At 55.8% G+C, this 128,978-nt stretch overlaps 9 protein-coding genes across 11 annotated transcripts; 6 read left to right on the top strand and 3 right to left on the bottom strand.

Moving 5' to 3' along the window:
- Window positions 1-21,064: 21,064 nt before the first annotated feature.
- Window positions 21,065-25,207, top strand: CSF3R (colony stimulating factor 3 receptor). Its single transcript, XM_065744615.1, has 13 exons — window positions 21,065-21,352; window positions 21,450-21,573; window positions 21,657-21,826; window positions 22,235-22,389; window positions 22,608-22,761; window positions 22,855-22,931; window positions 23,020-23,233; window positions 23,337-23,525; window positions 23,651-23,752; window positions 23,903-24,049; window positions 24,226-24,366; window positions 24,458-24,548; window positions 24,673-25,207. The coding sequence occupies exons 1-13, from the start codon at window positions 21,100-21,102 to the stop codon at window positions 25,202-25,204; spliced, it is 2,349 nt and encodes a 782-aa protein (XP_065600687.1). The 5' UTR covers window positions 21,065-21,099; the 3' UTR covers window positions 25,205-25,207.
- A 263-nt stretch (window positions 25,208-25,470) lies between these two features.
- MRPS15 (mitochondrial ribosomal protein S15) lies at window positions 25,471-32,585 on the top strand. The gene is made up of 8 exons (XM_065744583.1): window positions 25,471-25,563; window positions 26,791-26,853; window positions 27,231-27,306; window positions 28,170-28,218; window positions 29,018-29,102; window positions 30,311-30,369; window positions 31,526-31,717; window positions 32,407-32,585. Exons 1-8 carry the CDS (start codon window positions 25,479-25,481, stop codon window positions 32,524-32,526), a joined length of 729 nt encoding a protein of 242 aa, XP_065600655.1. The 5' UTR covers window positions 25,471-25,478; the 3' UTR covers window positions 32,527-32,585.
- Window positions 32,586-33,033: 448 nt separating this feature from the next.
- On the top strand, window positions 33,034-43,324 carry OSCP1 (organic solute carrier partner 1). Of its 2 annotated transcripts, XM_065744385.1 has the most exons (12): window positions 33,034-33,160; window positions 34,294-34,323; window positions 37,637-37,791; window positions 38,440-38,607; window positions 38,783-38,863; window positions 39,420-39,523; window positions 39,879-40,007; window positions 40,531-40,600; window positions 41,269-41,408; window positions 42,093-42,156; window positions 42,267-42,379; window positions 42,834-43,324. In XM_065744385.1, the coding sequence occupies exons 1-12, from the start codon at window positions 33,049-33,051 to the stop codon at window positions 43,321-43,323; spliced, it is 1,656 nt and encodes a 551-aa protein (XP_065600457.1). In that variant the 5' UTR covers window positions 33,034-33,048; the 3' UTR covers window position 43,324. The 2 variants fall into 2 exon arrangements, with proteins under 2 accessions (XP_065600457.1, XP_065600456.1); XM_065744384.1 differs by lacking the exons at window positions 34,294-34,323; window positions 42,834-43,324 and having other exon boundaries at window positions 33,049-33,160; window positions 42,267-42,492.
- Window positions 43,325-44,174: 850 nt separating this feature from the next.
- STK40 (serine/threonine kinase 40) lies at window positions 44,175-58,428 on the top strand. Of its 2 annotated transcripts, XM_065744383.1 has the most exons (12): window positions 44,175-44,189; window positions 47,378-47,490; window positions 49,121-49,240; window positions 50,091-50,176; window positions 50,532-50,675; window positions 51,624-51,851; window positions 52,599-52,651; window positions 54,523-54,638; window positions 56,528-56,672; window positions 56,908-57,027; window positions 57,706-57,790; window positions 57,916-58,428. In XM_065744383.1, exons 3-12 carry the CDS (start codon window positions 49,129-49,131, stop codon window positions 58,132-58,134), a joined length of 1,308 nt encoding a protein of 435 aa, XP_065600455.1. In that variant the 5' UTR covers window positions 44,175-44,189; window positions 47,378-47,490; window positions 49,121-49,128; the 3' UTR covers window positions 58,135-58,428. The 2 variants fall into 2 exon arrangements, with proteins under 2 accessions (XP_065600455.1, XP_065600453.1); XM_065744381.1 differs by lacking the exon at window positions 44,175-44,189 and having other exon boundaries at window positions 47,311-47,490.
- Window positions 58,429-60,616: 2,188 nt separating this feature from the next.
- Window positions 60,617-61,256, top strand: EVA1B (eva-1 homolog B). The gene is made up of 2 exons (XM_065744352.1): window positions 60,617-60,770; window positions 60,860-61,256. The coding sequence occupies exons 1-2, from the start codon at window positions 60,704-60,706 to the stop codon at window positions 61,246-61,248; spliced, it is 456 nt and encodes a 151-aa protein (XP_065600424.1). The 5' UTR covers window positions 60,617-60,703; the 3' UTR covers window positions 61,249-61,256.
- A 1,020-nt stretch (window positions 61,257-62,276) lies between these two features.
- Window positions 62,277-82,330, bottom strand: THRAP3 (thyroid hormone receptor associated protein 3). Its single transcript, XM_065744584.1, has 12 exons — window positions 82,238-82,330; window positions 76,191-76,275; window positions 73,233-73,393; window positions 70,129-71,031; window positions 68,516-69,256; window positions 67,428-67,600; window positions 66,746-66,857; window positions 66,149-66,233; window positions 64,000-64,184; window positions 63,403-63,595; window positions 62,751-62,900; window positions 62,277-62,500 (listed from the first exon to the last, which is right to left on the bottom strand). The coding sequence occupies exons 3-12, from the start codon at window positions 73,367-73,369 to the stop codon at window positions 62,279-62,281; spliced, it is 2,901 nt and encodes a 966-aa protein (XP_065600656.1). The 5' UTR covers window positions 73,370-73,393; window positions 76,191-76,275; window positions 82,238-82,330; the 3' UTR covers window positions 62,277-62,278.
- A 701-nt stretch (window positions 82,331-83,031) lies between these two features.
- Window positions 83,032-93,833, bottom strand: MAP7D1 (MAP7 domain containing 1). Its single transcript, XM_065744579.1, is given in 19 exon segments — window positions 83,032-83,124; window positions 83,200-83,399; window positions 83,471-83,588; window positions 83,700-83,757; window positions 83,844-83,897; window positions 83,996-84,100; window positions 84,198-84,357; window positions 84,432-84,591; window positions 84,659-84,909; window positions 84,991-85,124; window positions 85,231-85,373; window positions 85,457-85,579; window positions 86,644-86,754; window positions 87,721-87,835; window positions 87,961-88,124; window positions 88,630-88,701; window positions 88,820-88,966; window positions 88,969-89,505; window positions 93,733-93,833. Coding segments are annotated over 19 exon segments (2,712 nt in total). The 5' UTR covers window positions 93,782-93,833; the 3' UTR covers window positions 83,032-83,113.
- A 2,291-nt stretch (window positions 93,834-96,124) lies between these two features.
- Window positions 96,125-99,650, bottom strand: LOC136053710 (uncharacterized). The gene is made up of 14 exons (XM_065744590.1): window positions 99,328-99,650; window positions 99,103-99,263; window positions 98,862-99,021; window positions 98,568-98,738; window positions 98,413-98,504; window positions 98,189-98,346; window positions 98,011-98,114; window positions 97,712-97,930; window positions 97,541-97,626; window positions 97,291-97,427; window positions 97,118-97,207; window positions 96,801-97,009; window positions 96,510-96,716; window positions 96,125-96,419 (listed from the first exon to the last, which is right to left on the bottom strand). The coding sequence occupies exons 1-14, from the start codon at window positions 99,556-99,558 to the stop codon at window positions 96,132-96,134; spliced, it is 2,313 nt and encodes a 770-aa protein (XP_065600662.1). The 5' UTR covers window positions 99,559-99,650; the 3' UTR covers window positions 96,125-96,131.
- Window positions 99,651-101,096: 1,446 nt separating this feature from the next.
- Window positions 101,097-104,865, top strand: TRAPPC3 (trafficking protein particle complex subunit 3). Its single transcript, XM_065744548.1, has 5 exons — window positions 101,097-101,167; window positions 103,369-103,466; window positions 103,622-103,721; window positions 103,921-104,103; window positions 104,421-104,865. Exons 1-5 carry the CDS (start codon window positions 101,126-101,128, stop codon window positions 104,538-104,540), a joined length of 543 nt encoding a protein of 180 aa, XP_065600620.1. The 5' UTR covers window positions 101,097-101,125; the 3' UTR covers window positions 104,541-104,865.
- Window positions 104,866-128,978: the final 24,113 nt, after the last annotated feature.

Below are 128,978 nucleotides of genomic sequence, written 5' to 3' on the forward strand. Positions count from 1 at the left end.
GAGCAAGGCTGTAATTGCCACGGAGTAAATAAACAGCTCTTGTTATCAGGATCTGCAATAAAAATTCTGAGGAAAATAACGTTTTAAGATCCAGAAGCATATCTGGTTTCTGATAAACACCTCTGCGAGTGGCACGTCTCCCCTCCCTCGGGCCCTGTCCTTCCCTGCTCGTTATGCTCTGTATTCATCATCAGAGAGCCGTGTTGCCTCGTAATTTAGATGGTGCAGGGATAGTGTTGTGTATGGCGTGGCTGCAAATGGAAGCACTGCTTTCGTTCCCATTAGGCGTTACCTCGCCCGGCTCCCTTTCATTGTGCACTGCCGTAAATGACCTCCCAGATATTCAGGTTCAGATGTGGATGTGACGGTAAATTTAAGTCCCGAAATTTCCATCCAGTGATAAAATGGGATAATATAAAAATCGCTTTCTTCTGCTAATGCCCGAGCTCCTTTTGGCTGTCACAGCGGCGTTAGGAGTAGATTGTACTTGGCAATATCGTAAGCATGGCATTCAAACCATGTATGCTGATTCCTCTTGTCACAAAATAATACAGCAAACGTGTGAAGAAATCGGTGGATGAGTTGTTCCACGTTTATTGCTGTTAGTTTCACTGGACAGAGGAGTGTGAGCATCAAGTCCACTGAGTGCAGTGCTTGATGAAACAGCATTCCCTTCCCCAGCACCAGACACCCCCTCACCTCTCACTGAGGCTTAGGAAGATGTTATCCCGAAGGAATGGGTGCTGTTAATTTGGGCACCCATGAGTTGTTCCAGCACTGGCAGCGCTGAGCTCATGGTCAAGCACATTTCCAGTAGCCCAGAACGTAGTGCCAATAGCCCAGCACGGATTGCTGGTCCTCACAGCTGTGTGCATGAGAGCACACACGGATGGGGTTAGCTCCACTTCCAGGCCAACACTGAATGCCCCGGACCCCCAACACAGCCCCAGTGCTCCCTGCCCCAGGGATGGGGCATTTCTCATCATCTCCTGAGAGTTAATTAACAAACAGACCCGGAGACAGAGCTCTGTGTTAAAATGAAACGGCATAACATGCAGCGTTGTGTTTTGGTATTGCATGGGATGAACGTTCTCGTGTTCATCCGCCATAGAAATGTATCTGCAGTTTACTCTGCAGCTGAGAAACATTCGTTCTTTAAACTCAAGTAATCTTTCTTTAGAAAACAACTCCCCAATTACTAACGTTACTGATTGGATTGGTTGCTTTCTCTATTAAATGGGACACAGTGCCAATCAAATCAGATAATTCAGCCACAAAATCAATGGCACCACATTTACTCAATCAAATACATTGCTTAGTAAATTATATCCATATGAAATTAAATAGATGAATGTACTTGCTGCTCGCTGGAACTGGGCTTCATAACTTTGGCACACGCAGCTTTAAAATAAGGAAATCGATGAGCAAGAGAGAATGTATTTGACATCAGTCACTGCATTTAATACATTAATTTCTTCACTAGATTAATCAGCTATTGATCATCCTTCAGCTTTCCGAGAAGCTGAGCCCGTGGTGGCTGCATGCAGAGCTCTGCCCACCAGAAACCTCTGGGGTGGGGACTGAGCACCACCAACCCTCCCCAGCTCCCTGTGGGCTGTGCCTGCACTGGGGGGGTGATCCCGGCAGCCCCATCTCCCAGGACTGGCAGGGCTGATCCTGCTTTATTTGCCCAACTGTTTTCTTGGCTTCTCAGCTGAACCTGGGGCAGAGCTCTGTGCAGCAAGCACCATGTGAGCTATGTAAAGCCCTTCTGGGATGTCCACTATCATTAAACTTCCAGCGAACCCGAAGAGCTGAAACCCAACGCATCCACAGGCAGCAAAACAAACTGGAGTAAATCCAGCGACTTCTGGCAGCCAGCACAGAGCCGAGGGACTGCGTTGTCCTCCCAGCTCTGCTCAGTGCTTCTGCAATGGCACCATCCCCAGCTTTTTGTGCGTGGTACCGAGAGCAGAATCACACTCAGCCCATTCACGGCATGAGTGGAGACTTGATCTCCACCTTTCTCACTCCAAAGTGAAGTATTCATAAACCATTTGGACAGAAAATTGAAGTGGCTCGCACAGAAAGGGGAGGGCAAGAAATCACCATTTGTAGACAAGCACGGGTTCCTAACCTCAGCCCAGTGAAGGCTCTGATTTACACCCAGACTGCTTATCTCTGGGCCATTGCTCACCCCCTGCTTCCCCTTCTCAGCACCACGCCAGCACCACAGCTGTTGTCTGTCTCCGATAACAGAAGAAAAAAGAAGAGGTGGGGAAAAAGCGCTACAAAAATGCACTGAGAGGCATCAAAACAGAAACAGTCCAAGCGTGAGCCCTGCTCTAGGAGATGCTGATGTGAGTGTGCCTCTGTAACCAGAGTCGGTTTGGAGGGAACAGGGATCCTCCTCTGCCCTGAAATCAATTCTGCGAGGGCTGCCTGGGCTTGAGGAGAAGATGACAAGGGTGATAAAATTAATTAGCAGAGCAGTGACAATCCTCTGGCCGCTCTGAGTGGCTCAGTATATTACCCATCACCGATGGCTTTATCTCCCGACAAAGAGGGACACGTTGCTGCTGAAGGTTATCACAGGGGATGTGACAGCCACAATTGTTTCCATTTCACGATTCTGCATGACGGAGCCAGACAGGTTATTGAAACAGCAATTTTCCAGCTAACACATGCCTGCCAGTCAAGTGAATTAGTAAATGCAGGCTCTGCTCACATCCTGAAGTTCCATTAAAACCACGGATGAACCAGAGCCCCCTCCTTGTCCGCCTGTGCTTAGCTCCCAGCACAACTCCTGGGGCACAGAAGTCTGAGATGTGAACCCGTCTGCAGCTCAGCTCCACCAGGATGGTCTGCAAGCAGCTGGCAAAGGGAACTGCCCCTGTGCCCGCAGACAGAGCCGCAGACCCCGTCAGAGTGGAGCAGCCTGAGGGCTCCGGTCCCTCTGCACATGGAGGGGCTGAGAGATGAGTGCCTCCTTTTGTTCAGAGTGATATTGTCGACAATTAACACAGCTGACTGTCTCAGTTCATAACTCACTGCCACGGGGGCTGGCGCGGTCTTTCTATTGCAGATATTTGTCTCCAAGCACAAGAAGACATTTTCTGGGACACAGACAAGGTTCAGGCAGCCCTCTGCACCTCGGCTCACCAAAACGATCCCAGGGAGAATCTGCAGAAGCGAAGTGGGTGGGACTGTGTGATTCCCATTCATTAATCTCACAGACCCATCGATCTGCTCATTCATCAGTAACCCGCTCACACTGGAGCCCGTGTAAGCAGCCCATTAAAATTAACACAGACAGATCTCTAATGGTCACCTCTCCTCTAGGAAGAAACAACGCAGCTTTGTTTCCAAACGCTGAGGCAGTGAATTAAAAGGGTTGGTTTCTTGATTGGACTTTTCCTGCAGCTTTGAGAGCAGCAGCCCATGCAGGGATGGGGGAGGCAATGGGACGTGGGGTGATGGCAGAGCACCCTTCCCATGGAGGTGAGAGGATTGCTCTGGGAGCAATGTGAGCTGCAGGAGTGCTGCAGACAACTCTGCAGTGCAATCCTTTCCTAGCCAGCTGCTCCGTGTGCTCCACTTTGATTATTTACAGATTTCAACAGCAGAATAAAACCTGTTTATCTCCAGAGGTGAGGATGGCATCAACCACAGGGAGGGCTGCAGTCGCTCCGGTGATGTACAGCACAGATCTGCCTCCACATTTGGGCACAGGGGTGAGGATCAGGGTTGTGGGGCTGCACAGACATCCCTATGCTGTCAGCTCTCTGCCTCATGGCTGTGCTGGGGGTCCCGCAGCCCCCAGCCCCCCCCCCCCCCCCTAGTGCTGCTCCTGCACAGCAGAGTGATGCATGGTGATGGATAACCTCTAAGGTGCTGCACCCGCTGCTTTTACAACACTTAATGAGGGAAACTAATTGTAAATTGCGGCAAAATGGGAAACTTAATGACACTTCAGCTCTTGGAAGGGATTTAAACACTGAGGAATTCAGTACTATTTTTCGGTGCTGGGAAGCTGGGGGTGCTCGGTGCTCACACTGATGGGTTCCCAATGCCCCAGTGCTACTCCTGTCCACATGTGGGCTCACTCCCTGCTGGAAGCTGGGTCTAGAAAGCATTACTCTTTAATTTGGTGACTCCAGAGGGGTTGGGGCTGCTGAGCAGAGCTGCTGCTTTGGGCCAGAGCCCTCTGCCCAGCCCAGTGCAAGGTGCTGGGAGCAGGGCTCAGCCTCCAGTCGGTCCCACAGCCTGCAGCCTGTTCTCACTTCCCCTCTGATGTGGGACTCCCACCGGCTGCTCTCAGCCTTCTGAATGAGAAACGAGGCTAACACTGGGAATCCTGAAATCTTGGATCAAACTCGTGTCATATGTTCCTGCTGAAACGTTGCTGCCCCTCCGTCACACATCACCGCGCTGCCAAGTCTGCCAGAAACAGACCCAGATCGTGTGCTGTGAAACATTCATCCTGGCTCCTCACCAGCTGTCAGTGGTCCACATTCCTTCCTCTGCTCCCGTGAAATTTCGCTCTCTTTCGACAGAATCCACGAAAGCTGCAGATGCTGTGACCCTGCCAACAAGAGATAACATTTGGGTTCACAGCTACGTTTGCTTTCCCGTTTTCCTTTGCACGTCTGCGGTTTGGTGGAGGTGGTTTTGAGGTGTACAACACATCAGCAGTGGGGGAAGGCTGCCCGGTGTGCCCAGTCCAGGCTGCTCCTCCCATCCCATCCCTCAGGAACTCTCAGGTCCTTCAGAGGGTTACAGTGAGGTCTCCATGACAGTGGGGACAGAGTGATGCAGCTGCATTTCTCAGCTGAGCAGAGCGTGTGGGCTTTTTCCATCTGCCATCCTAGTGGCAAGGAACTGGAGCTGAGTTTTCTGTGAGCTGATGCAGAACCTCTCCTCGCCCTCGGATAGACTTGGGAAGTTTTGAACATTCAAATATTGACCTTTTGTAAATCCTTTCAGGCTCCCCCGGGGCTGCGGGGAGCAGGAGCTGGCAGGACATGAGCGAGCTGAATATCATTCTCCTTAAGCAGCTCGGAGATGTTCGGGGGCATAAAACCTTTCAGAGCACCACATGGCATTTTTCAACACGCCGCTTCCCTCTCGAAAGGTCAGGTGGGAGTTAAACCAGGGGCCCTTCTTCCCTCCATCTTAATCAGCCCGTGCACACGCTTATCACATTTCCCTCCAGTCTCCTGACTCCGATACAACTGATAATGGTTCAGATGCTGACTCAGGCACATTGTCCCTGCAGCAGCAGCTCTGCTCATTTTGCTTACCTCCTCTATGGGCTCTGCATCCGTCCTGTGCTGCTTGGGATTATCTCACACCCCCCATGGCTTCAGGTTGGACACAGCTGGACTGTGAGCTGCCACATGCTCTCAGCGCGGGGCACAGCAATGGGCACTGGCCACGATCCACCCCTGCTCCCACTTCATGCCATGCCCAGGCCCAGGGATTCATTCCCATTCTGCCCATGAGCCATTCCCAAAGCTTCCTCCTCGCCTCCCTCCTCCTTCTGCTAATTATTCAGATGGATGTGCCATCATATCACCAGTGACAATGATGAAGCAGATATTTAGACAACTGCTTTCCAGGAGGGTCAATCCCTGCTCCCAACCTCAGGTGTGAGCAGTGGGGCAGGAGGGGCTTGAAGGGCAGGGGGAGGAGGAGGGCAGGAGGGACAGGAGGGGCAGGAGGACTCCTCTGCAGCTCAGCTCCCAGTGCCACTCACTCCTCTGCTGGGTGATGTGAGCACTGCCACGTGGCTGTGCCATCAGTGTGACCCCACAGGCTGAGCCCCAGCCCACACACCCCCTCTCCCCATGCTGCATCTCCATTTGATGCTCCTGGGGCTGTCGGTGCTGCGGGCTGGATCTCGCCTCGTAGCAGCATTTGCTGGAAGAACCAAAAATAAAACCTACAAAGTTCCAGTGAAAGTGTCAGGAAGTGTGTTATCCATCCCGAGCTCTGAGAAAGAGCAATGGGACAGAAGTCATCGGAGGGGGGAGGGCTGGAGCGACCGCCCCCATCCATATGTGCACAGCTGGGAAGGATGGGCAGGGTTTGGCTGTGAGCTGCACGCTGCTCCCGAGCCAGGCAGGGAGCACAGCTGTTCAGCCTCCCGATGCTTCCACCTTTGCAGAAATGTCCTTCCAATGCACGAGTGTTGCAGGGCCAGGCAGGGGAGGCCTGCCTGCATTTCGTGGTGAGATCTGTCATCCTGAGCCCCCGCCGATGCTTGGCTTGGATGCAGCCCCACTGGTTGCGAGCAGGTGCTGTGCCCTGATTGATTCTGCTGCCGAATCTCAGCTGCAGTTCGGCGGCTCCGCATTGTAGGAGCATTTTTCCCTCCTCTCAGGTGAGCTGTTCACCTTTTCCATCAACGTTCCCCAGTGCAAACACAGGAAAGGATGCAGAAGCAGCCCCTGCGAGTGGTGCCCTGCACCTCTGCTGCCTCAAAAGGGAACAGTTTTAAACTGGGAATATCTCTGGCAGCAGATATGGGTTAGTTGGATGTTTGCTGTGCTCGGGTGCTGAGCAGAGATATTCTCAAAGCCGAGGTGCTGTGTCACAAGGGGTCGAATTAACTTAATTTGACCTTTAAACCTGATTGTTTGATCCCTCGCTTTGGCGTCCAGTGTGATTTGCATTCGACTGTCCAGACACTCAGCCTGACAAATGGTTTTCTTTCCAAACTGCCTTGGAAGTATCTGAACTTAATGGACTGTAACATTTATGAACATGGGAGTTCTCTCAGCAGCTGCACGGGGTTATTGATGGCCCAACCTGAACACTGGGAGCACACCCCAGCAGCACGTGGGAGCACGGCTCCAGCGGGGTACATCAGCCACGAGGAATCACAACAGAGAGCAAAGACTCGAGAAGCAAAGCAGGGAGAGCACCTCCACGTTTGGAAATGCCCATTTACACCGTACCATCTGCGACTGCATCACACCCAGTATTTATCCAGCAACCAGCTGACAGCGGCTGCCTTGCTCTACACCGATTGGCACATAATTAAGCAGAGGAAAGAGAGTCATAACGTTTAGCAGCGGCGGTGCTTGAGTATTCAACAATAGCTGGAAAGATGGGAACGCCGTGCTACTAAAAATAAATAGAGAGTGTCTTATTAGGAGGTGTATTTAGTTCCTGTGCAGCGAGTGGCTTCAGGCAGTCCATTCCCTTCCATTTCACTTCAATTGATAGCATCCGATCGGCAGCAGGGATAAAGCAGGGAGAAAATGGAGATCGAGAAAGAGGAGAAAATCGTGTCACAAAAAAATAAAGATGAGAAGAAATCAGATTTGTATCTGCGAGCAGATGGCAGCTGAGCCATTGCTGGCACTGCCAGCCTGGCTGGGAGATGCCAATAGCAGTGAGAAATGCAGATGAGTGCTCCCCACCTTCCCGGACAGACGGGGACGGAGGTGCTGCTCAGAAAGCAATCTCTCCCAAACATTTAAAAACATTGTGCAATTTATATCTCGTGCTTGACAGAGCATCCAAAAGTAATTTCAGCGCTGTGCAGAGCGCAGCGGCTCTGTGCCGAAGTGCCAGTCAGCGCCGGCACGGTCCTTCCCCCTCCTTCTCCTCTCTGCAGCTCTTTAAACTGATGGCAAGCGTGGCTGTGCCAGCACGGGAAGGTCAGCAGCACAAAGGCTGCTTATCGCTGGAAATTCAGGGGATCTGGTGCCAGGAAGCAGCATTCAGCCTTTGTGAAAGCAGGGAGAGGTGTCAGGGCAATGGTTTTTGCTATGGAGGAAAAGCTGTTCCGAGCAGGTTGCACTGCAACTGCTCATTGCAGACACTGCCTGCCCTCCCAAGCATCTCATCCTAAATCTAAGTGTGAGGGGACACAGGGCTCTTCTTTTTGAGAAAGATCTCTCCGGGCGCTGATAGCCACCAGAATCTTCCCCCTTCCCTCATCGCAGGATGTCACGTTGGGTTTAGGTGACTGTAGGTCAGGGCAGAGCAGCCCCTGCCCACAGCTTCCAATCCTGGGGCCCTGAGCTCCGTCCCAGCTCCTGCTGCGGTGTCTGGGGAGTGGGCAGTGATACATGAAATCAATTTCTCCAGCTCCCAGATGTGGAAGGATTTACACTCTGGATGAGAAAGAAAGGGCATTAAGGCAGCAGTGTTCCACTAATTTTGCAAATAGATTTCGGATGGGAGGATTAACCTTCCCCCTCTGGACTCAGAGGATCACAGCTCTCCTCTCTCAGCTGCAGCACAACATCCCAATGCTCCTGCTGAGCGCCTGCTTCATCCCAACCCCTCTCCTCCTCCTCCCCTGCAAATAGTGAGTACCAGAATCATCCCGTGTGTTTGTCACTTTAAATTGCTGTTAGGAAAGGCAGTTCTACGTTAAAGCACGGGAGTGTGGGGCTGGTGAGTGTAGGCTTTCCTTTGGAGGAGCAGAGCTGGGAACAGCAGCACCCTCTGGTCTGGGATCTGGGTGCTCCCAGAACTGAGCCCAGCAGGGACAGCAGGCAGGTTACAAACAGGGGACGTCTGCAGTGCGTGCTGCTGGGGGCCCAGGTCCTGTTCTGATTGGAAGTTATGCAAAGAATGCACAGCATAAATCACGGTGTAAATCACCCGACAGAGCATTGCCGGGGTCACAAGCAGAGGGAGCCTGGGAGCCTGGTTCCCTTCCAAAGCCATAAATCATCCTGAAGTGGTTCCAGGCTCACTGGGATGCCCCATAAACCTTGGGAACGTTTCCAGCGGCGCTGGCGCTCATCCCGGAGCACAATGGAAGTTCCTTAAAACCACATCAGCTCCACCTGAAATGTCACCTGTCCGGGGGAAGAAAGCAGAAGTCCTCGGAGGAGAATTCAGTTTTCTGTTCAGGAAGAACAGCACGGGCTCTTACACCGGGATGCTGATCAGCCTCAGCTCGGGGCAACGTGAAACAGTGATTATTGATGATAGAAATATCATTGGATTCCGTTGGATCAGATAAATTACCACGTGGGAGATACAGGAGCCAGCCTCAGAGTCCTGCAGATCCCTGACATTGATTTCTCATCAACCTTACACCACCAGGTGCACTTTGGAGGCTCAGGATGAGGTGAAGGTGCCATACGGGAACAGTGAGTCCGTTCTGCAGTGCCCACGTGGCACCAAACCCTCCATCAGAGGGCAGAGAAGTACCCCCCACCTCCCCCACATCACCCTCCACCTGTTGAAGGGCCCACAGACCTCTTCAGATCTCCCCACCTCTGCTGCAGGGCTTTACATTATGGTTTCATGTAGTGGAATAGCAGACAATTATTATTTTTTTCTCTACAACGTTTTTTTTTTTTCCCTTGCTAAGTGAACACAGCGTGTTTTCTGATCTGCATTTGCCCGCTTTGATCATCTGTTCTGCAGATCAGTTTCCATGTTTAGAGGTACAGCAGCACATGTAATGAATGCAAATGCAATGCGTGCAGAGATAAGCGTCGGGACTTCAGAGCCTAATCCTCCCAATCTCGCACCCCAATACAATGTTTTCATATTTAATACATTCTGAGGGATTTTGCTTTTATAAATAATGAACTAATCTCATCTTCAAGGCATCACTTTGCAGTTTAGGCCTTTAAAAAAAAATTAAATAATAAAATAAAATAAAAATGCAATGCTCCGTGCTCAGATAAATCTATTTTAACCAACATCAACCGGTCCCTCTTTGCTATGGCACTGCCCCTCCTCACAGAGCTCTGTGGTGCTCCCAGGTCTCCTGGCTCTCACTCTGATACCCCAAAAGTTGAGGACCCACCCGTGGATCACAGAGCCCACTGTTGCCTGGCCCCACTGCACTGCTGTCAGAGCAGCCCTACCCATGGGGAGGGCTTAATTGACCGTGGGGGGAGAATGTGCTTCAACTGGGAGCAGAAGCACACCCTCACCAGGGACAGACTCTGGCTGCCCCATGGCGTGGCACATGGGAGCAGGGCTTTCCCCTCCATCCCACTCCTGGTCACTGATGGGGACAGCAGCAGCAGCACCCCCACAAAGCAGAGCTGTGCCCGGGAATTCCAGCATCCTCTTCCCTGGGCTCCAGGGTGCTCCTAACCCACGTCCAGCGAACAGAGTTCAGAGGGACAAGGCTGCACTTTGGCTGCTCTCCTTTCCCTATTCCCAAACCCATCACCAGGCTGCTCCTGGCAGTCACTGTCTGCACCGTTCAGCCGTAATTACTTTCTCCTCTTTCCTCAGCCAACCTCCAAGCGCTGCTTTGCGAGGGGAATTGCTATTCCCTCGTCAGGAGATGGGATTCTGGTGTAATTGAGAGACAAGCAGCAGCCTCCACTCGTGACCGGGGCTCCCTCCTCCCTCCCTCCCACCCACCATTGTATGGGAAGCAGAAGCCCTCAAGTTATGCTGGACAGACTCTTGGAAATAACCTTTTTCATCTCAAAGATCCTGCTGAATTTTAGATTAAAAAGGAAGCTTTTCTTTCAATAATGTATTTCCCCCTTGGCTCCCTGGCTATCAAGTAACTTTCCTTGCACCGAGAGCTCAAAAGATGAAGCTTCCCCAAATTCAGATTCATGAGCTGAATCCCACACCTCCCCGAAGCCCGGCTGAGGAGAGCAAAGGCAAGCGGGGCATGAATTTCACATTAAGAAGAATAAATAAAGCACAACCTCTTTTATTTCCTTCTCCCTGCCCGTGCAGGTGAGACGAGGTTATTGAGCACCGTTTAAATGAGCACGTCGGGAAGGAGAGGGTCACCGCGCTCCGCCGGCAGCTCAGCCCCGCTGTGTTTGGCCTCGGAGGGACTCAGCACAGCGCTGCACTGTGGGTCTGGAGCACTGAATCTGAATCATCCCCCCTCTCCTCCGGAGCTTTAAATCCTGGAGGAGCGTTGGGTTGAGCAGAGAGGAGCAGGGGACGCCTCGAGCTGGGCACCGGTGCTGTGCGGGAACCCGCTGCCGTCTGCATGGATGCACGTGGAATAAGGTTGGAGATAAACTTCCAGAGAGCTCGTGGTGCTCTCAGGGAACACCGACCGAGTGCTGAGACTGCAGAGAGGTGAGGGGGCCCAGGGCAGCCCTTCTCACAGCCAATTCCCACCGCAGCTCCCCCGGGATCCATGGTTTTCCCATCATTACCGTTCCCACACTGGGAGTGGGACGGACGCGTGTTACAGGGGCAGCTTTTAGGGCACTCATTAATAGACCCCCAGCCCACGCTGGCACGCTGATTGCTTTGGTTCAGACGAAAGCAGAGAGAGCCCCGCAGTCCCTCCTGCTGTTCATACCACCTCACCCTGTCCAGACATCATCTGCTGAGGGCACACAGTGCAGATCTTTCGTTCTTGGCACTGCGTATTTTCAACACGACGGCAGCAGCCGACAATTTGCAACTCCATAAACCCAACGCACGGTTCTAATTTATGTGTGGAGCTAATGGATCGTTGCTCCCGTAATAAACTGCTCAGAGTGGGTAGGATTTATCAGTGAGTGGGTTGCCCTTTGCCCATTTTCATTTCGTTTTGCCTTATTTCGCGAGGTGCCAAGTCAACAAACGATTAAATACGAGCAAATATTTCTCTGCTGGAGTTTTATCAAGTTAACGAATCCCGTTAAGAGATGGGATGCAATTGCTTCTGGAAACAAAGCAATGGAAAATAAAACCAAGGAATGTTTTCTCCTTTCCTGTGGGCGGATGCAAAGTGTGTTGCGTGCCCGTCCATCCCTGTGAGCACAGGAGGAGGGAGGCACGATGCCGGCCAGAGCTGCGCATCCCTGCTCCCCGGCAGTGATGGGGGTTGTGCTCGGGATTGCCCGGAGCGTATTGCCTGCTGTACTCGGGATTGAATGACTCAGAGAGCTGAGGAGCGGCTCCGGTTCGCCAATGCTGCCATCTATAGCAGCTGTGCAGCAACACAGAGCCCTGCTCATCCAGCCCAGCCCACCCCCAGCACCAGGTATGCACCGGGCCCAGGTGGGACGTCCTGCAACGAGAGGAGCTCAGCACCACACACGGGGGCTTTGGGGGCACTGGGAACCCCCACACCCCCCCCAGGAGGAGCTGAGCTTTGTGTGCCTGCAGTCCTGTAATTTCAGCTGCCAGACGCGGTGCGTCCCTGCAGTGGATGCAGAGCAGCCCATAAATATTGCAGCCTGTTCAAAATGATTAGTGTTATTTTAATTTGGAGCTGCCTTGCAGACGGAGCCGTGTAATCCTCGGAGCATCTGCTCGGAGCAGGCAGCAATCTCCTGAACACCGGGTGCACTCCACAACTTCTCCTCTTCTCTGCGGGAGCCCCTGGAAGAATTTAACTGATAGAGACACCTCCCACGGCCCCGGCTAATGATCACAATACAAATGGCATTTGCATGCCATGTTATTCCTTTTGTGCAGGAGATGATCTGCACAATAACATCCATTCATCCCCCACAGCTTGTTTTCAATCCGGCTGACACTCATTTCCAGCCCAGGTCATACAGTGCAGCAGAGCCCCATCTCCCCCTGCCCCATACCAGCAGTGGGCACCATCTGTGCTGGAAGACCAATAAAGTGGAAGAATATGGGGAAGAGTGTGGGGTTTTAGGGCTGGACTTAAGGGGAAATGCCACACTGTGCCCCACTGAGCGGGGCCATCCTGGCACAGCTCTCCTGGTCGTCTCTTTCTTCATAATACTTTTCTCCTCCTCCAATTGATCGGATTCTCCTGTAGTGTAACAGCGGATGGGAAAGGGAGGCAGCTCCAGGCACAGAAAGTTAAAACAGCCCCAATTTCACTCATTCACAGCTTTTCACATCTCCTCCACCCCACTACGTAACGACAGAAGGCGACAATGTTCGAGCTGTGGAAGTCCAAGCGACACAAAACCGATGATATTGGAATTCTGGAAGACTTTGGTAAATATTTTTTTTTTCTAATTGTTTGCTCACTGCAAATCCAGGCAGTCCCTCCAAGAGCCACAGCAGCTAATGAATGAAAAGCTCCCGGCAGCACTTTGGTAACGACATTAACACCGTAAAACGCACCATTAGGTCAGCGATGCCGGCGTTACGGGGGGAGAGGAGCAGAAAGCGAGGATGCTCTCCGGAGCCAGACAGAGGAAAAAAGCTGCGTCCCCTGCAGGAAGAAGCAGCAGGGGGACCTGGGCTGCTGTCCCTGGGCTGCTGTCTGTGGGTCCGCCCCTGTGCCCGTCGGTCTGCAGGGAGCAGGGTGGGTCCTGGCTGCACCGCTTCGCATCATCCCCCTCCTTCTGTCGTGCTCCTTTCACAGGAGGGACATGCGGACACGAAACCCTTTAATTTCACAAATCTCTGACCTCATCCTATCAGCGAGAATAGAAGTCTTTCTTTTCCTTTCGTATTTTCTAAATAAAAGGGATAAAAATGCAATGGGAGAGGCTTGGAAATAGCAATGGGTTGACAGAGGCAGAGATTTGGAAGAGAAACGCCGAGTGCCACTGCTGGATTTTAGTGGGACCTACAGTGAGGATGCTGCTGCACTGCCCACCTAGTAAGGACAGAGCTCAGATGACACACATCTATGCCCCTCCCCGCACCCCCAGAGCCCCCCAGGGCCGTGGGCTCAGTGCCATCCCCGTGTCCTTCTTCCCAAAGTCCTCCAAGTGACATTTCTGGAGACCCAGGAGCTGTGAGATCTGAGCGTCGGGAGCTTCATCCATTACCACCTCGATGAGCTCTGCGGAGATTTACGATGGGTTTTAGCACCCGCGGGAGCTGCAGTGACACATCTCCATCCCTAACTCATCCCCGGGGCTGATTTACAGCCCCGCTGCCATCAATCAGCACCGCCAGCGTGGGAGGGGACAGCGGGGAAAGGTCACTGCAGACCCACGGGATCTCAGAGCCGTTGGGGTCGGGAGAGACCTCTCAGCTCCCCGGGTCCCACCCAACCCCCAAAGCCCACCCGGAGCCCCCCAGGAGCCACAGTGTCAGCACTGTTCCCCACGCTGGGACAGCTCCATCTGCAGATGGTTCCCATGCACCTCCAGGCATGGCTTGTTCTCACGCTGCTCCCCAGTGCTCCCCAGTTCTCTCCCAGTGCTTCCCAGTGCTCCCCAGTGCTTCCCAATGCTTTCCAATGTTCCCCCAGTCCTTCCCACTCCTCCTCCAGTGCTCCCCCAGTGCTCCCCAGTGCTTTTCCCTGGGAAGGGGCCGAGCAGTGCCTCTCTTCCCACGTGTCCCCACTGTGTCACGCACTGTCCCACGGTGCTCACGCTGCTGGAGGACACGCGGTTGCAGTGGTGACCCAGACAGAGCGGCGTGCCGTGAGCCCGGGGCCGTCTGGCTCCCAGCTCGTGTGAATAACACATGGTGCTCCTGAAGCCCCACAGCGCTCATTTTGGGCAGATGCAGAAGGACAGCCGTCGTTTCCAAGCGGGTGATTCAGAAGGAGGTGCTCCTCATTCGGTTGATCGGCCCTTCCCTGCCATCAAGGGATGGAGAATGCGACAGAGTGTGGGGGGATGATGGGGTTCCCATCCCGCTCTGTTCCCCAGCTCCAAAGCCCCAGCTCCGCAGGCTCCAGTGCATCCCAGTATGCCCCAGTACATCCCAGCGGGGAGGGTGAGGGCAGTGGGGCATGAGAGAGGTGGGGGGACCGCTGGAGTGGGGCTGGTTCTCTGATGTTGTCTTTATAATGCGTGGGGGGGGAAATCATCTCAAAGCCTGGGTTGTGAGCAGAGCTAATTAATTAAACCGTGAGGCCCTGTGCTCCCCACACCGGGCAGCCCTGGCACTGCGGGGAGCAGAGCACAGCACGGACTGCTGCTGCCACCTACGGAGAGAGGGTCCTATGGAGAGTCCTAGAGAGTCCTAGAGAGCAAATCCTATAGTGTGAGTCCTATGGAGAGAGCCCTATGGAGAGCAGATCCCATAGAGAAGCCCTGTAGGGCCCTATAGAGAGAGGATCCTATGGAGAGAGCATCCTATAGAGAGAGTCCTATAGAGAGCAAGTCCTATGGAGACAGCCCTGCAGAGGGAGAGTCCTGGGGTGGCTGAGAAGGGCAGGGCATGCAGATCCCACTGCCAGCTCCGGGACCACAGGCTGTGCATGGCACGGTGCAGCACCAGCACGGGGTGCACCTGCACCATCCCCTGCTGCTGCAGTGGGTGACACTGTGACCCCACACAGCACTCTGCAGTGAGGAGCTCAAAGCAAACGGCTGCAGAACTGAGAGGTGTCTGCGCCGACACCTTTCAAGTCCCTGGTGATTAACTTCCAGTGGATTAGCTCCGGATGGATGTTTAATTAACAGACACGTCAAGCTTGCTTATGAGTCATTAAGAAAAAGAAAAAGTCACCATTCCGGTGATTGAGTCGTTAATATGGAAGAAATCGATCAGATGTTTTATTTCCCCTCCTCAGAAGGATTTGGCTTCAGCCAAAGGGAGGGGAGGATGTGGGGATGGGATGGGATGGGATGGGATGGGATGGGGTGGGATGGGGTGGGATGGGATGGGATGGGATGGGGTGGGATGGGGTGGGATGGGATGGGATGGGATGGGATGGGATGGGATGGGATGGGATGGGATGGGATGGGATGGGATGGGATGGGATGGGGTGGGATGGGGTGGGATGGGGTGGGATGGGATGGGATGGGGTTGGGATGGGATGGGATGGGATGGGATGGGATGGGATGGGATGGGATGGGATGGGATGGGATGGGATGGGATGGGATGGGATGGGATGGGATGGGGTGGGATGGGGTGGGATGGGATGGGGTGGGATGGGATGGGATGGGGTGGGATGGGATGGGGATGTGGGTGAGATGGGATCAGGATGGAGAGCAGCTCCAGGGGTGAATCCCCCACTGCACTGCACTGCAAAGTGCCGCCTGCCCAGAGCTGATTGCTCACGGTGCAGATCGCCTCTTGACATTAATTACGACGTAAATCTGTGGATTAGCAGTGCCAGGTGAGGAGAGGCACGGCGCACTCACAGGGAGCAGCTCTGCTCTTCTGTAAGTTGCCATAGAGATTCTTTTTTTCTCCTGGAAAGAAGAAAAAAAGTGATAATAAAGCAAAACAAAGGGGTGACATCCTCCTCGGCCACCCAGGATCAGTGACCCCAGTGGCACATGGGGAGCACGGGGCTCCCTCTGCTGCTCCAACCCCTGGGCCACTCGAGGAGAAGTTCAATTTTTGTTATCTCGGGCTCTGAAACTGAATGGTAAAGAAAAAAAAAAAAAGAAGAAAAGAAAAGAAAGAAAGAAAATGAGAAAGGGGAAAAAAAACCCTCCTTTTTCACTTGAGATTAAAGATGCATGAGCAGAATCGAGCAGGGCCGTGCGCCGCAGAGTCAGAGGCTTTGAAGGTGAGCAGAGAGCTCACAAATAAATCAATCTGCTGCCTCAGATCTGGGGCTGAGAGCAGAGCAGCACCGTCCTTAAAGCCTGGGGCAAGCGGGGGGGCACAGCCCCTGGGCTGCCCTGAGGTCTGCCCGGAGCTGGGACCAGGGGTGGTGTGGGGCAGGGTGTTATGGGGCAGGGCAGTGCGGGGCAGGGTGGTGTGTGCTCTGCCCCCCACCCCACACCAGTGAGGCTGCGCTGTCCCTGCACTCAGTGCCCCGGAGGGACACTGTGAGCTCTGCATCACTCCCAGAGGAAGCAGTACGCTCCTAAAAGCACCAGGCACTGCCCCAGCTTCCCTCTAATGGAAGCTGAGGAGCGACATCTCCACTGTAATAGCCGAGAAACAAACTCCTCCTTGCCCCCAGAGAAGGGCAATTATCTCAAGGCGCACTGCATTAGCAAATCCCTACGACGCAGAGTGATGCTGATGTCACACAGCGCAGCGGTGCTGAGCACGGTGCTGTCACCCCAATGGGTTTATCTCCCCACCCACTGCCCCACAGCGCTCCCACCACTATAGGGCCCTCCAACCCCATCGTTCTGCCCCACGGGTGAGATGTCCCATAGGTGTCCGTGGGCTCCGTAGGTGCTGTGCCACGGTTAACGACCACGGATAATGACCACGGTTAATGAGCACTGCACTTTCCAGCCCCACTGATCGATGCAGCCAATCTGAGCCCACGGCCGCCTCCTGCTGCCCCTATTAGAGGAGGAGATGGGATGGAGGGACCCAAATGGAGTTCCCCGGGATGGATGCACATTTCCATCACACTTATGTGCTGAGTAATTGGTGGTAATGCGGGAGATACGGGCGGTGTCGCTGCGGACCAGGCAGCGCTGGAGATGGATTATCCCCATCCGTCATTATCCCGGCGTCCCCGCGGCCGCTCCGATTGTAGAACACGATTTTAATAACCCCAGGAGGCAGGAATCATTTTTCTTTTGTCACTTAACAACTTGGCCTCATTCACCGGTACCTCGGAATACAAAGGGGGATTCATTTCTGGAGGAGGTGCTCTCCTCCCCACATCCCCACAGCATCCGGGGGACCACGTCCCCCAGCAGTGCCAGCACTGTCCCCACAGCATCTGTGGGTTTGGGGCACACTGGGGACAGCGGACGTCAGCCATGGAAAAAAGCCATCAGTGGGAGACGGGCAAATCAAATTACAAGGCAGCTAATGAAAGTAATGGGGAATAAAGTGCTGCTGGAGGCGGCGTGCTCGGGTTCCCATTTCCGCGTGTCACTGCGTTTCAATTGGGGATGTTTATAGCCCCGCAGAAGCAGCGGTTAATTGCTCTTTGTGATGAGCAGAGGCGTGACCGAGCCTCTGCAGGGCCGGGTGCTGCAGGCACTGCTCCCACTGCCGGGTGCTCAGCGCCGGGTGCCCCATTTCTCTGCAGCCCCCCCCTGGGCGCACGGCCTCGATCCGCAGCGATTGGCTGTGAGATGTGTTTCTCTCCCGATAAAAGCTGATTTTTTAATTCTATTCTCATCAGGGGTGTTGGTGAAAGCAGGAAAACAACAGTGCTGAGCCTGCAGCCTCGCTGCCTGGAGGTGCCCGGTCCTCCATGTGCTCCCATGTTAGGATGCAAGTGGGTCCAGCCCCAAAGGGCATCCCCGGGGGGTTCTTTGGGGCAATGGGGCAGGACTGTGTGCAGCTGGGCATCACAGGGGAGAAGATGGGGATGGAGATGGGAATGCAGGTGGGGAGAGGAGGGCTGGGCCAGGCGTAGGGCCCACTGCTGTGACACCTGGCCATCACTCTCCATGAACCCCACTGCAGCACTGTGCCCAGGCATCACCGCACTGCCACCACAACAGCACAGGGACCCCCAGGTGGCACATGGGCAGCCCAGGCCCCTCCACATCTCTTTGGCATCCCATGGATTAGGGAAGGAGGATGGGAGTGGTCCACGGCCCCCTCCCCTCACCCCCTGGGGACCGCCTGGCCCCCTGTGACATGGAAAATTAATGACCCTGCCTCATTAATTACAGCAGTGTGTCAGGGGCTGTGTTGAAGGCCGGCTGCCCAGACCCCCACTCTGTTCAGTCCTGATTCACATCCGCCTCGCGGTGAGGAATGGGGTTCTGCCCCAAAATGACACCTCAGATCCACCTGGACCCTAATCCCAGTGGGAACAAAAAGAATGGGCACCCCCAGAGTGAGTGAGTGAGTGAATGGATGAATGAGTGAAGCCACCTGGGGGGGACTCGTTAGTGCCACTAATGAAGCACCAGAGCCGGGGAAGGGGGGAGGCAGCCCAGCCCAAAATGCAGAGGAGTGGGGAGGGGGTGGCACAGGGAAACTGAGGCAGGAGGGGATGGGATCACAGTGCTGATGGCACACCCAAGGATGGGGCAGTGGCCATCCCACAGACACCGGAGCGTGGGGGGCACAGTGGGGGCAGTGCTGTGGCCCCATGTGGGTGCTGGGCTGCCCGGTCACGGCAGGGGCACTGCTGTTCCCACCCCACACATGGACCCATCAGGAGCACCCAGATCTGACCCTTAGTGCTGCCCAATGCCCCCACACCATCCCATCCCACAGACAGCCCCGTGGGTGTATGGATGTGACTCAGTGCCAGAGGGGAACTGAGAGCGATGTCACGGGGCCGCCCGTCCCAAAATGAGCCCCACGGAGAAGTGTCCGTGGATCCAACCCGTGGGTGTGCAGGGTTGGATGTGCACCCAATGTTTACAGCCACAGGGCCCCGTGCCCCCCCCTCGTGTGCCCCCATCCCCAGCACTGCACAGCTCCCGGGGTTGGTGTTGTTGTTGTTGTCCATCTCAGCAGCTTTCGCCATCCCTCCCCGTTCCCACGGAGATGCTCACGTTGCCATGGTTACCACACCGCCATCCCAGCTGTAAACATCCCGCACAGCTCCGTGCTGGAACCGGGGCTTGCCACATTTGGGGGAAAGTGTCGCAAGGGTGACTGTGGGAAACGGCCCCAGTGGGGGCACAGCACCCGTGGGACCCCAGGCCCGGCCCCCGGGGGGGCACCCAGCTGGGTTCCTCTATCTCTGGGGTCACAGTTCTGCCTGGGAGGAGGAGCTGTGAGCAGGACCTGCAGCGGGAAGGGATCAGTGCAGTGGGATGGGGAGGTTTGGGGCAGGGGTTGCGGGGAGCGATGCTGAAAGCAGTCCCAGCCCCATAGTGGGCAATGCTGGGGGTCCACGTCTGTACCCAGAGCCCCGCAGTCCTTTGGGGAGCAGCACCATGGGGACCTCATTCCCACAGCCCCATCCCGGCAGCCCCGACCCCGCTGTTGGTTGCAGATGGGGTTTGTGTGAGCAGCAAACACGGCGCATGCTGCGGGTCCTGTAGTAAACAGATTGCACAAGCAGCACCATTGCGAAGGCCGTGAGTGAGTGGTGGGTTGGGCAATGCCTTGTTGACCCTTGACACGTGGGTTTCCCCAAGGAAGAGGGGCTGGCATGGCCCTGCAGTGGGGCATTGCCCAGGGCCACGAGCTGCTGGCAACTGTGGCTGCAGCATCAGGCCTGTGGGTGCCATGGGGAGGGCAGCCCGTGCCCCCATGCCATGTCCCCCTGTGTCCTCCTGCTGTATTGCCACGTCCCCATGCCATGTCCCCATGTCCCCCCACCATGTCCCTTCGCTGTGACCCCCACTGATGGTTCCCCATCCTGCAGTGGGGCGGGGGACTGGGGCAGGGTGCCGCTCCCCCCGGGATGCGTGCGTGCCGCTCTCCTTCCTGCGACGCGAGGCAGCCCAGCCTGCGGGGAAGTGTTTTGCAATCACCTCCTTCAGAGAGCAGCAATTAACGGCACTGGTTTTGAGGAACTAACGGCGAGAGCAGCATGCTGGCGAGCGGACAGCGCACAGAAAGACATCGGGAGATGGAGAGCAGCACCGGGAGTGGGTGGTGACAGCAGCGGGACGCAAAGGTGCGGAGCAGAGGTAGGGATCGGGCACGGGACGCTCCTTGTCTGCGCATGGCTCTGCTGTCCCTGAGGGCTGGGGTGTGTGGGTGCCGTATGGGGCGGCCAATTGTCCCCCACCCTGTGCTGGGTGCCAGGTGTCAGTGCGTGGCAGGAGCCCGGCACCAGGAGGATGCACTGGGACAGCGAGAGGAGAAGGGGAGAGCTGACACCGGGACCGGCTGTGGGATGCAGAGAAGCACCGGCAGCACCCCGGGCCCTGCGGAGCTGCCAGCCCCGCTGCAGTGCCCTCATTCATCCGTTTCCCTCTGCCAGCTTATCTCTGCTGCACAACCTCTGCTCCCCCCCTCGCTCTGACCACAAATCTCTCCAGCAGCGGCCGACGAGCCCTGCGATACCATCAGCCGCGGTGCAGTGGGGCTCCCGTGCCGCAGAGCCGGGCGATGCGGTGCCCCCGAGCGCGGTGTGCGGTGGGAGAGGCGGTTCTCCTCCACCAACACTCGGCAGCAACATCCCCACACGCTGCCCTCTGCTCCAGGTGATGCTCAAAGCACGCAGCAGAGCATGGCCAGGCACAGTGCCGGGACCCCCACGCTGCTTCAGCTCTTCATGCTGCTCCTCCTCCTCCCGAGCGGTGAGTGGGGATCAGTCCCGGGATGGAGCCGCGCAGCTCTGCCCAGCGCTCGGCTCTTCCCCTCCTGTGGGGCCCCGTGCAGGAAAGAGGCCCCTTCCATCCCACACTGTGGGGCTGACACATTTCCTCGTGTGCAGGGACCCAGCAGAGTGGGGCTGAGTCGGACTGCGCCTCGGTGGCAGTGGGCGCTGTGGTGGTGCCCATGGGGTCGGCCGTCACCGCGTCGTGTACCGTCCACCGGGAGCGGTGCCGGGGGCTGGAGGACGGGCAGCTGCACATCTCCTGGCTGCTGGATGGTGAACCGATGGATGGGAGGCAGCGCCGTGGCGTGGGGAGCACGGAGGTGTCTGAGCTGAGCGTGCCACAGCTCAACCGCACGCAGGCCAAGCTGTGGTGCTGCGTGGAGTGGAACGGCACCAAGCAGAGGGTCGGCGTGGCCGAGATCCGGGCGGGATGTAAGTGTGCTGTTGGTGCATGCGGGGGGGGGGGATGCTTCAGGGCCGTCCCATCCGGGGTGCATTGCCCAGCTCCTCTCCTGGCTGCTGTCCCCAGACCCCCCCGGGAAGCCTTCCAACCTCAGCTGCCTGCTGGACCTCGGTGACTACGGGCTGACGTGCCGCTGGCAGCAGGGAGCCGACGGCCACCTCCCCACCAGCGTCGCGCTCAAGTGCGCCACGTAAGCTGCATCCCAGCCCTCTCCCTCCAAAAAACCATCCACGTACGGGCATCATACCGAGCCCACCGCTGTCCCCACTGCAGGAGCAGAGCCCCAGCGGTGACAGGCTGCACCCCACAGAACGGACACAGCCAGTGCACAGTGCCACGGCGGCTGCTGCAGCTGTACCGCCCCATGGAGCTCTGGGTGACAGCCACCAACGCGCTGGGCACAGCCGAGTCGGAGCGGCTCCGCATCGACCCCATGGATGTGGGTGAGTGACAGAGATCAGGGATGAGGAAGCTAATTAGCGGCGAGAGGAGGACATTAGAGAGCCATTAAAGCATGTCGGGCTCGCAGGTCATATTTTGCCGTGATGAATGGCTCCAGGAGATGAATAGGTGCCAGGGGCACGCTGCAGAGCCGCGCCGTGCGTGCCGGAGGGTTATGAGGCAGCAGTTGACCTGCTGCACTCCACAACTCTCTCCAGCAATTGATTACCCATTTATTCAGGAGGTCTATGAATAATATATCCAGCTCCCATCAACTATTTATTGGAGGAACCTTCCCGGGCAGAGTGAGGCTGTGCTGGGCGTGGGCTGCTCAGAGCAGCTCTGCATCCCTGCACTTCATTGCGCTCCTGTCCTTCCCATGAACCCCTGTCCCCTGGCTCTCCCCACAGCCAAGCTGGACCCCCCCACCCTGCAGAGCATCCGCTCCGTGCCTCCCCAGACCGACTGCATCACCCTGTCCTGGGCTGTGGCCCCACGCAACGCACACATGGAGTTGTGCTGTGAGCTGCGCTACCGCGCCCCTGAGGACCCCTCCTGGGCTGTGGTGAGTGCTGACGGGGGCAGAGTCAGACCCCTACCTCTGCTCCAGGTTCCCTGCCCTGGTTCCTGCACCCCAGGGCAGTGCTATGAGGGCAGATGCTGAGCCCAGCTGGGGCAGCCCCAGCTCTTCGTGCCCTGCTGGGGAAAGATGACAGCAATGGCAATGGATGGCAACGTCCCGTTGGTGCTCCAACACCTGGCACCTGCTCTGGTTGCTCCCAGGTCACAGGCATCGTGGGCCACGCAGGCACTGCACAGCACTGCGGGTTCCTCTTCGGGACTCTGTACCACTTCCAGATGCGGTGCCGGCGCAACTCGGCACGAGGATACTGGAGTGAGTGGAGCGTGGGCAGGAACCACACCACCCATGAGAAAGGTGCGTGGGGGGGTACCAGGGATCCTGCCCACCTCTGGGCAGCGTGGCCACGGCAGCATTGCCACTCTCAGCCCTCTCAACCCCCCCACACAGCCCCTGCAGGGAAGCTGGATGCGTGGTGGAGCACCCGGCCAGCAGCAGGCAGGATGGAGGTGCAGCTGCGGTGGAAGGTGAGTGCAGGCAGGCAGAGCTGGGCACAGCACAGCATCACTGTGGTGCTGAGCATCATTCCTGGCATGCTCTGTGCCCTGCACCCAGGCCCCACGGCGGCAGGAGGCAAACGGGCGCGTGCTGGGGTACCGGGTAACCCTGGGGCCCAGGAAGAGAGGCAGGGAGCTGCAAACTGTCTGCAACACCACCTACACCCAGTGCGACTTCACAGTGCCAGCGAGGATGTGCAGGGTTTATCTGTCAGCCTACAACGCTGCTGGCGAGTCAGCAGCCACCGAGGTCATCCTGCTGGAGAGGAAAGGTGAGGAAGCACTGTCCCCCCGGCGAGGTGCAGAGCTACGGATGTGGGAGAGGGGCCGGGATGCTCCCCTCTGCCCTCACCCTGGCTGCTTATTCCCTCACAGGTCAGCCCCTGGCCGGGCTCCAGGCTTCACCCGGGGGTGAACGCAGCCTCTGGGTGCACTGGGAGGCAGCACTGGTCCCAGCAGTTGCCTACGTGCTAGAGTGGCAGGAGGTGTCCTCAGAGCCCACACGCTGCAGCTCGTGCTGGCAGTTGGAGCGCAACGGGGCCGCCACCTCCTCCCTCATCCAGGGTAAGCTGGGGGCTGCTGGGGGTCCCAGCCCTCCCAATGGGCACTGTGTTGTGCAGGCTGGTGACGAGGGGCTCCCAGCAGTCGGAGCCCCCAGACCTGCTGCCCCCATCTGCTCTCTGTTGCAGACAGCATTGAGCCCTTCCAGCAGTATGACATCTCGGTGTTCCCCCTCTACAAGGATGCTGTTGGGACCCCTGCCCACGTAGCAGCCTACTCCAAGCAGAAGGGTGCGTGTGCTTCTAGCAGCTGCCTTTTGGGGCCCAGAGGGCTCACCAACCCCATGCTTGCACCCATGTGCCCATAATTCAGGGGCCGTGCACAAGGGCTCAGCCCAGCTCTGCATGGTGCTCAACCTCATGTTTTTTGCTCCGTTTCAGCACCATCCCACGCCCCAAAGCTCCACCTGAAAAGCATTGGCAAATCCCAGGCTGAGCTCAGCTGGGAGCCGGTGGCCGTGGAGCTGCAGAATGGCTTTATCACCCACTACACTGTGTTCTGGGCCAACAGCACCACAGAAGTGTCCAGTGAGTCCCAGCCCCACTCCCTGCTCCACTTCGGCACTGTGGGGGGATGCCAGCAGCCCCTGATCTGGAGGTGCCCGTGCTGCTGGGGCTCTGGGCAGCCTGGGGGGAGGTGTCCCTGACCATGGCCGAGCAGCAGAGACACCCCAGCCTTTCCACCAGCCCCCGTGTCTCTCCAGGTGCTGTTGTGAATTCCTCCCTCAGCTCCTTCACCATCCAGGGCCTGAAGCCATCTACTCTCTACAAAGTGCACATCATGGCCTCTACAGTCGGCGGCAGCACCAATGGCACCAGCCTGACACTGGTGACCACAGTGCTAGGTGAGGCCACGCTGGTGGGGATGGCACTGCTGTCCCCACGTCTGCAAGGGACACTTCTACACTTCTTGCCGTGACCTCGTCTGCTTTCCAGATGACATCGAAATCCAGTTCCTGTTCTTGACCCTGGGGCTGGTCTTTGTCCTGCTCATCATCCTGTTGATCTGCTTCCAGAAGAACGGGAGGTGAACTTACGCTGCAAGGCTGGGACCCACCTGCACCCCAGACACAGCCCTGGCCCTCGTGCAGCTGGTGGAAGCGGGGACACCTCCTTCCCGAGCTCCCCCTGACCCTTTTCTGTCACCCCAGGGTGAAGCAGCAGTTCTGGCCCAGTGTCCCCGACCCAGCCAACAGCAGCTTGGGCACGTGGGTGCCAGCAGAGCAGGAACCCCTGCAGGCACACGGCGTGAAGGAGCCAGGCCCGGCGACCATCTCCACCGTCACAGTGCTCGATAAAGCAGCGGGGAAACAGACCCCCACGTGGGGCAAGGAGCCCCCAGCCGAGCCCCCCACCCTGCCCCAGCCCTACGTGCAGCAGCACGGTCCCAGCACGCTGCAGACCCACGCGGGGCTGGGGGCAGAGCCCGTGCAGTACGTGCAGGTGGTGGGGGGCAGCTCCCGGTGCCCGCAGCACGTCGCCCCGTGCCTCTACGTGCGCTCCAGCTCCACGCAGCCGCTGCTCTCGGACCCCAGCCCCGAACCCTACGAGAACCTCTGGTTCCGCGGGGCCGCCCCGAGCTGTCCCCGGCAGAGCCCGGAGGAACCGCTCCTCGACTTCCCGATGCTGCGGGGGCTGCGGGTGAGCGGGGCCGAGGAGCTCCACGACTTCCAGCCCTGCTGAGCCGAACCCATCCCCCAACCCAAGCCGGGCCAGGACCCCCCAACCCCCCACCCCGTGGGGCTGAAACACCATTGGGGTCCCCTCGCCGCTCCTCCCCCCTCACGCATCCTGCAGGCGCTCGGTGCCCCAGCAATAAACACGGCCGTTCTCAGCTCGCGTTCCTCGGGGGGACGAACGAACGGGAACGGGGCGCGGAGTCGGCCCCGCCCCGATCGACGCGCTCGGCAATCGCGCGGCGCTGCCTGGGCCGACATGGCGGCGGGGCGGTGAGGCGATGCTGGCGTTGGGCCGCGGCCTGGTGGGGGCGGCCCGCGGGGTCCTCCCCGCAACGAGGATCGGCTGCGGGGCGGCGGGGGCCGGTGAGGGGCGGAGGAGGGGGGCAGGGAGGCGGCAAGGCGCTGGGTGTGCGGCGGTGGGGGCGGAGAGGGACGGGCTGGGCCTATGGGGCTGGGGCTGGGGCTGGTGGGCGGCCTGGGCGTTCTGAGGCGCGTGTGAAATTAGCGGTGTTGTTAATTATTAGAGGGTAATTATAGGCCAGTCAGCCTCGCCTCTGTCCCTGGAGAGGTGATGGAATAGCTTGTGCTGGATGCTAGCTGCGGAGAAATGGAAGAAAAGGAGGTTAGCAGGAGTAGCCAGCATGGGTTTGCCAAGGGGAGGTCATGTTTGACCAACCTGGTGCCTTCTGTGGTGGTGTCACTGGATGGGGGGAGGGCGGTGGGTGTAGGCTACCTTGATTTCAGCAAAGCATTCGATACTGTCTGCCGTGACATCCTTATAACAAAGCTAAAGAAGTGTGTGACAGATGAGTAGACAGTGAGGTGGGTTGAGAACAGGGGTCCGTGCTGGCTCCGGTCTTGTTCAGCATCTTCATCAGTGATCTTGATGAGGAGATAGTGGCCACCCTCAGCAAGTTTGATGATGATACGAAGTTGGGAGGATTGGCTGTGCTGCCATTCAGCAAGATCTGGACTGGCTGGAGAGCTGAGCAGTCAGAAACCAGATGAGGTTTAACAAAAGCAAGTGTAGAGTCTTGCACCTAGGGGGAATAATTGCATGCACCAGTACAGGCTGGAGACATGACCAGTACAGAGAGGGACCTGGGTGTCCTGGTGGACGACAGGTTGACCATGAGCCAGCAGTGTGCTCTCGTGGCCAACAGGGCCACAGTGAGGGTGACAGAGCACTGGCACAGGCTGCCCAGGGGAGTTGTGGGGTCGCCTCTGGAGATATTCAAGACCTGCCTGGACGCCTGCCTGTGCGACCTGGTGTAGGGAACTGCTTTGGCAGGGGGGTTGGACTCGATGATCTCTAGAGGTCCCTTCCAACCCCTACAATTCTGTGATTCCTGCTGGTCTGTGTTTGGCACAGCACAGCTCTGAGGGCTGACACAGAGCTGAACCTGGAGCAGTGCCTGTGGGGCAGGATTGCTGCACGGCTCACCATCAGGTCTGACTGCTCTGTAGAAACGTATGGGAACATGGTCCAGCAGAACTTGGTGCTGACGGGTTGGCAGTTGTCCTTGATGGTCTTAGGGGCCTCTTCTAACCTTGATAACTCTATTAAATCTTTGCTTTCTTTCCATCCAGCTTGCAGTCCTTTGATTCAGGTGGCAAGATGTTACGCCAGACCTGTGAGAAGAAGGATGAAAGGTATGTCAGGTTTAATTAGAGAGTGAAAATGATTCTAGGGACTTCACAAAGTCACTTTGTGAATCTTTCTGTGCTTCAACAATTCCTTCCAAGCTCAAATGTTACTTAGAGAATTCAGTGGTTCATGAATGCATGTGTGGTACACTGATCTTACTGGACTGTCTATCACATTGTAAATGTAGAGTGCTGAAGGCAAGAATTTGGATCCTATTTTATGCACTCAATTCCTGTCATCTCAGCTTTCATCTCTTAAGTTCTTGGTTCCTGTTCAAACCATTCTATTTTCTTTGAGTTGTTTCCTCTGATCTAGCTGGCAGCCATGTTCAGAGCTCTGACTTTGTACCACTGTTCCTCAAACGTGGATCTTTCCCTTGTAGACATCCCCAGCCATTTGGATGATCTCCCTCCAACAATGATGAAGAAAGATTATGCCAATGTCCCAATAATAAATAGGTATGATACAATGATGAAGAAAGATTATGCCAATGTCCCAATAATAAATAGGTATGATACAGTGAAAGAACATGAGCAGTCTTTTCAGAGCTTTGTGTGTGGAACCTGTTACCTGCTCAGCATTTAACTTCTGTGGTCACTGGTGTGCTCAAGTTGTTTAGAAAGTCAAATTCGCAGAGGCAGTCACTGATGAGCAGTGTCACTTTCTGCTCTACTTAATGTAAGATACAGTGAGAGTGTTTCTCTCAAGTGCTGGTTGCCCACATCTGTGGACCTTGTTGTCCACAGGAAAAAAAAGTCATATGGATGTAATAGAAATAATAATCTTAGAAATAATCCAAGCTTGTCTTGAACTCAGGTGCTGAAGAGTATATAAATGAGCAACTCAAAATGCATGACTGCTTCTAAAGTTTGGAGCCAGAGTTTCACATTTGCATGCTTTGATTGTAGAGCTGCTCGTGTGTGGTGCATGGAGAGCCCCCAGTGGTGTGAATGAGACTTTCACAGATCTCTGAAGAAGCAAGTCTTAAAAGTCATCATTTTGTCCTTGGCTCCTTAGCTTGGTGGTTAGCCTTTAGCATCCAGTTCATGTGCAGTTTTGGGATTTAATAAGACTTCACTGTGCCTGGAAACACTTCGTGCTGTTCTCTAGGGCTGCAAAACTAACTGATGTTTCTGTGATCTCAGCCATTATTTTTCATAGGGATAAAAGAATGGTTTATGTCTGACATATTTGGGAGGGGAGGAGAGTTGCTCTAAACTTGTAGAATATGACGAGAAAAAGTTATGTGTTCTGAAAACCCAACTTTATTTTTGTTTTTATACTTATTTCTAAGCTTATGGATTAATATTCCTTCTTGTAGTGTTGACGACGTAGTGAAAAGGTTACTGTCACTGGAAATGGCAAACCAGGTTAGTTTCATTGCACTTGTATAAAAGCTAGATGGATTAGCAAACACCTTTGTGTAAGACTTAACTTACACTGTTAAACACCCTACATTTACTTTCTAAGTGTTGCTCAGTAACTGCAGCTGCGGGGCTGTTACATACACTAAGGTAGTAAGTCTTGCATGCTCTTAAAGTTTATTCTGGAGTCTTCTCTTCGATGAGAATTGCATATTAAAATAAGAGAATGAAGTGTCAGACAATCACAGGAGATGCAGCTGCACTATGTCTCTGCTGAGGGTTGGGCTGTGTCACAGGAACTGGTACACTGGACCACGGATGTTCTTCAAACGACTTTTGTTTTGCTTACTTGCTTTCTGGGCATACAGAAATCAGAAAGGCATCACAAAGATCTTAACGTTTTTTGCTGCTTTCCACTTGAACTTAAAAAAATGCAAGAAGTCAAGGTTACTGCCACGTGAAATCAGCTTTAGTTCTGTGCCTTCTGCTCGTGGGAGTAGCGGGGCCTCTCCAACAGGCTTTCCTTGCAACTTTGGGAAGAGGAGTGTGCCTGGATTCTTAGTTTGAGCCCAGGCACACCCCTCTTAGTTTGGTGGTTCTGTTTTCTGCTAAAATCTTTTTGTGCTCCTTTCCTGCTGTGCTTTTGGGTTTTTTTTCTTTTTTTGCAGCACTTCTTACGCCTTTTGTGGTGGACAGGGAGGGAGTACAGCTACAAAGTCTTCATCTGGGCATTTGGGAAAAGATTTGGGATGGCTCAGACATACAGTGTTCCTCAGAAAGTTACAAGTTCTTTTGTTATTCGCAGAGGGAGAAAATGAAGATAAAGATACAGCAGCTGGTAGAGAAGGTCAGGAGGTCTCCCAGTGACAATGGCTCCTTTGAGGTGCAAAGTAAGTTAGAAGAAACAGAACCCTATTGTTGCAGCTGATCGTTCACTTTGCTTTTATTCGGCTGTTCCCACCCCATCACTTCAAGTTTCCTGAAAGAGATTTCTCCTGGTTGCTACAGGAGAGCACCTGGGAGGCAGTTGGACTTGCTCAGGGCTTGGGAATGTTGCCAGGCAATGCATTCATTCTCGGACAGAGTTCGAGTATGCTATTAGAGGGGCTGAAGACATCCAAAAGGTGCCGTGAAAACTCAGTTTGCTGCCTGCTGACAACAGGGAAATGTTGTCTCTATTTATCTGTACAAACAGTGGTCTTTGCTGGATGTGTTGGAAAGTCACTTAAGCCTTTATGGTACTGTCATGTCATTACTCAATGTGATGTGAAACTGCCCCTTTTGTCAGTGCTTGCTCGTAAGGGAGTCTTTTATGGCTCTGCTTCGTGTGGTTAGGGTAAGGCTTCTCTAAATAGCCCGTGCTGCTGCAGCCCTTTTACAGTGATGTACATCTGTCAGTTTTGTTTCCATGGCTTCTGCACCTGCAGCATTCCATCTATGACTGAATGAATTGGGCACAAAAAGGAAAGCGAACGTTGGAACTTTAGTTGAAAGATCACTCTCTCTGAGTTTGGAAACAGATTTTTCTTCCTGCCCATATGCAGCTTTTTTCTTTTTTCCTGGAACGATAAAGGATGGTGAAAGAGCCAGCACGGGTTGGTGCAGAACTGTTCACTTGACAGAGTATAATAATTTCCATAATTTTTGAAGGGATTCATTAATCTCCTCCCTGTAAAATACCTAGCCTTGCACTAAAGCTTAATGTAGTTTGGCAACATTTTCCACATCGCACCTGTAAAAGAGATTACTGAAACAAAATGATAGATTTAGCCATGGAAATCAGATTTCTCTCCGCATAGGCAAGCTCTGTCTGAAGCACAGGGTAAAGATGAAGGCCATACTGCTGTGTAAAGTCACCAATGTTTAAGAAATGCCTGTGGCTGGCTGTTGAAATTGCAATTTCTAATCAGGTTTTATACTAGTACTAGTCCTCACCTGACTTTATGTAGGTTGCATTTTGTTGTGTTTATCGTTTGCTCAGAAGGCTGTGCAGTACTGTTGGCTGTTGTGCAGTGGGTACCCATAAGAACAGCAGTGTAGTTTGAAGGGAATGCAGATGATAGTGTCTCACACAGCTCCTCCTGTCTGTCCTTTACAGCTGCTATACTGACTGCCAAGATACGCACTTTGGAGGAACATCTTCAGAGGCATCCCAAGGTAACTACCTGTCATTTGAGTCTGAGACAGCAGATGTTCAGATTGTTTTCTGAGTTGAGAACAAAAGGATTTTAATGCTGAGGGTTACACCTTTCCTAAGATGGTCCATAAAGCAGCAGTAACTGCTCCTTGTTGGCAGCCTGGGAAACTGCTGGCTCAGTTCCAGCTACATTCTCATCAACGGAAATGTGGAATATCATCTTTTTGGTTACTGGATTGTTGGAGGTGGCTGAGCAGATACCTTGGAGCAAGACTCAGCTAAATCTGCAGATCAGGGTTTCATTGCTTAGCTGTCAGCATAACCAGTGTGATCACTTCAGCCATGTTCTCCCTGTGTTCTACTTTTAAAAACATTTAGTGGACGGGACTGTGTTAATGTCATAATGGCTGTTTCCCTGTCTAAAACTACATGGGTTTGAAGCCCAAATGCAAAACATCACAAGTGTACTTTTATGAACAAGATCTACTGAAGATTCCTAATGCTGTTGAAAAGGTAAGGAGCAGACTAATGGGCTGCGTTTGAAAACAGCTTGTAACTATTAGCTAATCATAAAAGCTTGAAGGGCAAAACAGAAGAGAATTTGGTTTTAAGAACACAGAAGTTGTACCGAATGTTTCAGCAGAGAAGACCTTCTGGAAGTACTTGAATCGAGCCTGGTTTTAGATGAACTGCTTGCAGAGTATAGGGAGATTGCTTCTGTGAGAGAGAGCCTTGAGTGGCATGGACCAAGCTGTGCATATTCTCTTCCAAGGAACAAATCAAACTGTCGAATAGAGCCCAGTCAGATTTTATTTTCACATTTAAATTCTGGAAAATAGAAATAATAATAATATATTTTCTAAAAGTAAAAGCCTGTGTTATTTCTGGAATTATCCATGTCAGGGGAAGCAGAGCTTTTAGCCAGTAGACTTCCACTGCATTCCTTTCCTCCAAGACATTGAAGCTTGGAGAAAGCAATTGAAAAGTAAATTAAGTCTTCCTGAATCTTCTTGTAGTGACCTAATGTTCTTGCAATATCTGCTAAGAAAAATTGCTCTCAGATACTGTCCTTAACCTGATTGTGTCCTTTTAGCCATAATCTGCTCTGTTCTGAGTAATTTATTGGGATGGAAGTGCAATCTATCTACAATCTAGTGAACATTAAGTCTTTTGCAGGACAAAAATAACCGTCGTTGCATGCTGATGGCCGTGGATCGCCGGAACAAACTGCTTGCATATCTTCGCCGTGTCCGCTACGATGTCTTTGAGAACACCTGCAAGCAGCTGAACATCCAGTATACACTGCCCCCTGCCTACTCCAGGAGGGTCACCAAGCGCTGGGTTGCTAAGAAGGCTTTCTGTATCAAGGTATGGAGCGAGCCAGAGAGAAAGCTGTATGGCTGGGGCAGAAAAAATCTCGTAGAGGGCACAATAGCAGTCAGAAGCTGATAGGTAAAAGTCCTTTAAATCAGTGTTGTAGATTTGAGGAGACAAGTGATAATGTAATGTCTGTTGTGCTCAGCAAAGAGCTCTCTGAAAGGTGGTGATGCAGTGAAACACGTGCTGAGGATGTACTGTGCTTAAGAGCCTCAAGTTGAGCTGCTAGTTTGTGCAGAGATGTACGATTCGGTGTGGCTTTTTCTCAAAGGTGATAGGTAAAAATATTAAATATGATGGCAGTTTTAGAACAGAAATGTGGATATGGCCATTGCCTGTTCTCATTTACTCTGAATATATTGATGTAACTGAGCAGAATCAAAAAGCTCAACGATGCCATCAGTCTAGAAATACTAAATTTCAATCCAATAAAATTATAAGTGAGGCTCTGGATAGCTATAGCCCAGTACTTCAGAAAGGTATCCTAAATTACAGGCTATTTGCAGGCCCCTAGGAAGATGGAGCTGATCTCACTGGAACACACTGCATGCCTTCTGGCCTCTGCTGCAGGAACTCAGGCCTCCATGTGTTGCATCGAGCAGTGGTGGTGGAATGGCAGCAGTGGGCAAAGGACACCTTTGTCCTTCCCTTTCTTTCACATTCTTACCTTCTTTCTGCAGGTTTTCCAGGAAGCCCGGAAGATGAAAGCAGAAGAGAGGATGAAGTACAGAAAAAGGTGGCAAGCGAGAGCCAGAGCTGCAAAGGAGAAGCAGGCTCAGGGCGAGGGGACACCTGTGTAGCAGCACCTTGGTCTGTGGTGCAGCCAGCCTCTCCACAAATAAAGAGCTCCCAAAAGGCACACGGCCCCTTTGCTTATGTGCACGCGTGATCGTGAGTACCCAGAGTAGTGCAACGAGTGTTTCAGAGGCTTGCACTGAATTGCTTCCTCAGATTATGTCCAGAGATGTTGTTTTATGCTGAGAAGAGTTCTGGGGTGTCATCCACGGCTTTATGAAGGCAGTGATGCCTCTGAGTGACAGAGGCACGGGGTGCCCCCCATGGGCAGCCCGAGCTGGTGGAGTAGTGCTGTCCAGCAGCATCAAACAAACCCGAGCTCCCTGCGGCAGCCGCACGCACCCTTAGGGTGACGACGCGAAGCTCTGAGGCGAGCTCCCGTGTAATTGCCCTAATTACGGCCGCCATCCCATCCTCACCCAGCGAGCGGCGCCGCGCTCAGCCCAGCCCCCACCCGCCAAGACGGCGCCTCCTGATTGGCCGAGCCGTTGCCAAGTGACGGCGGCCGGCGGCAAGCGACCGGAGCCATGTCGGCGCGGACGCTGCCGCTGCTGTTCCTCAACCTGGGCGGAGAGATGCTCTACATCCTGGACCAGCGGTTGCGTGCCCAGAGCATCCCCGGCGAGAAGGCCCGCAAAGGTAAGCGGCCCCGTTCGAGGCCCTACCGAGCCCCGGCTGCCCGCGTCGGGTCTGTGGGGCGGGGGCCGTGAGGGGCCGAGCGTCGGGGCCGGGATGCGGCCTCCCCCGAGCAGCAGCGGGCCGTGAGGAGGAGAGGATGGGCTCTGGAAGCACTCAGCAGCGGGCCTGGTGCCCCCGCCTCGCTGCTCCTGTCAGGCTTCTGCCAAACCAGCTAGCAGATCTGTTGTTGCTTCTCACGTGGTCAGTTTCTTGGTAATCACTCCCTTAGCAACGCAGGAATGGGCATAGATATGCTCACCGTGGAAAGACAGAGCTGTAGAGCATCACACAGCCGTAGAATATTTCAGTGTGTCGTCTGAAGGAGCCTTGGGGACGTGGTTTCCTCCCCACGGTGTCACAGCTCTGTCACAGAAGTTGGTCACGTGTCCCCGTTGCCTGAAAATAAAGCCCTCTAAGTTAAATAAATTTCACAGTGTTTTTGTGCGAGTGATTGTTGGAAGGTGTTACTGAAGGTAATTTGTGAGAGGTGTTCAGTGGGATAGAGCTGGCTGTGCTCAGGAGGGGATCTGGCTGCTCACCCTCCCTGCTGCTGGTCGTACAGCTCTCGGTTTGTAGCTCAGACTGAACGTGGCATGGTGAATATGGGGGCAGCTGAGCGAGGTCTGCACCATCCCTGCATGGATTTTAGTGTTACAAAACAAAAAGGGCATTGGTACTACTACTTTACTGAGATGTCATCTTCACTGAGGTGTTTCTTAATGCTTAGAACTGTTCACTGAACTATTGTACACCAACAAGTGCAAAAAAAGAACCAGTTGAAAACTTTCCAAGCCAAAGGCAAACAACACTTAAGTTTCAATCCAGGATGAAATTATTAGCTCCAGGATTTTTCCAAGGGAAGAGCAGGGTTTCATCGAGCAGGGTTTCATCTGCTGTGTGTGAAAGGTGAAGTAACAGAAGGGCATCAGGTAACAGCAGAGTTCTTTCTTCCTAAGCACAGAATGCTGATAAGAAAATGCTGATGAGAAAAATCAAGAGCATTAGTTAGATTATTTTTTTATTTCTTTTGTCCTCCTCAAATCTCCCGTTCTTACTTCTTGAACTGATGTTTTTGTTTTGTATGCTTCGTGTAGATGAATGGACAGATGTGGACAGGAAACGAGGTACTGTAATCTTTTGGCTGCATGCACAGCACCACTACATGCACACACATGAGGCTCTTTGTACGTGAACATGCTGTATGCTGTTCTGCAGCCCTCCAGTGATGGTGTCAGGGAGGAGAGAGAGTCTTTAAAAGATGCTTTAACTACAAATAGGAAATATTTCCAAATCAAGTCACTTAAAATTAAAAAAAAAATTTTTAAGGCAATTTGATAATATAATCAAGGTGATGTCTGTAAACAGATCATAACCTTTTATCATAGCTGTTTTTCTAGCCCAGATTATGCTCGTGTTTTGCTAACATCATATCAATGTGAGCAAATACTTGTGTCAGCATTGTGAAGTTTGTTCTTCTGCTTACTGGCAGGAATGCTACCTATACTGCATTTCTCTGAGATTATTTCTAATTTGCTGTTTAGGGTTTTGAAGAGTGAACTCCAGGAGAGATGTGAGGTATTTCCATCCAGCTGTTGCCCATCCCTGCTGGTGGTCACCATGCTTGCAGCAGAGTGATCACAAAGGAGCGTGTGGCCACGCTTCAGCCATGCTCATCTTGGCTTGAATGATCACTGGAGATGGTTTGAGCTCAGGTTTTGCAGTGGAGGAACTGGAGTGTGATTTTCTCCTAGACTCTGCCTTGAAATGGTGGCCTGCAGGGAAGGGGTGCAGCAAGCAGCTGGATGAGAAAGTAAATCTCTTAAACGATCACATTTTTTTCTGCCAAGTGAACACTAGTACGACTGCCAGTGTCTCTAAGCAGCTCTCTTTTGAGAGAGATCAGGGTTATGATTTGACTTTTGTTTTTCTCAAAAGAAGTCATCTGTGAGTTTTGAACATTTACTGAAGGTGAATACTAATACCTTGGAGTTCTCCCCCAGTTCTTTGCAACCATCGCCTGCTGTTTCTAAGAACATGCTTTTCCAGCATTTAATATCTCAGAAATATAAAAGATTACATGTTCCTCTCTTTTATCACATCCAAAAGTGGAGATAAGTTTCACAAAATCCTGCTTTATCAGATTCGGATGGTAAAGGCACAGAGATAGATCTCTTGTTGACAAATCAGAGTTTCTTGTGGGAGAAAAAGGCCCTGCCTGTGAGCACTGCTCTCAGTGTGATCTCTGAAACGTGACCATAGAGCAGCCAGCAGAAGCTCAGGCTGAGGGCAGCCAGCAAGGCACTGCCCACATCAGCTTTGTTAGGAGCTATAGACCTACTGCAGACAGAGTGTGTGACTGCTTCGGACTCGTACCATTCCCTTCACTGTCTTGAGTGTCCTTGGAGAAGCATGAGCACAATCCAGATGTAAAGACTGCAGTCCCATGTCATGCATACGAGCCATGTTCCGTGACGGCGCAGTAGGCGTTGGGATGTGTCTGTCTGCAGTGACATGACACATGCGGGCAAAATCCGCTGTAATCCTCAGCTTATCTTCTGTCCATTGCATTGTCTGTACTCGGTTTCCCTCTCCCCATCCCAGTTGATGAAATCCCCCTCTGCTAAATTGCTTTTCTGCTATGTTGCTTGGCGTGCCATTACCCCTGAGCTAACACTCCTTTCTTTTTTATTTTCCATTGTTAGAACGGTGTAAATAAGTCCTTAGGGACTGCCTGTGCTCCCAGATCTCTTTGCTGTGTCATTATCGAGTGTACCTTGTGAGGTCTGCCCTTCACTGTGATATTTTATGTCTTTCTCAGTGATCTTCATAGCCAGTACGAGAGATTTTAACTTAAGAAGATAATCTTTAAGACTTCTCATACAGTTAATACAGTTCTGATTCCACTCTGAACATCTCCCAGCTGCAGCTGCGTACTGTGAGATTGTTTGTCTCCTGGCAGCACTGGTTATTAGTGACCCTCCTAAGACGGAGAAGTCTTTGTGCAGACAACACACGTGGAAAACTTAAGAAAAAAATAATTTTCTCGATTGCATGCAGAATTTATATATGATAATGCATAGTATTTGATTTTCTCCATTGAAAGCAGTGAGGATTTTTGCACCACGCTGCAGTAGAGGTTGCTTTGTGGCCGGTTTATCTGAAAAGGGTGGAAGAGGAGGGAATTATGTTCCACTTGTAGTGAGGCTCATTTTTAATCCACACTTGAGGAGGCACTCGCCCTCTGGAAGACAGCTGTCAGCGTCCAGGTGCTCAGTATCTATGACATGCCTAGCAGCATTCCCTAGGTAATAATCATCTAAGAAAAGATGAAGTGAGTGGTACATTAACTTTGCTTTGCTTTTTCATTGTTGCTTCCCCTGAGATGTCTCTAATCCATAAGAATTAGCTATCATTACAAGCTTCAGGAGCAGTGATCTGCTTAGGGAAATTCATGCTTGCACAATGATCTCTGAGTGGAAATTGATTTTTTTCCAGTGTTTTTTGATAGAGAAATAAATGTTTGTTTATGGTACCACTGTAGAATGCATCATGTACACGATAAAGGCACTGAATCCAGCAGGAAAGCTGAGGTGCTGTCTGCTCGAGTCACTGCAAAAATGCTCTGTATCTTCTTTGCATTAAAAGCTTGTGAAGCAGAGCACAGACCTTACATTCAGCACTCCCAATCCCCACCTCATCTTCAGTAAGTCGTGGAAACGTGTCACCTCTAAATTCATTCAGGATGAAGCGCTGGTGGGGAAGTGCAGCGTTCTCAGCTGTTGATCTGTGCCAGTGTTCTCAGCTCCTGGCTGGCCCTGCATGGGTCACAGCACAGTGAATGCACCCTTAAATACCTGTCGGTCATGATATGGTTAACACAAGCTCAAGGGACTTCAAATCATTCCAGGGCTTCTGTTTAGAAGGGAAAAACAGACTGACAGTGTTAACGCCAAAAAGGGAACAGGGAGAGAGAGTTAGCTATGGTTTGTAAAGAAAAAACAGTGTAAAAAAATCCAGACTGATGCAAAATAGTCTTAGGAAGCAGAACTGTAGCTTTTCCAGATAATACATGCCAGCATAGCCTGTAAACAAAATTATTTCAAAAGAGGAAAGTGCTAGCTGTTGCTGTAAAAACAAGACAACAAACTCAGCCTTATTCCCACTGGAAAACAAGGTTTGTTGTCTGCAGCTCGGAAACATTTCTGCCTCAGGGGACAATCAGCAGAAATCATGCTGCTTGCTTAGAACAACATGGCATTGAGAGAAGTGCCTGAATTAAGGATGGTGTTCCCCGTCCTGCTCCTGGTGTGGCTCTGCACCCACTGCTCGTGGTGTCGTGTGAGCCCTCACAGCCATCAGTGTCCAGGTTCTCTGTGCGGAAGGACGAGGTGAGCACTGCGTTCCTGAAGCAGAAACAGATACTCTCTGTCTTTACAGTTATGAATGACATCATCACAACCATGTTCAATAAAAAATTTATGGAAGAGCTGTTTAAACCACAGGAACTCTATTCCAAGAAAGCTCTGAGAACTGTGTATGACCGGCTAGCTCATGCTTCAATCATGAGACTGAACCAGGCGAGCATGGATAAGGTAAAACTGATCTGTGTGGTCCTTGCTGTTCTCCTTCAATGCTGTTTGCAGCTTGCTGTGATTGGGAAGCATTTTGTAACGAACCTCTTTCCACTGGATTTCTTTGTGAAAATGTCTATAAGCTGGGAAAACTTGGGAGAAAATCTGTAGTAGTTCTGCATAATTCGGCACCTTACGTGGAAATCCTCAGTTCGGAGGTTCATATGTAAGTGATTTTAGATGTTCACGAAGCACACTTTATCAGATTTTTTTATATCTAAAAAGCCTATACGTATATATATGTAAATATATATACATTTGCATTGACACTTGCTATTTTCAATTACAGGCAGAAGAACTCCTGCCTGCAAACAGTTATCTGGTGGTAAAAGAAAAATGTTACAAGAACTTGCATCCCTGTCAGAGCTATACCCTGGTGTCAGTATTGTTGAAATTGCCACTAGTGTCAAAGACTGCTGGAGAGACCTACAGGAGGGATGGCAGTGTCCTTGTAGAGGTGTTATTTTCTTGGGAAACAAAGCTAAAATGGTTTCCTTACCCTTAAGCAGATGCCAAAAGAAAAATATGTCTAGAGCCCTTTCTGCACGAGCGTGGAATTGTTGATGTGTGTGCTGCAGTGGAATGAAAATCCCTTGTGTTACTTTGCAGCTGTATGACCTCATGACTATGGCTTTCAAGTACCAAGTCCTGCTGTGTCCCCGGCCCAAAGACATCCTGCTGGTCACCTTCAATCACCTGGATGCCATCAAGGATTTCATCTGCGATTCCCCTGGCATCCTGAACCAAGTGGATGAAACTTTCCGACAGCTGATTGAAGTAAGACTCCTTAGCAGGATGGTGGAATACACAGAGAGATTTTCCTCCTCCAAGTTGGTCTTTGGGACTGACTGCTGCATCAGGCAGTGCCCCATCCAGTGTAGAGCTCCATACAGCTCTGCATGTCACACACAGTACCCTTACAGCACCTCACTTTGGGGTGTTTCTCTTCCAGATGTACAGCTGTCTCTCTGCTGGTGAATTTCAGCTGATCAGGCAGACGCTCCTCATATTTTTTCAGGACATGCACATAAGGGTAAGAGTCTGATGGAGCAGATCAGTTAGAGCTGAAGGAAGTTTGGGTATGAAAGTATCTCGTTATAATCACACTACCTTTGGTTTTGTTACTTATGCTTTTTGGCCATCTTAATGTGCTTGTAATTTCAGTCTTTGTAATTTCACACACTAATACAATAATAATTCTAAGACGTTCTGGGGGAAAAAAAAACTAATTGCTTATTTCAAAAGTGACTGTGTAGAACAATTCTCGATTCAGGTTTTCATTAGTTTCAAGTATATATGTTTTTAGTAGGCACTTGTTATGGAACTAAGAACCTCAAGCTTGAGGCTGTGGGCCTTGATACTCTGTAAATAAATTGATCATACTCAAATGCATGAAGTGTACACTTCTTTTTATACTGGATCAAGTGTACCTGTCCTCTAGACTACAGTTATACATTACTGGCTTTGGCCCAGATCAGTCTTTGTGCACATCAGAATCGCTAGGAAACCAATCCCAGTCTAGGCAGGAAGACTCCAGAGAACTTGGAACAGAAGACATGCAGCTGATTTTCTAGAAGATTCTTTTGCAGGTCTCTATCTTTCTGAAGGATAAAGTGCAGAACTCCAATGGTCGCTTTGTGCTGCCGATATCGGGCCCTGTTCCTTGGGGTACAGAAGTTCCAGGACTCATCAGGTGAATACTATTCACAACACCTTGCGTGTGTGGCTGCTCAGAAAGGAGCACTTAGTGCCAGAAGTGTAATGGGAGTCAAGTTTAGAGTGCCAGCCATGTTGCATGGGTGGCTGAACCTCCTCTGAGTTATTTATAGGGCAAGGTTTGGGACTGTCACCCAGCAATGAGATACTAATGGTGTGTCTGCCATTCCCTGCTCCAGTAAATTATCTGTTGATCACTTATCCTTTAAAATAGATATTTATAAGTGTACAGAAGAGCATTGTATTCCTTTTTTTTTTTTTTTTTTTTGTAATCAGTGCTGAAAATCAGTAACAGATGGATTACTTATGTTTCAATATTGGTTGTTTTTAAGGATGTTTAATCGCAATGGAGATGAAATTAAAAGAGCCGAGTTCACCACTGGTGGAAATTATGTCACTCCACAAAGGGAAGGATCTTTTGAACTTTATGGAGACAGAGTCCTCAAACTTGGAACAAATATGTAAGTCATTTTTGTCCTACATAGAAATATGAAGTAAATGCTGATTATGGATTTGCTCAGAAGCATGTCTTCAGTCTTGTATATTTATTTTTGCATCTTTGACTATCAGCTAACTCAGCTACTTTACAGAGTGACTGTCTAAAACAAAACACACAGATAAATACGTGTAAAGAGCTGTGGGAAGGAGCCACAGTTTGATTCATGACTATAACAGAGCTGAAAATAGTGTTCTCATCGTGTAGCACACGTTCTGTGAATTGGAATTTAAGCTTAAATGCATTCATGGAATATTTTTTGTCCTTCGTATTTATCATAGGTAATTTTTCCATTTTCAGAATAAGAGTCAGTAATGTTTGTTCTTGCAGCTTTGTTGCTTACGTGTTTTAATGCCACAATACCCTGTAAAACAGAACTGTAACTTCTCCTCTCAGTAGCTTCCAGTCTTCAGAAAGAATATCTGAAATCATATTTAGGTATCACAAATAGATAACAGGTGGTTTTCCTCATGTGTTCTTCTCTGTAGGTACAGTGTTAGTCGGCCAGCAGAGACACACACGTCAGGATCATCCAAAACCTTGGCATCCAGTGCAAAGGTTAATGTTCCTCTGATCCTGTCACAACTCGTGTCCCCAGCAGCAGTGTGTGTCAGAAGTCCTGTGGGTGGTCACACATGGGAGAGTGCTTTTCTCTGGGCAGTTTCACTGCACCCATCAGATTTTACCTTCTGTCTCCCCATCTCTTTATCGTTGGGGTCACTGGATCACACACACGCTGAGCTTCTCCAACTCATTCACCAGACAGCTGCATTCCCTTCTCTTTTGTTAATCTCCTTTCTTATATAACAACAACCATTGTTTTAATCTGCGCTTCGGTGCTTTCTGTTTTACTCATTTCTCCAAGCCTCAGCTGTTCCCCATGACCCCATCTGAGTGAGGCTGTGGCCATGCTTTCCTGAGTAACAGCAGACACAAGCTGATGAAGTGGCCTACTGAAATCTTGCTTCCTCTTGTAATTTCTTCAGAAAACAGGAAGCTGGCTTTGCTGATTCCTCAGCTCTTTGATTTAGCTGGAAAACTCTCTTGTCCTGGGCCTATACATTCAAACAACCATTTAAAATATACAGCTGATAATGACGAGTTGCCCATACCATTAACAGTGTGTAAATGTGTTTGTGTATACGTTAGAATATAGTAACACTGTGACTCCTCTTTTTTCCTGGTAATGTGACCAGGATTGCTGAACCTGTTGCTGTTTTCTGCAGGAGAATATAGTCCCTAACCCTCTTGCTAAAGAAGAACTGAACTTCTTGGCCAGGCTGCTGGGAGGTCTGGAGACCAAGAAACCTGGTGGCAGCGAGACAGGATTTCGGCTGAATTTATTCACAACAGATGAGGAGGAGGAGTATGCTTGAGCTGGCTCTGGTTTGGGTTTGTGGTTTAGTGACACGTGGACAAGTCCTGGAGACTGAAGCTGATCCTTATCAGCTTTAGGGACAGAGTAGAAGCCTTTTTAGTATTTTCTTATCCAGGTCTCGATATTCCCTGCAGGAACAAAAGAGGAGCAGTTTATCTGACTTCTTTTTAAGGACTCAAAGAGGAAAGGGATTTGTGTTCCTAGTTTTTCTGTGGTGCAAGGTCTCGTACTGCCTTCAGGTGAGGCTGGAGGTCAGCAGCAGTGACAGCCTGAGCTGAGGTCCCATCACAGACCAGGTGTGTGACCTGCACCCTTCAGCACACTTAGCTTTTCTGTGCCCCAGACACTCATTTCAGAGAGAAGAATGTGTCTTAACAGACAGGAGTTGAGGAAGCAGAGCGCTGCAGCACCGAAGCCCCCTCCTGGCAGGGAGGTACTGCTCTACATTTAGCATCAAGCAACCCAAATCAGGGATCAGTCTCCGACATGGTATCAGCATCCCAGTTTGCCTGGTAGGAACAGGAATGCTGCCTAAATCTCTCACCTGTAGGAGCCTCGGGAACGCTTAGCACTTCCGTGCCTGGACAAACGAAAAACTGCTGACTTTCTGCGGTGTGGGTGGGATGTGACAGTATGACATCACATTAAGCACTCTTCATGTTTTCAATCAAGACAGGCGGCGCTGACGAGACCTGAGGAGTTATCTTACAAGGTTGTGAACATAGAAGCCACCGAGGTACGTCCACTGCAGTTCACTTACACTCTAACCACTCCTCCTCTGCTACGAAAAGAGCTCTGCCCAGCGCCGGTCGCTGCCCTCGGGGCTGACTCTGTGTCTCCGCACAGGAGCCGGCGCGGCGGGCGGAGCTGGAGCGCATCCTGGGGGACCTGGAGGTGGCGGAGCCGGTGGCGGAGAGCTGCGGGAAGGGCGAGGACCTGCTGGCGCTGATGGACGGGCTGTGAGCCATTAAAGGCGTTCCTCCCAGCCTGCCTCCGAGCCGCCGGGCGGGGCGGGGCGGGGCCGAGCGGGGCAGCGCGCAGGCGGGGCCGCCCCTTCCTGCCGCCGGGCCGGGCGGTGAGTGGGCTGGGGGTGCGTGGGGTGCGCGCGTGTGCGCGGGAGGGTGGGTGTGCGGAGGGGGAGCGAGCAGCGAGCGGGGCGGGGGTGCGTGCGGCCTGCGGGGGGGAGGGGGAGCTGGGTGCGTGGGGTGGGAGTTGGTGTGTGATTGCGGGGGGTGCGAGGGCAGCGTGCAGGTGGATGTGCGAGGGAAGGGGCAGCGAGCACCTCCGTGTGCAGAGGGAGGGAGGTAGTGAGCACCCTCGCGTGCAATGGGATGGTGAGAGCGAGCACGCCGTGTGCAAGGGGAGAAAGCAGTGAGTGCTCCTGTGTGCAGAGGGCTGGTGTGGATGTACAAGAGCGTGCCATGCTCCCACGGCTGCAGTGAAGCACGTGCTGGTTGGTGCCCGGTCCCAGAGGTCGAGGTGCTGGTGGAGCACGGCGCAGCGTCTCCTGTTCCTCCGCTGCAGCCGCACCATGGAGGTCAGCCACTCGGTCAAGGAGCGCACCATCGCCGAGAACAGCCTGGTCATCCTGCTGCAGGGCCTGCACGGCCACATCACCACCGTGGACCTCCGTGACGAGAGCACGGCCACGGGGCGCGTGGCCAACGTGGACGCCTTCATGAACATGCGCCTGGCCCAGGTGACCTTCACAGACAGGCGAGGGGCGGTGTCACAGCTGGACGAGATCTTCGTGACCGGCAGGAACGTGCGCTACGTGCACATCCCCGCCGAGGTGGACATCAGGGCCACCATCGAGCGGCAGCTGCAAGCCATCCACCGCGTGCGCTACTTCGGGGGCCGCGACAAGGGCAGGAGGGAGTTCCCTCGCGCCAAGCACAGATGAGCCCTGCTGCCTCCTCGCTGGGACACGGAGTTTTTCATCACTGAACCACCCATCTTCAAAGGGCTGGTGACCCGCAGCCCCCTCCCCGTGCAACTGCCAGCTACTCCTCTATCTTTCTTCTTACAGTTTTTCAGCTCTCAAACAAAGCCCTTTTGGCCACAATGCACGGCTCTGCAGTGATCCTTGGCTGTAGCCTCCCCCAGCTCCAGGGGTCCCGGCCGCCTGCAGGGCACCACGAGCCTCATCCTGAGGGTGGGAGAGGGGTACAGGGGGACCCCTGGGGTGCGGGCAGGCAGCGGGGCCGGGGGGAAGGAGCTGCTTTGCTCAGGGCTTGCCCCGTTCCTGTTCTTCTCGCACGTTCCCCGACTCCCTTGGCCCTGCAGGCACCGATGCTGTGCTCACCCCCTGCCCAGCCCCGAGAACCTCGCACGGGGTCGCTCGCCGTTGCTATGGCGGTGGGCAGTGCGCCTGCGCGGCTGGACGGGGCGGGGCTTGCGGCGAAAGCATCCGTCTGTCATCCAGTCGCAGCGCACCGCAAGTTCCCGCCCGTCCGCCAATCCGCTGGAAGAACAGGCGCCAATCAGCGGAGAGAGTCATCCCGCGTCAGCCAATCGGCCTTCCCCTATCTCCTTCGCGCGACAGCCAATCAGAGCTCGCCGCCCACCCAGCTGTCGCCATTTGTCTTCCTGCCAATCACAACCGGCTCTGGCTCTGCTGCCCAATCAGCGCCGCCGTTCCTGCTTGGAGGAGGGCCGGCCAAGAGGGGGCGGGGCGACGCCGGGCCGTGCGTCACTTCCGCTGTCAGGCGGCCGAGCGGAGGCCGCGCGGGGCTGCGGGGAGCGGCCGCTCCGGCCCCGGGGCCATGGGTGAGCGGCGGGATGGGGCCGGGGCCGGACTGCGGCTGCTGCGTGAGCGGGGTGGGCGGCCCTCAGCCCGTGCGGTGCGGCCCCGCCGCTCCTCAGGGCCGGGCCGGGGCACGGCGCGTGGGTTCGGCCGCGCTGCGTTGCGGGTGGGGGCTCCGCGGGGCCGGAGGTGAGCGTGGGTCGGGGCCGCTGCAGCTCTGCACCCCCCGCTCGCCGCTGTCTGTACAGCTCCGCTCCGAGCGCGGCCGGGGGCAGTGCCACTCCGTGTGCGGGGCCCGGGGGTGCCGGAGCCGCCCGAGCTCCGTGCTGTGCTCGTGCTCAGTGCTGCGGCGACCTTTTCTCGCTCCAGAAACGCTTTTTGACCGTACCCCAGCGGCTCTGAGGTCATCAGTGCTTCGAGGAGGGGCTGCTTCTCATCCTCGGGGCGTGACGGAAGCGCGTCCTCCGGGAGCCGCGCAGAGGTGCCCTGTAGGCACCTGGTGAGGGCCGGCCCCGTGCTGCTCAGCCTGCACTGTGTCTGCAGAGCCTCGGTCCAGCTGGGACTGTGCTCTGTGCCTGGCGTGGTTTTCAGCGTGCAGTGGTCTGGTTTGGTTAGCAACGTGCGCTTTTCTTTTTTATAATGCCGTCTCTCAGTGTGCTTTCACGCTGCAAACAATAGCAGCGTTCGCGTGGTGGTTTTACCCGTGTGGGTGACGTCTGTGTTTCTCCCTATCTCGCCGGGGCCGATGAGTGGGGGCATTGTTAGCAGCAGCCACACCTCGCTGTAAAAGTGTCAGCACGTGTGAGTCACGCGCTGATGTGTGTGTGTGTGTGAGGAAAGTCCTGCTGAGCTGATGGCCGGGCTGTGCCACGCACCTAGCAACCTCAGCTGTCAGCAGAAATGACTCCCAGAGCAACACGGCTCTCCCCCTGCACCCAGAACGTGGGCTGGCGTGGGGCTGCACGGGGATGTGGCCGTGCTGCTGCGTGGAGGGGTGAAGCTGCCATCAGCGTTTGTGTAACCCAGCAGGGAACTCCCAGCGATGAGTCCTTGGCGAGCTCATGTGTTGATGCATCAGGAGGGTTTGGAGCAGCCCAGCCTGCTGCCAGCTCGTGGTCATGGCGCTGGAATCCTGCACTTCAGAGCTCCCTGCTGGGGGCTGGGAAGGGATTTCCTCTCCCTGCTGTGGTTCTGCCCGTGGAAGTGGTGTTGTCGCTGAGGGGCAGTGCCTGGATGTGGGCATGGTGTGTCCCCAGCACTGCCTGTGCCCGGGGCTCTGAGCACCGTGGTTGGGGTGAGGTGAGTGCAGCTCTGTGCGGGGGGAAGGAGCTCTCTGGGCTCTGTTTCCAAGAAATCAGTGAGTCAGAGCTGCTGTGTGCTCTGGAGAAGGTGGCTCTTCCCGGAAGGGCTCATGGTGCAGCACATCAGCTTGGTTGTGCTGTTGGCTCTCTGAGTCATCCAGTGGACTTTTTCTTCAATTATTTGTATTTCTGTTGCAGAACTGCTGAACTTCCACAGCTTTTGTTGTTTGTTCCAACTCTGTACCCAACGTTGCAGCGTTGGGCACCCAAAAAAACAAAAGCTGTCCAACAGACACCACTGGGTTCTGTTATCTGCCACTGCCCCAACACCATCCCACCTCTCTGTCACTCTGTTTCCTTCCTGGCAGAGATCAGCTCCTCCATAGGACTGCAGCACAACCTTTGGGATTCACTCATCACCCCAAAAACTGTAAGCACAGACAGACACACTTTGTGCCCCTGTGAGGTGAAGCAGCAGAAAGCACTGCTGGGGTTGTATCAGCTGTTCCAGTTCCTTAACTGGTTTCTGTGGTGCTGAGTAATCCTGTTCACACCCCAAAGGTACTATTTTTTCCTCTCCTGCTACAAATGGAGGCAGCTGGACTGCAGCACCTGCCTGCTCCTCACTCTGAGATGCACAGGGCAACCTCCTCTGTTTGCTTTCCTTTCCTGCTGTGCTGGACACTGGAACTTTGCACAGCAGTTCAGGAATTAGCCAGTTTCCTTAAGCTACATCATTGAAAGATCTGGGCCTCTAACATTATTTAATTACCAGCTCTATTAAAGAGCTTCCTACTGCGCCGGCCGTGACTGAGTGCTCTTCTCCAGCAAGGCTTTGATGCAGTGTGTGAGGAGCACCACAAGTCAGTGATGAATTCCCGTGCCACGCTCTCAGCCTCACTGTGTGAGTGTTGCAGATGGCAGAGCGGGGTGGCACAGCTCAGTGTGAGCAGTTCTGCATTGAGGGGGGGACAGTGAACTGCTGTGTGGGTCCTACAGGGAGGGGAAGGGATCCCATTCTGCCCTGGGGAGGGGTTTTGGATAGATTGTCTTGAGATGGGTTTTGTTGCAGGGGTAGGAGCCGGGCATACCCAGCAGCGTGAGGTGTGGTCCCTCACTGTGCTTTGAGCTGTGGGGCAGTGGGTGGCCTGGTCCTGGCGTGCTGCTGCTGTGTCAGAGCAGCACCAGCTTCGTGTTGTGCATGCTTCAGGCAGGGGAGCCCCTTGGAGGGAGAGCTTTGTGTCAGGGCAGCTCAGGATGGAATGGATTTGTGTGCAGGAAGCAGCAGCTGGCTCAGCAAGAAGCCTCCTGCTCTGTGTGGCTTCTACATGTAGTGCCTTACACCCTGGCTCAGAGCACTCCTTCCAGCCCCGTGCCGGCCTGCCCTGCTGCAGCAGGAGCTTGCACAATGAAGCCGTGGCCCTTTGACCAGCTTCCCTGCTCTAATCGGGGTTACTCAGCGCGCAGGAAAGGGAACAGCTCTCTCTTTTCTCACAGCAGCTGCCCCATGACCTTCCTTTAGAGCACTCTGCATGTGCTGTGCCCACCAGGACCCCCGGACCCCTTGGGCTCTGTGGGCTGCTGTCCTTGTGGGGATGTAAGCAGTGCAGGTCCGGTTCAGCGCATCCAATTTCAACCCTAGATTTCTCCTTTTAATGGGACCGAGTGAGCCATTGGGCGGCACGGACTGTTGGTAAAGAGGCATCCACCTGCAGTCAGGATCTGTAAAACTCAATGTTTCTCCCTCAGCCTTCTGCCACAGCAGCTCTGTTCGAGTCCAAACTTTACGAGTCAGCTCTCGTAACAGTTCCTCCCAGCAATGAAGGCTGTGTTGCTGCTGCAGGCAGGGAGGGCAACCCGGGAACACACCTGTGCCCGGAGCATCAGGTGCATCTCACTTCACATTGCAGAGCCCTCGACCTTCCAACCAGCCAGGCTTCTCCGAGGTGAGGACTCCTGTCTCCTGAGACGCTGGAAAACCTAGTTTGGAACAAGAGTGAAGATACAGTTGATGCCGAACTACGTGAGTCCTCCAATTATGTTGTTTACCATAACACCGTTTGCACCAGAGCTTCCTACCCAGCTCCGATTGCACAATGCTCATTATCTCAGAGTTTCTGTGCAGTGGGGTTTCTCTGGTGGAAATCTCACTCTCACATTGCCAGCACAGAGCAGAGGATCTCACGGGGCCGTCACGCTTTGGGTCGGGGCTGCAGTGGGAGCATTGGGGCGGGGGGAGAGTTCGCTCCAAGGTCTGAACATGTGGTGGAGCCCAACAGCTCGGGGCTGTAAATCCTCTGGAAGGTTTCTCACCTTATCTCTGCTGCTATCTCTGACCTTGGTGACAGATACTGCTTCCTAATTAACGCGATGAGATCACTGCTGTGTCCACAGAAAGGGTGGGGCTGCCGGAGGGTGAATGTCCCGGCTTCCTTCGCAGCGTGGTGATTTGTCACTCTCTTCCTTGGTGAAACCTGAGGACTTTTTGTTGATGGGTTGTGTTTTTTTTTTAACCAAATAAGTGCAACCCAAAATATTTGGGCAGCCCGCTGCAGTTTGCTCTTAGGGAAGTCAGCAGGGCTCAGCTGGGACTTGCTCAGAGGAAGAAAATGGATCTGGGTTCAGTTCCTCCTCTCCCCCTGCCCCTCCTAAATAAAGATAGGCATCTTTGAGATGTCAGAGCATGAGCTCTCTCCAAATGTCTGAGCAGCAGAAGGTTGGAAATGGCATTTTCTGCTCTCCTGACCAAGGAGCAGCTGCTGGTGCTTGGAGCTGTGCACCTTAAATGCGTGTGCACAAAGCACGGGGCCCTCATCCAACAGATGAACCCTTCTTTGTGTCCTGCAGTGATGGGGGCAGCCCACGCGTGGCAGCACGGCGTTTCAGTTCAGCAGTGTCAGTTAAAGCTGGGCTGAGGTGGGATGCTGCGTTGTCTGTTGCTCTCAGGCTTTGGGTGCTGAGCTCAGCCTGGCTGCATCGCATGGAGATGGAGAGCACAGGGGGGATACAGAGGGGGAAAGGCTAAAAGTGCATTTTTGAGAAGTCATTAAAAGAATTTCACATTTTGGCTTTCTGTGCCCTTGCTGGAGAAGATGAAAGGCACTGATTGCTTCAGTGCTCCACTAAAACATTGTGTGCTGGTGGCTGCTGGAGGAGCAGCCCTGGGCTGTGCTGTGTGAGGAGCTGACAGCACTGCCTCCTGTGGGGTCCTCCGTGAACAAATGCCCAGAACACTCCCTGGGCTGAATCAGAAGGAGGCAGCCATGCAGAGCATGAGGTTGCATTAGTTTTCAGACGTTGTTGGGGTTATGCTATTTGACAGACTTGGTTTCTGCTGTAATGCGAGCTTTCCTTACTTTCACTTGTTCCCACTACACCTCTCAAATCTCTAAGAAACGTTGCTTTGAATAACAGAGCTGATTTATACCTTCAGAATGCATCCAGCCTGCAGCCCGCAGCTGGTCTATCAGTAAATGAGCTGTGCTTGTTGGTTGCTGGGCTGTTTGGTTCAGTTTGTTGTTGTTTTCTTGCAGAAGAATGAGTAGGCAGAGCAGTGCATCAGTAAGAGAAAGCCTTCCCGTGTGAAATAAGGGAGCAGCGCAGGGAAGTTAACTCAGTTGCTTGTCAAAATGTGATCTTTTCTCTCTTTCAAGAGCCAAGGATGAAGCGGCGAGCATCAGACAGAGGAGCTGGGGAAACATCCACTAAGGCAAAAGCTCTTTGCACAGGGATTTCTGGAAATAATGCCAAGAGAGCAGGCCCCTTCATACTGGGTAAGCAGAGGGGGTTTTCTTCCTCTTTAGTTTTGAAGGCAGAGAGCTGCTGATGGCAGAGCTGAAAATAGGAGGCGAAGCAGATGTGTAACATAGTGCCTCACAGCTGGGCAGAGCCCTGGGGCTTCTGCAGCCATGCAGCTAGGGACATCTGCAGCACCAACACAGCAGGGCAGTCGTGTCTTAGAAGATAAACATGAGCCCTTATTGCTGTTTTAAAACCACGTTCTTAATCTTTGTTACAAAGCAAATTCAGGAAGCTTTTTGGTCAGCTCTGGGGATGTGTTTAACCCAGTGTGCCTGGGCAAGGCTGCTGTGCTGGCTCTGGGAGCTGCCAGAGCAGTTTTTAGTTTGGAACCAGTTACCCAAAGTGCTGAAAACCAATGGATTTTCAGATGGAAACCAGCAGCAGTCGGTCAGTTGAGTTGACACAGCATCTCCTCTCCTCCTTTTAACTCACAGCGTGGAGTGATCCGTGTGCCTGAGCTGTCCCTGCGGAGGTGGCAGTAGGGTTGGGAGGAGTGGTAGCAGCAGTTGCCATGGGTGTTGCTGGTATACATAAAAGCTGTATGGTTCAGGCATGCAGAAATGTGAACTTCACAGCACAGCTGTGCTGTGTGTGATTTTTCTCTTTTGCTAAATGGCTCTGCAGTTAGCAGCTCAAGACGTTGTCCAGAGAGGTTTCATTTTTGTCTTTAGATCGTGGTTTGCAGAAAGACACTTGGTGCCCTGAAAAAAAGGAACTTGATTTAAGCTCATGTAAACTGTGTGACACTTGGATACTGATGTAACCCTGAATTAGTCATTGCTGCTTGAGGAAAACAAGTCTGTTTTTGCTTTGTACTGTTAGGTCCACGTTTAGGCAACTCCCCTGTGCCAAGTATTGTTCAGTGTTTGGCAAGGAAGGATGGGACAGATGACTTCTATCAGCTAAAGGTAAGCAAAGTGCAAGAGCTCCAGCTCTTTTCTAACTTCTGCTCTCACGACAGGGCTTGGTGCAGTGTGGTGTAGGCTGAGCTGAGTGAGGCCCTCTGGGCTCCTCCACTGCACCAAAGCAGGAAGGGCCACTTGGGGTATTGGCACAAACCACTTGAGCCTCTTCTGTGTTATTCAGGCTCGTGCTGTGCGTTCTGTGCAGCTCTTAGTTCAGACAGACTTGTGTCAAGTGCACAGATACCAGAGTCATGACATCCAAGCGTTAAATACCCGTGTGATTACCTAAATTGGGGGGGGTTGCTTTTTCTTTTTTTTTCCTTGGGAGTTGTAAGAGTCTTTTTCCCTTTCCCTGAAGATTCTCACCTTAGAAGAAAGGGGTGATAAAGGAATAGAAACACAGGAGGAACGACAGGGCAAGATGCTGCTGCACACAGAGTACTCTCTCCTTTCCCTGCTCCACAATCAGGAAGGAGTGGTTCATCACCATGGGCTCTTCCAGGTACAGCTGCTCACCGTGCAGCTCAGGGTAATTGCTGCAGGCTCGAGCTGCTTTTGTGTGTTGTGCACTTGGTGCTGATCCTCTTTTTATGCACAAAGAGTTCCCAGCACACTGAGCTTCCTCGGTGCTGCTTCAGACAAGCACGTTTGTCGCTGGAGTTTTGGGTGTTGTGTGATGTAACGGGGTTGGGATTTGGGAAGTGTGAGAACACTGAAGATGGGGGAGGTGCTCAGCACACCCTCTGATACTCATGGTTTGACAGTGACTGCTGTCACAGCACACCTGGGGCCTGTAAACCTTGTGTAATGACATTTATGGGCTGCCTCCCTGCTTTACCAGCACATTAACTTGCTCTTCAGAACCGAGCTCGTGCTTTCTGGTCTCCCTGCTGCTTTATGATGGCTGGGAAGAGGGAGCAAGGTGCCAGGAAGCTGTTTGGGTGTGTTAAAACAAACCAGTAAACGTGCTGATCAGCACCCCCAGTGAGAGAACAGGCTGTTAACAGCTTCAGGACAGGAGTTACCCACTGGTATTGCTTTGCATGCTGGTTCCGTTTTGCCAGCAGACTCTTTTCAGTGTGTGCTGTATCTAAAGCAACTGTCCAACTTGATTGTGTCCCATTTAACGTTATGAAGGAACTGCTTATTTTTCTAACTATTATTAGTGATCCATGGTGTTCAGGCTGCGTGTTTTTGTTTCGGTTTAACCTGCAGTTGCATGTCTCAGTGTCAGCACTGCTGTACACGTGTAAGCAAAGAGCACAGCCTTTTTTTTTTCCTGGCTTTTTCATGCAGAGATCATGCATCATCCCTCTGAAATCCCCACTTGGGACAAAGATCAAGCCCTGTAATTGCTTCCACTTATTCTGAGATCGGCATGTATTTATTTTCTGCTGCTCTCTGTCTGATAGCTGCCTGAACCATTGCTCATGTGTTTGCCTCCCTGCAGGACAGAGCTTGCGAAATTATAGAAGATCTAGAAGCCAACAGAATGGTCAGGAAAATGAAGAAGCGCATCTGCCTCGTGTTGGACTGCCTCTGTGCTCACGATTTCAGTGACAAAACAGCAGATCTGATCAATCTGCAGCATTATGTCATTAAGGAGAAGAGGCTCAGTGAGAGAGAGACGGTCGTGATATTTTACGACGTGGTACGAGTGGTGGAAGCATTACATAAGGTGAGAGCTCAGCTGTCCCTGTCGCTGCTGGAAGTCAGTTTTCCCACATTAGATATCTTAGCAGGCCGTGGCAGCTTCCCCTCCCCTTTGCTTTCTCAGTGGTTATGCTGTGTGGAGTCAGGCCAGCTGTGCTTGGTGCACATCGGGTGAACCGTGGTGTTAGGAACCCAGAAAAGTGGTGGTTGAGGAAGGGAGCAGGGGCTGATCAGCTGCAGGGAGCACTGCTGCTTCCCTCTGAGGCACAGTAATTCCCAATACAAGCACTGATTTTTTGGGGTTTGTTTTTTTTCGAGCTCAAAACCTCAAGTTTATGATCAGTCTATGAGTTCCTGCAACAAGAATAGGTTCTGCTGCTGTTTGTCTATTTGCTCTGTGAAAAGGAGTTTCCATCTTTCTTTGGCAGAGCACTGAAATGTGTGCCACTGGTAAAATGATCCTCAGTGAGGCCTTACTAAGCCTGGGCACTGACGTTCCAGGCTCCTTGGCATCGTGCATTCATGCTTGAATGACTTCAAGTGTTGTACTTATTTTAACATAGTCATCATTCAGTGCTCTCCTGTGTGTCAGAACCAGCTCTGCCTTCCTTGATTTACATCTAGAAGCAACTGTCTGAGAAAGGAACTGTTTCCCACCTGTAGTTTTGTGTTCTGAGAATGAAGGCGGCCTCATTTCACTCCTTGCGTTTATGTAAGCATCATTTCAGACCAAAGTGCCTTTGCTCACGTTATACAATTGTGTATTTTACAGAAAAATATTGTGCACAGAGACTTGAAACTAGGAAACATGGTGCTAAACAAAAGGTAAGTGTGCTGGAGAGTCCCTCTGTGCTTCTTACAGATGTTTCAGTGGGAGCAAAGCTGAAGGCAGCAGTGGCTGAGAGAGCTCTGTGAGAAGGCTGAGGGACATGGAAATGAGCTGCACAAAAATGCAGATGCACTTCAGTTCCGTGGGCTGAACTCCAGCAATGAGTTGAGCCCCATCTGGGCAGCTCAGTCTTCTTGGTGGCCTCGTGTCAGCATTTCCTGTTGGATTGTAGCTTCTGAAAGCTGTTTTGTAGTAATTCAGAAACCTGTGAGAGAAATGGTTCTTACAAAAAAGAGGGAACTGAAACATGAGGGATGGTTCTGCTCGTGTAACTCACTTCCCATCGTGCTGAAGGAATTCCCAGCGCTGCAGTCCGTCCTATAATCGCAGCACTGTTCAACCTCTGGCTGCTCTGCTGCTGTGTTTTTGTTAGCAGCAAAACATTTACTTATCTAAACAAAGTTCTTCTGTCTGTACGTGTGCTTGAAGTGGCCTCCTTGTTCCCACAAGCTGCGTGCTGCAAGGCTCAGCACACAGATGCATCCATGGGGCACAGCCTCAGTGCCTGCAGGAGGCAGCTGGGCTGCAGGGCTCCTCTGGGTGCTCCTCTGGGTGCTCCTTGGAGCTCTGTGTGTCCGCCTGTGCAGTTGCACAGCTGGCGAGCTGGTTCCAGTTCAGATACTTCACTGCACTCTTCAGCATTACATTACTGGCTAAATGTTTTGCACTTGCCTTAGGAATGAGTGGAATTTGTCTTTTCGTGCTCTTGGTTGTTGTTGGGTTTTTGGTTGTTTTTTTTTTGCTGTGGAATGAATAAAAACTTGGAAGGCTTTGGGTCCTCAGGCTCCCAGTCTGTAGGAAGCATGTGGGTTCTCTGTGACCTCAGCTTGCTTTGCTCTTCTCCCTAATATTGTTGGAAAGCAGACAGGTTTTTCCTACTTGAGGTTGAACTTCTCGATTTGCCCAGCCCCTCGCACACAACAGGCAGTGGTTTGCAGGGCTGCCTCCACACTGGGGTTTTTCTGCATAGCTCCTTGAAGAAAACCCTCTTCTGCTTGCTTGTTGGATGCCTCCTTGCTAGGAGCAGGCAGGTCAAGGTTGCTTCTTTAAAGGATCCACGCAGAGCTCGTCCTGTGGGGCAGTGTGCAGTGCAGATACCTACAGGCAGAGAGGGAAGGGAAGGTGTGTGCAGCTCTGTGGGCATCCTTGCCAAAGCCATTCTTTGCACTGCAGGTTGTGGTTTGGCTTTTTGCTCGTGATGAGGAACAACTGCAAGCTCTGAAGCAGTGAGAGGTCTGCAAGGGTGGGGGAGGGTCTGAATGAAAGGAAGCTGCCCGAGCATTTCGGTGTCCTGGGGAACACTTGGTCTTTTAAGTCAGCCTTTAACAAATGCCACACGTTGCTGATCAGCCAGGGGAGGTCTTGTGACAGCTGAAGCTTGAAACACAAGTCTGGCTGCCTTAATAATCATCTCTCTGTTGGCAGCCCACACTTGCTTTTATTTCACTTGTCTGCTAGATTTGTTGGGAATACTCCTTGGTTATTTTGACTGACTTAATTCATGCTTTTCAATTCCCACTGTGTAATGTTTTTCAAGAAGACAGTTTTTCTGCTCAGTCCATTGAGCTGTACATTTAGAGCCAAATTATCTGAGTGACATGGAAGTGGTGAAGTGGTGCTAATTGTAACGTGAGTCCACTTTCCCTTGAGAATGTCATTAACCTGGAGCTGGCAAAACCATAGGGAAGCAGGGGTGTCTAAATACAGAGCCTGCTCTTCTCACCTGCTCTGTACTGTCAGTGTAGGAGGTTTTCTGTGGCTCATGGCACACGTTCCTTGCTCACCCGCTGCCTCTGCTTCTTGCCAGGACTCACCGGATAACCATAACCAACTTTTGCCTGGGGAAGCACCTAGTGAGTGAGGATGACCTCCTGAAGGACCAGCGGGGGAGCCCTGCCTACATCAGCCCCGATGTGCTCAGTGGTAGGCAGCACTTCCTTCATGGGGGGAGTTCACAGCCCTTCTCGTGGCTCTTGGAAACGACCTCATCCTGTCCCCGTGTGCCTTCTGAGATCCTCTTAACAGAATCCCAGTTATGAGACCTGATCTGATTTTTTTTTTTTCCCATTCGGGAAAGCGTCGAGGAAAAGGGAGAGTGGAACTTCTAAGGCCACTCTGTGTTTCAAAGCTGATTTAAAGCTCCTTGCACGTCCCTAAATGAGTCTGACTGTGGGCAGGGTGCTCTGCTCCTCAGGTCTGAGTTTTTAAATCCCCAGCAGGTGCTTTAAACCCTGCTGTGAGGGCAGCTGATCCCAGGCACAGCCCGAGCAGCAGTTGCTGCTGCAGCTCTTGTCCAGGTGAGCTGATGTGGGGCTTCAGTGGCTGCATTTACATCAGGGGAGTGTGCATTTGGAGTTTCTCTCTGTGTCGACTCCAGTTACTAAGCATTAACTCACATAGTGCAGTCCTCCCACTGACTGCAGGTAGAGCTGCTTTTGGTTGGAGCTGAGCTGCAGCAGAGCTGTCTGTGTGCAGGCTCACACGTGTCAGGATGGGAAACTGCCTAAAACCTGAACACCAGCACTGAGTGTCCCTGTGTGAGCCTGCAGCACAGGGCAGGATCCGTGCCGTTCTTTCTCTTGCATGCCTGGAGCACTGAGAACACCCCTGCAGAAGGTTTGAGTCATCCCTTACCCGACTGTGGTCTCCCAGCCTGCTGTACCTGGGAGATCCCCTCAGAGGGAGCTGATCCTTTCTGCTCACCGTGCAGGACCCCGTAGGGCACCCTGATAAATTCACAGGCTGCAGCAGCAAGTGTGGCTGAGCAATTCCATCACCATCCTCCAGGCAGGACTGGGCCAGGAAGGGAGGCAGAGGCCAGCAGGGAGGTGGAGTGTGTGCTTTTTACAGGCCTTTCCTGTTCTGCAGGATATCCTGAGGCCCCTGGAAGCAGAGGGGTGATGCAAGCCAACTGCTTTGCAGGAGTTTGGAGCAGTTGCAGCTCAGCTGGCGGGTGTCTGAAGGGTGCGTGGAGCTGCTCCTTCCTGCCAGCCCGTGGTGTTGCACGGCCCTGCTGGTGTGCTGTGAGCAGCTGGGCTGCATCGATGGCTCGTGATGGTGCTTTGAACAGCCTCTGTGCAGTCCCTGCAGGGCTCCTGTGTGCCTCAAAGCTGCCCCAGAGCAGCCTGCAGATTCCCTTTGGAGGCAGAAGTTACTTGGGGACATCTCAGGCTTCGCCATCTGCGGGATCTGAGCATCCCTCTGTCTGTGTTGCTAACGCTCCTGTTGCAAGGGGAAGCTGAAAAGCCTGGGGGATTAATCATTGTTTTAGTCTCTGGGAGAAGCTGTCTTCTGCAAAGAGATGGTTTGTGTTTTATGGCTGCTGAAATGTCCCCACAGGAAAAGCTGGAGGAGGAGGAGGAGGAGGGAGAGCTGCCTTTTTTTTTTTGAGCATATGAAGCGGAGCATAATTAGTCCAAGTAACAAATGCTGCAGCAGTGACTCACTGTGTGACTCAGAGGAAGTCGTTCCCTCCATCCCATGCTGTGCTGCAGCACTGGAGTTGGAGTTCTGGGCCTGTGGCTGATAGCAGTGCGGTGTGATGGTGTGATGGAGGCTGCCAGCCCCCCCCCCCCCCCCAACCTGCACTGCTCTGAGCTCACACCAGAGCTGCTGAGTGCACAGAGCCCTCCCAGCTGAATCCCTGCGGGCAGTGCTGCTCCTGCACAGTGCTCGGTGCTGCAGTGGGAAGGTGTACAGACGTTCCAAGGAGTGCTTCAAAAGGAGGAGCAGTGCTCCGTGCCTGTGCTGGGTGTTGTGCTGCAGAGTTAACCCCTGTGCTTATCTCCTCCCCCCTTTCCCCCCCCCCCCAGGTCGGCCCTACCGTGGCAAACCCAGTGACATGTGGGCTCTGGGCGTCGTGCTCTTCACCATGCTCTATGGCCAGTTCCCCTTCTATGACAGCATACCTCAGGAGCTCTTCCGCAAGATCAAGGCTGCAGAGTACACCATCCCCGAGTGAGTACCCCTTCCCACCCCCACCCGTGGGTGCTGCGTGCTGGGCTCAGCCTCACCCCACCCCCTGCAGGAGGTGGCTGGGAAGCAGCAGCAGAGCTGGGACGTGCTGCGTAAGGGTGAGGAAGGCACTGTGCTGCAGGGCTGGGGGGGTCAGCTGTGGTTAACTCTGAGCTCCTGTGGCTCTGACCCTCGCTCCTGCTGGCTCTGCTCAGCTCACGGTGCGTTCTGTCCCCAGGGATGGCCGGGTCTCAGAGAACACTGTGTGCTTGATCCGAAAGCTGCTCGTCCTGGATCCACAGCAGCGCCTGACAGCTTCTGAAGTGCTGGATTCTCTCAGCTCCATCATAGCATCGTGGTACGTGGCTGCTGTGCTCAGGCTGCCCGGCTCAGGGAGCCAGGGGATGCTCTGTGAGAGCTGCAGAAGAGCATTAAATCCTCCGTGTGAACTCTGGGGTCTGCTCGTGGGTGGAGGCAGTGCAGTCAGTGCACGTGCTGTCCCACAGGCACTGCTGGCTGCAGGAGGGCCTTTCTGCCGTGCTCCCCAGCTCTGCCCCGTGTCTCACACTCCCACGTGTCTGTGCAGCTGAATCTAGACCCTTCCTGCACGCTTGCGAGGAGCTCTGCACTGCCCCTCAGTGTAAGCAAGCAGATCTCCAAGAGAAAAGTGGGCAACGCTGCTGCACAGGAGTACACTGCACCACAGGGTGAGGCCTTTTAAGGATGAGTGTGGTTCCAGGACTGGCACAGACCACAGCTAGAGAGCTTCCAGCAGCACGGCCCAGCAGAAGCAGCCTGGCAGCGTGTGATGTGTGCAGCCCTGTCACCTCCTGTCCCCTCTGAGCAGCACACCCAGGCCGAGTCCTTGCTCTGCCTGTTGAGTCAGCTGCACAGCCCGCGGTTTTTGGAGCTGGGGCTGTTTTCTCTCCCACCTCTGCGAGGCATTAGTTCCTCATCCTGTGTGAAAACAAAAAGCAGAGCCCTGGGGGTGGTGTTGGCAGCACAGCAGGCTCCTAACGGTGTGCTCTCCCTGCAGGCAGTCCATGTCATCCCTGAGCGGCCCTTTGCAGGTGGTGCCAGACATCGACGACCAAGTGGCCAACCCTGAGCACCCACAGGAGGTGTGTGAGTGTGAGTGTGTGTGTGTGTGTGTGTGTGTGTGTGTGTGCCACAGCCCGGGGTGGCTCAGGACTGCAGAGGTGAGCGCTGAGCAGTGCTGTGCTCTTACCCACTGCCTCTCCCACAGGTGAAGGTGACAGAGGAGTGCTCGCAGTACGAATTCGAGAACTACATGAGGCAGCAGCTGCTCCTGGCCGAGGAGAAGAACACCCTGCACGAGGCCAAGAGCTTCCTGCAGAAGAGGCAGTTCGGGAACATCCCCCCCGTGCGCCGCCTGGGCCACGACGCACAGCCCATGAACCCTCTGGACGCGGCCATCCTGGCGCAGCGTTACCTGCGCAAGTAGCTTCCCCAGCCCCACCTGCAGCCCACAGCAATACCCGTGTCCGGCAGCAGAGCATCGTGTAGCACTTCTGAGCTCTGCTCGGGGACACGAGCAGCGGAGGGAGGAGACTTTTATTTTTTTTTTCCCAGAGCTCTCGGCGTCTTCTGGAATCGGTGTTGTTTTTAAATCGAAGCCTAGGTGACTCGTCTGCTCCCGATCACGACTGTAATCTACCTCTCTTGTCTTTTTTAACCGTGCTGTTCTCTGGACCGAGCAAAGCCTTCTGGGGAAGGAGAGCCCCGGGGCTGAGCTGGCTTGCTGGCACGGGGAGTCGGCCGACCACGTTCGCTCCGTTTGGTTTTGAATAAGCTTCGATGGATCCGGGTTTCTTGAAAGGAGGAATTCCCTGGAGCCTCCCCCCACCCCCCCTTCCCACCTTTCATCTTCCCCAAGCCCCCCCCCCCAATTTTAATCTCTATTTCTCCAGTAGCTTACCCGAGGGGCGGTCGAAATCGCATTAATTCCGACCCCACGGCGTTTTCACACTTGGGTTGTGGTACAGTTCTGAGATGTGGCTTATAATGTGAACGAGCTGCCTGCCGTGGCCCCCCCGCTGCCGTGGGCCGAGCAGCTCAGCTGTAGCATCGCCTTCTCTTGCCCTGCGTGGGGCTGCCCCCCCCGCCCCCAGCTGAGCCAGTAGCTTCGAGTCTTCGCCTTATTTATTGAGCTGACGGATCTGCACCCTCCCTCACCGCCCCCTTCCTCCCCTCCCCATCTCTTTTTGGTTTCCCAAAGTCAAAGCAATACTCCGGGCCCTGCGGTGTGGCCGGGGGATGGATCACAGCTGCATTACAGTGAACTGGAACTTTGGGGGATTTTGGGGGGGGGGGGTGTGGGGGAGCAGTGCGTGGCACGTGGCAGAAAAGGGTCCCTTTGTGAGAGAAAAGAGGGGGGAACAAGGAAAAAAAAAAAGAGAAAAAAAAATTAAGGAAAAGCGTTTGTATAAAGATGTTATTTTTGTACTCCATCGGTCCTCCTCCTGCATGTTGGCAATAAAAGTTGGTACTGAGAGCCAGTGGGGGCTGCGTGGGGGGAGGAGGCAGTGGGGGGCACACAGCTGTGGGTCCCCTCCGCCGGGGAGGAGCAGTGGGGGCGAAGTCGTGGTCCCAGGAGAGCTGTGGGGGGCGGCACCCAGTGGGAAGGGTCCCAGCAGCGCACCCTATGGCGCAGCACGGCGGTGGAGGAGTGGGAACGGGACTGGGAATGGGACGGAGCTGCTCCGCGTCCCGGGGGAGTGGGACGGAGCTGCCATTGGCTCTGCTGAGGAGTGCTGACCGCCAGACTCCGCCGAACTATTTCCTGTTGCTGCTGCGTTAATGTTAAACAGACCTTTCTCTCTCTGCAGCCGAAGTGCAGAGGCTCCGCTGCCGCCCCGGTGAGTACAGCGTGGGGACGTGGGGTGATGGGTACCCCGATGTCTGCCCGCCCCAACGGCTCCGTGGTGTTTTTTTTTCCCCGGGGAGAGCAGCGTTGGGGACATGGGGAGTGGGACGTAGGGCTCGGGGTCATTTGGGGGGGGGCTGAAGTTTGTGTCCAGCAGATGCACTCAGTGGTCGCCCGGGATACGCAATTGGGGACCTCAGAGCTCAGCGCGTGGGGCTGTGGTGCTGTGGGGCTGCCCCTGCTTGTCCCAGTGCTCTGGGGTGGGCTCAGGGCCCTGTCCCCATCCTCGTGGCCACCGCAGCCCCACACAATGACCCCTGGGTGGGCAGTGGCACCAGGGCTGTGACTGCAGCGGTCACACAGCAGCTTTGTGCCCCGGAGCCCCATGGTAGAGCTGTGCCCCCACAGCACTCAGTGATGGGGGCCGCTCTGCACAGAGGGCACTGGGACCCCCATGGGGACCCCCCCCCCGGCCCTGCTGTGGGGTGTCCCCACTGCCACGCTCTGCCCCGGCCCCGCTGTGTGCAGCACTGGACTGTCCAGGGATGGTTCTGCTGATGTGTCACATTTTCTGCATTTCTTTCCTCATTCCTCTGTCCGTGGAGACGTTTCTGGGAATTGAGAGCTTCCTTCTGCCAGAGCCTGAGCGCTGCATCGCCTCCACCCCACAGCACGGCCCCACAGCACAGCCCCAGCCCCACACCAGCGCTGGGGGCTGATTCTGGGGGGTGCTCTGGGGCTGTGCGGGTGCTTGGGCAGGGGGAGGTGAGTCTGGGACTCCTGGTATTCCCTCTCAGCGTTTTCCCAGGGGGTTTTCAGCACTTCGTCCCATAGCAGCTCCAACCCCACGTCCCTCCCTCTGCTCACCCCACCCATGGCTTTGCCCTGCGCTTCCCTCCTTGTCCCCATGTCCCATGGAAACGGTGCTGGGTGAGGAGCACTGGGGAAGCGGGGAAGTGCTGCGTTCCTGTCCCGGGGGGCTGTGTCCCGTGGCACAAGGCCCACCCCACTTGGCACCGTGTCCTGGAGGATCCATATCCTGCCCGGCCCCGCAGGAAGGGTGGAGGGAGCGGGACCGTGTGCTCAGCTCACCCCACGTCCCACAGATGCCCCCCACACGCTGCCCCCGGGGGCCCTGAGCACGGCCATGGAGAGCCGCAAGCAGGACATGGAGCTGCTGAGCAACAGCATGGCTGCGTACGCACACATCCGAGGTGAGGACGTGGGGCACATCCCCTGCAGTGGGGACCTGGGGGTCACCCCGGCTCCTGTCCTGCTCATCCCCGCTGTTCCCATCCCGCAGCCAACCCCGAGAGCTTCGGGCTGTACTTCGTGTTGGGTGTCTGCTTCGGGCTGCTGCTCACGCTGTGTCTGCTGCTGCTGCGCATCTCCTGTCGGCCCCGCACGGCCCTGCCCGGCCCCGCCGACCTCAGCGACGACGACGACGACGATGAAGAAGAGGAAGAAGACACCACGGACCGCGCCGCCTCCGAATCCCTGCTACCCATGACCGAGATCCCCCCGGAGTGCCACAGCCCCGGGGACGGAGCGGTGCCCGTCAACGTCTTCGCGTCGGCCGAGGAGTTGGAGCGGGCGCAGCGCCTGGAGGAGCGCGAGCGCATCATCCGCGAGATCTGGCGCAACGGGCAGCCCGACCTGCTGGGAGTCGGCACGCTGCACCGCTACTGCTGAGCAAGGGACGCCGTGCAGCTCGAGCCACGGGTACGGCGGGGGGCCGGGGGGGCCAGGGCTGTCTCCGTACCCCGTTCCCATTCCCGGTGCTTTCGGACTTTCCGGCCCCGGTGGGGTGGGAGCTGCTCACGTCTGCTCCCATCCGTCGCCCTTCCCACCGCCTCTACAGAAATAGCTCCTTCCCAGCCCGGATCCAGATGTTTTGCAGATGTTCTCTCTCTCGGTCTCACTGCTGTGGCTCGAGGCCAAACTGTGCGGGGGCAGGGAGGAGGAGGAGGAGGAGGGGGAGGAAGAGCCGCAGCTCCCTGCTCTGCCCACCACCCCCCCCCGTGACTCCCAGCACAGGAGGGGCACTGAGACGCAGAGCACTCCTTTACGGTGCTTCTCTTCGCATAAATAAACTTCGGGGGGTTCTGCCTCAGCACGCGGCAGTGGGGGCAGCAGTGGGATGGGGGCTGGGGGGGCACAGTGCTGTGCCAAGCGGAGCGGAAGGCAGAGAGGCACGTGGCAGTGCAGGGAACGGGGGGCGGTGGGGGGAAACTCCTTCACTGCTACAAAGATGAATAAAAAGCACTGAAAAAGATTCACTTCTTTGCTTTTTGCATTCGTAACTGAGGGCGGAGGGCCCCTGGGGGCGGAGACTGCACTCGGTCTCTTTGCTTCGAGCTGATGCTCATTTTGTCACCTCGCCCTGACAGTCAATGGGTGTTTCAACGTAAGCACGAAGAAGCGAGGCGGGGCGGTTTGGTCCCAGGACGGAACACGGAGGTCTTTATTCACATGCTGCACCGCTTCAAGAACCAAAAATCGTTTCCAAAATTCTCCTTTAATGGATGGTACTACAACGAAGGCCTAAAAGAAGTACGAGTATGAATTTAAAAAAGAAAAAAAAAACAAACAAACAACTGAGTACACAATGGGGGAAGGGAAAACGGGAACGATGACCCCGAGCGGCACTACTTCAAATCACAGAGAAACAGAAACGTCAGCACCCACGGGGAGGGGGGGGAGGGGCACAAAGCCACCGCCGCTACTCGGCTGCTGACTGCAGGCTGTCCTTGTCCTCTCTGTTCTCCGCCCCGCTCTCGTCGTCCTCGATCTCCCCTTCCTCTCCGCTGAATTTGTCGTGGGCCCATTTGGGGCTGGTGCTCGACTTCCGGAACATGAAGCGCCCTCTGCCCCGCGGGAACGCGCCGCGCCCGCGCCCTCTGCTCAGCCACTTCTCTGCGCCTTCGCCCTCGCGGTCATCGTGCTGGGGGGGGAAGGGGGACATCCACGGGGTGAAAGTGGGGACAGAAAGCAGTCCTGGCTGCTTAAAGCTTCCCCCCATCTCCCCCGAGCCAGGCAAGGATGGGGTGGGGACAGAAGAGCTGGGGAGCACTGCCCCACTCCCCACACTACTGAGAAACGGTTTCGTAGTTTAACCGGTGGAAGGCCGTGGTGAGGACTGCTCAGTGCTGCCCGGGGAAGGAGCAGTGCTCAGCCCCACCCCACACACGTACCAGGTAGTACTTCTTGCTCTTCGGTGTGTACTCTGGATCCCAGTCCTCCTCCCTGCTTCTCTTCTGGAAGTCGTTGTTGCCACCGCTGTTGCTGTTGTTGTTGCCTGAAAAGTTGCCTCTGCCCCATCCTCTGCCCCTCGCTCTGAACTGCTGTAACAGCAAAACACGGGAGGACAATTAAATGGATGTGGCAGCACTGCTCCTTCACACCACGAGGAAGGCCTCTAACCCAGCAGGAAATCAGCAGCTCACGACGTTTTAGGGTTCCCAAACCCACCCGATGGCACAGCCCAGGACAACTCATTTAAAGAGAGGAGTTTCCTGAGCACCCAAAAGAAACCCGTGACACACACAGAGCTGTGTGCAGCCCCTGAGCCTCACCCAGCCTGCCCAACACACACCACCAGCCTGCTCAGCTCAGCCAGCACTGAGCTGCTCTGCACCACGCAAACAGAGCTCAGCTGCCCAGCCTACGTTCCCAACACCTCAGTTTGTGCTCCGGGTCTGCAGCCATCACGTCCTGGCTCATCCACAAGCACACAGTGACTCCACGCTTCTCCTGCACAGAGTGCTTTAAGTGCAGATCACCACCAAGCGGCCGCTCCTGACTGCTCTGGCAATAGACACGAGGGGGGGGCAGGGAAGCACTTACAAAGGTCCCTCGGGCTCTTCCTCTCTCATTTGGACCTGCAAACTCCTTGGTTCCCAGTCGGGACTTGTCAAAGCCTGTGGTGCTCTCCTCCCTCTCCTCAGTCTCCTCGGGATACTCCTCTGCTTTCACGGAGTGAGAGGAGCGTGAGGATGACGAGCTGGAGCGGGACCTCTCACGCACCCTCCGGTGTTTCCTGTTTCAGTGATAGGAAACAAAGGTTGGGGAACAGCATCTGGATTCATCACTCAGCAGTGAGCAGTTTTAGCAGCCCCCAGCAGTGCAAGGCTTCCCACACAGAACCACAGAAGCCCCTCTGCCACGACCCTGAGGGCACTGACACCACTGACACCGTGAGATATGTGCCAACTCTGACACTGCCACTGCCCAGAAGGGGAACGAGAAGGAAAAGGGACTCGCCCACGGTGACACACAGAGCCTTCCCATTCACCTTTGTTACTCAGTGTTTCACACAGACACAGTGGCACAGAAGCCACGCAGGGGAAGCACTCACACCACTGCAGCAGTTGTGTCTCGGGTGCACAGCCACACTCAGAAACATGAAATGCAGAAGGAAAGGCTCTCGGGTTTCCTACGTACTTTTTCTTTGAGCTTTTGTGACTTTTCTCCGTTTTCTCAGCTGATCTTTCCCTCGAGTGACTCGAATCTCTGGACTCCACCGACTCCCTCGATTTATCACGTTTGAGATCTCTTTCCTTATGTTTTTTACGGCGCTCGATATCGAGGCGCAGGTCCACGGGGTCGTCCTTATATTTCCCTTCAGCCTACGAGGGCAGGGAAGGGGAGAGCTGAACACACGGATCCACAGCAGCCCCACTTCAGCACCATTACTTCACTACTGACTGCACAAACTCGTGGGGAGCAGGGATTTAAGGTGCAAAGTGATGCGCTATCGAACTCAGCTTTCATTTGTCAGACTGCTAAACCAGCTCTGTCTTCCACTATTCCCCTCTTTCCCTCATCGGAGGGCAATGCTGGTGCTGACTGTACAGCACAGCCAGTGAGATAACCTGGAAAGCCAAGGTGTGTGTGTGGGGCAGAACTGCAGCGTGCCAGGCACGGCCCAGCAGGGTGGAAGGGCTCTACACTCTGAGAAGTGAAAGCTGCTTCCCAGCTGGTGACACCCTCAGCGGGTGTGCTAAGGCAGAGGCTGCTGGAAATGAGGTGATGGAGTCTGCTTATTTGGAGGAATCCCACTGATGGAGGGACTTGAGCTGTCAGGAAGACGTGCTCCTGTGGCAGACACCACGCAGAGCACTGCTTCCCCTTGGCTGGGAGCACCAGGTGCCAAAAAAATCCATCCTGCTCTCCAACAGCACCAGCTTGTGGTCTCTGTCTGTTCCCATGGTCAGCTACAGGATCTGGGAACTTAGCCCACTGAGATCTCTGCCTTGGTTTCTTTAAGGTGTGGCTGTGTTAGCTGGGGGGTCCTGAGCTGCAGCACTGCCTGAGGCTCTGCTCTGAGAGCACGCTGTGAGCAGCAAACTGACAGTGCTGTGGTTTGGTTTACCCGGGCAGCAGTGCCTCACTTACACTGCACTAACACTTCCTGCTCCCTCCCTTCCACTGCACTAACCTCGGGCACTGTACGACTCGATGCACAACACAGATGAGATTAATGGCCTTGAATTCAATACAAAAGGATTAGTAATTCTCTAGCTATTAAACTTGTTACTTACATGAGTTCCTAAACACTTTTTTTGTTTAAACAAAAATCTCAAATAACGCAGCAGTGGGAGCAGGCGTTTTGGTTTGCTTTTTTTTTTTGCTCTTCTACTTTCCCCAGGCCAAGAGCTTTAATTTCTACTCTGAGAATACAACTGCTCCCAACACGGTGGATGGCAGATAAGTGACAAAATCAGCAGCAGCTCCCTTATGTGGCACAGCAAACACCTATTGGGTTTGGGAGGGCACGTCTGTTTCACGGAAGGCTGGCGAGCTGTTTGGAAACCACGTTTACAATACACTCTGCCAAGCTGATGCTCAGAGTTCAGGCCCATCAAATCCATCTCACCATCGTCCATGTCAAGCCACAAGTGTTTGGAAAAAATCGAAAACAAATATGAAACAAGTAAGGTTTCAGCAGGACTGTGCAACATCTCTTCAATGTAAATACGGTGAACACACAAAGGTTAAAATCCCAGACATTGAGTTCAGCCATTTAAAGATCGTTTACAGTGCTCACCACGGCTTAACATCATTACTCAGAACAGCGAGCACACTCAGCTCCCAAAGGGCTGCAGGTGCTGAATGTTAACGAACAGCAATCAACAGAAACAAGTCGTTAGAGCACAATTATCACCCTCTTAACAGAGCACTTGCTTAGCCAAGTATTTAGCTTTACTCTCCTCTTTGACATGCACCTCTCTGACAACATGGTTGGAAATATCGCATGTATACAATTGATTTAATAATACTTACAAGCAGACAAATATCACAAAAAGTCTCTTCTCTCATCATGGGCACTTGTTCCAAAAATCCTCTCTTTTTTCTCAAGCTCACCTCAATTGACTTTGGGGTCATTTACCATAGTCTAACCACTTCACAAAGGTTGTTGATACATTTTTAATAAAAATTAACCCTTTGTAGTTCATTTTTAGAATTATGCCCATCCTTAAAAGAAAAACACAAACTTAAGTAGAGAGTAATTTAAACAAAAACATCACTGTTAAGTTCATGCCCAATGCACTCATTTTGTTGAATTAAACTAATCAGAGTGACAGTTCACCTTGAAGCTGGGATCTCTGGAACTTTTCGATTCCTCTTGAGAGAATCCATGTTTTCTAAAAGTACTGGGAGAAATATCTATCCTCCTGAAAGGAAAGGAAGCACAAAGATATGTTACGTGACGTTCCATATGGAGCTTCAGATTCATCTTAAAAGGAGGCTGCTGTACGCTCCCAAAGGTACTGAAAACATTTTCCCTCTTCTGGTGGAGCTACCGCTGAGCAACTTAAGCCTCTGCTGATGCAGAATCGTTTTTCACTAAGTGTCTGCTCAAGTACTCTCCCAGCTGCAGACAAACAGACATTTCACTTTGTCAAGCTGCTACAAGTCCACCTAAAAGATGCCAGCTCTCAACATCAGGAACACAGACAGAGCAAAGTGCTGCCTCCCCTCCACCATATCGCCTCTGTCCTTCACAGATTTAAGAACCAACTTCCTTAGTCTGCCTTGGCTGGGCAGGAGATCAGACATCACACCAAGGCCACGCTGTACTACTCCCTCAGCCAGGCACAGACGTGCCCATTTTCTCCCATTCTTGAGTCACTCCAGAACGACTGCAGAGTTTAAGACCTGAGACCCCTCGTGCAATGCCACCAACCTGTGAATTTCAGGGCTCTTTTTATTTTTAGCTGCTTCCTGTTCCATTCCTTTCTTTAGGTATTTGGTAAAGCGCTCGTTCAGTGTCATTCCTGACGATCCAAAGTGATGCTCTGTTGGAGGGTTTGAGTAAACAATGCCACAATATTAATACCATTTTTGTAAAAAGAAAGAGCTCGTCAGTCCTACAGCTTGGTCAAATCTAACAATGGTTGTCTTCCACCACCTCAAGGGAAGTTTTACAGAAGGTACAGCCAGACTCTTCTCAGAGCTACATGATAAAAGGACAAGAGAGGATTATCACAGGCTACAAGGGAAGTTCTGACCACATATAAGGAAAGCACTCTCCCCCAACCCCCCACCCCAAAGCGAACGTGGCTGAGCACTGGAACACTCAGCCCTATGCCACAGATGTTCAAAATTCAACTGGATTCAGCCCCAGACAATGTGATCCAATGCACGTGCCACTGCTGCTGCGAGCAGGAGGCAGAGCCAGGTCTCTTGATATCACTTCCACTCCACATTATGCTATGACTACGTCACCACTAGTTGCTTTTGTTGTCTACAATACATCTATACTAGAACAACTCTCCAAGCACACACCAGAGCACATGAGAATCACTCATTTGGGCAAAGCAGGGAGGAGTGAACCTTCATCCGAGGGCATGCAGGTTCTGACCTACCTCTTACGTGATGGACTATAGTCACTATGTGTTGGGCAAACAGTTCAGAAGGACTTCGCTGAGACTGAGCAGACTGAATGTGATGAAATATGGAACGAAACTCCTGCTCTTTTTTGTTGCTGTGCACAAGGTCACGACACAGCTTGCGTTCCTGAGCCAGTATGCCACTTGGACTGGAAGAACAAACAGGCCACACAAAGCAGAAGACAGGAATCAGCTCAAGATGACTAACGTTTCAAAAGTCAGAAGCTGACTGCGTTGGTTTTTTTGTTTGTTTTAAGGTATTACCATGAAATCACCTAAGAACATTCAATAGCTCAAGCAGATTGCTCATTTAAATCCCCGAAATACACCAACCTAGGTTACTGTAATAATTCAGATCGCTTGCTGATGTGTATCTGGGGGCTGCACAGACACTGAGTGCTGACATTCTGTGGGACACAAGCTCCTTCTGGCACCACCAGCTGGCTGCAATCCTCTGCTGCTGCTCCTAAACCCTAGGTTAATTTCTAACATCCCACACAGAGCACATGAACACTTACTGGCTGCCGCCGTCCCAAAGTCTTAAGATCTCTTGAAACAAGGCAGAAGTGGCTGTCAATGCTTCCTAGAGTTTCAGTCATACTATGTTGAGAATAAGTGCCAGTGCTCTCCAGAAGAAATGCCATTTAAGGTGCACTGTCATCTCACAGTGCCTCCAATTTTCTATCAGCAATTAGCCACTAAGCACCCAGCTCTTTCCAGAGGCCGCTGTGACACAAACTGATGCAGAAGCATTTACATTCTGAAATGACCTTACATCTAGTTGCAGAAAAAATTAGGGAAAAGTTATTTGACCTTTGTGCTACACCTTCACCATCTGCAAAGTGGCAATCCCTCCAACCTCCCGCCAGACAGAGGGGCCATACAAGTCCTCCAGCAGCAGAAAAATTCCCATCAACAAAAAAATGCAAATTGTGATGTAATATTGACCCCTCCTCACACTTCACACACACACGTGAAAGGCTCCAGACCAGAAACAGGCAGCAATAAATAAATACATAAATAAATCACTACTGAAGCAGCCCCAAACCACAGCAAACACTCACCGTGCAAGATCTTCATCGAAGGAATCCATCCGAATATTGACCTGGGCCTCACGAGTAATGGAAAAGGAGGACTTGCCAGGAGCCAGCCCATCTCCTTTGGAACCTGGCTTCTCCTTGACCTCAGAGGCCTTCCTTGGTGGAGGGGAAGAACTTTTTTCTTGGCTTGTTTTATATGTGGTCACTCTAAAATTCTTTTCAGGAACAAAGCCCCGGTGACCCGGCTCAGCTCTCTTGGATGCTGGCCTCTCCTCCTTTTTAGACCTCTCAGAATAGCTCTCCTCCTCCGTTTCCTCAGACTTCCTTTGCTTCTCTTTTCCAGGGGGCAAGAACACTACGCCTTCCCATTTGCCTTGCCTATCCTCTTCTTGATTTTTACTCGAGGTTGCCACCACTTTAGACATAAATTTGGGCTCGTCATCAAAATCGGAATCCTTACGGCCCTTTGCTTTTTCTTTCTTTTCCTGATCATCCATCTCCTCTTTGCCATAATGACTCTCCTTGTGGAACTCTGGAGCCTTTGGCTTGTCAAAGTCATCCCGGAACTTGTAGCGCTTGGGGGACTGACTGCCACGGTATCCCTTCTCAGAATCTGCTTTGGATGCATAGGAATCAGATTTTGCCTTTCCATCTGTTGATCCCACCTCAGAGAAATTCCCTTTTTCTTTATTTTTCTCCTTCTCAACATTTGTTACTTTCTGATCTTTGTCTTTCCCATTCTCCGTCTTCTGCTCTTCCAGATACCTGTTCACAAAACAGACATTACTGCTCATTCTCTTGTTAAAAAAGCCACCAAAGAGGTCAATAACTTCAGTGAAAAGCAGCCAGGTTTTACAGAGCACCAAGCTATGCGTGCACAGAGGGCTCTCACTAGGCCCTAAGCAGTTAGGATGTACAGCACATTTCCCAGCCTGGATTTAGACTTTCAGATGTCGACAAATTCAACAGATGTAGAAGAAAATGGATATGCAGAACTGATGAGATGAGGCTTAAAACAAGTAAAACCACTTACCCACAGATTAAAGGAAAACAGTAACATCTTACCCAGTCGGTTTATTTACTTACAAACCTGCTTCAGGAGAATAACACATCAAAACTTTCAAACTGGGTTGTTGTGCTTTAAACAACATACTGGAAATTAAAGGCTCAAAAGCTACTTCAAATTTGGGATGCAAGTTTCATAGGTAAGCTAAATATTTCATGACAGACTGCAAATACAAATAAAAGCAAAAAGGTTAACAGGAGAGAATATTTACTTTGCTGGGAGAAGACAAAACACTCAGCGAGAACAATCATCACAAGATAATGTAAAGCATCAAAGTTATGGCTTAAGGAAACCTCCGAGAAAAACTCTGAGGGAAGAGCTGTGAAGCCCAAGGACGTCAGGGCACAGCTCGGGAAAGCCCAGCCCAGAGCTAAGGATTATTTCCCCTCCTTTTCTTAAAGTTCAGACATCTCTGATAGGGGATCAGGCCAAAAATAATCAACTTTAAAGCGCTTAGGACAGCTTCCATCCCCTGCACTCCCGGGACCTCGGCCCAGCTGCAGACACTGAGCAGTGTGCACAGGGAGTGCGTGCCCATGCAAACCCCCATGCAAAGGAACACATCACTTGCCTCTTTGAGAAGGCTCCTCCACCAGGAGCTGTGCTCTCCTCCTTCTGAGATGTGCCATAAATCGAACTGATCGGAGTCGGGCTTTTGCACACAGGGCTCTTTCTTGTTGGACTCAAACCTGACGAGCCGTGGTCGAATGGGCTCTGATGAGAGCCCGCCTGGAAGGAGGTGCTGCTCTGTGACGCAGAGCTCATCTGTGACGGGTTGGACAGCGGGGAGCTCGACTTCTGCAAGGGACTCGGCCGAGGGGAACGCCGCCTCACCACAACCGACTGGAGAGGGCTTTTTAAGGCAGGACTGCGCTCCCTCGGGCTGAGCTCAGGGGCAGCAGCTCTCGATGCTGAGCTGCTACCATAGGTGGTCACATCCTGCCACGGTTTTGATCCCTCAGACGCCTTGGCATCTTGAGCCGCCGCTCCTGAAAACGGCTGCTCCTTAGAATCATCACCTTGGTTATCTCCTGCAGCCTGAGATGCCCGGGCTTCCTTGGAAGATGACTTTTTCTCCTTTCCAGATTTACGCTTGGATGACTCAACCCGGCTGTGGTTGGAGGAAGACCGAGAAGAGGAAGACCTCCTCGACCGATCAGAAGACGACTTATCCGAATTTCTAGAATGACTTCTGGACCTTGGAGAAGGAGACCTCCTCTTGGGAGAACGGGAGCGTGACCTCCCTCTGCGAGGGCTATAGGCCTGGCGGTAGTTTTGCCAGTTGGACCTGTAATTCCCATATCCTCCTCTGTTATATTGGCCCCACGGATAGAACCCTCGATTTCGGCCTCGGAAATAATACGGTCTCCTGTATCCCCTGTTGTGACCTCTGAAATCCCGGTTCTGATACACCCTCGGATGGTTCCTTTCCCTGTTGTGAGATGGAGAATATGACCTTGAACGGGACCTAGAACTGATAAAAAACAAAGTTTTATCATTACGGTCACAACATCAGTCTCCCCTCCGCTGTCTCCCTCACTTATTTCGTAAGCTTCTGAAGTTCAGGTAATAGAGATGAAATCCCACTCCCTTCCTAGGAAAGTCAAAACAAATTGTGGTACATGAATACAAGAAGGGCAGTAATGCAGCAGATGCTCTAGAGATCAAGTTTCAAATTGTGAATCAGTCACCACAGTTAAAAGCTCAAACTCCAAACAGAGGGACGCACTCCCCCGACAGCCTAACACCACAAGGTGGCAATCTTTGGTGCTCCCTCTGCTCACTTCCTTGCCATGTGAAACCTCTGGCTATTCAGAAAGAATGGGACTGAATCTGAGACAAGTCCAAAGCTTGGAAGACGACTGATCTAAAAGGCAAAACATTCAGGGGGAACTGTGTCCAAGTCTCTCTCGTTTAAACATTCAGAACTGCAGTTGTGTAACTGCTCAGCAGCCCTGCTGCAGCTGAGGTTTCACTGCCATCTTTACAGCAAGGATTTCTCAGCTGGTGGAAAAACACAATTATGTTGGAAGTCTGAGATTTTTCAAATCAGAGGCAGTGCCCAAACTACCAGGTTTAAGGAGGAAAGACTTGGCAAAGTGGAACTGAAGTATCCCCCTTACGTGAAGAGATGTGCATACAGCTCTGTCAAATTCCAGAAGATGTGTGTGTACCCTCTGCAATGATTCTGGCAGCCCCTGTAGCTAGCCAACCAATACATTCTGCCTCAGCTCTAAAGCAGTCACCACTTTGCAATGGTTAAAGAAGTCATAAAGAAAGCAAGAAACATCAGGCAGACTCTGACAGAGCAACCGGACTTAGAAAACACAGCTAGTCTCCAGAACAAAGAGCAGAATAATTGGTGACCCATCCTTCAGAACCCAAGGGATCCTTAAGCCAACAGACCACATCAGACTTACCTCAGCACACATCCCAATGCCACACAAGGAGATTTGTCTGCACTAACTCCCTCCATATGGTTTATTCTTTTTTTAATGTTCTTTACAAAGCAGTAGATTCAGCAGCAGCACGAAGGAAACAACCATGTTGGCACAAGCTGCCTTTGTTTTCAACTGCCACAGTTCCTCCACAGCTAGGCAGATAATCCCAAATGACAATGCGTTTTCCAGCATTCCAACTTCCCTCTGCAAAGAGCTTGGTTCGTGGAAGTCTCCGCCTCTGAGTTTTGTCATGCCCCAATCTCCCCAGCTGTATGTTCATTACAGGCTCTGCACTTTAAAAATCTCTTAATTGTTAACAGTCACCTGTGCTCACAAGCTACTGATTTCAGAATAAATGTTACTCTTTTAATACAAGTGAAAAAGCAGCTGAACATCATTATTCCCAGCCCAACTACAGTCTCTTTGCCAGGTACAAAACACTCAGCTGGAAGGAAAAGGCAGCCATCCTGACAGCCAAGGAAGAACCGAGCCCTTAGCTGGCCTGATAAGAAACAGTTCAGGGGGGCAAGAACAACTACTATGTACATAATTGATTTCTCAGAGCTAACTGCAGCAAAATTAACTTTCTCTACTTCATACAGCCAGAACTCGTGCTTTTGTTAACTGACTGCTGTATGCTGAGGGGCAGGGAAACCCCCAAAAATCTGTCCCTGCCTTTCCTAGTGGTGCCTATTAACTGACATGGAGACTTGCTTGCATTTTTAAGACAGAAAAAGCATGCAACACATGCAAAAGCCTCTCAAGTCTGGGACCAATTGTATGAAAAACTTAGAAAAAAAAAACCTGAGATGTTTAACACCACAAAGGAGCATGTTTTGCTACAGATCTCCCCAGCTCTGACCACAGAACATCTGGCCTGGGGAGCTGAGGATCACTCACCAGGAACTGACTGGGCATCATCAGCAGGTGGCGAGTGATAGAACAACTGGTGTGCAGTGTTATGTGGGGTTTTTTTTTTTAATCATCAGTATTATTTTTCCCTCCTTTTCTGTCCTATTAAACCCACACGTTTCACATTTTTCTGCGGTGTTTATCTGCATGCCAGGTTAAACCACAGCAGTACAGGTTGGCAGGAAGCACCCTGAGATGTAAGACACTGTCCTAAAATACATCCAAGGCTTGCATGGGAAAGAAGGAAGTGGCAAACACCAGACCAGGAGAAAAGGGGGGGGAAACAGTTACAGGCACAGACTCCAGAGCCGCACACACTCACCTGAGTCTGCGCTTCCTCGAGCGTGAGACAGAACGAGAACGGGAGCGAGATTTGGAGAAGGAACGTGAACGTGACCTCGACCCAGATCTCGAACGAGAGGAACGAGATCCAGATTTGGATTTGTTGGTTTTAGACATCTCGAGAGCACTCGTCAGTGACACCTGAAGGAAACAGTGAAATGGAGTCACTGGAACGTGGAGTCATAGCTCAGACCTGGGGGAACAGGCAGCACCTGCAGTCCGACCACTGCAGCGACGTGAAGCTCTGTAAGGCTGCAAGTATGGGCACTTCAGGTGGCTGCCTGCTAACAGCCATATGCAGCTGAATTCAGAACAGAACATTTATTTCAGTTGAAGGAAGAAATCTGCAAAAAGAATAAAAAGTTTTAACCCAGGACATTTACCAGTTTGAGTGCTACAGTTGAAAGCAACAAGTTAATGGAAAAAACAGGAACAGGCAGAGGCCAAGCAGCTGGCTTAAGCAAAATGACCTTTAAAGAGACATTTAATTTCAACCACATCACCAGCAATACAGACAGTACCAACGAGCATGTTTTGTGATCTCCATCCCACAGGAAAGGCAGCAAACCTAACGCAGCAGAGTGACAGGTCAGAACAGCTCTGGTGTCATTTGTCCTGCAGTTACATTGCTCGCAATGCTTGACCTATTTAATCTCTGGTATCCAGCCATAAACAAAATTCCTTAGAATTTAACATTTGATCATGTTGCAAAATATGTTCCAGGTTTTGATTTCCTGCTGGTTTCAGTTTAGTTTTTCAGTCGAAATGGAAAATGCTTTGGTCCCTGACTTGGAGAAGGGGAAGCAAACTCCACTCCCTCACTCCTCAGATTAAGTTCCCCGTTGCTATTTGCATTCACAGAAACCTGAGAGCTCAGCTGCAGGCTAGGAAAGGAAGCAGATGCCAGGGAGAGCTGGTGCTGGGATTCTCGACTATTCCACACAAGGGGTTCATATAAAGATCTGAACTCTGCAATGCCAGAGGCAGTTGATGAAGCTGAGAAGAGAAATTGCACTCATTAATCAATACTTAAGTTTCGTTCACAACATAGGAAGTAATTTATCTAGCATTTAACAGGCCACTGACTTCACCCCACCACCAGCATCATTTCCTTCACGTGAAAGAGAGCAAGACTACAGGAAGACTATATCATCATAACATCAGGCAATTTCTGCATGAAGAGCTAGTAACAGTTTTGGTGAGATTTCAGCAGGTGCTTCCCTCTCAGCACGTTACTTTTTAAGCAGACTGAGCACTCCTCTACAAAACCAAACACCACACTCAGTGTGCTGAGAACTCTTGCTGTTTCCCTTGGCTTGGATTATACAAGCATTCTATCAGCTCACCAACCTAACTGAAAATGAATACCAGAAAAAAAGAAAGAAAACCTTCCCCATTTCAAGCAGCTCAATGCACTGAATCAACTAACCACATACATTCCAGAGCCAACAGAGAGGAGCAGACAAAGTTGTGGCCAGATAGGAATACCATCTTCAGAAGCTTGGCAGGCTGATCAGGCTAAGACAGTGAGGAAGCAAAAGAGTTGAGCTACAATCCAGAGTGTATTGCACTCAGTACCATCACTAAAGGAACTGATCCAGCTGCAATGCAAGTTAAAAAAACAAATAACAAGCCAAGTATAAGTCCACAGAAGGCCCAGAAAAAGATCTTAAAAGTATCACCTGCTTGAAGCCACCACGTCTGTGTAGTTTACCTGGACTCACAGCACTCACTAGTCAAACACTAGTGTGGTGCAAGTGCCAGAAGTTCCCTTGCTTTTGGAGTTATTTTTAATCTTTGCCAATATTTCTCCAGTTGATTCATTCCTAACATGAGGTAATTCCTACTAGAATAGAAACCAAACTTCTGCGTTCTATCAGTAATCACAAGGGTAAGCAAACCAAGTGCTGGAGCCATTTCATCTCCCGTGCTAATGGGGAGTGGTAGCCTTACTGAGATGCACACAGTCCTTCTAAGAATTAATTATTTACTTACTGAGAAAAAACATGTCCTGGTGCTGAAAAAACAGCCCTGTAATACTCCATTCTTACAGCACTCCCTAAGAATTGCTCTGACTTTAGAGAGCTGTAGGGAAGCAAAGCTGAGCTGTGAGAGCAGCAATGGCCATTCACTTACCACACCAGTTCGGTTTTCCCACTGAAGATGGTGCTGGGCTACAGAGCACACACATGCAGAGCCTCACACAGCTCACATGACGTTTTGAGAAGCATTAGAAAGTAAAGTGTGGCTGCTCCTGAGCAGGAACTACAGCAGAAGCATTTACACAGTGCTGTGGTGACTCCACATTAACGATCTGCTCTGACAGCAGTCACATTTCCTTCCTGCTTGCCTTCCCATGGCACTGACTCCCTTAAAAGGGACACAATCGTGTCTACGGCCAACAGAAGGTTTTCAGATGGAGAACCAGCAGTCTGGAATCTTCTCACTGTCAAAATGTCTTACATTTGGAGGCTATTTCAAGAATCAAAAGCTTGCCTTCTCCGTTTCTAAGTCCTCTCACTGCAAACCATCATCATACTCAGATAACACAGTATAACAGAATGCTCTTACTGAGCCACTTCAATGGACTTTGCCCAGAAAACAGGCTTTTGTCATGAAACAGCATCAGAGAAGTTAATGTTTTACGGGCTTTATGCCTTCTGACAGAACTCAAAAGAGCTCAACTCTGCTCCAAGCAATGAAGAAAAATCACTGCCAAGTCCACTACTGTCAGAAGCTTCCTCTGGGTACGCAGGCCTCACAACAGTTTTTGGCCACCAACCCAAATCAATGCTTTGCACAGTGACACGGACAACAGAGACAATTCAACCAAGTTTAGGTTGCAGCTCAGCCACGGTAAGGGATGACAGAAGTATATTCCAAATCCCCCAAACAGTTTTACCACCTTTGAAGATGTTGCTTCCTGTTGCGTGCCTACCTGCTCCAGCAGATTCACACTCTGCACCCTTCAGCAGTCAGTTTTACCGTCTGAGTTGTGTCAACTTTGAAATCAGGAAACAAACCTGAAATGAGAAGAGAATACATTGAAGCACAAAGTTTTTACATGTTTACTTTCTGCTGTCAGTGAACAAAAGGAGCCAACTTCCTCAATTCTGATTTCAAGCAGGACAGCCTTGGTCCCGCCCAAGATCCATCTATGCAACTTTAAAACCCCAGGAAACAGAAAATCTGACCAAGCAATTAGAAATGCAGCCCTACAGTGACTGTGCAATTTACAGCCCTGTAAAAACCACCACTTCCATGCTCCTTAATTCATCTGCATGCCAGAGACATCAGAGGCAGCTGAGGACGTCAGGAGGCCAGGGTAAGAACAGTGCTTGAAGAACTGACAAAGAACAGGAATTATATAATGATGAAAGATAGGAAATCAGAAGAGGTGTTGAGCTGAACTCGGCAGTAGCCAACCTCTACTGGCATCTTTTTATCTACCTCCTGTACTAAAGGAGCAACCCGAAGCATGATGGAGTCACCCTGCTCTGCACCAAGCCCAGAGCACGGCCTGGGTACCCACGGGGCACTTCAGGATCAGGAGGCACTGCACAGCCCCCCCCAGCATCACTGCACTTCTCATCATGCACTCTGAAGTTCATTAAGGGCACAAAACAAAGAGCGACGTTGACAGGAGTCTGATGACAGAAGTGACCTACCCCTACCAACCTCCTCAGCAACAACTCTGCTGGACAAACGGCTAACAGAATCCAACACCTCACTACGTGCCAAACACCCCTCAGGCAAAACAAGTCACGATGTTTCTGCCATGGTAAGAGGAGCATTAGTTTGTCACTAGCTGTTCCAATTGCTTTCCACTCTGCTTTCAAAATTAAGATTTTCCTTCAAGTGTGTTTGGGCTTTCAGATAACTAAAAGCAGATTCCATACTATGTCTGGAAGATTATTTATAGGTTCTTCCAATAAAGATTAATTCTGCAGATTGTTGAATTGAAATTGAACAAATCCTTCCCAAACTGTGTGACCAGCTGTGAAGCAGTTGATGGTTTTATTTGTGACACCAGTCACTTGGCTACCATCCATTCTATGCATCTTTGAGCTTTAAACATCTTGTGCCTTTATGCAAGCATCAGTGACAAGGAGCTCAAAGAAAACGTCGATTAGATATCCGTCCGTGTGTCTCTGTAACAGAAGTCAGGCAGCTGGGCTTCCTGCTGGGCACAGGAGAAAAAAACACCTACAATAAGAAGGGAAAACCTTCCATCAGCAGCTCGCTTCCTGACCCAAACAACCCAGGAACAGAAAGTCAGCAAGCAGAAATTTCACACTTTTCTCAGGAGTCGTGACTTAACACAGGCTCCAGCAATTTCCATTTACAGTCTGCAAAAAGCAAAGTTACATCTGTATTATTAAGCCAACACTTGACTTCTCTCTACCTTAGCTTGAACCTTGTTACCTTATGGGGAAAAAAAATAGATAAGGAAAAGGGTTTCCCTAATTTGGTAGTAGTTCCTTTAAAAAAAAGCAAAGAAATCAGAGCCATTGTAAGCCCAGGCCACTAGGAACAGCCAGCCCTGTGCTTTGCTAGGTTATGAAGCAGGTAAATGATCACCCACAGAAATCCCATGCAGGTGGAATGAGGCTGTTTACACAGGCAGCTTACAACCCTGTGTTTACATACCTTGTGCAGGTCTCCCATCAATTATATTTCTGAATACTGCTTTATCAGAAGCAGGTGAGCTCTCAATTCAGTAAAAAAAGGGAAGAGACAGCACCTTCTGTACTCTCACAGCACAGGAACCTCTGGGGTTACCCGCCAAGCTTTCGCTCCTTCCTTTCACTCAGATGAAAACAAAATGCAGACAGCAAGGAGGACACACGCTGGCCGACTGCACAAGCTGCAGCATCATCCTTTTCCTTCCCTACCACCACCTCACACCACAAATCACAACGGCTAAAGACGGCTGGGTGACAGATCAAAGCACTTAGCTACAAGCAGGGCTCAGCAGTTATTCCTGCACCAGCACAGCAGGGGAGAACAGCACAAGCATTTTCCCACATGACAGCACAGAGGAGACCAGCAGAAAGCAGCTCCTCGGGCAGGACAGCATCCCAGAGCCCCCAGCACCCCGCAGCCAGGCTGGGTGGCACTGAGGGCTATTATTCCTCTTACGGTTGCCACAGCTTCGGGTTACCATGGAGTGAAACACTGTAAACACCATTCTCAGCTGGCATGAAATGCAATCCCATGATTTTACTATTCATAGCTCTGACACGATAAAGCTAAATTAAGCAGGAGCTCTTAACTTTCCCTGACCTAGTGGCAATGATGACCCCTGTCCCTTAGCCCCCCCTAAGGCTCCGTCCCACCCAAGAGGGGAGGATATTTCCCTTCATGCAAGCGAGCTGTGGAGTCACAAACCCAGCCACGAACAAAATGGCACCTGCTCGCTCCAGCCACTGCTCCAAGGTGACTGCAGCACAGGGACAAGACGAGCCCTCGTGCTGAACCTAACCTGCCCCCCTCCTTGGTGAAGACCACGAACGATCCTGCAGACACGCTCCCCCTTGCTGAAGAAGAATCTACAGAGAGTGAACCCTAAGCGGGGACGGTTCCAGGTGGCACACGAGCACCAAGACCAAGGTTCAGCAACAAAACTCAGAGCCTGCTGAGTCTGCTCCCCAGGCCCTGCAGGGCAGCCTGCCACGAGCTCCCAGGAGCTGCCGCCACTAATGCTATTACTCTCTTCCAACACCCACGACCTGAACTACATGGATAAAGGTACAGCAGCAGCTCTGTCACACAGCAATTCTCTGCACCACAGTAATTCAGAGGAAGCCACAAGACCCCAAAACCTTGTTACTGTGCTGGCACACCAAGCTATTCAACACACTTCAGTACACAAACTTCCCCAGATACGAAAAGTTCAAGGTCTGTGTAGTGCTTAAGCAATTAACTAGCTCTGACGTGGCAAAGTGCCATTTTGACAACAGAAAACCAAGCAGGCTGAAAAAAAAAAGTTAACAAAAAATAAATCAGGCTCTGGCAAACCTAAGTTGTTCTGTTAGGAAGTGAGCAGTACACCTACAGAGGGAGCAGCACAGCCTCACAAGCAAAAGCATCCTCAGACTTCAGAAGCCCATCTCAGTACTTCCTCGGCCTCCAGGAGGAAGGATTTATTTTTACAGTACAGTCGGTGGGAGCAGGTTAAAACAAACGAAGCCAAATCTGCTGACGTGCATGGGTGAGCACTCGTACCGCTGTTCAATGCATGGAATGTTTTTGCTTCCTAATAACGCCAACCATGCTACTTGACAGCACACCAATCTCAAATATCACCAATACACTCACTAAACACAGGCCTGGCTTCACCTGGATGAGCAAATGTTTTCTTGAACAGAGTTTACAAGTTTCCTGGCTTAAATAAGCTGGAGAAAACAGCAGACAGATAAATCATGACCTTGCGAGCAGGATGCCTGCTTAGTTTACAATATAGGTGCTTTAGTCAGAGTAGAATTAGAAGCTCAGAAGCTCACGCTGCAGGCACACAGCTGCTCCCTGGAGTGTCTCCACACTTCACAGCAGCACTAAGGCACCCACAGAAACCTGCTTGGGCAGCCCCTGCTGAAGGATTTAACTACGGACTGTTTTTTTTCCCCCACAGCACTCTGTAGAGCAACACAGAACTAAGAACAGAGCAGAAAGGCACCAGCATAAACACAAAACACTCCTACAGACAGGGAGCCACAAGCAGAGATAGGCATGGACTGAAAACAGCACACACCTGCTGCTGTCAGCTGCAGACATGCCACACAGCAGTCAGACTGATCACTGCTCTGCTGGTGTGACAGATCTTAAAGAGATACCAGGCAGAATACTGTGCCTCCTTGTTGGGGCCAGGCTGCTCATTTACAGGTAAGCATCAACAGCTCCTCGCTTTTTTATGCCTGGATGAGAAAGGATGCCAGCTAAAATCACAGAACTGCAGGGGTTGGAAGGGACCTCCAGAGATCATCAAGTCCAACCCCCCTGCCAAAGCAGCTCTCTAGACCAGGTTGCACAGGTAGACGTCCAGATGGGTCTTGAACACCTGCAAGTTCACAAGTGACCACGTCCTGCCTCCTGGCAGCACTGCCTTGCACCCTTCTCCTCACCACAGCTGGGAAGTCCAACCACAGAACCGTGCAGCGTTGCAGCTCACAGCCCCAGACCTCTGCAGCTCCCTGCTGTGCTCAGCAGCATTCACAAATCCCACGTTCTCGTATGTACAAGTGTATAACATTCAATAATACCTCAGGACATTAATCTCAGGGAGCACTGTTTTTAACAGGCGGTGCTAATTTAAGGACTTCTGAGGTAACTCAGAAAATTAACTTGTTACTCATGCCTCTCCCTACTCCTGTTCAACAGGAACAACAAATTCACAGTAAGGAGAACGTGAAACTAAAATATACAGCAGAATCCAATAGGAAATCAGATATAATCACAAGGCTCTGGACTCTGAAAAGTATTCCAGGTCACAAAAGCATGAATTTTTGACAGCTTCCTATGATAACTCCCTGGTTTTGTCCCTTATCTGCTCCTCGATGGTCTAACCAGTAACACAGCCATTCCCTCACCGTGCTAAGCACCTGAAAAGTGACACAGCCAGTATTCAGAACTGCTGGATTCCTCTGAACACACTGCTATATCTCAGTAACCATTTTTCCAGTCTTTACAACACAATCCCTTGAAGGCAATTTGCAAGGGCAATTTTCAAAAGCCATCCTCTGAAAACACTTTTTAAACAAACAGAAACCAGGTTCCACAACCAGAACCTGCAGAAAAGCCCTCTTTAGCCACAGCACTTGCCAGGAGCTTCCACACAAAAGAGACATTGAAAACAGGCCTAAAACCTCACTTTGGCCTTCCCATAAACAATTGCACACAATTAAGGCACTGCCCTTGCTACTGGAGGGGAGGAATATTGCAAGAGTGTTTTGCAGGGAGCAATTGAGTGATTGAGCTGTTAGGAAAGCTTGTTGAGTGACCCAGCAGCCTCGTGCACATGCACTCTGCCTTCATATTCAGCAGTTCTAACGCCCATCTACAATCTTTCCCGAGCAACTGGGACTACTGTTCATCCCAGTGGTGCCCTTTCCCCACTATAAAGCATCTGTAAGATGCATTAAGGCACACTTAACACACAAGGACAAATGTTTCCCTGACATCCAGCCTAAAAAAGGAGCACTCCTGTTAGACTGGCAAGGAGGAAGCACTGTGCTATCCCAAACACAGAGCTTACTCTGAACTTATCACGTCTCCTTCTGACACACACACCTAGAAAACCGTACAGGAGGCAATTACAGCGCTAATTATCCTGTAGGGACGTCACAATGCCTTTTGGAATTAACCCTCTCCCACGCAACTAGTTAGGATCACTCTCAATTTTGAGAGAACGACGATTCGTGGCACACACGCACTTCTGAACTCCACATAACTTCTCTTCCCAACAAACCCACGGTGCAGTCAGCACCGAGGGACTCTGAGAGCCCCTCCCACCACCCCGCGGGGCCCAGGGGCGATCCCCAGGCGCAGGCCTGATGAAGAGAGAAACCGCCCAGAGGCTGCGTGCGGGGCAAGGCCCAGGGGGAAAACGGGAATCCCCGGGTCGAGGTGCCCGGATGAACCGCTACGGAGAGGCCTAGGCCTGGAACGGCCCCAGCCACGAGCCGTGAGGAGGCGGAGCGAGGCCCGGCCCGGCCCGGCCCGGCCACGAGGGATCCGGGAGCGCCCTGAGCCCCGCGTCGGAACACTGCGGCCTGCACGTGGCGGCCCGGGACTGGGATTGGGGCGGAGGGGAGGCCCGGAATTTGTGGGGGGGGGGGTGGGGGGGAGGGGCGGCGGACAAGGGCCGGCCCAGAGTGGGAGAACGGCCCCGGCGCGACGGCCCCGAGGTCTGAGAGGAGAAAGAGGGGAGGGGATCGGCAGTGGAGCGGGGGAAGGGCGGCGCCACGTTGGGCCCGCGGCACTCACCGAACCCAGCTCCGCCTGCGGCCTCCACAGCGGCCAAGGCGCCTCCTGCTCCTCCTCCTCCTCTTCCTCCTCACGCACTTCCGCTTCGCGCGCGCCCGCCGCCCGCACGCAGAGGCCGCCGGGAGGCGCAGTCCGCCCCCCTACAGCGCTCCTCCGTGGGCAGGGCGAGCTGGACTACATATCCCAGCGCACCCTGCGCCTGGCGTGACGCTACTTCCGCTTCCTTCCTCTCCCGCCCCTCACGCCACCAAGAGGGAGCAGCTTCCGGCGGGAAGGCAGGCCGGGAAATGGCGGCCGCGCCTGCGCAGTGCTGACGCCCGTAGTTCTCGCCCTGCCCCAAGGGACCGCCCCCCCTCGCCCCCCACCCCAAGCACGAGGCGAGGCCGCGGGTGGTTGTCCGCTTTTATTGTTTGCGAAGGTTGTCCGGATGCATAACACTGTCACAACGGCACGGAGAGAGCAGCGTGGGCCCGGCCCAGCCCCGGGTGCACGCACACATGCGTGGGGACAAAGGGCACGCGGGGCTCCGGGCAGCCCCGAGCCCCACGGCGTCCGAGCACTATTTACAGTATTCACATACATTGTACCCAGCGACTTAAATAACCACAGTATGACAGCACGCGTCTCGGGGTGGCTCGGGCGGGCTGTGTGCGAGGGCGTCGGGCTGGTAAGGTGCATGTTTGTTAAAAAGGAACAAAACGAAATAAAAACAACTGAGAGAGAAACCAGGAGGCCCCGGCTGCGGGGCTGGAGGCTGCCACGTGGGAGCCCCACGCTGCCCGGCTCCTCGTGGTGTGGGGAGCAGCGAGGTGTTCCTTCTGACAACAGCTATGGGTCTGCGCGGTGCTCCGTGGGGATGTCGGATGGGGCTGGGCCTCACAGCACTTCTGTGGGCAGAGGGGATGCGGTCAGGGCCACGGTGTCATCCTCCTCTGCCCCCGTGAGCCCAAGCTGCCGCTCACCTGTGACCTGGGGGGGTTTGACCACCGCCTGCTTGAGGAAGGGCTCTTTGTCACCGAAGGGGATGATGCTGCTGGGGCTGCCGCCGTGGTGGGAGAGCTCCAGCAGCTCTGGGGAGCCCTCAGTGCCTGAGAAGCCATTCTCGTGCTTGCCGGGCTGCACGCCGTTCACCACTGGGGCTGCCACCTCCTTGGCCGGAGAGCTGTGAGGTGTTGGGTTGGGTTGAGCTGGGGTCCTGCCAGCCCCCGGCCCCCTTTCCACCCCTGTGCTCACCTGGGCTGCAGCCCCTCGCCTGCCGGGCTCTTCAGGGTCCCCAGTGTCCCTGCACTCGGTGTCTCTGTCTCGGGGAGCTCCTCTGCCTTTAGCATTGGCCCCGTTCTCTTCTCACCACCTGAAGACAGAAGCAGAGCCCCACTCAGCCCCAAGACTCAGGGAGCAGGATGGGGGCAGGGGCTCTGGGGACCTCCAGCACCCCGGGGCGCTGCAGGAGGGGACCGTATACCTGTGCTGTGCTCCTGCTCAGCTCCTTTCCCATTCACTATCTTCTTGTCCTCCTTCTTCTGCAAGGAAAGGAGAGCAGTGAGGGCTCCACGGCGCCTGCTGTCTGCAGGCAGCTCAGGTCAGGGCGTGCAGGACAGGCACCCACCTTGGCATCTGCTGCATCCGACCTGCGCGTCCGCTTCATGATCTCCTCCAGACGCTGTGGGGCAGAGAAGGGCTCAAACACAGCCAGGTCCTGCCCCATTGTCTGGGCACCCCCAGGCACGACACGCACCCAGCAGTGCCCTCAGCCCTCACCTTCTTTCTCTCCAGCCTCTCCTGCTCCTCGCGCTGGAAGTGCTTCTCCCTCTCCAGGCGCTGCCTCTCAGCTTCTTCGCGTGCCTTCGCCTCGGCCTCTTCTCTCTGCGAGGTCAGCAGGGACAGGTGGAGTGAGAAGGGTGGGGACAGGCCTCACCTCATCCCACATCCCCCATCCTTCCTCCTCCCCCCTGCCCCACACCTGTCTCTGGAGCCGCTCCATCTCCTCCCGTTCTGCCCGTGCCCTCTCCTGGGCCTCGCGCTCCTCCTGCAGCTGCCGCTCCTCCTCCCGCTGCCGTGCCAGGGCCTCCCTGCGGCTCTGCTCCTCCGCCGCCCGCTGTGCCCTCTCCTCTTGCAGCCGCCTGTGTGGACACAGGGAGCCCTCAGCGAGGTGGGGGGACACCAGGGCTGATATGACCCATGGCTGAGCACTCACCTCTCCTGCTCCTCCTGCTCCCGGCGCTCCCGTTCCTCGCGCTCCCGCTGCTCGCGGGCCTGGCGCCGCTTCTCCGCCAGCAGCCGAGCGGCCTCTTCCCGGTCCGTAGTGCCAGCTGAGGGTCTGCTGGGGGGGCCGTGGGCTACAGGGGTCGGGGGGGCTGTGGGATGTGAGCAGCGTCAGCGCCGCTCTCACTCCGCCTCACCCCATAATCACCATGGACCTACCTGCTGCTGGCTCCGTGGGCACCCTGGGTGGCTCGGGGTGGGGCGGGCCCCTCTCCTCCTCCTTCTTCTCACGCCCCTTGGCTTGGCCTTCCTGCTCGCCCCGCTCGTCCCTTGCCCTGGCCCTCACTTTGGGAGAGGAGTGAGCGCTGCGGGGCAGGGGCGGCTTGTGGGGCGAGCCCAGGGCCGGGCTGGGGGACGCCGGGCGGGTTTTGGGGGTGGCGGGGGACGAGGGACGGTTCTTGGGGCCGGGGCTGCAAACAGAGCGAGAGAAGAGACATCAGCAGAGTCCCCGTGGCCTCAGGGCAGGGCAGTGTGTGCTGCCAGGTCCCAACCTGCTGTCGGCTGTGGGCAGGAGCCGGGGCTGCGCGCCGGGCAGCGACTGCCGCTTCTTGAGGCTGCGCTCACGGGACAGCGCGCTGCGCTCCTTGGCGTTCTCCCGCTCCTTCTCCTTCTTCTCCTTCTTCTTCTGTGCCACCCATAGAGACAGCATCAGCACCACGCCGCTGGGCTCAGCCAGGAGCCAGGCTCCGGGTGTGTCCCCCCCCCACACCCCCGTGGGAGGCGGCACTCACCGGTGAGGACTCGGTGCGGCGGCGCGGCGTCACGTCGGGGCTGCCAGCAGTGCCCCTCCGCCGCTCCCAGCAGCGGTGCGGCAGGCGGTGGTTGTGGCAGGGGCTGAGGGGGCTGGCGGAGGCCGAGCGGGGGCACACGGGCACTGCGGGTGTGACAGAGCTGGTGGCTGCGGGCTCCCACCTCGGAGCACTCGCAGCCCTCTGCCCCATACAGTCCCGTGCTCACCCTGCTCCTTGCCGTTCCCAGCCAGCGTCACGGCGCTGCGGCTGCGTGCCAGGAAGGACAGCGTGGGTGTCATCAGCCGGTCCACTATGCTGCTCTCCCAGGGGCTCAGCTGCAGGCTGCGGTCTGCAGAAGGACAAGAACCCTTAGCACGCCCTGGAGCCCCACAGCGTCCCTCTGCTCGAGCCCCACAGCTGCCAGATCCCCACTCCTGGCACTGACAGCTAAGGCGCGACGCGTGGCCCATAGATGGCACTGAGGCAGGATGCCAAAGCGTGCCCACAGCAGTGTGCCCCCTCTCCGTGCACTCAGTGCTGGTGACACCGAACCCCTGCTGCACTGCAGGGCCACCACTGTGTGTCCCTGCACTGAGAGAGAGGGGCTGAGGCCACCGTGCGGACACAGGAACTGGGCCAGGGGCACCCAGGGCACGATGGCCCCCAGGCATTCTGCCGGCCCAGCTGGGCATGGGGACACTGCCAGCTGCATTGCCTGCTGGCACTGAGTGCCCCACAGCCATGTGGACAGCACTGCAGAGACAGTGACCCTGTGCCCCTCTCCATCAGCACGATGCAGTACTCCGCTGCTGGGAGGGGACAAAACAGGGACACTGGAGCAGCACAGGGCACTGCGTCCAGCCCCAGCCAGGCGTTGGCTGCTCCACACAGCCCCATGTGCCCCCCCTGGCTGAGCCCCAGCACGAGGCCGTCCGCATCAGCTGCTCCATCTATTTATACCGCCCGGCGCACACCCATCACCAGGCAACGCAGCAGCACAACAGCACGCAGCCCCACGGCTCCAGCAGCTCACCCGGACCTGGGTGACCTCGTGGCACCCAACACTGCACCCACAGCCCCGAGGGGCACCCAGTGCTGCACCCACGGCACTGCAAGGCACTCCCAGGTGTCACAGTGGGCACCAGCCCTGCAGAGGTGGCACCAGATGCAGCTCAAGCAGCCCTAGCCAGAGACCACAGGGCCGGAGACGACATCCCAGTGCCATCCACCTCCCAGCTGCTCCCCATAGCAGGGCGAGGAGCTGGCTCCAGCCTCCTCCAAAGCAAACAGCACACGGCTCCTCCTCTCCATGGGCACTGTGCATGGCATGGCTGGGGCTGGGGGGGTCCCTATGTGGGGCGGGGGCTGGGCTGTGCCCCCCCTGCACTGCAGGGCCATGCAGAGGGCTCTTACTTCTACTGGGAGAGTTCCAGAGGGTGGCAGAGGATTTGGAGAGCCGCTTGTTGATTATAGAGTCGACGTGTTTGGGGAGGTTTACAGCGGACACCGAGCAGCGGCTCGCACCTGGAGGAGGGAAAAGACACAGGGCATTACAGACCGGGGCCGGGCCGGGTCCCCGCATGCAGCATGCACTGATGTGGGGCAGTGGGGCTGCGGGGCGGCGGGAGGATGTGGTACACACTGGTGGCCAGGCCGGGCTGTGTGGCACAGTGCCCATGTCATGCAGGGGGCATGCAGGGATCTCAGCTCTGGGGATCACAGCCCTGCCACTGCGGTGTCCCCAGAACACAGTCCTGGAGCCAGGGGGGACCTCAGCGGCTCAGGGGAATGTGGACACGGGACAGCACTCACACGAGGACCCTACAGCAGCACAGGGGGGGCGGTGGGGAAGCAGAGCCCTCAGCCCTGGCCAGACAGCCAGAGCCCGCTGACAGAGGAGGCAGCAGCCAGGTCGGGGGACGGCCCCACGGAGGTGGCAGGGAGCCCTGCTCAGCAGATGTGCCCCTGCCCTCGAATGCTCCACGAGTCACAGCGATGCACGAAGAGCCCACGTGCACATCCTGACCATGCACCGCCAACACCCAACGCCGCACACGCAGCCACCCCACGGCACAAGGGACGCAGGGCACGGGGACACCGTGCTGCCCATCACCCCCAGCCCAGCCCCGTCCCCTCGGCCACCACTGTGTCCCCATGGAGAGGACCCCATCCACGCACTGAGCACCCCGCACAGCACATCCCCGTGCACCCCTCCATTGGCTCCGAGGGCTGCCCGCACATGGGGTCGCACCCCAACACACACCCCAACACCACCACCATCACAACACGGCGATGCCTTCGTGCAGCTCCAAGCCCAAAACATCACGTGCCCCACACAACATCCCCACGCAGCGCAGTGACCGCAGATGGGCACGGGCAGCCCAGGGAACAGAGAAACCGTGGGGTCCCCTTGGGCTGTGGCACAGAGACGTCGCAGCGGGCGCTGTGTCTGCCACCCCCCCAGCCACAGCCCCATCCTCGTGCACTCACCATCCTTGTGCGAGGCAGAACCATGGTGCAGGGCCCCCGCCCACGACCACCGCTGCTGCCGGATCTCTGCCCACGTCTTCTTGGCCGAGCGTTGGATGGCGGCCTCGTAGCGCTCCTGTCCGGGAGAGGGACAGACTCAGAGATGGGGACCTCCACGGGGCCGTGACACCCATGACACCCACCCCGGAGCACACACGTCTGCTGGAGGACCCCCGGGGAGCGCACCCACCCCCTGCCCACCTTGTTCTTCTCCAGCTTCTGCCGCTGCCGCTCCTCCAGCACCGCTCGGCGCTTCTCCGCCCGCAGCCGCTGCTCCTCCAACCGCCGCCGGCGCTCCTCCAGCTGCCGCTCCCGCAGCACTTTGGCCTTCTCCTCCTTCTCCAGCCACAGTGCCCGCTTGGCCGCTGCCGGGGGGAGCCCACGAGGAGGGGTCACAGCCCGGCCGGGGGGATGCAATGCCCCGTGCACACGGAGAGCCCCACGGCTGCGGTGGGGCTGAGGGTTGGGGGTCCCCCGGGCGCGTGGGGTCGGCGGCATCGCAAGCAGCGTGGTGGCAGGGAGGAGTTATGGTGAGGACAAAAGGGAGCCCGGAGCCCGCGGAGCCTCTCGGGGAAACAATGGGGGAATGAGGGTGGAAAGAGCACGGGGATGAGGGGGCCCCATAGGCGGCGCGGGGGCTGCGCAGCCCCACACATCTGCAGCTCCACACATCGCTGCTCGCAGGAACACAGCCCGATGTGGGGTGGCGTGGGACTGGGGAACCCCTGCGTTGTGTGCAGCGTGTTGAGGGGACAAACCTGCAGGCACTGTGCTTATACTAATAGCAGCTAATGGGATTGCCTGGCCAAGCTCCTTAGCTCCCCCGCCTGCCCCTTAGCATCCACTTTCCCTCCCAGCCCTACTCCTCACCCAGGTACTTCGCCCGCTCCTCGCGCCGCTCCTTCGCCTGCCTGTGCCGTGCCTGGGCCTTCTGCACATCTGCTGCAGGGAGACATGGTCAGAGCAGCGCAAATTGCACCCCAAAATGAGAGGGCATGAGGGGCCCCATGTGAGCAGTGGGCAGAGACAGCCACCCCCTCCCCCCCTCCAGGACACCCACCTTGCTTGGGCCTGGGGCTGGCAGCTGAAGATGTCGAGGCGACAGCTGGAGTGGCACGGTCACTCTTGGGGGGGACATCCTTGGGGGGTATGTCCTTGGGGGATGCATCCTTGGGGGGGACATCCTTGGGGGGTGCGTCTTTGGGGATGCATCCTTGGAGGGTACATTCTTGGAGGGCATATCCTTGGAGGGAATGTCCTTGGGGGGTGCATCCTTGGGGGGTACATCCTTGGGGGGCTGGGCTGTGCTGCTCGGGGGGCTCTTGGCATCAAAGGGCACCCTTTTGTCAGTGGTGGGGGCCACGGGGGTGCTCCCATGGGGCAGTGTCTCCACTGGGCATGGGGCAGTGGGGACGGGCAGCGGTTGGCTGGCGGTGTGGGGCGATGCTTCTTCTTTGGGGTGCTCTGTAGCGGAGGGATGGGGGAGTGCAGGGGGGGTCTTGTCACACCAGGGCGGGACGCTTTCTGCTGAGGGGGCCACAGCTGCAGGGATGGGGGACACAGGCCGTCCTGGGGGGGTGACAGCAGTGGGAATGGGGCAGAGCTGTCCTGGTGGGGGGGTGGCCACTGGGGAGGGGGTCACAGCCGGGAGGACGGGTCGGTCACGCTGCGGGGGGCTGTCTCCGTGCCCAGTGTCCCCATGTGGGGGGGGCAGCACGCTGTCTCCCATTGGGGACGGTGTCTTCCCTGCAACACAGAACACAGCAGGTCACCAGTGGGCCCTTCACTGCCACCACCACGTGGGGGGGGGGGTCACCACGCGGCCCCACGCCGACTGCCAAGCTCTGTGTGCACAATGCACAGAGCACACGGATGGGGCTCCGCCAGGCACCGACACCACAAAACGCCCTTCTTCTCCCACAGCTGCTGCCCCACAATGGCGGGGAAAACCCCACACCAGGCACTGGCGGGAGGGGCAGGTGCTTCCTGGAGGATGCAGGGCGCTTCTGCTGCATGGGATGGGCACAGGATGGGTGCAGGATGAGTGCAGGATGGGTGCAGGATGGGTGCGGGCTGACAGCCTGACGTCACGCCGCGGTGCGTGTCCCCGCGCACAGCCATGAACTCATGGCCCAGGAATGCACACGAGGCTGCTGCTCCAAGAAAACAACTCCTCTCCAAGTGTGTGGGGCTGGGAGTCTGCTCAGAGCCTGCTCCGTGTGCCCGGCCCCACACGGACCACTGGAACAAAGTGCTGGGGATGGCACGTGCAGGGGTGACCCGTATGGGGGTGACCTGTATGGGGTGCAGTGCAGCGGGGGAGCAGCACGCTGCTCAGCCCATCGCCCTCTGCAAGCACTCTGTGTAGGATCACAGCCCCAGTTCCCATGCTGCAGGAAGGGTCGGTGCTCTTGCTGCAATGGGGACACGGGGGACCCACGGCCCCAGCGCGTGGTCCTCCCCACGGGGCGACGTCCCGCAGCGCTGGGCTGTGTTTGTGGAACTCTCTGCAATCTTCAGAGAGGGGCAAAGTATGGGCTGTGCAAACACGGCCGGCGCCGCTCCTTCGCACTGTGGATGGATGAGAGCAGGGACAGCCCCGTGCTGCACTGCATGGGGGGGCTGCACCCACCCAGGAGCCCTCCTCCCCCCCCCCCCCCCATGGGCTCAGAACAGGACCAGCCCTCCCGCTGCTTTCCGGCTATTTGTGCCGCAGGAAGGAGGCCGTCCCCTGCTCCCACACACCCACAAGCCCCAGCATAGCCCAGTACATCCCAGGGGTGGGATGAGGGCTCCCACCCATCCCCACTCCCACCCACGGGCACTGCAGCAATGCAGCCCCACGGAGCCAGCAGCTGAGCTGGGCTGCCACCGCGCAGCAGATGGACACCTCACCCCATCCCTGCGGGGTGAGGAGCAGCACTGAGCCCCCACTGCCACCCATCGCCAGAGGGCACGGAGCCACCACACAGCCCACAGGCAGGATCCGTCCCGCCCCGATGGCCACGGGGGGACGGCAGCACCCAACGCTGCGGGGCACGGCCATAAAACCCCGAGAGCCACAGCCCAGGAGCAGCCCTGAGCCATCTGTCCCCGTCACTGCCGCAGCGCAGCAGCTGCCCTGAAACCCAACGCTGGGGCATTCCAGAGCAGATCAGCTCCCGGCCCCAAACACTGCACCCCGCAGCCCCCGACCCCGCTGTCCCACAGAGGGGACATCGCTGAGCACAGAGCAGTGTGACCGCAGCGGGATGCTGGGGTGGGAGGGATGCCGGCCATGGGGCGAGGTGCGGGGCCAGAGCCCACCCAGCTCCTCTGTGGGTCCCTGTGCCACCAGCAGCACCCGTGTGCCACCGAGTGCCACCGGCACCTCCCGCACGTGGCTGGCGCTGCTCAGCCAGGCAGAGCCAATTCCCGGTGCTATGAAGCGAGAGCACATCGCAGCCCGGGGGGGTCGGGGGAAGGCGAGCAGCCTGTGCTCAGCACCGCAGCCCTGAGGGGCTTCCCACTGGGGAGGGCAGGAGGGGCCATGCGGTGCCTTCACCTCGGCTCCCCCCATGTATCCTCACGTACCCGCTGAGCCCCACAGCAGCATCCCCAGCTCGTCCCCTCTGGGACACAGATCCCCGCTGTTGGGATATTGGATGGGGCTGATCCCATCCAATGTGGGGGGGTGTGGGGGTGCGGCGCAGCTCATCCATGGTGTCCCAGCACCAGAGCCACGGAGCCAGGGCACATGTCCCTGTGTGGGGTGGGGGATGGCTCCTGTGGTGCCCAGGGATGAACCACTGCAAAGCACAGCCCCAAAGCCTCCGCCGGCTCTGCAGGGCCCGGTGGGGACACGCACATGTCCTAGGGGGACTCATATCCCCTCTCCAGCTGTGCCCCCACCTCGATGGCAGCACTTCCAGCCCCACGGGCACGCAGTAGATGGGGAAGGCTGAGCCCCCCGAGCTGCTCTGTGTCCCTATCAGCTCCTGGAGCCACCTGCACAGAGAAGGTGCTGGTGTCCCGTAGGGACAGGGCCTCCTGAGGCCCCCAGAGCCCCATGGGGTGCACAGAGGCACACAGAGCTGTGCTGTGCCCACTCCCACTCAGCTCCTGGGGATGTGCAGCATCACTCATCCCTGGGTGGTGGGGACAGTGAGCGTCCCCTATAAGTCCCCAGCATGTCCCCATCCAGGGGTCTCTGCTCCTGCCTGCAGGCCAGCACCGTGCTGAGGCCCTGAGCCGCGGGGTGCAGGAGCACCGTGACGTGGGGAGCTGGAGAGCAACAAGGGGAACTCAGGAGATGGGATCTCGTGGCCACAGCTGGGGGTTTAAAATACACACAGGGCTGCTCCTGGGCTCCATCACCCCAGACACAGGGCTGGAGCACAGGCAGCACCTGGCTGCCATCCGTCTGCACAGCACAGGGCAGCAACAGGAGGTGCCCACGTCCTTGGGGTGACCCATCACAGCCGGCCCGGTCCGCCAGCACCACACTGGGAAACAGCACAGCAGGGAGCAGGGCTCAGCGGGGACCACCTCCGAAACGCAGCTCCTATGTGACATGGACACCCACCGGGGGTGCCAGCGGGACCCCGGGAAGCCGCCCTCACCGCGCTGCTCCGTCCCCAGCCCCCTCGCAGCCGGCTGAGAGCAGCCCCGACTATTTTGGACCACGGGACTGTGAGTGTCACATCATCGCATCGCGGAGCTCTCCCTGTGCTCCCAACGCCGGCGCTGGAGGACGATCAGCCGCCCCGCACCCCCCCCAACTCCCCCCCCCCGGCTGCCCCGTGCCAGGAAAGCCCGACGGGACCCAAATAAGCACCGGCGGGCATCCGTGTCCCCGCTGGTGGCCGGGGATGGGGACACGGAGCATCCACACGGGTCACCCGACCGAGGGGTGAGGGCGAGCTTCAGCCAGCAGCTCCGCGCTTTGCAGGATCCGCGCGCCGAGCGGAGCTTCATCTGCGTGGGGCCGAGAGTGGCCACGCTCCTCCGACGCCCGAGGGCCGAGATTTGGGGCGGCAGCTCCCGCCCCAGGGGAGCACCGAAAGGAGCGGCGATGCTCGGCGGTGCCGCGGGTGGGGGAGCAGCGGGTGGGACGCAGACAAAATGTCTGCAGAGCTGCAGGGCGAGCGCGGCTCGGAGCGGGCACGCAGCCCCGATAACACCGCACGGCAGTGGGGCGGCACACGGCCCTCCCCCCCCCGCCCCCCCCGCTCCCGATGAATCACAGCGCGGAGCTGCGCGGGGCCGAGGAGGTGGGGGGGGTGGAGGGAAAAGGGGGGGAGGGGAGAGCGTCTCCTCTTCCTCCATCGGAGGAAGCGGTGCCACAAAGCGCCGTTCGGTCGCAGCGCGGAGCGGGACCGGGAGAGGCGGAGTACGGCCCGGAGCAAAGCGGGACCGCCGCCCTCTGCTCGTTCGCACCGGAGTTCAGCCCGGGGCAACCGGAGGGCAACGGGAGGGCACCGGCGGGTACCGCTCAGCCCCGCCCGGGCCGCCCCCGCCCCACACCCGCAGCGCTCCGTGCGGTGCCGACAGCAGCGGATGGGGGCGATGCCCCCGCACCCCCCCGGGGAGGGCTCCCCAAAGGCGCGGGCTCCATCGCTCCGCGGGGCCGGGGGCTGCGCTCCCCCCCAACCCCCCCCCTCCTTCCTTTCCTCCGCCAAAATGGAGGGGCGGCCCCGCGCCGCGGAGCTTTGTCCGCTCCCGTCCCCGCGCTGCAGGCGGCCCTTCCTCTCCCTCCGCTCCCCTCTGCCCCAACCGCCGCCCGACCCCGCACCCCCACCCCCACCCCGTGGCTGCGGGGCCACCGCCCGCACGGCTCCGGAGCACCGAGGCCGCATCCCGCGTCCCCACCCGCACCGCTCTGCGGCCCTCTCCCACCATCCCCCTCCCGCATCCCGCAGAGCCGCATCCCGCACCCCCTCCCTCCCTCCCCGGGCCCGCATCCCGCAGCTATCCCGCATCCCGCAGCCGTACCGGGCAGAGCTCGGGGCTGGGGCTCCCGCCCGGCGCGGCCGCTCTCCATGGCGCGGGGCGGTGCAGGGGGCCGGGCCGGGCCGAGCTGTGCTGAGCCGCGCCGCCCCGCTCCCCCCACGGCCCCGCGGGGGAGGAATCTCGGAGCTCCCCGCCCCGGCCCCGCGTCTGCCGGCACCGATGGGATGGGGATGGGATGGAGCCGGGATGCTCCGCCCGACGGGACGGCTCCGGGTGCCGCTGCCGGGTTTGGGGCCGCTCCTCGTCCCTGCGCTCGCCCACCTCCATCCTTTCTTGTTTTCTGCCCGATGTTGGGGCTCGCGACCACGCTCACCTCTCGCAGCATCACCTGGAGCTGATCCTCGGCGAGGAACCCGCCCTGCCTGCGCAGCCACCGCCGCCTGGGTCGGCTGCCCCATCCCCGTCACCCCAAAGGGATGCACATTTCCATCCCAGAGCTCCATCTCCGCCGTTTATGGGGCCTCACCCCCATCCCTCTTCTCCCCCCGGCCCTCCCCAGGTACCGCCAGCAGCCGCTCCGCACCACGGGGCGATGCACCGCTGCGCTGGACCAGTCCCCATCCCACCCCCACCCCAAAAACACGGACACCCGCGGGGCCGCAGCCCCACGCAGCAGCACCTTTGTGCGCGGGGGGGTGCGGGGATGCACAGCTCAGGTTCCCGCAGGCATTGCCCCGTCAGAGGCGCCTGTTTTGGGGATGATGTCACCGCGAGGCCAGGAGATCCCCTGCCATCCCTCCTCCTGCCAGACAGGTTCCCCAAACCCCGGCCCTCTGCTCCACGAATGCATTCTTCTGAGTCAGGGACGGGAGCGGGCAGGCCCGGGGCTGACAGAAAGGCGAGGGGGGTTAGGGGTGGGGGGGCTGGCCAGGTCTGGAGGACACCTCCGTGCTCAGATCAGATGGGGACGCACAGCTCGGGCTGGGACCAGCGGGGATGGGGGCACAGTGCTGTGCCAGCCCCACTCGATGCCTCCTACGAGCAGCAGCCATCGATTGCTCTGCTGCAGGCACAGCGCTGCTGCTGGGGGGGCTGGGTCCGGCCCCCCCCTCTCTCCTCCCCCCTCCCCGTTCCCATGGATGCTGGGAACTGCCGCCCTTCCCGAGCTCACGGAAAAATCGATGAGCTCATCACGAGCACTGCGCATCCAGAGCTGCACTGCTCAGCTGTGCTCCCCAAACCCCCCCCGTGCTGCCTGGACCCCCGGCCCAGGGTACGACCCTCAGCCCCTCTCCACGGGGAGAGGGCTGCCCCCGCCCCCCGCCCCCCCCCCAGTCTTACACCGGCCCAGCAGTACGCTCCCAGCATCTCATCCCAACCACTCAGCTCCGCAGCCCGAGGGGTGCTGAGCACCCCCAAAATCGAAGGGTAATTACAGCTGCAGCACTGCCCCGTGACCGCGGCAGGGTGGGTGCAAACCGGGATGGGAGAGCAGCAAACAAAGCCCTGCTGACAGGGCTGACATCATGGAGCAAAGTGCTGCAGGACACCCCATCCTGACCTCACACCTCCTCCTCCAGCCCCAGGACTTTGCCCCCTTCCCCAGGCTGCTCCCACCCCATAGCTCCGCACACCGGGGCCGAGCTGAACCCCAAAATTCTCCCAGATGACCCCGATCGCTATGGGATGCTGGGGGTGAGAGTCTGTGCCCTGAGCTCCTTGCAATGGGGCTGCTGCAGGATGATGCCTGCTGATAAATGTGCCGGCATCAGGCTGAGCCCTGCCCTGCCTCAGCTCTGTAATTATCCTGGGCAGCATCTGTAATTAGTGCCCTGATGTCATGGTGCTGGGCCTGGGCCGCCTCACACGGTCCCTGCATGCCCCACGGTTCTGGGGTTGGGGGAAGATTTTTTCCCCACAGTGCCCTTCCCAGGAGATCCCAGCTCCCCCTCCCCGGAAGATCCCAAACCCTTGTGCCCCCCCTTGCAGCCCCACACCCATCCCATGCCCCGCAGCCGCCGGACCCACGTGTGCCCCGATCCTATTTATAACTGCCCAGCCGCCTGGGCCAGCTCCAGCGCATTCCCCACACCGAGGGGGGAGGAGTGCCTTCCCCAGCCCCGAGCAGGGCAGGGCCGGATCTGTCCCCAGGAGGAAGGGTGGCTGCACAGCCCATGGGGCCAGCGTGACGAACAGATAGGGTTGGGGGCGGCAGAAATGCAGTGTGAAGTTGGCCCTACACGGGGCAGAGGGCTGGATCCAACCCTAGAGCAGCTCCGGGTGCTCTGAATTGGGGCAAGATATCCTGGGGGGGGGGGGAGGGGGGGGTACAGGCACCCACAGCGCACACCCAGCACACAGAGAGCAGCGGGCACTTTATTGCAAACCCACTGCACCCCAATCCCTCCGCAGCTCCCCGAGGACCCCCCCCCATAATACCCCTAGCAGCTGTGCAGTGCCCGGGCAGCCCCAGTGACACTGAACCCCGCACTCAGCACCTCCGAGGGCGCCCGTGTCCGCTGTCCCGGCTGCTGCCCACCGGCAAAGAGCGTGAAGGTGCCGGGCTCCAGCTGCCACTGCTGTGTCCAGATGGCACGCTGGGCAGCCAGCACCCCGAAGGACAGCTTGGTGGCACCACCAGCACGTAGGGCAACGCGACGGAAAGCCACCAGCTGCCAGCGCGGCACCGGCACAGACGGCTGCTCCCAGCGCAGGTACAGCTGCACCACCTGCGAGGAGGGGGTCAGCAGGGGGGCCCTGAGCCCCACTTTCCTCCCCCCCCCCAAACGGCCACGTGGGAGCGCAGCAGCCATGTTCACCTCCTCGCTGTCCCGTGGCCCCGTGTTCTCCAGCACCACCGACACGGAGAGGTTGGCACAGATGGGCAGCACCGTGGGGCTCAGCACCAGGTCCCGGTAGTGGAAGGTGGTGTAGGACAGCCCGAAGCCAAAGGGGTAGAGCGGGGCCTCCCGCCCGTAGTAGCGGTACGTCCGACCCTCCATGGTGTAGTTCTCCATCGGGGGCACCTATGAGCAGAGCGGTGCCAGCAGGAATGGGCACAGTCCTCAGTGATTCCCCGTGGCCACCGAGGTGCTGTGCCCTGCTCTCACCTGGTGCATGCCCGCAGGCCACGTGGCTGGCAGCCTGCCTGCAGGGCTGGCCCCCTGCTCGCCCAGCAGGACGCTGGCAATGGCCAGCCCCGTGGCCTGGGCAGGAAAGAAGCAGGCCAGGATGGCCCCCACGCCGTCGTGCTCCTGAGCCCAGCTCACATCCAGGGGCCCAGCATTGAACAGCAGCAGGATGACGGGGTGCCCGGCAGCTTCGGGAGGGGGGTTTCACTATCAGCACTCCGCCAGAGCTGCTCTGAGGTTGGGATGGGGACGTGTGCCCCCTGACCCCAACCCACAGACCACGTGCAGCACCCTACCTGCACGCACAGCATCCTGCAGCAGCTGCAGCTGGTGTCCGGGCAGCGACAGGTCCTTGCGGTCCCTCGCCTCCATCTCCACATCTATTCCTACATCGGGGGAACCAAGGGACGCCCCTCTGCACCCCGTTGCTCCCCACGTGGCTGTGTCTGAGCCCCGTGCTCCCACCTACCTGTCCCCAGGCACACGAGCACCACGTCAGCTCCTCGCACCGCATCCTCCACCTCATCCCCCGCGTACTCCTGGCACCGCGGCTCCCGGCAGCCCGCAGCAAAGCTGATGTTGGCCAGCAGCATTTGCAGCCCCCTCCTGCATGGGACACAGCAGGGTCAGCACATCACAGGGAGAGCTCCCCACAGCCCCACGGAAGGGTTGAGAGGGGCAGAGCACACCCCCAGGGCCAAGGATGGATGGGGGCTCACTGCGGTGTGTAGATGTACTGCGGCTCCGGCACTGGGGCATAGTCCCCAAACAGCACACGGGGGTTGTCTGCAAAGGGACCCACCACCTGCAGAGGGGAGAGGGGTGAGGATGGGTGCAGGCAGCCCCGTGCCGAGGAGGGGTGTGCCGGTGAGGAGCAGCCCAGGTCTCACCGCCAGGCGCTTGCCGTGCAGCTCACGGAGCGGCAGCGTGTCCCTCTGGTTCTTCAGCAGCACGAAGCTCTTGATGGCCGCCTCCAGAGAGAGGTTGCGGTGCTCAGGGCTCTGCACCACGCTCAGCTCCAGGGCACTGTAGGGGTTCATGGCCGGGGGGTCGAACTCCCCCAGCCGCAGCCGCGTGTAGAAGAGGGGCCGGACGCGGTCACGCAGCATCTGCCAAAACCCCCAGCATCAAAATGGCAATCACACTTCGGGCATGAGGCAGTCAGGGCTCGGGGCTCCTCACCACCGACCTCCAGCGTGATGTTGCCCATGGCCAAGGCCTCAGGGATGTGCATGAAGACATTGTTCCTCACGCCGTAGGACAGCTCCAAGTTGAGGCCGGCGTTCACCGACGCTGTCGCATTGGAAAGACCCACTCGCTGTGGCCACGTGGCACCCAGGCACCCCGCTCCCATCCCACCCACTCACCAACAGCCGTCTCCAGGAAGGTGCGTGTGTAGCGGTGCCCCAGCAGGATGAGCTCCACAGCCCCCTCATCACTCACCACGTAGCCCTCGAAGCCCCACTCACCCCGCAGGATGTCGGTCAGCAGCTTCTTGTTGGCACAAGCGGGGACGCCGTTGATCCTGTTGGAGAGGGGGCAGTGTGCCAGGGCAGTGCCACGTGCCCCCCGAGCCCCCCACGCTCAGTACCTGTTGTAGCTGCACATGAAGCTGTAGGACCCAGCACGCACGCATGCCTGGAACTGGGGCAGGAAGGTGGTGCGCCAGTCCCGCTCCAGCACCTGTGCAAAAAGCAGTCAGCGCTTGGGGGGCACTCACACCCCCCGTGCCCCCACTGTGCTCACCTTGGCATCGAAGCTGAGCCTGGAGACGGGGATGTTCTCAGGGCCGCCGTGCACGCTGAAGTGCTTGCAGCCAGCGCTGGCCTTGATGTAGCGGGGGTGCTGGCCCTGCAGCCCCTGCACAAAGCTCGTGGCCAGCTCTGCTGTCAGGTACGGGTCCTCCCCGTACGTCTCCTGGGGGTGCAGCGAAGGGATGCTGGGTCGCCACGCTTCCCCACACCTCCCACCTCCACAGCCCGCACCCAGAGCTGCTGCCACCCTCAGGATGCCGGGCTGGGTCCCACCCCATGCCAGCACCTGGTTCCTGCCCCACAGCGGGTGCCTCATGATGTTGAGCACGGGGCTGAAGCAGCTGAGCCCCGTGTGGTCATCGTAGCGGCCGGCAGCGACGAAGGAGTTGTGCTTGGCACGCACTTCGGTGGCAGTGGCGTTGGCCACCCGGTACACGAGCTCAGGGCTGTGGGGACAGCACAGGGCTATTAGGATGTGCCAGTGAGTGGGGGCTCCACCCCACAGAGGGCACCGCCAGCCCTCGTACCTGAAGGCAGCAGCCAGCCCCAGAGCCTGGGGGAAAGCTGTGGCCCACCCGGGCGCCTCCGCATCGCCCCGCAGGCACTCGGTGTTCCAGTTGTAGGGTGCAATGCCCAGACGCGGGATGGGGGGGGCGGGGCCGTTCCCCAGGGCTCCCCCCCTCGCCATCTGCAGGTCACATGTGCTGAGCAGGAGCTGGGGGCTGTGCCCCCACCCTGCCACGTGCCCTCACCTGCAGCACCATCTCGGCAGGGGTCAGCCGGCCCAGCAGATCCTCGAGGCGGCGGTGCCAGGGCAGCGTTGGGTCTTGGAAAGGAAAGGGTTGTGTGTCAGCCTGCCCAGGGCCCAGCACCGTGCACAGCAGCACCGCCACAGCCCCGAGCCACACGAACACAGTGCTGGGATGCAGCAGGGCAGGAGCCCCCGGGGTTGGGACACATGGGGCAGCAGCTCGGCACGGCATGGCTCTGCTCAGGCCAACAGATCAGCCCCGTCCCGGCACGCTCTGCGTGTAGCCAGTGGGGCGGAGCGTGACACAGCCTGGCCCTACGCCAGAACGGGGCCCCATTGCTCTCCCACACCACGGGGAACGGGGAGAGAACGGCGGTGTGAGAAGAGCCAAGTGTGCGCGACAGCGAGGGGACGTCCTGAGTGGGCAAACCCAAACTGACCCTCCATATGGATTCTGCCCCTCCTGCGCCCCGGTGCTGCCACCCATCTGTGCCAGGTGCCGGATGGCAGGGCACGGCTGTGTTGTGGCTCGCAGCCCACCCCACACACCCCCTGGTCAGGGCAGCTCCGCAGTAAGAACCGGCAGAGCCACCCTGTGCAGCCAACCCAGCTCCAGGGAGAGCCCTGCTGCAGAGGGACTGCCCTGGGCTCCAGCACAGCCAGGCTGCACGGGCACAGCCCCACACTCATGGCACCACCTGCCCCACTTCTGGACCTTTGCACCTAAGATGCGTTGCCAGCAGGACAAGCAGCGGCACTGTAGGGCTAAAAGCCAAAGCAGAAGCACTGGGAGACCTCTGCCCCACGCTCACCACCACCATCAGCTCCCATTGGCCAAGCAAAGCAAGACAGAGCATCCCTGACTCCAGCACAATCTGCTGCTCCCCTGCAATGGGATGGGGCTGCTGCCATGCTGGCACTGAGCTGACACACAATCCTGTGACACAGAGTGGCACGTGCAGCCGTGGGCACCGCGTCAGCGATGTTTGCTCTGTGGTTTTCTCACACTGCCACTCCCTCAAAACAAACCAGGAGGTGATGGCTGGCATTTGGCAGCACCCAGTGCCCGCACGGTGCAGTTGGCACTGCTGCATCGGGATCCCAAAGAGAAGAAGTGCTTCTGGAACAGCTCCTGGGGTGGCACATCCCACACAGCCCCTCCAGTGCTTCTGCTCCTCGCTGCCCAGCTGGAAGCATCCGTGCAAGGAATCGCAGCAGGCCAGGGCGGCACACCCCAGAGCTTCAACATGTGGGTAAAACACGGATAAAAAACGAGCACGAAGGTTCTGAGAGAAGGGGCTGAAGCTCAGCACCACCTCCAGATAGATTTCCCTCGGAGGGGGACTGCAGTGGCCTGAGCTCAGCGAGCACGGCCTGCCTGCACCACGAGCATCACCTCCAGGACCGGCCAGGCCCTGTGACAGCAGATCCCCTTCATTCATGGGGAAAAGAAACAGCCTTAAATTGAGCAGCACTGCCGCCCCTGTCCCGGTCCCCGGAGCGCCCCCTGGCGGCGCACCCTTCCCCTCCTCCCGCCCGCCCCGGCGCCTTCCGGGAACGGAGTCAGCTGACCCGCCCCGCACGACGGGATTTGTAGGCGCCTCTCGGTCACGTGACGCGAGGCATGCAGGGAAAAAAGAGCGACTCCTCCCCTGCACGCATGCGCACTCGTGGCGCGCGTTGCATCGTGGGGCTCGTAGTCCCGAGCGCGTGGCGCGGCGCGGGCGGCGGGGCGGCGCGGACTACGATTCCCGTGGTGCTCCGCGGCGCGGTGCTGGCGAGGCAGCGGGCCGGGCAGGATGTCGCGCCAGGCCGGCCGCGGCACCGAGAGCAAGAAAATGGTAACGGCGGGGCCGGGCGGGGCCCGCGGGTCCCTGTGCCGCCGGTGGGACTGTCCCGGACGGCTCCGGCGTCGGGCCCGGGGCGGGGGGTGCCAGAGGGGCCGGGCCGTGGCGCGGCCTGGGGTGCCCGCCCTGCCCCGAGCGGTGCTCGGAGCCGCTGCTCTCGGAGCCGTGTGAGCGTGAGGTGCGACGGGAGCGGGGCCGGCTCGCTCCGGTCTGCTTCTGCTTCAAAACAACGCGAATTCGCTCCCCACGCCACGGCGGTGCTCGGGAGCACGTGGTCACGGCCGCAGCGCTGCCCCCCCCCCCCCGAGCCCCCGCCCGCCCCACCGGGCTGTCATCGCACTGGGGCGGCTTGTCGGCCCCGGAGCTGCTGATGTGCTGCAGGGGCTCTTCTTACAGCAGTTAGGGAAGTGCTTCAGGCGCTTGGATTGGTTGGAGAGAGAAACGTTTAGAAGCGTGGCTCTTACAGCTCCGCATTACGGGGCCGCTAACAGCGGGTGAAAGCTTCGTGCCTTTATGCAGCAACACTTCGGACTGGGGACAGCTGGGTCTCCTCCATCCACTCCCGCCCTCTCTGCAGCTTCCAAGCCCCGTCTTTACTAAAATCGCTTAAAAATAGTTTACCCTTCTCTGCATGTTTGTTAAATTTCTCCACTAAACGCCCGGCGTTAAAGGAGAATTCCGCTTTGTCATTCTTGAGTGCTCAGTTAAGTAAGCTTCATCTTTCCTGGAGAAAGGCTGAGCTTCTTTAAAAGAAGACAAAACAAAGCACGTGTGGGTTCATCAGCTCTAAAACCAAGCAAAATTAGCAGGAGCCTGACTGGTTCCTTTCAGACTCCTGGAGGCCTTTTGACTGCTGTTGGCCTCACGAATTACAACGGCAAGATGGAATTCCCTGTCTCTTCTAACAAACCTGATGTCTGTGTGTTGAGTGTTGCAGTCTGGGAGCGACCTCTCCTCCTGTCTGCCTTGGCTCTGTGTAAATGTGTTTGTGCGATCAGTGTTGTCACTTAACTCTGATGTTGTCTCTTTTCCCTTCCTTTCTGCCTGCCCGCTGCTTTCATTCTGTAGTATTGGTATTTGCCATTCATTTCACCTTCTGCATCTATGCATCTCATGGTAGGTGATAGGCTTTTAATCTGAGATTAGACTTTCTCTGATGTTTCTGATTGCCAAAACCAAAAGCAGAAATGAAAGTTGAATTATGATGGCTTATTTGCTCCTGAACACTTGCCTCGGATTCTGTGGAGAGCTGAAGCCTGTTGCAGCCTTCGTTTTGCAGCCATGTAATCACTGATCTGCTTCATGGCTCCCAGGGAAATGCTCACAGGAGCTGTGTGGTGGCTGTGAGAGGAGACACGGCCCTGCTGTGTCCTCTGCAAATCTGTGCAGAGTGCAAGTAATGAAGTAATGCCACTCCTAGCCAGGCCTGCACAGCTCATCTGCTGACCTGACCTGGAACACTCCTTGCTCTTCCTCTTCTGGGTCTGAGTTGATTTTTGTGTATAACTTATGTGGCTCTGTAACTTTCCAGAGTTGAGATGGTTATCACTTTTTCTTTGGCAGCAGAATGTGGTAGGTCAGTGAATGGACAGGCACGTTTTGTCCTGCTGAAAAGACCAAAAATGGGGTCTGTCCATTGTTGCCAATTTGCTGTGCATTCCTGAAACGGATTGTGCCTCTTATCTCAGTCCCTTCACCTCCAGGTCATTGTCTGAAATAAATTCAGGCCCTTGGCAACTGCTGTTACTGCCTGGAGCTGGTCAGTACCACGTGTGAGATGACCTGGAGGTGTCATTGCAGTTATCTGGGGGTGTCCTCATTAAGGCAGAGTGATGCTTAATGGCAGCTCTCAAGACGTGCTAAAAATGGCTATGGGGTGTGAACAGTTCTGGTTTGCCTCTTCAGGTCAGCTGTGGGGCATGCTAATAGCAGTGCTGAGTGTGGAGAGAGGGAGAGAACAAAAGTGCTCGAGTGCTCTCTTGTTCCAGCAGAAAGAGGATTTCTCTTTCCAAAGAAACTGAAGTTGCCTTGCCAAAATAAGAGCTGAGACCTCCTACTGCTCAGCAAATACTTTTGAGATGGCAGCTTTCTGTTCCCCTTCTCCAGGCCATCGGAAGCAGCGCTGGACGTGGGTGCAGCAGTGCTCAATCAGTTTTCATTTTGGCTTGTGCTGACTCCTTTTTACCTCTGCCTAGAACTCAGAGCTCTTCACGCTGACGTATGGTGCTCTGGTCACCCAGCTGTGCAAGGACTACGAGAACGATGAGGATGTCAACAAGCAGCTTGACAAAATGTGAGTGGATCTGCTGCAGCAGAGCCTCGCAGGAGCTCAGGCTTGATGTATATACATCCACGTGTGCTGCTCCAAGAGAAGAAACGAGGCAGACTTGTTTATTCTGGAGCTGTGCTCTTTAATCTGTAGCTTGTTCCTCTTCTGTGCACTCACAGGGGTTACAACATTGGAGTTAGGCTGATAGAAGATTTTCTGGCCCGATCCAACGTAGGAAGGTGCCATGATTTCCGTGAAACTGCAGATGTTATTGCAAAGGTAATTGTCAAAGCACAGCTTCGTTGGGTTTTTACTGCTGCTTGCATTTATCCAGTGCCTTATTGTGTGCTCTCATAGGAGCTCTGATGGGATTCTAGTACAGAGAGAAAGTGGATGGTGAGAAATATATTCTAAAATGTAGTTAGCCACTAGCAGAGTGTAACCAGCATTCTTGTTCACATTCTGTTTGACATAACAGATAGCATTTAAAATGTATCTGGGCATCACTCCAAGCATCACCAACTGGAGTCCTGGAGGTGATGAGTTCTCCCTGATCTTGGAAAATAACCCCTTGGTGGACTTTGTTGAGCTCCCCGACAACCACTCCTCCCTCATCTACTCCAACCTGTTGTGTGGAGTGCTGCGAGGTGCCCTGGAAATGGTGAGCCGACATCTCTCTTCTAGCAGGATGGGAATAATCCAGGTATCTGTAGCACTGAGTGATGGGGTTAAGTGGACTCTGATCTCTGAGGGGAGTCTCGGTTACTCTGTGGGAGTTTTGTTTGCCTAGGCAAGGTGCCCACTGTCCACTGGTAGCCAAAATGTTGGAAGGTGTGATCTTGGAAACTAATAAGTACTTCCCTGGAGCTCTGCGTTGCACATTGTGTCCTCAGAGTCCTTAAGCTGGTGCTTGCAGATCATGCAGGAAGCTGTTTTACAAGGGACGTAACAACTCTGCTTTCCTCTTCCACCTCCTAGGTTCAGATGGCCGTGGATGTAAAGTTTGTCCAGGACACACTGAAAGGGGACAGCGTCACAGAAATAAGAATGAAGTTCATCAGGCGGATTGAAGACAATCTTCCAGCTGGTGAAGAGTGAATCACAGCCCAGTCTCCCTTCAGGGCTGGGGGGGACCAGCTGGTGTTGGCCATTAGCTTTCATCACAGATCGTAGGGATCTAGTGCCCCTGTACATTCAGACTGACTCACTGACTGTTTAAGATGTTATTATATTCTTCTACTGTTACTTCTGTTTTCTGTAGAAGACAGTTACCTAGTTGCTGTTTGTTTCACAGGTTCATTTTGAAGCTTTTTCATAAGGTGATATCATTTTCATATCCCCCTGGGAACTCTTTCTACGCTCAGTTTCTGATTGCGGCGTTGGGTTGTGTGAGAACTACTGCTCAGATTCTAAAAGTGTCCAAACCTGACTGCTGTTAACTGCTGTCCTAGCAAGGGTTGTTTAAAATTCACTTGCAGATAAGTGCATAGCATGTCTGTGGACCAGAGTGGCTTTCTGTAGTTGGTGGTGGTAAAATGCAGGCTTGACAATGCCTGGCACCCTCCCGGGGAAGCTCCTTCTCCTCCCATTCCCCTCTTGGAAGGGCAGAGCCCCTAAACTGTACGGGGAGAACCACTGAGCATTTCAGATGGAAGAAAGGCATTGGTATTCTGCAGCACGCAGCCTGGGGGCTGAGGCAGAACCTCAGACTAACAACTGGAAGGTATTAAATGCATTTCAGCAAGTACTGCCTGCTCTCCTGTTACAGCATATAAACACTGTGCAGTGTGGAGGAGGCAGTGGGGGGATATTCTTACACAGACGTTTAGGCTAAAGCAGAATTTCCCACGTTACTTGAATTGGCAAGCTATGGCAGTCTGCAACACCTGCTGCTCTGTAAAGCAAAGGCAGAAAGTAGCATCATATCACACAAAGCAAGATAACATCTCACAAAGCAACGTGGTGGAAAATCAGCTTCCTCCAGTGTCCTGTTCAGGCAGAAAATGCAGGCAGACGTTCAGTTCTCCAGTCACTTTACGTAGCATGAAGGCACAGAGCCACAGGGAGGATGAGGAGCCTGAAGTTGTTAGCTCGAACTGCCACAAGAGGGGAGCTAGCAGGCCAGATCTCTTCTTGGGTTTGTGCCTGAGTGTAAGGTGTGAGAGGGAAAGGTGCAGGGGATGAGGTTCTTCAGGTGAGTGGTGTCCTCAGGACAGCTCACCCCATCGTTTTGTGCCCAAGGGCGTCCTCCAGCCGAAGGGTTCGGGTGCCCTGAGTGCTCCTAAGGGGCAGAGTTCCATCCACGAGCAGCTGTGGGTGATGGGTTTGGGGCACAGAGGTAGAAAAGATTACACATTTCTCACTGTTGACCATTGAAAAACCATTTTAAGGCTGCATTTTAAAAGCTATTGCATTAAAAGAATCCCAGTGTCAGCTGGTTTCCCTTTGCTTCTTTGGGCCGGGGGGGGCTGCAGCAGGCAGTGCAGTGGCGTGGATTCACCTCTGCCCGGTGATGGGAGCACAGCAGCAGGAATGTCTGGCTGCTGGGTGTGTGAAAGCTGCCCGGAGGGATTGTGGCTGGGGGCAGCGCTGGGAAACCAGACAGTCAATGTTTGCTTGTTTGAGCAGCAGCCTTTCTCTGCCCCGTGAATACCCGTGCGTGTTCATCTGCACAGACTGCTGTCAGCCCTCTTGCAGCTAAGAAATGCTGTTTGTGACCATTCACAGCAGAGAAAAGCCATCTCAGGAGGCTGCTGGGCCCCCTCTTGCACCCTCCTGCACCGCAGTCGGAGTGGGACCTCTCCAGGAGCAGCGATTTGAGCCCTCCGAGCTCCGCGAGCTCCGCAGAGCCCACAGCATCACCGTGCTCAGCTCAGCCCTGGGGATTTGGTGTCATTGTTCAGGGAAAACCCCGATGGCTCAGAGGGCAGAGGGTGACAGCCCCCGTTGGATTCAGGGCAGCGGAGTGGGAGCGGATCAGCGCAGCACTGCAGCTCAGAGCTCACGGAGAGGCTCCATCCCGAGCAGGAGGGGCCGGGGCCGGGCAGCAGAGCCGGCAGAGGGTGCTGAGAGCTCGCCAGCTCCGGCTCCTGCCCGCCTGCTCGCGGCCCCCGAGGGCTGGGGGTGCCGTGTGCCGCCGCCCCCTGCCCCTACAGCCGTCCTGCGGGGTCTGCAGCCCCGGCTGGCGGTGCAGGCTCGATGCCTCGCCCTCCAGCTGCCCCCAGGCAGAGGATTTAACCGCGGCAGAGGTTGTCTCTGTGTCCTGGTGGCATTACGTCGGTGGGACAGAGCAGGGGCAGGCACAGGGCCCGGGGGTCTGTGCCGCCTTCAATCCCATCCCAGGGTGGGGGGGAAGGATGGGGAGCTGATGAAGGCTTTGCACTGAGGGGCACCGAACCGTTTGTGCCAGGCACGGTGCAGCCGGGCACCCAGCCAGCAGCTCCTGCACTGAAGGGGCTTTTCCCCTTGGCTGGAGCTGGCAAGCATCACAGCATCACGTGCCACCATCCGACCCGCAGCAAGGAGCAAGGCTTGCAGCCAGCGCGGCCCCAAAACGCACCCAGCACACCCTAAGGCAGCTGCTGGCTGTCCTCGCATCCCCCGGGCTGCTCTGGGGCAAGAGAGAGCTCAGCACCCCACCTCCTCCTCCTCAGTGCTGCAGAGCGGGCCTCCCTCTGCACCCAGCTGGGGCTGCATGGCACACGGGGGTCATCGTTCCTCCATCCCTGAGCAGCAGGATATGTGCACTCCGACCCCACAGTGGTCCTAAGAGGGGCAGCTGGGTCAGGACCAGCCCAGGCCCTCTGAAAGAGCAAAAAGCAAAAAAAAAAAGCATTAAGTAAATTAGAACTGTCTACTACCAAGTAGCTCACTGTAGACAAGGGAGAACATGCAAAACGCTCTGTTTGAAACCTCCTAAATATTACCATGTGCTGTTTATAGGAAACAAATGGGGAAAGGCATGCTGCATCAATAAAACCCCGAACATGGTTGGAGTTGGACTGAAGCCTTTCCACGGCTCTAGGTTATTGAATACCCTCTGCTTTCATGTGGTGCCAGCCCTGACCCCTGGACACATACCACGAAAGGGAAAGTTGACTTGTGGGAATAATAGACATTCCTGATGAGCAGTTTAACCTGGCAGGAGGAGAGGCAGCTTTGGGCTGCTGGTATCTGCGTGATATTCAGGATGACAGTGGCAACGTGCAGGCAACAAGGGGGAGCACTCCAAGGGGAAGGGGCTGCAGGGCACCAGGCAATGGGTTCCCTCTACAGGGCCACGTCCTCACCCCGTGCCCAGCTGTGGGTGCTGGCAGTTGGATTTGCAGAGCTGCTGCTGCAGTTCTCAGAGAGGGCAGGAGCTTTGCCAGCTCTCCTCGTGTAGAGGAGCAGGCCATGGGGCGATGCTGGGCACATACCACTGGTAATCCATTCCCTTCTCTCAGGGCTCTGCTCCTGCTGTGCCACTGCTGGTGCTGGGACAGGGATCTCTCTGGCAGGGACACATTTCCAGGCTGATGTCCTCACTGCTGGGGCAGCTGCCACAGCTGTCAGCCAGATGTGCAGCGCTCACTGGGGCTGCACAAAGGGACATCTCCCCCACCAGGGCTCGAGCACAGGGATGGCAGCTCCCCAGCAGGGTGGCACCATGCAGCCCACGGATATTTCTTCAGCAGATATCGGTGTCACATTCCTCCCCCTTCTCCCAACACAGAGCACAAACCATGCAGGGATGGAGGCAATACCACTCCTCCAAAAACTCTCTTGAACTCTGCTCCCCGGGAACCCCCCAGCTCACCACACTCCTATTGGGTTCACACATCCCATAACCTCCTCATTATTTAGCACAGATTTCACTCCTCCCTCTTCCTGAGGCTCCTGGCCGACCCCACTGAGCATCTCCCAGCACTCCATGCATCCCATTTGGGCATATAATGTGCTTTCCAGCCAAAAACATGCAGCATGTTCCCTGCCCTGGAAAGCTGGCAGGGGATGGGGTGGGCAGAGCAGCCATGCCATGCTGTGCACGAGAGGTGGGACACATTGGAGGCACTGGGGTGAAGAAAACTCCCTGAGCAGCACCAAACCCTCAGCCAGGTAATTGCATCAGGCCCTACAGCTGCTGGAGAGCCAGCATCTCCTGCTCCCAGCCTGAGGAAAGGTAGCATTACACTTTTAATTAGCACTGTAATTACCGTTTCAGGATCTGCCTGCACTGGTGTGGATGAGGGCTGCTGTTCTAGCAGAGCTCAGTGCCTGCAGCAGGATGCAGCACCCACGGGACCCCCAGCACCTCCCCAGCAGCATTTCCAGGGACCATCCAACCCAGGGGGGATGTGCAGTGATCCGAAGAGAAATGGGAAAGTGTTGGTGCTGAGCAGATTGGGCCCACGGTGAGCTCCTCAGCTGCAGGCCAGCAAAAGGGAAGAGAGACATTTTGATGGGAAATGTTTGTTTTCTTTTAGAGTAGTTTTAATTGTGGCTTCCAATGGAATGGAAATGGTGAAGTGCTCTGCGTGTCCCCAAGCTGCAGCCAATGGGGCTGCAGAGCACAGAGCTGAGGGCAGCACAGGGCAGAGCCCACCCCACTGTGTCTGACCTGGCACCCCTGGGTTAAATCTGTCCCCTGGCAGCTCAGGGCTGGATGTCCCTGCAGGGACTCATCCCCATCCTTGCAGAGCTGTCCCCCAGGCCACCCTCCATCCCCATGCATGGGAACAGGGCACCAGTGCTGGATCTGACAGGTGCCCATGGGCTCCAGCAGTCTCCTCCTCATGGTTATGGGGTCATCTTGAAATCGGTGCAGCTCCCATCACTGCAACCCAGAACACCAGGATGTGACCCAACCCCGACCCCGTCCCCATCCCATCCCACCCCGCTGTGGTGAGCAGCTGGCCCCGACCCGGATGGCTGCGGCGAAGGCCTCTGAGTGGTTAAATGAACAGAGAGAGGAGAATAACCATCTGAGCCTTTAACAGCATTCCCCTCCCCAGGCAAAGTGCAGCCCCAGAGCTTTCATCTCAGCCCGGAGCCCACTGACATCATGCACACCATGCCCGGCTGAGACGTGGGGACGCGCTCAGGGAAAGTGCTCACCAGAACAATGCCTCTTCTTTTATTATTTATTTTTTTCCTTTTTCCTTTTTTTTTTTTTTTTTCTAATTTCAGAAGAAAAAAAAAAAATTGGTTTTGCTTTAATTAGTGCCGGCGCTGACATCCAAAGGCTTGGAGGGTTTGCTGCCCTGCCCCAGGCTCTGGCTCCATGTCCCTGCACCCCACAGTGAGAGCCCCATGGGCACCCCCTGCCCATCCCTGCGCTCAATGCCTTTGGGCAGCCGTGTTACTGCTCCCTGCAGCAGCCAGGCAGTGCTGGGAAGTTGCTCGAGCACAGAGCTCCCATGGAGGGGAGCTGGACGTGGCCCCTGGAAACCTGATTAATCCCCTGAGAGTGGAGCACTGGGATGAGCTCTGGGTCAGACCTCTCCCTGCCCAGCACACAAGAGCAGCGAGGCAAGGGGCTGCCCTGGGATACATCACCCCCTGAACTCCTGCAGCCTCCTGCCCTGGGCTCCAGCATCCCCCATCCAACACTCCCCCATCCCTCAGGCTCTTGCATCCCTCAGTCCTGGGCTCCGGCATCCCGTAGGCACCACCATCCCACGGGCACTGACATCCCTTGGGCTCCAATATTCCATGGGCAGCAGCACCCCGTGAGCATCAAACATCCCATGTGTGCCAACATCCTACGGGCTCCAGCATCCCCTGGGTGCCAGCATCCCTCAGGATCACGCATCCCCTGACCCCAGGCTCCGGTGTCCCCCATCCCCTGCACCTCCCCAGCCCTGGCTGCACGGAGCTGTGCAGCAGTTTAGGATGGAATGAGGAAGCGAGGAGTGGGCACCCGACGTGGAGACGCCTTGGCATGGGCTGTGGAAAATGGAGGCCTAGAGAAATGTGACAGCAGGCTGGACTCGCTCGCGGTACCACACAGGCGTAGTTAAGCCTTCAAGCCTGCCATTGTTCTCCCCTAATTATTCCCACTCCCTGAGTATTACACCCCATAATTCAGGAAAGCTGAGTAATGGAAGAAACAACAGCAATTTTAATCTCTCAGTACCGGTGGTCTCTACCAAAAAAATGCTTTCAAGAACTCTGTGGTCGCGACTTCCTCTGGTTGGTGGGCAGAGAGGGGAGGGAGAGCTGGTCACCGGGAACGGCACGGGGGGGTGGGACCGTGTGGGACCCCAATGGCACCGGGAGAGGAGCACCGGGAGAGCCCCACAGGTACTGTGAGCCCCATGGGGAGTGTGGGCAGCTGCTGGGGACGTGGGGCCAGCCAGAACTGAGGATATGGGGACAGCTGGAGATGGGACATGGGATCAGATAGAGCTGGGAATGTGGGATCAGATGGATCTGGGGCCATGGGGACAGCCAGCGCCTTGTGCCATCAGCATTTTGTCTCCTGCTTGTGGCTAAACTGCAGAGGAAAGAACCAGGCGTCATGCTTTTGGTCAAAGAACGTTTTCCTTAATGGGGACTTCCTTGAAGAAAAAAAACAAACCCTCCTCTCCCTAGAAATGCTTCTGATGTTGGACATGAGGCACTGTGGGACTGCGTTTCGATGAGAGCAATCCCAATTGATCTGGAGGAGCCTGGGGGGAAGGGGACCCCATGCCAGCCCCATCCTGCTGCAATGGGAGGCACAGCGTTCATGGGGCTGGGACTGGGAGGACTTGACCTAGATGACCTCATTGTTTTTTTCCAACCTTAACAATTCCATGACCCCATGAAGATCCCTTCCAACTGTTCCTATGAAATGCACTCAGCTGTTTCAGCACTTTGCCCATCAGTGACGTTCAGGGCTGCCCAAAGCACCGAACGTGCCCGGATCTTCCTGCAGCCACAGCAGCTAACGAAGCCTCAGTAAATTAAAAGTGTTTTCCCTTCTGTTTGATGTTTCTGCAAAGCAAAGCTCGGGACAAGGGAAGAAGTGGCACACGAGGCCACGCAGGGACAGCCCCAGCCCAACGCATCCGAGCGGACGGAGCGGGCACTTTTGGGACCTGGTGCTCAGCATCAGCTCTCAGCCAATGGTTCTGTTCAGACCACGCGATGCTCCGCTCACTGCTGTGCTTGGAGAACACATCTCTGCCCCAGGTACAGCCAGGATGTCCTCACTGCATCCAGGACAGCCGCTGCCCCTCGCTGTGTCCCAGATCCCGCTGTGCCCCGGGTGCCCAGCGGTGGCACGGGGTGGCCCTGAGCAGTGGAGGGGTGCGTGCTGCCTCTGTGTGGTCCGCAGCCATCTGGATGTACTTACAGCAATCCTGCAGCAATTGCAAAAAGATCAAAAACTCGTCAGGCCAACCTTGATTCCCAGCGCATTTTTGGCATTTTTGAGGACTGGTGTCTCAAACCTGACGGTGGGGAGGGGACACGGCCCGCAGCACCCCGGGCAGAGCTGGCATCACCCCGAAACCTCAGCACAGCCCAGGAGGATGCCGTGCCCCACGTCTGGCTGCAGTGCACAGCCCCTTCCCTATGGGGGCACGAGGTCTCTGCACAGCACTGCCTGGTGTCAGATGGCTGAGCAGTGCCCGCAGAGCAGCACTCCCATCATCACCTCCATCCTCACGGTGGGGGGAGGCAGAGTGGTGCCAGTGCTGCTGCATGGCTCAGTCATGGCAGGAGTGGGCTCGCCTGGCCGTTCCCCTGCGCTGCCTGGAATGGGGCCACGTACTGCTTTACAACTAAAATAACACATTATTTCATTGAGGGCCAGAGCTGGCAGCGCAGTGAGGGCACAGTGAGCAGCGGTGCTGGGGGAGGAGAGGAGCACCAGGGGCTGCTGTGTCCCCAGGTCACCTGTCCCCATTGGGGATCCCCCTTTCCTCAAGTCTCCCCCCAAGCCTTGCACCCCATCTATGGGCTGGGATGAGCTCTGTGTGGTGCTCCGTCCTACTGCCTGGCTTCCCATGGGAAAGAGGGGCTGTGCTGTGCCCCAGGCTTCCCATCACAGGGAATTCAATGGGTCGAGCCCATGTCCCAATCACACACTGCACCATCTGCTCCAGTGCCCATTGAAAAGGGCCCCATTCTGCCCCCGACCCATTGATAGCCCCAACAATAGCGGGGCAGGTAAAAATCATATAGCAACCAGTGCACTTTCCTGGGCAGTGCTGCTGGCAGCGGAGCTCAGCGGGACCAGGGCTGAGCTCTGCACAACCTCAGCACCTCAGGGCACCCCCAAAGCACCCATGGGTGACGGTGCTGTGAGGCAGAAGGGAGCACAGATCCCAGCTCTGTGCCACAACTGGACCTCCTCGGAGAGCAACCCCCATAAAACGAAGCAGCAGCTGTTCACAGGATAATAAAACATTATTTTCTTTTCTCTTTTAAAGCTAGTTTACTGCAGAAAGGTTTCAGCAGCACAGCAACACGCCAGGAGCAGCAAACCCATCACACTGACTCTTCAGGCAGGTCACTGCCCTCATCCCATGGGACAACCCCCATCATCTATGGAGCACAGACCCAGTGGGGTCCCCATCCCGGGCAGGAGCACCCACAGGGACACAGCTCTGCTCCTCAGCCCTGGAGGCAGATTTACAAGTGAGCAGCCAGGGGTGTTTATGGTGGGCTGGAATGCGTGCTCCGAGCACGTGATGAGTTTACAACGTGCCAACATGTGGATTTATTTCCAGCCCACTGGCAGCGAGTTAATCACAGCAGGCGCAGGGAGAGGTGACAGGGAGAGGTGGCACTGGGGACACGGGTGCTCACAGGAGCTGCTCACCCCTGGAACAGCACTAAGCCGTTGTGAGCAGCATCCTGCAGCAATATCTGCATGTGCCTGCTCGGATCTCACAGCACTGAGTGGCAGCGTGGGTCACTTCACCCCTTGTGCCCACCCCACTGGGCAGGGATGCTCGGCACCGAGCAGCACTTCTCTCTGCCATCCCATGGGATGAGGACGGACCGATGGGCAGCAGACAGCCCCCACTGCACCGCTGCTGCAGGAGAGGTTTAACCTCAGCTGCTCCTCTGCTTTACACCCTCAGTGCTGTTCCCAACCGGGGGCTGGAGGCTCCCACCTGCACCGTCCCTCTGCAGCACAGGGAGCCCTGGAAATGGGAGGCGAGCGCAGTTTTTCCATGCATATGTATATAGGAGGGAAGCCAGCTGCCAAAGTAAATACAACCCTTCCCTTTCCAAAAATGTCCTCCAGGAATTGTAAGGGATCCTGGAGCAAGCATTCTGTCTCAGATCCTTTATGCACACAAACCAGCTTCGGTGTAGCCCCGGTGAAACCCGTGCACAGAGAGGGTTATTTTTATGGCACGCAGCAAAGGCGCTGGGAGCCGGGCACGGCCGCGCACACCCGCACGGAGCTTTAGCAGAGAAACAATCCCAGTAAAGAGCTTTATAGCCACCGAGGAATGTGGAACCTCCACCAGCCCGGCCGGGGCTCGCAGAGCTGATTGCTTTGGGATTTGCTCTTTGAGGGGGGGGTTGAGTCTCCGTGGTTGCAGGCTCCGAGGGTCCCAGCCGCCCCTGCGGTTCATTAGGATGCTGAGTGGTGACGGGGGATGCTTTGAGGAGGGCAGCTGTGTTTGTGGGGTAAGGGAAGGAGCCGTGAGGCTCCCGCTGCCTTCTCCTGTTCTAAAGCCTGGGTTGAGCCCCCTGGGGTGGGGAGTGCTGCTGGGGACCCCTGGGTGCTGCGCCCCGGGCACCGCCGCACTCATCGCAGCCGTGTTTTCTTTACCGATCTTTCCTTGCTCACTTAAGTGACTTTGGAAAATGGGATTTTGGCTCTTAAATCGTTCAGGGGCTTTTGAAAATTTGACTCTAAATACTTTCCGAAGTGCATTTGTATGAAGTAATTCTCTCCAACCTCCCACAGTGGTAGTCAGATTGCATTTAATCCATCACTGAATGTTCCCGAAGGCTGCGAGCTGGCTCCACGCGGCACACGGAGCCACGGCCGGCACCGTGCTCACCCCAGGGCTGCTCCCACCTGCTCAGGGATGCTCCAGGACCGCGCCCTCCCTCCTCACACCGAGGACAAGGGGCTGGCAGTGGGCACAGTGCTGCAGTCCCACCCCACGGGGAGCATCATCTGCGCAGTGCAACCCAATGCAGCGCATCGCAAGCAGCAGGGCTCGGTCTCACCTGCTGTGGGGCCAGGCTGAGATAATGGTTTGGGGCCCCCATTTCCCCCAGAAAGGCACCCGGTCCCCTCTGCAAATGCCACAGCTTTTCCTGCTGAGTGCTGCAGGCTCGTTTTTGGAGCAGCCACCCTCCTGGTGGAAACGTGGAAATGATATTCCAGCGCGCAGCGCTGATTTGATTACGTCCGTGACCCACCGAAATTAAGTTAGAGCTGAAAACATCCCGTGATTGAATTATTTCTCTCTCTTGCTCTGTCTGTGCGGAGCAGCGGGCTTGGCTGGGATGTGCCACCCCTGGACACAGCACCTGGATCCCAGCGGGTGCAGCTCTCATCCTCTGCTGGGAGCTTGAGGCCACCGTGGAGCGCTGGCACAGCGGGCGGGTGATGCTCTGCCAGAGGTTGGAGGCAGTGGAGCTGCTAAATCCCATGCTAAGCCCGGCTTCCTCCTGCCAGCGGGGAGCTGCACCCTGCACAGAGCCATCCTGGTGCATGTCCCACGGATGCAGGAGGGGACCTTCAGGGATGGCACCGTGGGGACAGTGCTGAGGAAGGCGTGGGTGCCCCCAGTGCTTTGGAAGGGGCAGAAGTGTGGTGCGTGGCACTGTGGGGAGATGGAGCAGGGCAGCGTGGTCAGGACATCACAGCTTTGTCCCGGGATGCAGCTCAGCTAAAGGGCAGGAAAAAAGGGCACAGAGGGACTGAGCAGGGGGGTGATGACAGGAGGGAGAGGCCAGCACAGAGCGGGGCTGCGGCCGATGGTTCGCTCTGTGGGACAGAGGAATGTCTGTGCTGCTAATGAGTCTGTTTGGAGAGGAAATGCTTTGCCAGTGAGAGCTCCAGTTAAACAAGGCCCGTTCGCTTCTGCAGGAGCTGCTGCTGCACCCGTGGAGGCCCCTCCGTGCTCTGCCCCACACCGCAGGCCTGGGCTCTGCAATGGGATGGCTGTTGGGATGGAGGCAGCACGGGGTGAGGAAGGGGCTGGCACCCCTGGGAAGAGCCGTCCTGGGTGTGCACGGTGCCCCCACAGAGCCCCTGCACCCACCCAGCCCCGTGCTGGCCAGAGCACATCAGCATTCCTGGGAGCAGAGTCTGGGGGACAGCATTGAGGGGGGATTAGCTGTCTGTGCTCCCCCCACTCAGGCACTTAATACGGAAAACAAACAGCCTTGCGTGCCCCGATCCAGACGGGTTTTCTCTGTGCACGTTGCCTGGGAGACCCTAATCTGCCTCTCTGGGCACACCGGGGCCCTGCACCCCCAGGATGACACCAGAGGGTCACCCCAATCCCTGGCAGCTGCAGTGGGGCTGGTGGTGGTGGCCCTGCTGTGTGGGCACGTGGCTGCCAGTGGGACACAGTGACTGCTCTGCTTTGGGGAACAGCGTGGTGGGCAGTGAGGGCAGGAGGTGGGGGCTGAGGAACACGATTCAGAGCCGTGCTGAGCCTGTCTGCGTGCCACAGAAGGATCTTCGGGGTGGTGGTATCTTCCCATCATAGCAAGGAGAGCAGGGTACCCTGGGCCTGCTTAAGGACTGTGTGGGTGGTTTGGAGCAGTGCTGCTCCAGCAGAAAGGCCAAAAAGGGGAAAGAAATTGGAGCCCCCATCCACCCCATCCATCCATCATATCCATCCCATCCCCAGCACCCAGCCAAGGGGCCGGCACAGCTCCTGGGTGATATTTTCCCACCCCTATGGCAGCTATTTCCAGCACCAGCATCCCTAGGGCACTGTGCACCCCAATACCCAGTGGGGGTGTGACCCGTGGGGCACTGAGGGAGTGATGACTGCAGCACAGGAGGGATGGGGCCGGAGATGGGGGAGAGGGGAGTGACTGCATTGATTTTGCTCACCGTCTCCGTGCAGGAATTGGGAAGGAGTAATAACATCCGAAGTAACAAAATAAAAGTAAGCAAAGAGAAATACGAATGAGAACAGAAGTAGATTAAAAGAAAAGGGGGAAAAAAAATAAGAAAAAATAAGAAAGGAAAAGGGATTTAAATAAATAAATAAATAAATAAAATAAGGGAAAAGAAATAGGAAAAAAAAAAAATTATAAAGAGGAGAGGAAAGCCCGCCGCCGCCCTCCCAGCCCAGCCCGGCCCGGCCCGGCCCGGCCCGGCCCCTCGCCCCCTCCCTCGCTCCCGCACGGCCCCGCTCCGCCCCGCTCCGCTCCCCCCGCACCGCCCCGCAGCCAGAGCGGCCCCGGCCCCGCCGCGCCCGGGGCAGGCTGTACCGTGCCGAGCCGTGCCGACAAGACCCTTGCCGTACCGAGCCGAGCCGTGCCGAGCCTGACCGTCCCCCGATGCGATCCTGAGCAGCGCAGGGCCGAGGTAAGGCCGTCCCGCACTCACCTGCACGCACGTGTGGCCGCGCTCCGCGCAGTGCTCCCGTCCGTCCCGGAGCGCTCGTTACTTTTCCCCGTCGGGCTCTTCCGACCCTCTCTCCGGGAGAGCTCTTCACCCTCGCGCTGCTCATCCGTTCTTACAACGCTCTGTGTGTTTCGTCCCCCACCCCTTTACCCTCGACCCCGTTTGATCCCCCCCCCGCCCCCCAACGCTGTCCCGGCGCTGCCCGACCCGTCCTGCGGGCACAGAGTGCGTCCGTGGGAGCAGAAGGGGATGGGGGGAACGGGCTGAGCCCTTTGGGGCCGTGTCCCTGCGGGGCTGCGGCTGCCCCGACCCTCTGGGATGCGGCTTCGCCCTAAAACATTGCCCCGAGCGGGGATCGGGGCGGATGGGGGCAGCTCGTTCCCAATACCTCGGGCAAGGCAAGGTGCTTCTTGCATTTAGGAGCCGCTGTTAATTGGCTCCTGCTCCGCAGAGCCCCCCAGCTCTGAGCGTTCCCAGTGACCCACCACGATCCCCCCGTCCGTTCCCCGCGGGCGAAGCAATAACCCACTGCCGCTATTTGCTCCTCTGCGGGCGGCTCTGCTATAGGGAACATGTTTAATAAATCATAAGGCCGGTGAATTCCTGGGATTTTTATTGCTTCTGTAAAAATGCAATTTTGATCTGTCTGCGAGGGACACTGGGAAACAAAGCGGCTCCGTGCGGGGACCGCACCCCGAGCCTTAGAAAGCTGGGGGGGGGGATGGGGGGAGAAGGGGCTGCGAGACCCCCGAGGGGGCAGTGTCCAAGCCGGGGGTGGCACGGTGCCCTGCCCCCGTCCCGGCTCTTGGGGGCTGAGTGCTCAGAGGGGGACGGGAGCACTGAGCTGGGGAGCCCTCGTGTTAAGGGGGGGATGTGAGCACGGAGGGGGGGACTGTGCCCCCCGCACACTGCCGGGCTGCGGCAGGCAGCGCGATGCCAGGGAGCTCTGGCAGCCCCGGCCCCAGCCAGGCTTCGGATTACACTTTTCTTCCTCGCCCTATTGCCTGGGGGGGGGGGGGGGGAGAGAGAGAGAAAAGCAGCGAAAACAAAACTGTTCCGAAAAGAAAAAAAAAAAAAAAAAGGAAAAAAAAAAGAAAAGGAAAAAAAAAGAAAAAAAAAAGAAAAAGAAAGAAAGAACAACAAAAAAAAAAAAAGAAAAAGAAAAAGGGGGAAAAAAAAGAGATTCTTGCAGGAGGAATCACCCGGTTTCCATCAGCGGCCGCCCCGGCCCCCCCCGGAACCCCGCGCTGCCGCACTGCAGGACGTGGGGCTCCTTGCCACGCTGGGGCGAAGGAATGAAAATAAAGCCCTTTTCCCTCTCAGCTCGTCCCAGCCGGGGCTGAGGACTGCAGCTCAGAGCTGCCGGGGGCTCCGTGGGGCTTTGGAAATCGCGCCGTGGTCGGAAGGGCTCTGTGCGGAGCTGCGGGAGCTGCTGCCCCCTCGGCGCCGTCGGGGCCCACGGGTGACACCGCCGTGGGTGAGCCGGTGCCGGGCTCCTGCCCGCTCCGTGCCTTTGTTTCAGGCTGCCTGGCTGCGGGCAGGGAGCTTTCCTTTGTACGAGCATTTAAATTCTTTGCAGTGATTCATATGTTCCATTCATATGAAACGCAGTTGTGCGGAGTGTGAATGGGGACTGCTGGGGGATTTTGAAGGCAGTGAGCCCCAGAAGTGTCAGAAGTTATTCACACCTTGGTGAAATCAAGGATATTTCTGTCCGTGGCTCTTGGCAGGGGCTCAGAGCAGCGTTGGGTTTTCGGTTTCCCATTTGGAGAGCGGAGTGAGGGGGGAGTGCAGCGGCGGCCGTCTGCTCCGGCATTGGGGTCACAGCCCCCAGCACCATCCGTGGGGCTCCAGTCCCTGCTGGGCTGCTCCTGTGGGGTGGGAGCCCAGCAAAGGGTGAGCATTCCTGATCCCTGCCCCACTCCAGGGCTGCTCTGCGACCGCAGTGCTCAGGAGGTTGAGAAATCCCCCCCATGCAGTGCTGTGGGGGGAAACTGGGCTCACAGCGATGGCTGGGGTGTGTGTGGGGGGGTCAAGCAGAGCCCTGAAGGCATCTATGTGCTCTGGAGGAGCTGGCAGCCCGCAATGGGGAGCACTGCTTTGGGAGGAGCTCAAGCAAAGCAGTGATGCCTGAGCTGGGGTGCTCCCAGGTGTGGGGCTGGGGTTCAGAAGTTTGTGGGGGGGCTCAGAGCTGATCTCGGGGTGTGCGGGCACTGCACGGTGCATCCCCTGTGAGGTTGGATCTACCGTGCCAGGTTCCAAGGCTCCATCCCCTATAGCATCAGTGACACGAGGGACAAAACGGCCGCGGGTGGGACCCCCGGGAGCACCGAGCTCCCCATGTGCGGTGCACACAGCACAGCTCTGTCAGCACCGGGCACGGCCACCTGCAGAACCCATTAACCCCATGAAAGGGGCGTGAAGGGCCCTTCCCTTCCCCTTTCTCACACACTCCCCCTGTCATTCTCTCATATTTCAGCTTGTCCGCAGCTCGGCAAGCGGCAGAGTTTCCATTCCCCTGTGCTAAAGAAAGCGTCTGTGGCAACACAACCCAACAGCCCGGGAGGGGAGGGAGGAGGAGATGCCTAATTTCAGTTGTTTTTATTCCTCCAGTTCTCCCTCCCAAGCTCTCCCCTTTCAGAGGGGCACGGGCTGTAGGGCTGATGCGGATCTCCCAACCTGTGCTCTGCCCTGGCTGCTAATTATGGCAATTAACTGCCTGCTTGGACAGGCTGAGGGGGCACCAGTGGGCACCGACTCACACCCAAGGGCTCAGTGCTCCTCTGCCCTGCTCTCCCCTGGATATTTCGGGGGGGATGACCGGAAAAATCCCAATCCCTGCAGGAATCCTATAGGACAGAGCCCTGCGGGGCTGCAGGCAGTGCCAGGAACGTCACCCGATGGGGACATGGCTCGGCCCGGTGCGGATGCCAGCAGACACCATAAGCCTCTTTTCCTTTTCCCCTATGCCGGAGCCGTCCCTGAGTCACATCCCTGTGCCTCGCCCCCTCCCCGGGGCTGTCTGCTCTCTGCACAACCCCGCGCATCGTCTGCGGACATCAAAGCACTGAGATCAAACCCAACTGCGCGGGGCCTTCTCGGCTGGACGGGTTTCAATGTCCTGAGCACATCTGCTCGGGGTCGTGCCGGGCAGTGGGGTCCGTGGGCTGCAAACCCCACAGCCTGCGTGCATCCCCACGGCTGCAGGAGCTGAGCCCTTCCTTCCCCACATCCCACCCCAAACCCCCGTGTCCCCTCCGGGCCCCCCCGGCACTACTCCAGAGTGCTGCGGGCGGGAGCTGGGCGATGTTAGGAAAGGGGAAGGGAACAGAGCAGCCCCAAAGCATCTGCGTGGGGTGCTCTCCCATCAGACATCTGCCGAGGCTCCGTGCCCTCCCGTGGCCCCGATGTCATCTGAGTTCACGCGGTGCTGCGGAGCGCAGGAAAGAACTGCCGCCAAATCCCCGGCTGCTGTGCAGCAGGGTCTCATCTCCTCTGCCTCCCCTGGGGCCGAGCCCGTCCCCCGGTCCCATCTGCAGATGTTTGTCCTCAGAGACTCTCCCGGCGCCTCCGTGCACGACAGGGTTTGGTGGGGAGGGAGAAAGCCCTCTCCATTTCCACCTGCTGCTCTGCGCAGGCAATGAGGGGATGGAGAGGCGCAGCTCTCCCGGCGTGGGTGCTTTGCACCAAGTGCTCAGCTCTCACCGGGGCTCACAGCCCCATGGCAAGGTCGCTCTTCTGGGGAGGATATGGCCCCAGGAATGCCCCCAGGCTGCAGACCCCAAAGCCCGGGGCTGTGGGGCCGCACCTCCCGTGCAGATCTCCCTGGCGGCTGCTGAGAGCCTCTTTATTGTTCCTGAGGAGGGTTTTATTTCACCGCTGCCTTCCAAGTTCCCAGGGATCTAAATTGTAAAGAAGGGGTCTTGTAAAGAGCCCCGTCCAGATGAATGAGACGATACCGCCCGTATCGAGGTGAGATCGATCCGTCCTTTGTGCGCAGACAATGCTGCCGCGGGAGCAAACAAGGACACAGCCTTTCTTCTGGGGCACATTAGCCTAAATCAGAGCCTCCTCTTTGTTTCTCCCTGCAACCAAAGCCCCGCAGCCGGACCGCCTCGTGCCCAGCTCCACAGCCACGCGGGGCTTCTCCCCTCCCCCACAGCCCCGAGCAGTGCTGGGGGGTGCCCCATTGCCACAGGGACAGCTGAGCTTTGGGGTCAGCCCCACACACAGTGCCCGGCTCACCTGCTCTCATCCTGGGGCCGATTTACGGCTTCCCACCAGAATCCCGTGGTCGCACCTCAGTTCAGGGCTGCATTTTTTCCCTTGGGGACTCTGGCTCAGCTCCAGCCCCACTCCTCGGGGTGAGAGCCCGGAGCCCGGGTGCGCATCGGGACACGTCGCTGCCGAGGGGATATCGGTGTCAGGACAGCACGGCGGTGCTGATAAGGCAGCAGAGCCCTGGCACAGAGGGAGCTGCAGCACTCTGCTCACATTCCACGTAGCTTTAATTTCAGTGTCCACTGCTTATCGCTGTGCTCCCGCTCGCACCGAGCGCTGCGGGGTCAGCAGTGAGCTCTGCCATCCCACCTCTGTGCGAGCTGCCAGTGCCCACCGAGGTTAACTATGTGGGCTTCTGCCAGAGCAGCATATTTTCGGCCTCAAACACGCATTGTCCGTGATTTCAGAAAGGTATTCTCACCAGCCTGGGCAGAAACAAGCTCCCTGTTCTTGCTGTATCCCGATAGCACAGCCTGGCACTCCGGGTCCGATCCCCCACGTCGGGGCTTTGGGTTACAGCAGTGAGACTTCTGTCTGCTCCCTGCCATGAATCGCACTCCTCTGGTCCCACTGATAACCCCACCCCACAGCCTCACCTGCGCTTCGCTTTGGGTTGATGCTCAGGGCTGCACCGAGCATCCCCAGCAGCGTTGGGGCTGGGGGGGGGGGCTTTGTGGTTGTGACTGTTCCCCTGTCTGCAGGAAGGAAGCTGGAGGGGCTTTTGCTGTCCTGTTGTGCCTTTGCTCACCGTGGCACTGAGCACCACGAGCCCCGTGCCCGGGTCACCCATCACACCCGCCGTGTTCCTCACCTCGGGGCTCTCTCCTGCTGCTATTTCCCACAGGGTGTGTGATATCAGTGCTGAAAGCAAACCACGAGCTCAGAGGAGCTCCTCCATCAGCGGATGGGCAATGATTTGTCATCATTTTATAGCCGTGCTGGTACTTTCCTCCCCCAAGGGAAGGTCCATCCAACCTATAGGAGTGACCCCGTGCCAAGCCGTGCCCGGGCAGCGCTTTGATGAAACGTGGGGCTCCTAAGAATTAATTTCATTCGAAACATTCTTTTCGTTTTTCTTAAAGCACAGCAAATCCGTGGTGCTTACAGCAGGAATGCACCCGGAGCAACGCCGGGCAGACCCGAATTCCCCGCGGTGTGCGGATGGGGCGGGGGCTTCCCTGGTCCCCCCACACTGGGGGAGCAGCGCAGCCTCTGCCCCACCGTGCAGCAAAAGGAAGGGGATTTTTCCCCCTGAGAACCCAGCTTTTGCTGTTTTTTTCCTGGCAGCCCATCCCTTGTGGTGTCGGGGTGCAGCCTCCCCCTGTCTGGCATTTGCGGGGCCGTGGGAGGAACAGCCCCATTTGTCCCAAAGGTCGGGGAAATGCCAGCGAGGCCGCGCCGTGGGTGAGTGCCAGGCGGGCAGCAGTGGATGGTGCTGAGCACTGTGCAGTCTGCAGGCTGGGCTGGAGGCAGCACGTGTCCTGCTCCACGGGTTGTGCTCCATGGGGTCTGATCCGGGCTGCTCTGTGGGGTTACACTCAGTTTGTGTCTCCAATTGGAGACTGGGGGGCGGGGGGGGGGGCCTCCAGACAAAGGGGCTGTGCGAGCAGGGCTGCAAACCGATCCCCTTTTGTGGTTTTGCTGCTTTGGATGATACAGTTTGTTATTCCAACAACTACCCAAAGAGCAGATCCCGTTGTGCTGTGCTTCATCTGTGCCCACCTCGGGGCAGCTGCAGCACCCACAGCCCAGCAGCAGCGTGCAGGGATGGGGGTCGGGCAGCTCTGAGCCACTTTGGCTGGAGCATCCTCACCCCGTCCAGCATCGCCTCCCGCTGCTCAGGGATGCTGCTGGCTCCGCTCGCGTTGGCTCCGCGGGGCTTTTTCCTGCACGGAGCTGGGCAGGAGCCAGAGGGTTTATAAATAAAAGCATCGGACACCTCTCCGGGTGGTGCTGAAAGTTCCCGAAATAGCCTCGCAGCACCGCCAGGGCTCGCGTGGCCGCGGTGTTCGGCGTGGGGCAGAGCTGCCCGGTGCTGTCCGGTGCTGAGCTCAGAGCTCTGCCGGCATCGCCCACCCCGGCGCTGCCCCCATCCCCGGCCCGGTGCTCCCGGGGCCCTTCCCTGTGCCGTTCCCCACACAATAGCTGTTGGGTTGGATGTGGATGGCTTTCCGCTCTGGTGTTATTTTCTTTTAGAATTGTCCTCTAGAAAAAAAAAATAATAAGATGAATAGGTCGAGTTAATTTTTTCCCCATGTCTCTTTGCCACATGTGAAGTCCCATAAATCCCACACAGGCCCAGCAGTGCAGCAGCCAGAAACCCAGAGCTCTCCGGGGTACGGCACGCTCAATCCAGGGGCTCTGATGCTGCCCTTTTCCTAGAACCTCACCCTGCCCATTTCCTAGAAGGCAGAGACATGCACACACCCCACGGGCACCCAGGGCACAGGCTGGGATGGCTCTGCCCGGCACCTGGGCTGTTTGCTGCTCGGAGAGGTGCTTTGTTCCCCAGCAGTGCCCTGGAGCAGTGCTTTCCTGGCAGTCCCTGGGGTGCCCTGCGTGCCTGGGCTGTCTGGATGCCATCCCTGCCACTTGCACAATTTGGTAACAGAGATGGGATTGATGGGCTGCTCACCCGCCCTGGGGACAGCGTGGTGACGGATGTGCCCCTCTCCAGGATCCCATGTGATTTCCAGTCCTCGTCTGGTCTGAGGTCAGCCCTGGGGCCGGCACGGTGCCTGGCTGCCCCCGCAGCCCCATAGCATCCGGGGCCCATGGGATGGATGGCGTGAATGGTGTCCTGGTGCTCTGTGCCAGAGGACACCGTGTGAAGCAGAGAGGAACCACATATTGCCTCATCTCCGCTCCCGTGGCATAGGGCAGAGGTAGCAAAGGGACAGCGAGGGGACAGCCCCCGGCCTCGGCCTCTGCTGCTCCATCTCGCTGCCAAACTGGTTTCTAATGGAAATAAGTGGTGGCCCCAGTGGCGAGGCCGGGCTGGCACCGGGCTGTGCACGAGGTTGGAAAGCTGTGGGTTTTGGGAAGCGGGTGCTGAGCGTGGGCAGAGGGTGGCTCCCGCATGACACCGCCTGGAGCGGAGCTCTGCATGGAAAATAGGAGCTGAGTGTTTTTCCAGCTTGAAGCCTAAACAAAAGGTTTTGTAAGAAATGCATCCCTCGGTCCCGGCTCTGCACCCGGCGCTGCCAGGATGGGGGCCAAGGGGCAGAGCTGTCCCATGCCCCTGTGCCACGGGGCACTGCCCCGCGCCGCCGCCAGCTTTTGGCTTTCTCATGCAAAAGCTGCCCTTAAAAGCTCCTTCAGTGGGGTTTTGTGTGCTGTTGGCCAAAGCAGGGTGCAGAAATGTGGGGAAGAGGTGAGCAGTGGGGTATGCACTCCTACGGGCCCCAGCCCTGCCTGCTCTTCTGCCGGGTAACAGCAGGTCCCAGCAAGAAAATACACTCTGTCTTCTTCACTGATTTGCACCGCTGCTTGAACTCCAGGTCCCACATTTTGCTTGGCTGAGCATCAGGGGTTGTAAAGACGGCCGAGTCCGGAGCTCTCCGCTGCTCTGGGACATAGGGCAGACTGCGGTGCTGCCAGACCTTCAAACTCACACACATCTCCCACTTCTCTGCAGCTCTCCAAAACCGCCCGTGTGGAGCCAGCTGCTCCTGTGAGCTCCCTTCACTATTCCGGGCCAGAAGTTTTTCCCTTGGGATGGTCGTTGCCATCCTCCTTTGCACAGCCACGCCAGTGCTCAGCTGATGGCATGAGGACGGGCACGTGAGGTCCAGGCTTTGGGACCCAGAACCCTCTACAGCAGCTGAGAGCTGAGGTTGGATTGCACTGGGAATTTGGAGCCTCAGTAGTGAGGTCATCGCTTGGGGTTTAAGGCTCCGTGTTCAGCTCAGACATCAGCAGTGCACGGGAATGTCCGGCAATGCTGGGGATGTGGTGCTGAGCACCAGGGTGGGGGGCAACGGCCAACCCTGGGTGTTTCTGGTGGGTGGTGGGTGGGTGGATGGATGAGGGAGGGATGAGCACTGAGCCAGTGCCTCAGCTGAGGGGTTCAGAAGGAGCTGGGAGGTTTGGAGCACTCCCCAGACCCCGCAGAATCTGGAATTCCCTGCAAGGCTTTCAGCTTTGAGACAAAAGAAATGTGGGAATTACAACAACAACAACAACAAAAAAACCAACAACCCTAGAACCGAAAAATCAAACCAGCTGATGCAGTGGTGCTGAAACATCTTGTGACAGCGTCGGGCACATTTTTTCCAAACGAGATTCTGGGAAAAATGAAGACCTGATTTCACCCAACCTGCTTCCAGCCCGACAGCCGTGCACGTGCCATGGGGTGCACCCAGCACGGGACGGAGCCCCACTGTGCTGCCTCACCCCACCACGACCTGTGCTCTGTGGAGTGGGGGGGCACTCTGCTGTGTCCCCCATCCTCAGTGCGGAGCAAAATGTGAAACTGGAGCCGGCGTGGGGTGGGAGTGTGGTTTCTGGTAGCTCCGTGTCAGAGTTTCCACTGCACACCTCGGGCTTTCTGGGACCACGCGGCGGCTCACATAAATTCAATTACATGAAATAACACAAACGAAGCCGGGCTCTGAGCGCCGCAGCGTGAACGCGCCCGGCACCGACCGACTCAGGGCAAGGAGGGGGGGGGGGGGAAACAGACACTGTGATGGGGTGAGGGCGCAGAGCAAAGCTCTGGGGATGGAGGGGATGGGGGCACGCAGGGTGCTGCAGCAGCTGGGGGGTGCGGGGTTGGGGGTGGGGGGGGATGGAGTGAAGCCATCGCACTTTTTATTTTTTTTCGAATGGGTTAATTGACAGAACACAGAAAAAAAAGTCACATGCCTTAAACCCATGAAATCCCCCTGGTCGAGGCCGGGATTGTCAGTCATCCTTATAGGGCACAGAGAGGGCAGGACCAGGCGAGGGGCCCCGCTCCAGCTCCGTCCCCCCCAGCGCCGGCCCCACACCTGGTACCATCCCAGCACCCCACGGGGACGGGCAGGATGGGGAGCTGAGGAGGAGCAGTGCCCGGAGGAGCGGGGCCAGCACCTCACTGCCTGGGAACCCAATCCTTCCTGCCCCCCTCCCAGCAGCCGAGGCTCCCGGTCCCGAAATTTATTTTAATGTAAACCTAGCTCTAAGGCAGCTTTTTCTCATTTTTAAACTATTTCATATCAATCCTTGGCCTGACATTTGTTTTCTTTGAATTTGGTGGGGAGCGTGGTCTGCATTGCTGAGGATATCTCCTCAGGAATCTTGGCAGAGGCTGCGCCGTATCTTTGAAGAAAGAGCAAATGCAAAACAGAAGGGAGATATTAGAGGAGCACAAACAAGATTTCCCCGTGCTTACCCCAGAGCCGGCGGTGCTGCGGCCGTGGGCACTGGGATGGCACTGAGCATCCCCAGTATGGGATGAACCCATGGCAGCCCCGACCCCCGGGCGGTGTTTGTGTCCCCAGTTAGGGGTCACCATCGTGGGCTGGGGACCACTGGGTCCCCCTCACCTGTAGCGTGACAGAGCGAACACGGGAGGGAACGCATCTTTTGGAGTGATGTCGTGGAGTGGGAGAGGCAGATCCAAGGGCCCAGCAAATATGGGGAGGTGGGATTAGCAGTGTTAAGTCAGGGGTATCTGCTGAAGGCTTCCTAGGAACAAGCTGTAAGCACATCCTCAGCTCCTGCCCAGAAACAGAGACGGTCCATCCCCATAGGACCAGACGGATGCTATTACGTTTATTTATAAAATATACTGTATCAAAGGAGAAAAAAAAAGCACACTGGAGGAGAAGGGAGGAGTGCCAAGCCACTTTGCCCAGCCTCAAACCAGAGCTCAGCCATTGGGGCTCAGCTGTGGCTTTGGCCAGGGTGTGGGCTGTCCCCAACAGCCCCCAGCACCACCTGTGGCTCAGCTTCTCACCACGGGTGATGCTGAGACCTCAGCACCCCTAAATAATGTGCAGAGATGAGCCCCAGAGGTGCAGGGACAGGTGCTGTGCAGGTGTCTGGGATCGGAGATGCACGGGGCCGATCCTGTGCAGCTGTTGGTTTGGTGCCCCCCTACCACCATGGGGACAAAGAGCAGTGCTGAGGACCTGCAACAAATAACAGAGTGCCCCCAAAGTGCCCACGCAGCTCAGCACAGCCGGGCAGCAGCTCCCACCCTGCAGAGCCAACCTGGGGACAGGACCCTGCAGCATGGGACAGCACAACACAGCTTGTAGGGCTGAGGGCTCCAGCCTGGAGCATGGCACAGCTCTGGTTTGGGGCCACAGTGCCCAGCAGGCGATGCACAACGTGGATGTGACCCATTGGCAACGCTGCCCTCCCCGAGTGGTGCTCAGCTCCCACTCTGCACCACCCCTTCAGTTTTAGGAAGGCACCGTGCTGCCAGGAGGAGGAGAGGGGAAGAAGAGGGGAAGGAGAAAAAAAAAAAAAAAAAAAGAAAGAAACCCCACAAAAATGTCTTCATAACAGGAAACGTCTCATAAAATACCTGTGGTTTGGCATGTGCAGTCTGGCTGGTCCAACTATGCACCTGGCAGGCAACCCTGCTATTAGTGCTGCACAGTCTGGGATTCGGCAGGGCCGGGGTTGGAGCCGGAGCCCTCCGTGGGGCTGGGTGCAGGGGGACATGCCTGGGGGTCCCAGAGATCCCTGTGTCCCCTAAGTGGGCAGCAAGCCAGGCTGAGCCCAAAGCAGAGCACCCTACACCCGGCTGCAGAGCGGATCCAAAAGATGCTGCTTTTAAGTCCCGAGTGGTTTTAATTGTCTGAGTGCAGCTGGGTGCGCTCACGGTCCCAAAGGTGGGCTCCTTGTGCAGAGACCTGCAGTGCTGCCCGGATGCAGGGCACGTTGGGGCCCCAGTTTTCCATGCTGACCCACATCCCCACCAGTGCACACCCGCAGCTCTGTAGGCACGGTGGTGCCACCGTTGCTGTGCGCATCAGCCGTGATCAGCCCGGGGTTTTGACAGCTTGGGGTGAGGGATTAAGGCCTGAGCCGTGCCCTGCGGCGGGATCACGCCTTGCTGTGCCGCGGCACACGCCCACCCAGGGTCACTAATCCGCCTTAGCTGACCCCTGACCCCACGGCTGCGGGATCAGCAGTGGCACCAACCCCAGTGTCAGCACCGCTGCGGGGACCTGGGCTCCTCAGCACCAATCCACGTCCTGTGTGTCACCCCCCAGGGCATGACTTCGGGGCAGGGTGTCCTTCCCACATCACACACATTGCACATCACACGTTGCACGTGGCCAGGGCGTGCTGGGAGGAGAGTCAGGACAGGGAGAAGCACTCAGGACAGGGAGAAGCACCCAGGACAGGGAGAAGCACCCAGCGCAGGGAGAAGCACCCAGCGCAGGGCGTGCAGGGAGCTCTGCAGCAGCTGTGCACAAAGCAGCTGCTCGGTGCGCATCTTCACGCAGCTCTGTGCTCACAGCCCTCCAACTCCTCCCCCTGCAGCTCGTGCCCCGAGCTGCCCCGTGTGCTCTGAGTGCCTGCAGTAGTTGTTAGTGCAGCAGGAGTTAATTAGCACGGAGCCCCCAGTCTGCAGTTAATTTGGCTGCAGTCACTGCCTGGATCGGAGTGCTGTGGGTGGACAGGGCCAGCTCTGACCACGGCACTCTGCGAGCTGGCAGTGACTGTGCCATGTTGTGCCATCTGATGGGATGCCATACCATGCCATGCTGGGCCAT

Source organism: Cyrtonyx montezumae, unplaced genomic scaffold (assembly GCF_038088225.1).
Source record: "Cyrtonyx montezumae isolate F1298 unplaced genomic scaffold, pur_monq_1.0 scaffold_31, whole genome shotgun sequence".
Taxonomy (NCBI): domain Eukaryota; kingdom Metazoa; phylum Chordata; class Aves; order Galliformes; family Odontophoridae; genus Cyrtonyx; species Cyrtonyx montezumae.

Excerpts from the sequence above, each read along its gene's own strand:
- EVA1B (XM_065744352.1), top strand. The coding sequence starts at position 60,704 with ATGGAGAGCCGCAAGCAGGACATGGAGCTGCTGAGCAACAGCATGGCT. Across the intron at positions 60,771-60,859 it reads TGCGTACGCACACATCCGAG|CCAACCCCGAGAGCTTCGGG; the intron begins GTGAGGACGTGG and ends CCCATCCCGCAG.
- THRAP3 (XM_065744584.1), bottom strand. The coding sequence starts at position 73,369 with ATGTCTAAAACCAACAAATCCAAATCTGGATCTCGTTCCTCTCGTTCG. Across the intron at positions 62,901-63,402 it reads GAAGAGCCCGAGGGACCTTT|CAGTTCAGAGCGAGGGGCAG; the intron begins GTAAGTGCTTCC and ends TTGCTGTTACAG. Across the intron at positions 62,501-62,750 it reads AGAGCAAGAAGTACTACCTG|CACGATGACCGCGAGGGCGA; the intron begins GTACGTGTGTGG and ends TTCCCCCCCCAG.
- OSCP1 (XM_065744385.1), top strand. The coding sequence starts at position 33,049 with ATGTCGGCGCGGACGCTGCCGCTGCTGTTCCTCAACCTGGGCGGAGAG. Across the intron at positions 33,161-34,293 it reads CGGCGAGAAGGCCCGCAAAG|ATGAATGGACAGATGTGGAC; the intron begins GTAAGCGGCCCC and ends TGCTTCGTGTAG. Across the intron at positions 40,601-41,268 it reads CCTTGGCATCCAGTGCAAAG|GAGAATATAGTCCCTAACCC; the intron begins GTTAATGTTCCT and ends TGTTTTCTGCAG.
- CSF3R (XM_065744615.1), top strand. The coding sequence starts at position 21,100 with ATGGGGTCGGCCGTCACCGCGTCGTGTACCGTCCACCGGGAGCGGTGC. Across the intron at positions 21,353-21,449 it reads GGCCGAGATCCGGGCGGGAT|ACCCCCCCGGGAAGCCTTCC; the intron begins GTAAGTGTGCTG and ends TGCTGTCCCCAG. Across the intron at positions 22,932-23,019 it reads AGGTGCAGCTGCGGTGGAAG|GCCCCACGGCGGCAGGAGGC; the intron begins GTGAGTGCAGGC and ends CCCTGCACCCAG.
- MRPS15 (XM_065744583.1), top strand. The coding sequence starts at position 25,479 with ATGCTGGCGTTGGGCCGCGGCCTGGTGGGGGCGGCCCGCGGGGTCCTC. Across the intron at positions 25,564-26,790 it reads CTGCGGGGCGGCGGGGGCCG|CTTGCAGTCCTTTGATTCAG; the intron begins GTGAGGGGCGGA and ends CTTTCCATCCAG. Across the intron at positions 26,854-27,230 it reads TGTGAGAAGAAGGATGAAAG|ACATCCCCAGCCATTTGGAT; the intron begins GTATGTCAGGTT and ends TTTCCCTTGTAG.
- TRAPPC3 (XM_065744548.1), top strand. The coding sequence starts at position 101,126 with ATGTCGCGCCAGGCCGGCCGCGGCACCGAGAGCAAGAAAATG. Across the intron at positions 103,467-103,621 it reads AACAAGCAGCTTGACAAAAT|GGGTTACAACATTGGAGTTA; the intron begins GTGAGTGGATCT and ends GTGCACTCACAG. Across the intron at positions 103,722-103,920 it reads CTGCAGATGTTATTGCAAAG|ATAGCATTTAAAATGTATCT; the intron begins GTAATTGTCAAA and ends TTGACATAACAG.
- LOC136053710 (XM_065744590.1), bottom strand. The coding sequence starts at position 99,558 with ATGCCGTGCCGAGCTGCTGCCCCATGTGTCCCAACCCCGGGGGCTCCT. Across the intron at positions 97,931-98,010 it reads TGGGCAACATCACGCTGGAG|ATGCTGCGTGACCGCGTCCG; the intron begins GTCGGTGGTGAG and ends GGGTTTTGGCAG. Across the intron at positions 97,428-97,540 it reads CAGTACATCTACACACCGCA|GAGGGGGCTGCAAATGCTGC; the intron begins GTGAGCCCCCAT and ends TGTCCCATGCAG.
- STK40 (XM_065744383.1), top strand. The coding sequence starts at position 49,129 with ATGAAGCGGCGAGCATCAGACAGAGGAGCTGGGGAAACATCCACTAAG. Across the intron at positions 49,241-50,090 it reads AGCAGGCCCCTTCATACTGG|GTCCACGTTTAGGCAACTCC; the intron begins GTAAGCAGAGGG and ends TTGTACTGTTAG. Across the intron at positions 50,676-51,623 it reads ATCACCATGGGCTCTTCCAG|GACAGAGCTTGCGAAATTAT; the intron begins GTACAGCTGCTC and ends GCCTCCCTGCAG.